This window comes from Urocampus carinirostris, chromosome 1 (assembly GCF_059441175.1).
Source record: "Urocampus carinirostris isolate Australia breed hairy pipefish chromosome 1, RoL_Ucar_1.0, whole genome shotgun sequence".
Lineage (NCBI taxonomy): Eukaryota > Metazoa > Chordata > Actinopteri > Syngnathiformes > Syngnathidae > Urocampus > Urocampus carinirostris.
The window spans coordinates 72,121,186-72,228,319 of NC_142349.1; the positions used below are offsets into that span (position 1 = coordinate 72,121,186).

Consider the following 107,134-nt stretch of genomic DNA (forward strand, 5'->3'; position numbering starts at 1 on the left):
TTTGAGTTCTGTTTATTTGTTGAAACGGATGCTAGCTCACCGGAAAAGGTTAGCCAAGATGGCCGCTCATCTCACTCAGCCAGGCCTTATTTTGCGTGTGTTTAAATTCCGATTTTTCGTTTTAATATCCACTGGCACAGTTCACAATTTAGCACTAGGTTGCTAAGATCAGTTTTACATTTTAATTTAGTTTATTTAAAAAAATGTTCGATAAGAGTACGTCATAAATGACTTTCTTTACTTTGAATCCGTTTTTGTAAAATCGGATGGTTTAGGTCGCCATCTCCTGGCTAATATAAGAACTGTACAGCTGGTGACAACTTCCGGTCACCGCTTTTCGTTTTAAAAACTCGAATAAATTAACATTTGTTACAACATGAATATGAAAAACTTGTGGGCAGATTTTCATACTTAACGAAGCAAATTACGCTAAGATTTAAAAAAGGAAATAAATCGAAAACACTTGTTCATGCGTTGACGTGAAACACAGAAACTTCGGTGTGTGACGTCACTTCCGGGAAGCGTCACGTTGAAGGACACGGAGTGAGTTTGGCTCTTTCGCGTTTGTCAATGTTTTATTTTTATTTTCACGTTGTGTGTTTTTCAGCAATAAACAGGTCATTTGAGTGCGACAAGTGGTAAAATTATTTTTGTTTGCTTTGGTGTTAAAAGCGGCGTGCGCATGTGCGTGCTATATTTAGAGAGAGCAGTAAAAACAATTTAAATTAATCTCTGTCACTCTTCTCCCTCTCGTTCTCGTTTTCCCTCACATTTCTTCGTTTTTTTTCTCTCAGTCTATTATCTTTACTTTATCTCTTTCTCTGTCTTTTTCTTTCCTTTTTTCTTCCCCCTCTTTCTTAGATTGTCTCGCCTCTCTCTCATTCTTTTGGTCTATTTTTCTCCTTTCTCTGTTTTTTTCTCTTCTCGTACTCTGTTTCTCGTTCTCTTGCTTTCTCTGCCTCTTTTTCCCTCTCCTTTTCACTCCACTTCTTTCTTTCTCCCTCCCTTTATATCGCTCACTCCCCCTAGCTCTTAGGGTATCCGTCTCTTTTCCTTTCCCTTTTCCTCTCCTCTCTCTCATTCTTTTTGTCTCTACTTCTCTCCTTTTTCTTTGTTTTTTCCTCTTCTCTTACCCCCTGTTTTTCTTTCTCTGCCTCTCTTTCCCTCTCCTTTTCACTTTTCACTCCACTTCTTTCTTTCTCTCTCCCTTTATCTCTCTCACTCCCCCGTAGGTCTTAGGGTCAGGGTATCTCTGTCTCATCTGTTTCTCTGTGTCTTTTTCTTTTTTACTCTCATTCTTTCTCAGATCGTCTCTCCTCTCTCTAATTCTCTCTTTTTGTCTCTACTTCTTTCCTTTCTCTTCTTCCTCTCTTTCCCTCTGTTCACTTTCTCTCTCCCTTTATCGCTCTTGCTCCCCCTTAGCTATTCTTTCACCTTCCTTCCCTTCTTTCTTTCGCTTTTCCTTTATCTCTCTTGCTCCCCCTTAGCTTTTCTTTCCACCTTCCTTCCTGTCTTTTTTTGTGTTATTCTACTAGTCCGGCCCCGGTCAGTTTTTCTATGTGGCCCCTTGTGGCTGAAGTGAGTCTGACACCCCTGGTTTAAATAAAATGAGGTTTTGATGACGTCATCCTGCCATTTAATTCAATACGAAATATCCTACTATTCTGGATTAGTAACAAATCAAGTGAAATGTTGCCTATTTTCCTCCATGATTTGAATATTACTGATGATGGCGTGCTGCCTCTTTCTTACATTTTTTTTCTTCATTTTCTATCCTTTTTTTTTCTTTCTTCCTTCCCATTGTTGTCTATTTTTCCTCTCTTTGGTGGTCCCTAAACTAGAATTTGTACTTTTATTGAATAGTTCTTTTTTCTTTGACACTCTCTCTCGTTCCTTCTGACGAGGCCATGCAGGCTCTGTGCCGCGTGACGGACTCACTGTATATCAGCAACGGTCGCTCAGCCTGCAACGCCGCCCTCCTCCGGCAGGGAGCAGTGACACTCTGCATCAACGTGACGCGGCGGCAGCCATTCCCGGAGCTGTCGGTCGTGCGCATGCGCGTGTCCGTCAGCGACCGCCCCGACGAGGACCTCTACCGCCACCTAGAGGCGGCGGCCGACGCTATCCACGCGGAGGCCGCCAAGGGAGGCCGCTGCCTGGTCTACTGCAAAAACGGACGCAGCCGCTCGGCCGCAGTCTGCGTTGCGTACCTCATCAAGCACCGCCAGGTGGCGCTGCGGGAGGCGCTCCAGGTGACCGAGGGGGAGAGGTTTTCGTGGGATGACGTCACTCCGCCGTCGCCATATTTCAGTCGTTTTTACTGTAATCCCTCGGTTATCGCGGTTAATGGGGACCAAAAGCACCCGCGAAAAGTGAAAATCCGCAAAGTAGCAACACCCCTTCAAAAATGCTAAAAAAATATATTTTATTTTATTATTTTTAATTTTAGACCCGGTTAATGGGGACCAAAACCACCCGCAAAAAGTAGTGACACCACTTCAAAAATGCTTAAAAAAAAAAAAAAAAAAATTAAATCATTTTTATTATTATATTTTAGACCCGCGAATCTGCACCAGTGAACGTGGAACCGCGAAGTCCCACTGTAAAAGAAAAATCAGAACTCCAACAAACCCAAACGCTTAGAATTGAAGCTAAAACCCCAATTTGAAACGCTAAAAACACTTTAAAACCCCAATTTGAAGATACAACCTAGAAAACATTTGGAAACCCTAATTTAATGTTCAAACTGGTTTGATGTTCTAAAAATGCCTTAGAAATCTCACTTGATGATGAAACCCTGCTTCCAAACCTTTATCCTCGCTGTTAAATGTGACCCTGGAGTGCCACGTCCAATATTGTTGTTACAATATGTTCACCCCTTTTGTAACAATGACAATAAAGGTATATTCTATTCTAAATATACTTTAAAAAGCAAAAACCTTTTACTTTGAAGCCAAAACACTAGTTAAAATAAAAACCCAATGTCAGAACCCTAAAAGCTCTTGAAAACCCTAGGGTATTTTGAAACCATCCATTATCTGCACCGCTTATCCTCAGTAGGGTCACGGGGGTGCTGGAGCCCATCCCAGCTATCTTCAGGCAGTGGGCAGGGGACACAGCGACAGACAATTCACTCACTCACTCACACCTCGGGACAATTTGAACCAACCAATCAACCTGATATGCATGTTTTTGGAATGTGGGAGGAAACCGGAGTGCCCAGAGGCAACCCACGCAAGCACGGGGAGAACATGCAAACTCCACACAGGAACGTTCGATCTCATGACCTCAGAACTGTGTCGCGCACACGCTAACCACTGCGCTGCCCTACATTGAAACCCTCGTTCCAAATACCAAACCAATTTGAACCTGAAACTCTAGTTTAAAAACTTAAAAACACTGAAAAAATCATAAATTGAAGGCAAAACCCTAGTTTAAAACCTTAGACGTGTTAATTTGTGGTTGAAACCCGATAAATCACCTGCAGGTAGCGCTAGAGGACACGCTTCAGGTGACACCCAAAGATTTGAATTACCGTTAATTCCGGACTATAGAGCACACCTGATTCTAAGCCGCACCCACCACATTTTAGGAGGAAAACCGATTTTGTACTTACACAAACCGCACCTGTAGATAAGCCGCATGCGCCCACATTAAAAAATGTAACACAAACACAAAATTAACCCAAACCCGACTTTAAGTCCCGCGTTTGAAACTAAATGTCCTTCATTAAAGTCCACAGTCCAAAAATCACAGCCGGCAAAATGAATGGAAAATGATACCGGTACTTAAGGTTTAATGCAGACCTGCAGAGTCCGGGTCCCGTTGAAAGTAATCCAAGGAAAAAAGTGTATATTTCCAAAGGTAAGGGTGGGAAAAATATATATCCACTATTGTCCGCCGCGTCCACAAAAAAGTCTTTACCGGTCACCACTTCCCGTCACCCCGCGTTTGTTCCACCCCTGCTTTTTCATTCGCCCGTGCAAAACATATCAGAATAAGTCTCTAAAATAAATACATTACAAAAATATACAGTTGCAAATTTATATTATACATGGGTTACACATATTTACAAAGAAAGACAATTCACAGAGTTTTCAAAGCTTTAATAATAATAATTTGACTTTCATCCCAAACGGTGCCTGTGACAGGTAGCAACACGCTCGCATTACAGTAAACGGGTCTGTTAAAACAACATACCGTACTTGTAAAAATCACGGTAAACCGTCCTCATCTTCCTCCTTAGAACTGAAGCCATAAAAGTCGTCTTCCTCAGTGTCGGAAAGAAACTTTGTCATATAGACGTCGTCCCACGCTCCCATCCACTCCTGATGCTGTGCCCTCCTCTCCGTCACGCAGCAGACCGGCTTTTCGGAACCCGTTGGTGATGGTGGATTTTTTGATGTTGCCCCACGCTGTCAGGATCCACTGGCGGACTTGCGAAAAAGTTGCCTTTCGCATGCGGCCAGTTTTAGTGAAAGATTTCTCGCTGCTAGTCAAGCCAAGAAGTTGCAGTCTTCCTCGGCGCATATATTCCACCAATCTAAATCTTGCCTTTTGTACTCGAGCGCCGCTGGCGGCCGTTAGAAAAATGACATAAATTGGCCGCATCACTGAATGAGCCGCAGGGTTGAAAGTTTGGGGGAAAAGTAGCGGCTTACAGTCCGGAATTTACGGTACTTATACTTCAGCAATAAAAAACCTGAGCACGTAAAACCCTAAGATGAACACCTAAAACCCTACTATGACACCCAAGTTCAAAACTATAAAATCCTTCGTTAAAACTGTAAAAAAAACTTTCGAAAAACAAACCCAATTTGAAGTTGAAACCTTGGTTCAAAACCCTAAAAAACTCAATATTCAACCACAAACTGTAATTTGAACCGAAAGCTCCAAATCCTAAAAATGAACGCCAAATTAAAACCCTAATTTGAACACAGAAATATAGATTGAAATCCTGGTCTAAAACTCAAAAATTGCTCTAAACCCTTATTTAAAGCTGAAACTCATTTGAAACCTGGAAAAAAAAAATGGAAAAAAAAAAACGACTTTGGAAAGCCTAAAAATGCTCTAAAATTCCAATTCGAAACCCAAAACCTCGGGTTCAAAACACTAATATGAAGACGAAAACCCAAGATCACGGGTGTCAAAGAAGTGGCTCGCGAACCAGAATCAGGCCCGCCAAGGTTTTTAATTCAGCCAGCGAGACGACAAGAGAAGCGCGAGAAAATAATGGGCTGCAGTTTTGATATGTTCATTTGTCGCCATTCGCAAGACGACTCTAGCGGTATTTCTCTATCTCCTTTTTTCTTTTCTCTCCTTTTCTTTCCTTATCTATCTCAAGTTTTTTCTTTTGTTTTCCTTTTCTTTTTCTTTCTCACTCTTTCAATTTTTTCATTTGTCCTTCACTTTTTTCTTTCTCACATTATTTTTCAATCTTTTTTCCCTTTCTCTTCCGCTTTCCTTTTTTTCTCTCCCATTTCTCTTTTGTATTCTCTATTTCTCATTTTCTACCTCTCTGTCACTATAACTTATTAATCCGGCCCAATGTGATTTTTTTTCCCCCTTAGCATGTAGCCCCTAGCTAAAATGAGTTTTGACAGCCCTACCCTAGATGATACGCTTAAAATCCTAAATGTTGGTCGAAACCCTAAAAACCGAAAGAAGCACCGGCAGGTGCTGCTGGCAGGGGATGAGGGGGAGGGGCTTCCAGTGTGCCCCGCCCCACAATGACATGAATCCACTCTCTCTCCAGCAGGTAAAGGCAGCCCGGCCCGTTGTGGCCCCCAACGTGGGCTTCCTGGCCCAATTGGAGCGTTTCCAAGACGAGCTGAAGGCGAGAGGCTCCGCCCATCATCCTGGACACGCCCCCTAACATCCCATCCAATTGTCCACTCCAAGTCCAGCGGGAAAAAGGTCTCCAACACATCTGGATTTGAGATAATCGGCCATCTTGGCGACCCTTGCCAGGTCTGCTCACACATATGTATAGAACACGAGATACGTGAAGGATCTTATACATTGGACTCTAAGGGATTTTGTACAATCAAATACAAATTACATTTAAATGCAAAAGATATTCACTGGCTGAGCTGTTGGGGCAGGTCATTGCGACTTAGTGGAGGATGGTTACAGAAAACAGCAGGAACTGGGACGAAGCGCTGATATGATAATCGGCGCCTCCCGGCGCAAGAGGGGCCTTTGTGACACAGGGGTCCAGACATCGAGGAGACAAGGTGAAGCCCACATGGGCGTTCCTGGCCTGCCCATGGGAGGAGCCGACACGCCAGCTTTGGAGAGAGACGTGGGTCCACGAAGATAGAGGGAGAACGAGAGAGGAAACTCGACACTAATTCGGCTAATTCGATGGAGTTCACTTAGTTAAATACTTTAAGAAAATAAATCTCCCGTGTAAAAATGACGGCTATTCTTGTCCATCTTTTCCCAAAAACAAACGAGCATGCATTGTTACGTGAATGAAGGTTATGTTTGGTTAATGGAGTCAGATAACTAATTCGAACAATTTGGTAAACGGTACATTTTAATAGTTTATTTCCCAACATATGCGAGAGATACGCTAACTGCTGCCGTGTGGTGATTGGACCCGGGAGAAGCTTTGGAGTGTAGACTGGGTTTGCACCCCCTTTTCCTTTATTCCTTTCTTGGTCTCTCTCCTCATTCTCTTTTTCATCTGTCCCTTTTCTCTTTTCTCTATTTGCCTTCCTTTTTCACACTATGCCTATTCTCTATCCCTCCTTTTTTCTCTTGCTTTTTCTGTTTAATTTTACCCCTCTTCAATCTTTCTCTCCCCCTTTTCTCCTTCTTTCCTGCTTTAATCTACTAGTCCGGCCCCCACCGCTAAAGTGAATTTACCAGTGCCCTAGATTAAATAAATAAATAAAATCGAGCCTCCCATATCTCATAAAAGTGTTTTTATTAGAAAACAAAATGAACAAGCAAAACACATAACAAGCGAGGGGCTCATTAAAACATTCTCAGGTGCTTCACTATTCGCTTTTCGCCCCGTTTTCCAAAATCAAACCCTTCGAGCGATGCGACCTGCAACACAGACGAGTCTCTGAAGCGTGATATTTACAAAACCCCCCTTCCTACGGGCCCAAACTAACGATACAAAATGAAAAATGCCACTTTCCTGATTCTCGGCGAGGTCAGGGCCGCTCGTCGTCCCGCGCGTGATGGCTCCTCTCTCTGCTCCGGCTTCGTCTGTGCGAGCGCTGCTCTCCTTCTCGTTCCTTCTCTCTGCTGTCGCGCTTGCGGCTCTTTTCCTCGCCGGCGCCGCCCTTGTGGCGCCTCTCTCGGCTCCCGCTGCGGCTGGACTTCTTGGCTTTGCGCTCGTCCCGGTGGCGCTCTCGCTCGTCTTTGTGCCTCCGTTCGTCGCTTTTCTTCTCGCGGTGGTGCTCCCGCTCCTTCCTTTTACCGTCGTCTTTGCCGCGTTTCTCCCGGCTGGCGCTGCGGCGCCGCTCTCGGTGGTTGCGCTCGGCGCTCCGGGACCGCCTCCTCTCCCGTTCCCGCTCTCTTTCCCGGGCGTCCCTCTCCTTTCTCTGACGTTCTCGTTCCCTCTCCAGCTCGCGATCGTAGCTGGCGGCGTGGCGGTCCCGCTCGCGCTGGTGACTTCGGCTCCTCGAGCGCTTCGGAGAGCGCCGGGGGCTCGGTGTTCGGCGGGGGGTCCTGGGAACAACACCAGTTACGATTATAGACTCATTTCAGATTGTTTTATTTTGCTTGATTTTTAGTCACATCAAATGTCAAAGCACGGAAAACGGAAAAATCTATATCTGGCCAGTTGTAGTAAAACATGGGTATTTATATCTTTAAAAAAAAAAAAGTCCCAAAATTAACCGATTCACTACAAATTTCAAGTTGAAAGCCTAGTTTGACACCCCAATTCAAAACCCGACAGATACTTTAAGACCCAAATTTGAACCCACTTTTATTTGCCCTGCATGTTTCAGAGGTTTCTCTTCCCCCAACTCAGGTGATGCAAATTTAAAACTTGTTAGCAAGCTATATGGGAGCTTGATAATGACCCAGGCGATTGGACTCACCTGTAATTAAGCTAAGAAACTCCAAAAACATGCAGGACATACGGTTCTTCACGACCGGGTTGGCCACCCCTGTCCTACTGTGACACTCGAAAACTGTTTTAAACACTAATTTGGAGCCAAAACCCCTTGGTTGAAAGCCTAAAAATGATTTAAAACCCTAACTATGGTTTTAAACCCAAGTTTTAAGAATTAAAACTTAGTTTAAAACTCTAGATGGCTACTGTAAAATGCTTTAAAATCCTAATTTGTGGATTAAACCCAAATTGAAAGCCTAAAAATGCCTAAACCCTAATTTGAAGCCTCCAAAAAAACCTAGGGTTCAAAAACCTAGTCAGATACCGTAAAAACACTTGATTTTACTTGTATCCAATGTTTAAGCAAGGAGGAATGAAAAAAAATATCTTGTCAGTTGCATTAAAAATTGGTTATTGATATCTTTTTCAGATTCAGATCTACTTTATTGTCATTCTAGTACACGTGTATACAGAACGAAATGTCGATACATCTGACCCGCAGTTTCCTTGAATGTACAGATATAAATAAAATGTTTATCAACTTATTTGGGAATTTTGTTGCTGCTATTGTCATTGCACTATTGTTTTGAAGCACTTAAAACTTTCTCCAAGCACTGCCTTGTAAGTATCGTTGCCTATCTATCTAGACATTCTTTTACATTCTTCTCGTCAACTACGGTATCCCCAACGAGGACGCTTTTCACACTGAATGTAGTACCTTAATGTGAAAAGTATTTACACTGTCAAGGGGATGGGACCAATATAAATTCCCGCTTTCCCCCCCTTTTGCTAACGACCATTCCAATCTGAGAATGCTCAAACTTGAGAAGATAAGCAGGGTTCTGCCTAGTTAGTATTCGGATGGTAGACTGCCTGGGTATGCCAGGAACTATGTATCAGGCATTTTGCGCACGCTCTGCTGCTACAGCACTGACTCTGCACCCCCAGTACGATCGGTGAAAATGAATTTCCTTAAGGGGACTAAATAAATCGAATTAGGATTATGAACAGAGGAAAAAAATGTCAATGAATCAACCTTTCTCAATTTGAAGTCTTCATTACATGTTTATCCTGGAAAGCCATGTTCTATCTCTTTGGAAGCAATGTTCGCCACGTTGTTATCAAGGACAATAAAGACTCAATTCCAATTCTGTATGTGTATGTGCGTGGATCCTTTAAAGCAGAGGTGTCAAACTCATTTGAACTCGGGGGCCACACGATAGAACAAACCTTCTGTCAAGGGCCGGACTAGTAGATTAAAGAGAAAGAAAAAGAGATAAAGAAATAAGAGAAAGAGGAAGGGAAAAGATGAGAGAGGGCGGGACAAAGAAAGAGAGGGGGGAGAGAGCGTGAGAAGCAAAAGAGATAAAAAGATAAGTCGTGAGGGAGGGGGAAAGTAAGGGAGAAATAAAAAAACAGAAATGAAAAGACAGAAGGAGAGAAAAGAGAAAAGAAAGTGCGAAGGGTAGGAAGAGAGAAAGAGAAAAGAGAAAAGGAAAAAAGGAAGTTAGAGCAAAAGAAGTTAAGAGACAGAAAGAGACAAAGTGCAACAAAGGAAGAGAAAAAGAGACACAGGGAGTGAAAGAGACAGATAGAGAGTGGGAGAAAAGGGGTGGAAGAGAGAGAGAGAGAGAGAGAGAAATAAATACAAGTACACTGTCTTTGTGAGAGGCACCTGGCTTTGGCAACATCAAGTTGACATTTCAACCTGCAGCTTGTTTTTCTCTTGCGCTTCTCTGAGTGTTGTCTCGCGGGCCGGATTCAATCCCTTAGCGGGCCTGATCTGGCCCACGGGCCGCCTGTTTGACACCTGTGCTTTAAAAAGACTCAGTCGTAGGGGCACCACTCCCTGTGGGGTATCTTGGGCAAGTACAGCCTGGTGGCATCTATCCCTCTCTAAGCTAACAAAAACTGTTTAAAATAACGTAGTTCCATCTCACACAGGTTTCCCGTTACTTTTCTGGGGGGCTGCAAACAACCACGAATAATTCAACTACAGTAGACCCCAGGATACAGTGTTCTCGCTTTACAAAGTTTTCACTTTACTGTGTGGAATGTTTTTGGGCCTCTCTTAGTTGCATGATCCAATCACTCAACCCCCCATATCGGTAGATTTGTCATGGATTCAGAATGTATAACATATGCTTCCTTTAATTACATCACAGAAAACAAGTAACTTCATGCTATGTTTCTGAAGCATTCCTGAAACCTTTGACCAAGTTGAGGACAAAAACATTTCAATAGCACCCAACTCTAATTTAGCCACTAAAAGTGGGAAAACAGCAACTTTTGTTTCCTGTAATGTTCAAATGTCAGCAACTTACCTGGAGCGCCGCCGCTCGCCCTCCTGGCCCGATTCACCGAAGGCGTCTTCCTCCTCCGCCGGCAGCTTCTGCTGCACCTTCCTGGGCCGGCTCTTCATCTGCTGGTCGATGCTCTTCTGCACGGGCACGGGGATGCGAGGGAAGAGCGTGGAGAACCACTCCAGCTTAGTGAGGAAGGAGCGTAGCATCTCGCCCACTGTCATCACGCAGCCGCCGCCCGCCTTCACGTCAAGCTCCTGAAATCAGATGGCGGCAGGGAGCCGGCAAGAAGACGTTAAACGTGGCGGCACGGGTGGCAAAAAGGCGACGCAAGATGGCCGAGTACTGAACCTTCACCTCTGTTCATCCAGCTTAATCTCTCTAGTGAAATGTGTCTGCATTTACATTCATGCCATCAAAGGGAAACAGTCTGTTCCAAAAGTACTAAAATGAAATCTTTCTTTTTGGTTTGTTTTGGGGAAAAAAATCGAGATGAATATTTTAAGTGGACTAAGTTCAAAAGTTTCAGCTTCGATGCGAGGGCATTTATACATAAACATGGAACAGCACACACATTGTTAGCTGTAATTTCATTATTCAATACATCTTGATTATTTTGTCAATCAATTAATACAACTTTTATTCTGTGAAACAGACGTATTCTGAAGTAACACTGAAAATGCAAACAAATGTCTTTGGAATTCTTTTTGGGACAAAAATTGGCTAGAATGTCGACATTACTGTTTTTGTAACGGGTCAAATATGTTGTTTTTTTTGCTACTTTTTCCTTTTCTTTGTTTTTGTGTATGTTTGTCTTGCTGTAGGGTCACCCTTCCTGAGATATATGACCAGGGTAGATAGATAAACAAAGGAAATACTTATTTGTTCAAACATTAATAAGAATTCCTGATGTGACCCAAGTAAAAAGATACCGCCGCCAACAGTTTTTTTTAATTCAACCCCAACTTGCACGACCTAAACAACAAGTGTAGATCACAACATGTCAAATTCAAGGTTATCGCCGAGCCATGAGATGATTTTGATTCATTATTGTATCGTACACAGGGAATCATTGTGTTTTTTTACAGCATGTATTCTTGAAAAAAGTGCTGTTCTTAAATATAGTGTTTTTCCTTTATTGCGTTTCATCAAAATTGCTAATATAATTGTTTTCTTTGTCGTAAATTTAACTTGCTTTTTTTCGTTAGAAAAATAAAATAAAGACTACACCACTGAGGGTGCTTGAATAATAGCAGCGTTGTGATTTAATGAACACGTTATGGGCAATTTTACAAAGAAATTTGTCTTTTGTCCATATTGAAAATTCAAAATGACAAACCACAAAACCGCAATGCTGTATTTATGTGATCACGTATCTTTAATGTATTTGTTTTTTTTCAGTAGCTTCAATATAGGTTCACTAAACTACATTACCCAATTTAACATTTTTTCAATATTCGTCAGTTGGCCCGTGGCTTGAAGTTAGTTTTTGTATTCACCCCTTTGTACATATTGGACTTTGACACATTTTGTGCATGATTACCGAAATTCAGAGCATTTTCTCTTCTTTTTGCAGGCATCTTAAATAATCATTCTTTACTTAACAGAAAGTGCACCATCTAATATTTAAGAACTGTGAAATGCAACAGTTGCTAAATTGAAATCGTTCCAATGCACCAAAATAGAACCTTTTCAATTTTGTTCTTGTCTTGCTCTGAAACCTAATATCAGTATAGAAGCTAAAAATAATTGCTGGTACTTTTGGAAAGGACTGTTTTTGGTGCCATATCATTTTACTGGCGTGACTAGATGGAATTTCAAATGGTTCCTGACTGCACTAGAATGAAAAAGAAACTTAAGCTGCCTCCTCCTTCCTGTCTTCAGTGTTACGTGGCGGTGTTTGTGACGAGCAGGCCGCAGTGGAAACGAGTACGGCAACATTTTGTGGTGGAGAACAGCCGCTTTGCACTCACTCAAACACGCAAACCCACAGTGCTGAGATACGCTATCCGTTTGGGCTGCAGCACGAGGGGCATCTAAAGACAAAAACAGGGCAATTAACCACTTGTTGACCATTACAACAATTGGAAATTAAAATGCTCATACTTCATTTTATCACTGCTATTTCCAAAAGGAGAATCTCCATTTTTTGGGTACTTTTCTCATTGCAAACATTCAAATGAAAAGGGAAAAAAGTAACCAAAAACAATGGAGATGAGTCTTTTAAAAAGCAGTGACGATTTACTCTTCATAAAAATAAAGATGGGGAAAAGAAGGCCTGGTTGCACAGACTGAATCAAACACATACGCCAGTCACATTGTGAAGTGCAGCTCAACAAATTGATACATCAAATAATATAAATTCTAGCATTATAAAATTGGGATTGATTAACTCAGTATTACGCTTTAATGATGTCCTTCATTCTGACTTCTGTGTGTAGTAGTAGCTTAGTTGTCTTCTATACCGAAAATGGGACGTTTTTCCACGCTGAAAACTTCTATGCCCTTAAATCAGGGATCAGCTGAGAGCTACTTTTTGTTATGACAGGCACAAATACCAGTTAGATACGCATTTCTAAAATAAATTGTGTTACTAGCGATGTGCTTCTCGGGTCGAATCCCTGAAGCGTGTGTCGAGTAGTATAGACGAGTTGTTCATGAACAGGGAGTAGATGCGTGTTTTTATGGCGTGCGTGGTGACATTTGAAGCCCCGCGTAACTGATTCAAGAAGCAATTCATCAGCTTTAAGTGTAGTTTCAAATAAAAGTAGCAAACAAATGCTAAGGAGTCCCACTAACTTCACCTAAGACCAATAATTTGGAAAAAAACGCCTGACATTGAATAAATAAATTTCAATAAACACTTTATTTCAAAATTTCACTTGTTGCATAAGCACTGACAAATTAACACGGAATAATTCACGTTAAAGAGTTCTTCTAATATATACATACGTTTTTGTGTTCAGAGAATGATTACCACCCCATCATTTTATTGCATAGACCAAGCATGCTATACATTTTCCTGTCCACATAATAGTAGTCGAGGAAATGATTCATCTTGTAACTCCTATGTGGGGAAAGTATTTCCATGCAGGGCTTCATTGGATTATGGGGCTTCATTTAGCTATGACTACATGTTACAACTACAGTCACAAAAGTGAATAAACCCCACACCCCACAAATGTATAAAGATATTTCATTATTGTGTTTGGTAGAACAACACTAAAGAAACATGACTTTGACACAACGAAAGGTAGTTTGTGTGATGCTACAGTGTACATTTATTATAACCTTCAAAATACTGAAAATGTAGCCATCAATAACTAAACCACCTTGCAATAAAATTAGGTTTAGTTATTGGTGTCTATATTGAGATTTGTGGAAGGGGAAAATCAATGTACTCTGCTATACAAGTTTAACACAGACGTATTTCCATTGTGTCAAAGCAATGTTTCAGTTTTGTTCTATTAAACATTATAATGAAATCTCTGCATAAATGCAAGGGCTGTACTCACTTTTGAGCCATACTGTAGATTACTATTATCAGGCTGTCACCCTTTGAAGTAGGGTTAAAACAAGCCTGGTCAATCACTTAACTATATGGTTTGTATGAGTTATTTACACCAATCGATGACAGGCTCATTTTGGGGAAAAAAATGATTATATATCTAAAGAAACTGGTATTTTGAATCATATCTCATGAGTTATAAATCACATTTCCTAGAAAATTCCATTGACGCATCACTGGTGAGCCTTTTTCAGAAACAGTCTGGACTTATCAGCTGTTCTTAGGGGGCTACCCGCAGCCCTAATGTAAAAAATAACATTCTCTGAAACGTCTTTGAAAAATTGTAGTGAAGAAAAATGCGATTTTGCATGTTTTGGGCAAGTGGATCTCATACTCTACAGCAATTGTCGGATCTATGGTAATAATCTCGCCAACATTTTGAGAGCCAACGCTCCAACTTCGAGTTATCTCTTTCCTGTTTCCATTAGCTCCAATTATCAGGACAAGAACACGGTGACATGTTGACTCTGTTTAGTCGGATACTTTTAAATTTAAATTTAACTAGAGGCAATAATAAATTCTATGGACCCGATTGAGATTGTGCAGCTGCACCACATCAAGTTCCCGGCTAAAGGATTGAGCTTTCAACGTCTCCATCAATTCAAGTCTTTTGTGCAACTAGCCCTGGTCAAATTTTCACAAAAACTAAGCATAATTGCGCAAGACTAGCTGGTGTCAATTGAGGTACTTACCCTGACAACAACCAGCAGCAAGGAAATGAGCAAGTGACCTAAACTGTGGATAATTAAGCCAAATGAAGGCAAAGGTGAAAAATCAGTAATGCGCATCACAGGGCATTCATAGTTGGCTTGCATGTGTGGAAAAATAGAAAAGGTATTACCAGGCGTGACATACCTCCTCATCATCCATGAAGTCGTCATACCAGTCGATTAAATCAGCAGGGGGCTGCGTGTACCTGTACGAAAAAAAACAAAAACGCCTCAGAATCCAGTCCTGGAGTATTGGGGAAAAGCTCAAGACCTTACCGAATGTACATAAAGCCGAGAGCGCGGATGTACGGCGAGTCTGTGTGAGTGATGAGGCCCATCACCTGCTTGCGAGTCAGCTTGAGCGTAAACAGTTTGTAAAGGAGGCAGAAGGCCGTCGACACGATGCCGCCTGTGCCCACGCCGCGCACCTAAAGGAGATCAAGTCTGGAATTTGTATACACTTCGTCATACAAACAAAAAAGGGATGTTTGCTAGGGGTGCACTGAATTTCCAGAACATTTCTATTTCTGATATTTAGCAAAAACAGAATTCACGATTCAGGACGAAAGAAAAAGTAAAACCGAAATAAGGTCTAGCTGTTGTGATGACAACAGCCAAGAGTGAGGCAAGCCATGTGAAAGTGGCTTTCAGTTGAGGCCGAGTCAGTGCACAAATAGATGGTTTATTTTTCATTTTAAACACAAAAAGGAAGAAGAAAAAGATCGCCTCTATAAAAGGAGCTCTGCCAATTTTATTCCAAAATGAATTTTGGTAAAAGGATTTGGTGTGATCCTCTCGTTCCACGTTTTTGTAGGCATCTAGCCGGACTTTGGTAAATGTTTACCAGTTACCACTACAAAACTAACTTACTACAGTTTTAATTATCGAGTGGTGCTAAGCCATGTATGGTTTTAATTTTCTGTTGCACTTTATTATGTGATTTTAATAAGTAGTAATTTAGCAATATGCCTGTCGGTTATTTGTTATTTTACATTACACTTTTTAGCACATCATAGCAAGTCAATACAAGTATATGATGTATTCATTTATTTCTTGATGTTATTTTTCGATTTGGATAGACGTTGCTCATCTTTGGCCTCAAATTTGTATCTAGGTGCATCCCCAATGTCCACCAAATCAACGTATGTTCATTAAAATTCGTTTTTTTATATACTTCTAATAAATAATAACCACTCCGTTTTCCTGACTTAAGGGGGTAATTATTTATAAGGATGGGGAAAAGAAAAAGCACGTACTTCTCACTTACCCCTCCGCACATTCCAGTCTGACCTGCAGTCTTTCTGCTTCCTTTCTCCCATGGCTCAACGTGAGTCACCTACATGGAAACAGTATTAAAAAGAGTAAGAAATAATACACTAACGGCAGCCTGTGTATTAAATGAAAGCGTGCAAAAACGACATGCAAATAGAAAAAATAAAACAGTTTATATAACACTACTGAACGTGGCACTTCAGGATAAACATCTCATAAAAGAATGAATCAAGCAATTTGTTATTTACGGTTGTACTCCAGTTGCCAAGAATGTACAATACAAAAATTAATCAATAGAATATACAAAGTTCAACTCTGATATGAGGTATTCACATCTGAGATAAAAACAAAACACAACTGGGATACCGCACTTAAAGATATTGCACTTTAAACTATAACGAGTCAACATGACAACTGCAATACCTCCCATTTAAATAACATTATGGAAATGAAATTAAGTTAAGTGTAAGTAAATAGTAAAAAAATCCAAATGAAAAAAAACGTGTACTGTGAATAAAATACTAATAGTTCGCAAAACTGTACACAACAGGAACATTGCACTTTACTTACAACCGGGGTATTGCACTTTGAAACAGGGACGTTGCACTTTAAAACGGAGTTTCAGGGTTGCATAAGTACTACTGAGGTTAATCCATTAACGAGTTTTAGGAATAAATGTCTGCATTTATACAGCGCTTTACAATGTGCTTCACACTTTCCCCTTTTAAACACTAACTGTCCAATTAGCAGTGTCAGCCATGCAATGCCACTACCTGCTATCGGGGGCATTAGGGAATCAGTGTCTTGCCCAAGGACACTTCTACATATGACTCAGAGGAGTTGGGAATCAAACCTGTGACCTCTTGATCCCAAGACAAGAGCTTTACCTCCTGAGCCAATGCCGCCCTATCGACAAATATATCACCCAGAGTGAGTCAGTCATATTTGACTCGGATCTGTCCTTTCAAATACATGTTGGGAATATTACTAGAACAGCTTTTTCCATCCGTGCAACATTGCTAAATTTCGCCCAGTGTTGTCTCAATCGGATGCGGAGATTATAATCAGGGATGTGATTTGACCAAAGTGAAATTATCTGAAAATTAGGCGGGGGTCTGGGGGCCGCGGGCACCCAGCTAGGTCCAGGGCAGTGCCTTGGTGGGGGGACAAGTGGGGCGAAGCCCCCCGGAGCTCATGGGTTTTCCGTGTTTTTAAGTACTTTCAATGCACTCAGATGACAAAGAAATAGACAAAACAACAGCATAAATGTTCAATGTATTTTGAACTATCCCATATAAAACAGGGATGTGATTTGACCAAAGTGAAATTATCTGAAAATTAGGCGGGGGTCTGGGGGCCGCGGGCACCCAGCTAGGTCCAGGGCAGTGCCTTGGTGGGGGGACAAGTGGGGCGAAGCCCCCCGGAGCTCATGGGTTTTCCGTGTTTTTAAGTACTTTCAATGCACTCAGATGACAAAGAAATAGACAAAACAACAGCATAAATGTTCAATGTATTTTGAACTATCCCATATAAAATTACAGTTTAAGTCAACTCAAAATCACTCACATTAAAAAACATTGGACTGCCTTTGCTTTTAAAAACTATCACTGAGAATATCATCATATCTAACTCATGTGATTACTAAGTTAACACATAAATCATGTTGAAGAGTTCAAATTTCATGAACAAATAATTGTATCATGACCAAATGAAAAGTAACTCATATTAGAACAAACCACAAATGTCTTTGTTGTAGCAGAAGATGTTAATTATAAATGAAAGTACTGTAGCGGGTTGTACACAATTCACCCACGGAACCATTGTTTAGTTAGCGAGTTCCGAGGGGGGCTCTTAATTCGGCCGGTTCTGGCCACTCTCGTGTTTGTTTTGTTATTGCCAGTTTAAATGTCATTAAAGCAGCTTTCGTTGGCACCTTTGTTTGACACTCCGCCTACGACTCCCGTCTCTGCTCGCTACATTGGATCACGTCGGGGTCACCAACATTTGTAGATAATTCCTTCTCTAACCAGTCCGATCGAAACTTGTTTTTACGATCTTAGCAATTTCTTTAACTCGCGGAGCATCTTTGCGTTCGATCTCGGACATCTTTCTTTAAACAATCGGCAAAAACGTGTGAGAAATGAACAATGGCATACTCCTACACCTTTATAACAAGCACGTTTATTGGTCAACACGGAGACTTCAACCAATCGCAAGTACGTTTCATTTCAGTTACGGAAACACTAAAATGGAATGGTGTCGAGACGAAATCGGTTTTTTTACCAATTAAAAAATCGGAAATTTTAAAATTTTATTTTTGGAGATAAAAAAAAGCGGAATTCCGCGAATTAGCGGAAAAATCACATCCCTGTATAATTCACGCGTTTTCTACCTACCGTCTAGATGACTGTAATGCCCTACTCTCCGGTCTCCCGAAGTCCAAAATCAAGAACCTTCAGCTGGTACAAAATGCTGCAGCCAGGCTTTTAACTACGACAAGTTTGAAGAATAAATTTACATGGATTGAACACAGCACAATTTTACACGTTTATTTGAAGATTATATCACTTTTAAAGCAGACTATATAAAGCCCCACGTCAGTCGTCAAGATTACGTCTGATGTGAGCGTGTTGGCTAACTTTGAACGCGGTTAGCTTTACCTTAGCATACTAACGTAATTTCGGCAGAATGGATTACATACATGTATTTTGACCGATAATAATAATGAATTGAATACCAAAGTAACCGGGTGAGGAGTTTTACCACGCTATTTGCACCATAAACGTATTTATTTTCAACACGCTAGCTTAGCCGCTAGCATAGCCTAGCTAAGTGGCTAAGCTACGAGTGAGTGGGCTAGCTAAGCGTTACCTTGAAATAAATTTCGTCCACGACTTCGTGGTAAGTCTTCAGCTCGTAAAGTTGAACTTTGAAATATGGCGACGACAGAACATTGGTGAGAATCATCGGGTTGAGATTCATCGTCTTCTCGTTGCCCCACAGCGGCAGGACGTTGCCATGTTTCCCGGACGCGGGCTTGCTCGCGGCCTGGCTCCCCATGCTAGCCATGGCGGCGGAATCCCGCGACCAAGACGAACTTCTTCCAGAATTCTCAGTGTCGCCCTGATTAAAATTCCATTTGATTTAAATCCAATGGAGGTTTGTTTAACGCGTTAAATCACCGTCGAATCGACGTTAACGACTTCCCGCCGCCGTCGTCGTTGTTGGAAGCTAACCGGAAATGGATGAGACTGGCGCAGTGCTGCTGCGCATGCGTCGACGCCGGGCGGAGGATGGCGGAGTACATACACATTGGGGATTTTGTCTTCGAGATACTTGAAAGTCGCTGTGAAATAAAACGAGATTTTTCTCTGAGTTTTTATCGTTTAAAGATTTTGTGTAGTTGTTAAATTTCTACGTTTGTCTTTAAATTTTCATTTATGACTGACAACACCGCATAGCTGATGTCATATCTGCGCCGTAAGAGACGGTATGTATAATTTAAACAAAATAATACACTAAAAATTACAAACTTTTTCCAAACCGTAAATATTACTGAACATTTTTTTAAAAATATATCATAGGCTTGATATGACTGCGTTATTTTTATAGTTTATTCTCTGCACGTGACGTCACAGTGCCACTATACGTGCACAGTCACGACTAAAGAGATAATATAACATCATTTCAACCGTTATTGACTTAAAAGCTTCTTTTCAAACACAGGGAGAGAGTAAACAAATTGTTCAAACCTCATATTGTTAGAATATGATATAATGAAATTGTGAATGTGTTTAACTGCTGTTAAAAGTGTCAATAAAATTGTTCAAACCAAAAACCAAAAATAATAATAAAACATTTTATTTATCACAAATCTATTAGAAGTCACTGGACATAATTTACAATCATTTAAAAAAACAAAGCCAAAAATTGACAACTGCTGTTAAAATGAATCATTTTAAGGAGTTGAAACAATTCGACTGTATTTAGTTCGCTTCCATGTTGTACAAAACCATTTCAGTAAATGCAGGAAAAAATATTTGCAGGAGTGCACCCATTTGTCGGTTAAACATAGTCAATAAATAAAACATTTTAAATAAAACAGTGTTAGTGTTAAACATTCATGATAAAAACATGATTTCATTTGCAGCATCTCATGTTTTGGTGACTAAAACAATAGACTACAGAAAATAAATACACTCATAACATCGCTAAAAAACCTACAAAAACAAATGGACATTGAAAGCAATGCTGAATCATTCTGTATTCTCTTTGGCTAAAATGTAAATCGATTCCAGGATTCCTGATGCGTGCTGGACCTTCCACGGAGGGCTTTCCTGTCCGAAGATGCTGTGAAAGGTATTTTCCACACAACGGGAAAAGGACGCTCCCTTTCAAGGTCCTTCATCCGTGTAACACGGCACCCGTCACATGCTTGCAAAAGCTTAGTGCTTAATGACCACCTGCTCAAACGCTCCCGCGGCGCCGCTGGAGAGAGAAAAACACATTTCACATTCCAAGAAACAAAGGGTTTATTTCAAATATACAGCATTCCCCCGGAGATACAGCAACCTCTTTTATCTCATCTCATGAGCCGTACCGCTTATCCTCATTAGGGTCGCGGGGGGGCTGGAGCCCATCCCAGCCATCTCCGGGCAGTGGGCAGGGGACACCCTGAACTGGTTGCCAGCCAATCGCAGGGCACACAGGGACAGACAACTCATTCGCTCATTCACACCTAGGGACAATTTGGACCCGGCCAATTCACCTGAAATGCATGTTTTTGGAACGTGGGAGGAAACCGGAGTGCCCGGAGAAAACCCACGCAAGCACGGGGAGAACATACAAACTCCGCACAGGAAGTCTGGAGCTGGATTTGAACCCACGACAGGTTCCCATGACATGAACTGTGCCGCACAAGCGCTAACCACTGCGCCGCCGTGCTGCCAACCTCTTTTATGTTTTCACTTTATGGTGTGGAATAAGATTTTTTTGCAGACTTCTTTATGACATTTTCCCTACTCTACCACAACAACAAGAAATTATTTTGCGGGTTAGGTGCCTCAAACATATCTAAGAATCCTGTCTGCTATTGCTCAACGTCATATACAGTCGTATGCAAAAGTTTGGGCACCCCTGATCATTTTCAAGATTTTCCTTTATAAATCATTGGTTGTTCGGATCAGCAATTACAGTTAAATATATTATATAGATAGATAGATGGATACTTTATTCATCCCCGTAGGGAAATTCACACTTCCAGCCGTCTACCCCGTTGTTTATTAACAGATTAACATGATGCCCTAGGGGTGCCCTAGTGGATGACGTCACGCTAGTCCAAAAGTTCGACATCCCTGCGGCAGATGGAAATATTTTCTTTGTGAAAATCCAGGGATACACCACCTCGTGTTAGCAAGTCCGCCTCCTCTCCGATTCCCCCCGGCTTTCGTGTCTCTGTTTAGCGGCGTTGAAGCCGGATTGCTCCGGGTAGCTCCGGGTGGCTACACGTTAGCGTCCGGAATGCTAAACGTGAGCCACGTTTCCGCAAAACACAGCAACTGCGCTCCCTGTGCGCTTCGATAATTTCCACCAGCACTCGATGATCTTATTTTGTCGTCAAGTCAAGTCATTTTTATTTGTATAGCCCTAAATCACGAAGAGTCTCAAAGGGCTTCACAGATTATTACACTATATTACACAGTCTATTCGCATTTACCATGATTACGGATGGTACCGAAGACTTATAACGCCGCTAGCCGCTTAGCTAGCTCCGGCTCTTCTTCCACGATAGGCCCCTTCATCACGCCGGCACGAGAATTCTTCAGGGCAAGGAGTAGATTCCTTGAATAAACGCATTTTTGTGCGCTAAAACCCATGTCCATAGGATAGAAGTAATCCATAGTGTAGTTGTCAAAACGGGAAGAAAAACACCAAAGATAGGAGCAGACAATAAAACAATAGGGCAGCTGCCGGAAAAGGCAGCCGCTCGTGGCAGCGCCGCTTTGTCTTTATATAGCAGACAAACACGGTGATAGCTGGGAAGTGAAATGAAGTTTATAGGATTTACAGAAAGTGTGCAATAATTAAACAAAAGTAGGCAGGTGCATAAATTTGGGCACCCTTGTTGCCTGTTCCACCCTTGACCTACATACACAGGTAAAGCCAATTAGGAGAAAGGGTGTTTAAGGTGGACAGTTGCAAGTTGTTCTCCTCTTTGCCTCTTCTCTGAAGAGTGGCAACATGGGAATCCCTAGAACAACTGTCAAATGACCTGAAAACAAAGATTGTTCAAAATCATGGTTTAGGGGAAGGATACAAAAAGCTAGCTCAGAGATTTCAGCTGTCAATTTCCACTGTGAGGAACATAGTGAGGAAATGGAAGGCCACAGGCACAGTTCTAGTTAAGGCCCGGAGTGTCAGACCAAGAAAAATCTCAGATAAGCAGAGGCGAAGGATGGTGAAAACAGTCAAACTAGACCCACAGACCAGCTCGGAAGACATACAGCATGATCTTGCTGCAGATGGTGTCACTGCGCATCGTTCAACCATTTAGCACACTTTGCACAAGGAGATGCTGTATGGGAGAGTAATGCGGCAGAAGCCTTTTCTGCACACATGCCACAAACATTCGCTTGAGGTATGCTAAATCTTCATTTTGGAATAAGGTGCTGTGGACTGATGAAACTAAAATAGAGTTTAATTGGACATAATCAGGGGCAAAGAAGAACACAGCATTCCAAGACAAACACTTGCTACCCACAGTAAAATTTGGAGGCGGTTCCATCATGCTGTGGGGCTGTGTGGCTAGTGCAGGTACTGGCAATCTTGTTAAAATTGAAGGTCGCATGGATTCCGGTCAGTATCAGCAGATTCTTGCGAACAATGTTCTAGAATCAGTGACAATTGCTGAAGTTGGGCCGGGGCTCGATCCTTCAACAAGACAACGTCCCCAAACACCGCTCAAATTCTACTAAGGCATTCATGCAGAGGAGCAAGTACAATGTTCTGGAACGGCCATCTCAGTCCCCAGACCTGAATATTATTAAAAATCTGTGGTGTGATTTAAAGCGGGCTGTCCATGCTCGGAAACCATCAAACCTGACTGAAGTGGAGATGTTTTGTAAAGAAGAATGGTCAAAAATACCTTCAACCAGAATCCGGACCCTCATTGGAAGCTATAGGAAGCGTGTGGAGGCTATTTTTTCTGCAAAAGGAAGATCTACTAAATATTGATGGAATTTTTCTGTTGGGGTGCCCAAATTTATGCACCGGCCTATTTTGTTTAAGCAATTATTGCAAACTTTCTGTAACTCCTTTTAACGTCATTTCACTTCTCAGATATCACTGTGTTGGTCTGCTATATGATATATTTAACTGAAATTGCTGATCCGAACAACCAATTATTTATAAAAGAAAATCTTTAATAAGATCAGGGGGGCCCAAAATTTGCATACGACTGTAAGATGCTGCCCTCCTATTGGTTTGTGTCGCGGTATCATGAAGACACATAATGGTATGCTTTCGGCTGACCTCCCTCCCACAATGCCTCTCTTTCTTCATTCGGAAATTGTAAAAATCTCATGTGCTTCAAAAAAACTAACAACAATAGTGTATTTTTCTCTACTGTAGTTATTGGCTTTAAATGCTAAGGATAGTAAAAGGTGAAACAAAACATATCCATGGAAACAAAATTTGTGATGATCAAGGAATGTGAAGAAGGCTCCCAAATTGCTACCTTCGCCAAGGAATATGGCTGTAATCAAACATCAGCGATACAACATTTTATTTTTATACTGTAATGATTGGCTATGGGTCCAAGTCTTACAGTGATGCTAAAGAGAGAAGGGAATACATGTTAACCATGAAAACAAACTTTGCGATGATCATGAAATACAAAGGGGGCAGCACAGTAGCGCAGTAGTTAGCGCATGTGCGGCACAATTCTGAGGTCATGAGATCGAAGCTTCCTATGTGGAGTTTGCATGTTCTCCCCGTGCTTGCGTGGGTTTCCTCCGGGCACTCCAGTTTCCTCCCACATTCCAAAAACATGTATGTCAGGTTAATTGGCCGGTCCAAATTGTCCCTAGGTGTGAATGAGCGAGCGAATTGTCTGTCCCTGTGTGCCCTGCGACTGGCTGGCAACCAGTTCAGGGTGTCCCCTGCCCACTGCCCGAAGATAGCTGGGATGGGCTCCAGCACCCCCTTGACTCTACTGAGGATAAGCGGTGCAGATAATGGATGGATGGATGTGCATTTAATCAAAAACGGTATATTGCATATAAGTAGGATTCAAGTTGTACCCACTATATACTATTTTATTATTTGAATGTTTGGGGGTAGCGGGGGTTCTGAAGGCCTTAGCTAAGAAACAACGGTTTACATCTCCCACTACACAACAATCTCACTTTGCAATCCTCACCTCATAATGGATGCCGGGGCTCTACTATTTGCATGGTATTCCCAGTTATTGGATTGAGAAAAATTAAGAATTGAGAAAAATGTATACAACACCCACCGAGTATGTTGGCTTCCCAAAGCTGTGCTGCCGCCAGGACCCACAAACAATCGGAGTCCTTCCTCTGTGACAAAACACACACAACTGCGTTAAAATCGGACTTATTGGGGGGGGGAAAATGGGATTGGCATGTTAAATGTGACCCCCGTTAGGGTTTTAAGGGCCTCGAGGCACAAAATAAACAGCGATCGTCAAGTAAGGAAGTAACAAGCTAGTAAATACGGTATTTTCCAGATCATAAGGCGCACCCAAACAATTCAAAAGGCAGGAAAATACGGTATTTGTAAATAAATGGTCGGAAACATTCTGCCGTTGTATTTTCAATTTCACGATTATATATTTTAGGGAAACGTCTAACCTTCCATATTTTATGGAATATAACATGCGCAAATATTTTTTTTAGGCCACCCTAGAGTCTTGAAAATATGGTAACTGCTTCATTTTCAATCACGCAAAGGCTATAAATACCTTTTTTTTGCACAAATAGTTACAGTTAAATGTTTTGCTCAAAATATATTAGTACGAAGAAATATTCTTGGGTTAAGTCAGCAGTTCTCAACTAGTGGGGTGTGCCTGGGGGAACGCATTCCCCATCACTTTTGCTTTTTAAATATTCCCACAATCAAGTGCAATTGCACCTCCACTACACCAGGGGAGCAGTGGCGCTCTCATTGGCTTTCCATTGTTTACATTTTGCCTTCACATAGTGCATGGTGTGGACACAAAGTGGAATAGACCCTCAAGTGACCCGGTGAAAAAATATTTACTGATGAGACAGGGGGGAGTCAAGAGACAGACATACGTCTTCTCCCAAAAATCAAGACGAGGAAGTTGAGCGCTAAGGTTCACTGCGAGCATGGTGGCTATGATTGCCATACCTGTTGTTGAGAACTGGGTAGTACAGGAAAAAAAAAATCGAGTGTGCATTCTTGTGAAAGGGAGTGAGATTCTGCAAGTGAGTCAGAATTTGGCACAACGCCAGCGTGCGTGCTACGTTAAAAATGTTGGCAGCGGACAGCATGAAGCCAAACAAAATAATCACATTAAGTCACCTACAGGGTTTGTCCGCTTTTTTCATGGCTAAATCCAAACACTTTTCAAGCACTTTCACGGCCAATTTTTCGATTTTTACAGTACCTTCAAAAGAAGAAATCCAGCGCCAATCAAAAGACCATGTTTTTTTTTTTTAATGTGGACTTTGATGACTAAAATAAAGTAGCTATCTTGCTGCTAGCACATAATTTGCTGTTTTGACTGTTGGAGCTGTTCCTATCTATCTACAATCTTTTTGTGTCTAAGGACTGCTTTAAACTGACATTAATTCTGCCACTCTGCTTTAACAATGCTCGCACAAGCTTGGCTACCTCACACTCGTTTACAAACACAAAAATGGCTCTAATAGGTGTTGGTTCTACAGTGTTCTGGTTTGCCCGCATCCCTGCGTCCTAGACGCATCATTTTTGCTGGAGACGCATAGTGTTATATCAACGTGCGTCCCCGGGACGCAACTTTTTTGACACAAAATTGTTATTATTACCCGATTACTTTTTTTTAACAAAGATTTACCGCACTCCAAACTTTTCGTCAGGCAGATTCGTCATTGTTGTTTTGGTCTCGCGGTTTGAGTTTTCGTGCATCGAGATGACGTCATTTTTTGTGGTGCTTGTCGTCGAGGGAAGGTGAAAATCAACACAAAATTGGTCATTTCTTCAGTGTCAGTAATAAGTCGAAACATAATGCAGAAAGTGATAACAACGGCAATAATTACGGCACGAAAAAACGGCGGAGAAATTCTTCGGAAGAACACACGTGTGTTGAAGCGAACGAGTCGACGAAAGAATATTAACAAGAATATTCCTAGCAAGAAAAGGACTTTTCTGCCAAAATTGACCAAATTATATTCTTAGTTGCGCTATGAGGAGGATGAAAATGTATCGGACCTTGAGAAGGCATTACAACTGTGGCCGGACAGCAAACCACGAAGAATATATGAACTGAAAAATCTGAAGTGATAACTGCTTTGTATTACCAATTAACTGTGATGATAGAAACTGCATGAATATATAGACACATATTTCAGCAATCTTATTTTGTATAATGTACAATATTGTTGTGAACTGAAAAATCTTGAAGTGATAACTGATTTGTATTACCAATAAACCGTGACGATTAAAACTGAATGAATATATAGATTTATATTATATATTTGTCGCCGATTTACAATTTCAACCTCGATAACACTAAATTTTGGGGACCCATAGCTCTCTGTTGGGACCCATAGATTTTTGAGCATGTGAGTCCTGAGGACCCATCACTTTTCACAGGTAAAATGAACACTGGTTGTATTTAAAAGGATTTCTTCTTCTGAGGGGGGGCATGACAGAAAATAATTGAGAAGCACTGGGTTAGTTGGATTTTTGTCTTGTTTAATTCAAATGAAATTCCATGAAAATCTTAATAGCCCCAAATTACTGAGTTGAATTTTGACAAGCCCTGCGGTCTATTTTCCATTCAACCAATTCAGAAATGTCTGCTGAGACGTCACATCCCTTCATTGTACCGTATTTTCATGAGCATAGGGCGCACCGTGTTAAAAGCTCTCCGTAGCTGGTTCGATTTCTGTATTAACACATACATGTGGCGCACCTGATTATTCGGTGCGGGTGCCCTCTGTGCACCGTATAGTTTTGAAAATACGGTAATCGGACACTTCCCAAGTTGAACGCGCTCACCTTCCGTGCTAGAGTCCAAGAGTCCTCGACTGAAATCGCGTCCCTGCAGGAGCTTGTCGATGACGTCGTCGGCGTCCACCCTGGTGGCGTCCACCCTGGTCAGCTGATTCTCCATCGAGTTCTGCTTCTGCGGGTGTCTGATTTGCAAATCCCCGGATGAATGAATGAATGAAAACTTTATTCGAACATTAAAATAAAAACAGAACAAAAACAATAACTCAACAACAAAATAATGTTACATAATATGTTCGAAAAGGGGTAGCAAGAAGCAGATGCTTATTTTCTCTACCCCTTCATCTTCCCTATTAAATACACCAATTATAAAACAACAATTGTAATAATATGAATAACAGTTATGATATAATAGCAACAGGATTGCAATAGGATGAGTGGTTTTTGTAAGCGCGTTTTGTTATATCATATATATTTTGAATTAACATTTTGTTGTGAGATACTGAGTTGCTCGACATGAATGAGGTTTATTAGAAAAAAAGTTCAAAAATGAAGTCGCTTGGACCGTTTACTGTAGAAGGAAAAATACATGCTAATAGAATTAAGTAGAATTTGCTTATTCAAATTATGAATTCATTTTCTGCATTCAATTATTGTTGGTAATATACTGATTAAAAGGGATAATCACAAACCTGTCTTTTTCCATTTTCTCCTTTTATACTTCCTTTTTTCTTAACTATTTTATACAACAATAATGATTCGTAATATAATGCATCAAAGCAAGTGAGCCGTTTGAGAGCGCGCTCTCTTTAATGAGTTGAGCCGAAAAGCCGGTTCTCTAAAACGAGACGGACTTCCTTTCACTACACAACTACCACATGTCCAGTCAAGTCATTTTTATTTGTACAGCCCTTAATCACAAAGAGTCTCAAAGGGCTGCACGGGTTATTGCGCAGACTATTATTACACTATCCCATGATCTAAAACCTACATGAGGGCAAGGAAAAACTCAAAAACCCCAACATGAAGAAAATGAGACATGAAATCCAATGTTTAAGACTACATGCATTTCAAATTTACTCAATCCACCCCGCCTGTTGTTTTCAGATCAGAATGACTTACGGCGTTTTAATTCAGGTTCGCCCGTTGCTCTGCTTTCGCTTTGTTCACGTGTGATTGGAATGATGCATTATGGGAAATCCCCAGGCGGCAGAGGCATGCGCACAGTAGCATCCAACCGCTCGCTTCGTTTGCAACGAAAAAAACGACACCGAGATAGAGGATACCGCGGCGAACTCGTTAGACTTGATTGATTTGCCGTTTGGTAATAGTCGGTGTATACCGGATGGTACCCATCATTGACAAATTTGCGTACAGATTTTCTTGTAGTCGTACACGTCTTAAAATGCATAATAAACGTACTTTGTACGGCAAAAACGTACAGGTTGACAGGTATGGCGCGTTACCTTGAATTTTTGGCGCCTGCGCCGTTGTGTTCCGTGGCGTGACGGCAGCTGGAAGGAGACGACTTGCTCTCCTTATCTGCGGGCTCGCCGGGTTCCGTGATGCTGCCGGTGCCGATGGAGGCCGAGCCTCCCGATGCCGTCCTTCGGTGACTGAGATCTGGCGAACTGGAATGATTGGATGAGCTGTAGCCTGGAAAACGAGATGGTTTGAATAAAATGAGGGGGAAGCTTTTGGAGGGGTGGGTGTGTTGGCACCTGAGACTTTGGACTGTTGACTGGTGTAGCTGGCTGTCCTGGTGTGACCTCTGGTTCTTCTGTCCTCTGGAACGGGAGTGCCTGAGAATGCCAAAGTCATCGTTTTAGATTGTCCCTTTAAGAATTTGCAGCTCAATGTGCTATAATTGACCAAGAATTGTCGCTGTATTGCGTAGTGCATGGTGGACAAACGTGCGAGACAACGCCGATAGAATACGAGAAAAACGAGCTGAATTTTTAAATATACCCACTTGATTTTGCCGAAGCGAGGCGCCTCTCACACATCAACTGCAACTGTATTTTTCTCACTTCTTCGCTTTCATTTTCACTATCTTTCTCTCGCTCTTTTTTTCTCCATCTCTCTCTTTTCTTGTTTTCTTTCTCTCTTATATCTCTCTTTTGCTCCCTCTATCTCCATTCCATTATCTGCACCGCTTATCCTCAGTAGGGTCCCCATCCCGGCTATCTGGGCAGGGGACACCCTGAACTGATAGCCAGCCAGTCACAGGACACACAGGGACAAACAATTTGCTCGCTCATTCCCACCTAGGGACAATTTAGACCGGCCAATTAACCTGACATGCATGTTTTTGGAATGTGGGAGGAAACCCACGCAAGCACAGGGAGAACATGCAAACTCCACACAGGAGGTTCGATCTCATGACCTCAGAACTGCGCCGCCATGCTTCCCTCATCCCTCTTTGTCTATATCGGTTTTCCCTTTCTGTCCCCGTCTCTATATGTTATCTCTTTTATCTCGCTCTCACTCAATTTCTCTTTTGTCCTTTTCTCTCTCTTTTTCTGTCTTTCTCTCTCTTTAACCTACCGTATTTTCCGCACTATAGGGCGCACCGGGTTATTGGGCGCACCCCCAAAAAATAGTTTTTGGTCCTATATCTTCCATAGATAAGGCGCACCGGATTATAAGGCGCTACAATGGGAACGTGGACAAAACAGTCAGATGATTCAGTCCAACTGATGACCCCCTTAACATTCCCAAAGCTTGCAAAGAAGCAAATACGTGTCGTAGACACGTGCGGATGCGGTGTCCGTACGATGTCACTCAAATGCGTCATTTCAAATATCATTCGGAAGGTTAAAGTCTTGGGATTCAAGAAATGCCAACCATTCCTTACTTTCTATTTTCTTTTTCGCTCGCAACTTTACTGTGCATATGACAATAAACACTTGGAATTGAGTTTAATTCACTCAACTCATCACAGCAACATCAAGATCGTTCTAAAACAAGATACCGGGAAAATATAAAGCCGCATAGCTCACCTAAGTTCTCATGTTCAATAATGATACGCATTCATGGTCTTCTTACAACCCTGAGTGTAGTAAATCCAGGAGAGTAAAATATTTACAATTACAGACTAATGAAACATGTTTCTTTATGGCGTAGTTTAGCTATTCAGTTATCTTTTTCGGCCAATTGCAGGGTTTGTTTTGGCCCTCTAGCCAATCCGAGGCTCCGAATAACTTAAGTCAATTGCGATCGATTCAAATAATGATTGACAAATTGGTTAGCCAATGAAACGCCGGTATAGAAATCCCAGCATACACCGCGGACTACTCCACGTTCGGGGGAAAATCGAGTCGGCGGCTGTTGCGTAAGTTGCGAGACCTTGCAAATTTAATATTGATCCATAAATAAGGCGCACTGTATTATAAGGCGCATGGTCAGCTTTTGAAAAAAATTAGGACTTTTAGGTGCGCCTTATAGTGCGGAAAATACGGTACTAGTTTTTAAACCACTATGAGGCATAAAACAACACACAATGTCCCTTATTCAATATGAATTGGTGTAATTATATGAACAATTGGACTAGATAGTTATTTGCTTCCCCCTATTCCCGTTAATCAAGAAAAACATGCGTGCACTTCCTCCAATAATAATTTGTTCACTCTTTCTACATGTAGTGTTTTCTTTTCATTGTATTTTATCAGTCAAAATGAAAAGATTTTTGTGACTATAAAAAGACCTGTTGTCGAATTTGATGTGCTGACGTCTCCTCCCTTGCGCTCCTCCAGGAGACACTCGTACTCTGCCTGGGGGATACATGATGTTGTGGCTGTGGATGAAGGGCTGCGTAGAATAAGGAGAACATCATTATATTACAATGAGCTATATTCTAGGGATGCACCATAGTTGGCATATACCGTACCAGGGTTATACACCTTTTCTCACGACCAAGGCCTATATTTCAATTTTTCCGGAACGTTCAAATAATGAAGTTAAAAACGGGAGACCAAAAAAAAGGAAAGAAAGTACTGTATGTATAAAAAGCAGATAAATTAGCCTAATTTGGACTCATTTTAATGATATTGATTGCTTCGGAGCAGAGTGCATTTGATCTTTCAATTTTAGAGATGTTTTTACTTTTGGTTTTCCTTCCATCCATCATCTGCTCTGCTTATCCTCAGTAGGGACGCGGGGGTGCTGGAGCCCATCTCAGCTAACTCCGGGCAGTGGGCAGGGGACACCCTGAACCGGTTGCCAGCCAGTCGCAGGGCACACAGAGACAGACCACTCACTCGCTCATTCACAGGAGGGAACCGGAGTCCCCGGAGGAAACCCAGCAGGCAAGGGGAGAACATGCAAACTCCACACAGGGAGGCTGCGGTAGCCAGCCAGTCACAGGGTACACAGAGACAGACAATTTGCTCGCTCATTCACACCTAGGGACAATTTGGACCGGCCAGTTCACCTGAAATGCATGTTTTTGGAATGTGGGAGGAAACCGGAGTGCCCGGAGGAAACCCACGCAAGCACGGGAAGAACATGCAAACTCCACACAGGAAGGTTTGATCTCATGACCTCAGAACTGTGCCGCACACGCGAGAAAGAAAGAGAGAAAGAAAGAAAGTGAGAGAAAGAAAGAGAGAGAAAGAAAGAGAGAAAGAAAGAAAGAGGAAGAGAGAAAGAAAGAGAAAATTAAAGAGAGGGAGAAAAAAGAGGGCAATATTGAGATAGAAAGAGAGAGAGTAACAAAGCGGGAGAAAGTTGGAAAGAAAGAAAAATGGAGAACAAGAGGAAGTGAGAGGGAGTGAGAGGGAGTGAGAAATAAATAGCAACAGGAAGAGAGAAATAGAGTAAGTAAGAAAGAAAGAGGAAGAAAGAAAAATACAGAGAGAAAGAGAAGGAAAGAGAGCAACATAAAATGAAAGAGTGAAAGAGAGAGAGAGAGAGAAGAGAGAAACAGAAAAAAGAGGGACTGCCAGAAAGACAGACAGAGACGAAGAAAGAGGGAGAGAGAAAGAAAGAAAAGAAAAAAAGAAAGATAAAGAGAGAAAGAAAGAAAGAGAGAAAGAAAGAGAAAAAGAAAGAGAAAGAAAGAGAGAAAATTTAAGAGAGGGAGAAAAGAGGGCAATATAGAGATAGAAAGTGAGAGAGAAAGAAAGAGGGAGAAAGTTGGAAAGAAAGAAAAATGGAGAGCAAGAGGTAGTGAGGGGGAGGGAGAGAGAAATAGCAAAAGGAAGAGAGAAATAGAGTAAGAAAGAAAGAGGAAAAAAAGAAAAATACAGAGAGAAAGAGAAGGAAAGAGAGCAACATAAAAAGAAAGAGTGAAAGAGAGAGAGAAGAGAGACTGCGAGAAAGAAACAGATGAAGAAAGAGGGAGAGAGAAAGAAAGAAAAGAAAAAGAGGAAGGAATACAGAAAGATAAATGAAAGAATCTCCTCATGCTGAGGTTTTGAGTTTTCCCATCCCTTCATGCAGGTTTTCGATCAAGTCATGGTGTTTTAATAGTCTGTGCGGCCCTTTGAGACTTCTTGTGACTAAGGGCGTCACAAATAGACATGGATTGCAGCATATTCATTAACTGGCTTCCTCCTTGTACTATTTTAAAAACAATGTCCTGAATATGGAGTCAAGCTGTTCCTGTGATGAAGCTTTTATTTGGTAATGTACTGATTAAAGGTTTCCGTTATTATCAAGAAGTTAGTAAGAACAGGATGATTCACGTGTTGATTCAACTTGTCCCAGTTATATTGGCGACCGACTCGGAAGATAGAACAGACACACCTTTCTTTTTCTCCGTTAAACATTAGGGTGAATAAGTAGCGCAGTCAAGAATGCTTGATTGCGCAACGCTATAAATAATTGACATGCTATGAGTAACATTGAGAGGCATGAGTGCAATGCTACAAGCAATGTTGCCTCTAATTTTCCTTACGGGTCTGAGCGTTCACACGAAGCCGGTGAGGAACGCTTGAAACAACAGTGAGCAACGGCAATCCCGAGTGTGGCAACTAAGTCATTATAAAAAAATGTCCAAAAATTGACATCAAGTTACATTTTGCTGATTTTCCGGCAATGCAAAATGATTTTTCACTTTTGAATGAATTGCAAAGGTTGGACGGTCTACAAACGTCATTTGTTTTTACAACAATTCTTTCACAAGATTTCCATTTGTTTTTTTCCCGGATATCTTTTGTCGCATAATACTAACATTTTGGGGGGCTTATTTAGTCGGTTGCACGATACACAACTGTATTTAATCACATTTTTTAGTGGAAGTACAATGTTGGCAACAAGATTCACTTGATATCATTGGAAATGATTTGAATGCAACACAAACTTTTTCTTCTTTTTTCTGTGTTTTTTTTTTACTTTTTTTTAAAATTCCTTTTAAAAAAAATTCATTGTGTTTATTTTTTCCTAACTGTTACTTTTTTCTTGCTTTTCTGTTCTCTATAACCTCTTTTCTTTTATTTTTTTCTGTCTTTTTTCTGAATTTTTCCTGCTCTTTTTCTCTTTTTAATTTTTTTGCTCTATTTCTCCCCTTCCTTTGTCATTTTGTGCATCATTTTTACATGTTATTTAGTTAGGATTAAAGCAGCAAAAACAACCCGAAGAGCCGCTTGGGACCCGAAAGAGACGGTTCTCTTTAGTGAGCCGAGCCGAAGAAGCCGGTTCTCGAAAAACTCTACTGGCTTTACTCAACTTTGTTCTACTTCGACCTTGACTTCAAAATACCACATTTAGAAAACAGCGTCAGGGGAACCCGTGTATTTTTACCTTCATGCGCTGTAACTTTGACTTAATTCGCTTCTTAATTAGCAATTTCGAGCCCTGATTTTTGTGAGCTGGCTAGATTTTCTTGTGCGCAGAAAAACTCTGGGTAGTGCGCGATTGCGCACACACGCAGCTTACAGGGATGTGATTTGACCAAAGTGAAATTATCTGAAAATTAGCGGGGGGGGGGGGGGGGGGGGGGTGATTGCTAAATTTCCTAAATCATATTTTAAATGTAATAATTTATTTCTTTAATAGCAGCGTATCCAAGTATTTGATAAATGAAAGTACAATAAGTATAGGCCCTACAGTAAAGTGTTGGTGTAATGTACACATGAAAATCTATTATTGTAATTGTTAAATATTTATGGCCATTTTTATTACGTTATAATATTTTCGAAAAAAATGGGAAAACTGTCAAATAAATTTGAAAAGTTTACCACCTACCTCAAAATTCACGACTCTATCAGCAACTGGTACAGGTTGTTGGGGTGGATCACGTCTCTTTATTACCGCTTCCGATTGTGATGTCAATAAGGGATGGAGGCCGTAAAGTTTTGGAGTTTTCGTTTGGGCACCGAAACTTCCAGCGATGGAATAATTTGTCGTTCTTGACTGGAGTTCTTTCACGTGTTTTTTGCTCTTTGCGTGACTTTCAAGAGCTTTGAAACCTCTCCCACCATAGTCGATGGTATCATGACACCAAATGCAAAGTGCTTTCCCGGCACGATCGATCTTCCGAATAAAGTCATTGAACAAATTCGTCACAGTCTTCTTTCCAACATTCGTAGATAATTCCTTCTCCAACCAGTCCCATCGAAACTTGTTTTTTACAATCTTATCAATTTCTTTAGCTCGCGGAGCATCTTTGCGTTCGATCACGGACATCTTTCTTTAAACACCCGGCAAAAACGTGTGAGAAATGAACAATGGCACACTCCTATAACAAGCGCGTTTATTGGTCAACACGAGACTTCAACCAATCGCAAGTACGTTTCATTTCAGTTACGGAAACACTCAAATGGCATGCTGTCGAGACGAAATCGTTTTTTTTTACCAATTAAAACACCGGAAATTTTAAAATTTTATTTTTGGAGATAAAAAAAGCGGAATTCCGCGAATTAGCGGAAAAATCACATCCCTGAGCTTAGAGGGAACATTGGCTACAAGTTTACCCTTGAGCGGGACTATTCCTTGAATATTATGAGCCGATGAAGGAGGAGTGGTCCAAAGTTGAACTGAGTGTACCGTTGCTTAGGAATAACGCGACTTTCCTTTCGGGTACACAAACATACGGAGCTTGATGTTTCCGTGTCGCCAGTCTTATCGCTTCTTATCACATATCAGATAACAGCCGGGGGATCAAAATACCACTTTCATCTCTTCAAGACATTTTAAATACAGAGTGCGTCAGTGCGCTGATGGACAGGATGTGAGTTTGATTTCCGAACCACAGAGCGCCAGGGTGTGACAAAGATTGTGGATTTTACTCTGGCTTCTCTGTGCAATAAACCAGTAAGAAATGAAATGCTCACCCAGAGGCAGATTACTTTCAATCAAGTGCTCATACTTTGTAAGAACCGTGTTAAATATTAAGAGTTAGCAAAAGTAGAAGAGCATTTATTGACGAGTGATTATTTGACTTATCTCTAACTCTTAACATTTTTCAAGAGGATTATAAAAAAAAAACGTATTCCTTCTAAATAATGTATGATGCGGCAGGGGTAAACCAGTGAAAGCTGTCGGACCCTTCTGTTGAACAGTGTGTTGTGTCACCCTGACCCGAGTGACATGGCCGCTGTCTTGTGTCCCGTTCCATCTGGAGGGACGAAAGCATGACCAACTTAGGTGCCGAGGTGCCTAACTTGTTTGGGTGTTTGGGCTGGCCATGGTCCCAAAATGTTTGTAAGTGTTTTTGCTACTTTTTCCCTTTTTTTTTCTTTGTTTCTGTGTATGTGTTTGTCTTGCTGTCGGTCACCCCTCTTGAGGCATATGACCAAGGTAGATAGATAGATTTTCTTAACATGAAGACGAAAGATGTAAAAAGTTGATATAGTTGGAAATTAATTCCTCTTGAAATAACTTAGAATATTGTCATATACAGAGATCCCCTGGTTTTTCGCAGTTTAATGGGGACCCGCGAAAAGTGAAAATCCACAAAGTAGCGATGCACCTCCATAAAAGCCCCCAAAGGATTAAACTTGCCAAGAGACTACATCATGACCGACATAAGAGTATATGACTAACAAAATAACAACTTTAGATCTACGAATCATACCACAAAAGCAATTTGGAGAGCGGCCGGCTAGGTGCGCTCTAGCATTGGGTGACTGTCCCAAATCTAGAGGTATCCCACGAGTTGTTGCTCCAAGCATTTGTTTCGTGGCTAATGGCTAATGAGTTATTAATAATATTAGGGATTGTATATGTATTATATATATATATATATATATATATATATATATATAAATGTATATTTGATATATGCAAATCACCACTAATGTTAGTAGTTGACAGTGCCTATAACATAGTAACAATATAGTGTATTAATTCGTGTATAACGCACACTCTTATATAATGTGCACCCCTAACTTTTTTTTAAAATAGGTATAACATTTTATTTAACTTTTCTAAGTTCAAACGTTATGGTTGGATGCAGCGGGATAAGTAATTAATCAAGAATGTGTGACATTTTTCCTTTTTTCATTGCATAACAGAAAGTACAACATTATCATGATATTTTCATCTTAGATAGACAACTTTGTGTAAAATAATGAAAATAAATTTCACTGATGTTTTTTCAGATGACAGGAATATACCTTTTGCATTCAAAATTTTTCACATTTCATATTTCTCAGATTCAATACACGTCGATATTTTCTGCCCTTCGAGAAAAGTAAACCTATTAGCTTTGTGTTAAATCAAAATCAAACATTTTGCTGATGTTGGAGACCTCAACTGGCTTAATTCATGAACGTGATTTGACTAGATTTTGAATACAGAGATAAAATTTAAAAAAAAAAGTTGAACCTATCTTTTGAATATTATAATAATCCTTAAGTAAAATCAAGCCTTTTTCTCCATCTAAAAACTACAGTTTGCCCTCACGGGCAATGTTCCCTCTAAGCTGCGCGCGTGCACAATGGCGCAGTGCCTGCACATTCTCAGCGCTCAAGAAAATCAAGCCACCGCACAAAAATCAGGGCTCGAAATTGCTAATTAAGAAGCCAATTAACTCAAAGTTACAGTGCATGAAGGTAAAAAATACACTGGTTCCCCTGACGCTGTTTTATAAATGCGGTATTTTGAAGTCAATGTCGAACGAAGTTGAAAAGTAAACTCAGTAGAGTTTTTCGAGAACCGGCTTCTTTGGCTCGGCTCACTAAAGAAAACCGGCTCTTTCGGGTCCCAAACGGCTCTTCAGGTTGTTTTTGCTCCTTTCATCCCTTCACAACCAAATATTATGTAAACTTGTGCACAAAATGACTTAAAGGAAGGGGGAGAAATAGAACAAAAAAGAAAAAAATACCAAAAAGAAAAAGTAGTGAAAAGCTGAGAAAAAAAAGAAACAAAAGGAAGAGGAAAAAAGAAGGAAAAATTCTGAAAAAAGCCAAAAAAAAAAAGAAAATAAAGAAACAAAGGAAAAAAAGTAAATAGAGAACAAAAAGAAAAAAGTAACAGCTAGGAAAAATAAACACAATGACATTTTTTTAAAGGAATTAAAAAAAAAATAGAAAAAAGACAGGGAAAAAGAAGAAAAGGTTTGTGTTGCATTCAAATAATTTCCAATTATACCAAGTCAATCTTGTTGCCAACATTGTACTTCCACTAAAACAGACTATTATTTCAGACTATTAGTACACCATCCCCTGATCTGAAACCAACATGCGTCAAAATATATCAGGAAATAACAAGAAATGGATATCTTGTGAAAGAATTGTACGAACAAACGACGTAGGCCGTACAACCTTTGCAATAGTACACGAGTCAATTCATTCAAAAGTGAAAAATCATTTTGCTTTGCCGAAAACTCAGCAAAATGTAACTTGATGTCAAGTTTTGGTCATGTTTGATAATGACTTAGTTGCCACACTTGGGATTGCCGTTGCTCACTGTCGTTTCAAGCGTCGCTCACCGACTTTGTGTGAACGCTCAGACCCGTGAGGAAAATTACAGGGAACATTGCTCACGGGTAAATTTTTCTTTCTCTCATTGTGCAGTGAACAACACGGAAAGATTGAATATTTTTAACAAACAAAACAAATGAACATCCGATGAGCCAATCCGCGTTACAAACGATTTTTGATACCGTGTAGAAGAAGACCTACTTACGTTTTGAAACAGGGGTCTCCAGACATAAGCTGTGTTGTGATGACCACCTGCAGGACAAATGTCATACATGTCAGCTTCCTGTAATAAAGCAGGGTTCTTATAGCTTTGGGTAGGGGTCGGAAACCATTTCGGTGTGGAGTGCCACTTTCAAATTTTCTCGTAAATCAGTGTGCCACACATGATCAATGACTCGCACAACATTTTTTTTTTTATATACGAAAGAGCGGTCATTTTACACCAGTCAGAATATAGAACATGGATAGACATTGAAATCGTAAAACTGACCAATTTATCTTCCACTATTCTTGTTGATCAATAAACTAAAAAATGAATGTGATCAGCATGTGGAGAGGCCTGTAGACATCCATGACTTCAACTTTTGACCACAAGAATTAACCATTCTTCATCAACAATGCACTACAATCAAAAACAAGTGATATGGACAGCTACAATACCATTCATCAATTAAATCTTATTGCAGAAAATATCAAAACTTGAAATAACAGCAACAAGGCAGAAGGCTACTTGAAAATATGTGCAACAGAAATAACAGCTGATTCGGTCACAGATAGAAATGGTTTTCCATGCTTTGCTATGAAAGCAGTAAGCAATGTGATAACTTGCTTCAGTGGTGGTGTTTTTAGCAGTGACAAAGGTTTTTAGGGTCTGTGTTTGTTGGCCGTACCTGGACACGGCGCGTTTTAATGTCTTCGCCTTGAATTCATGTTTCGTCTCGTCATGACGTTTAACACTTGATGTGCGAGGTACAACGGTCTTGAGGCATAATGCACAAACAGCACAGTCATTTTTTTGCACAATCTCCCAGTTGTCTGTCAAAGAACGAGATTTTTTTCGCTGAAGGAGCCGTCTTTATTCATCCATTTATCGCGTGGCGGTGTTTCTGTGGCTAGGTCAAAACATGGATTTCGGGAGGGGCGCTACCGTAAAGCCTCCAAACAACACGGCGCGCAACTGAAAATGTCTAGATTTCAGGTAAAAATGCGCATTTTTCAAAAATAATCATGGTTATTTTGCCGTGCGCTCACGTGCCACTGCTGGCCCGCGTGTCATAGGTTGCCGACCCCTGGCTTAGGGTATGTTGAATTCAAGACTTTTATAATGCCCTTTGAAATCGAATTTTACACCAAGTCAACACAAAACACAACTGAAAGAAACAAACAAAACAAGAGAAAACGCCACATGAATTTTGGGCAGTATCAAACAAATGTTTCTCTTTTATTTTTTTTAAATCAAATTTGGTTCCAGTTAAAAACTGAAAAACATAACACTGCCCAAAGTTTTACACATAGAAAACAATAAATAATGATGATGTTTACGGTACATCATGGATCCTCAATCAAAACTGGCAAAAAACGAACACCAAAACAACTCTCTTGCTACATTCATTAAGCAATTTTATCATGATGCATGAAAAATGTCGTTTTTACTAAATCTTTTTAGTTCAAACAAATATAAATCTTATTTATGTATTCACACTTGAAAACCTTTTAACGCCAATTAAGGCAAAAGGAAAGTTTGGTTTTGGGGGTGCTTGTAGCAGCAAGATGGCGGACAATGATGCTTCATTTAAGTGAGACTAATATTATGTTTGTGAAAGGATAGTAGGATGTTTTGACGCGTTCTAAGGGATGGGCAGGGCACCTGTATGATGCGGCAGGGGTAAACCAGTGAAAGCTGTCGGGCCCTGCTGTTTTTAGAATAATGAATTCAATGCCTTTAAGACTTTAAGGATCCGCAGGAACCCTGTTAAGTTCAGAAAAAAATGACAATATACCTTTAAAATGGAATTATCCTGTCTGGTTTTCTTGGTGTCGTATCCGTCCAGGAGACACCTTCTTGTCGTGCTTCCCGAGCCGGCAAACTCGGACAGGTTCAAATCGGCGAAGCCGAGCTGCGCCGGATTCAAAATGGTGAGAAATAGGACACAACAGACAAAACGAAATGTGTTTATTTGTTACAGCGTGCGCTCGGAATTGCAGACATTTTAATGAGTAATCTGGAACTAAACGTGAAACATAGCGGTCGGAAATAGGACACAAAAGTCCTGCTTTGGTTTGAGCAATAACGTTGCTTCAATAGAAAGATTAAGGAGCCATGCAAAATTATTTCCCACCGTGATCTCGTAAATTCTGCGTCTAGAGACCAATGCTGAACTTTTTTGTTAACAGCATGCTATATTTAGAAAAAAAAATTATGTGTGCCTTCATTGTTGTATGAAATCACGATAACATTATAGAGCTTCAGTACCATGTTTCCAAAATATCTTAGAGAAACTAGAACAAGACTTCATCAATCAATCCATAAATAATATAAAGACTAAAACAACAAGATATTAATGATTAGCACAATAACAAACATATTGACAACCAAATTACATCACTAATTCTATAAAAGAGCAGAATATATTCTAATGACCAACAGAAATACTGTGCCTCACACACTTTATGGAGAGGTAGAAAGGCTACATGACCAAGTTGTGCCACTACTCTAAACAATGATATTGAGGAATATAAATGCTTCGAATCCCTAAAAAGTCAGGTCTGAAGATTAAATGTTAAAAGTGACTCAATATTGGCTTTTTTTCCTGTCATGGCGTTAACTATGACATCATATTTAGCCATTATCTCCTCTGTAACTATCATGCATCCTTAACATATTGTGCAGAAGTCTGGGGCAATAATTACAGAACAGTCCCTTTTGATCCTCCAAAAACGTGCAATTAGAACCATACACAGGGTAGGATATCGAGATCATACTCATATTTTATTCTTTTAAGTCCAAATGATTAAAATTAGATGATTTAGTAAAATTTTTCACTGCACAACTGCTATTTAAGGTCAACCAAAACAGAGTGCCAGAAAACATCCATAAATTATTCATTCAGAAAGAGGGAAATTATAACTTAAGGGGCTGTTGTGAATTCATAATCCCAAAGGTGAGAACCACCAGGAAAAGTATGTGTGTGTCTGTGTGTGGAGTCAAGCTTTGGAACAATTTACAAGACGAGATCAAACGGTGTCCAACTATTCACGTGTTCAAGTTTGAATACAAAAAAACCATTACTGGCGGAATACAGAGATGAAGAAAATGGGTGATACGAGAGATTGGGAATAGTGCGTCTAGAACTATGATTAACTTTGTGTTATTGTTGCTATTGTTATATCATAACTGTTATTATTAATATCATTACATTTGTTGTTATATCATTGGTGTATTCTGTGGGGAAGGTGAAGGGGTAGGTAATATAAGCATTTGCTTCTTACTACCCCTTTTCGAACATATTATGTAACATTATTTTGTTGTTGAGTTATTGTTCCGTTTTTATTTTGATGTTCAAATAAAGTTTTCATTCATTCGTTCAAAAAATAAAGATGATTATTAAATACCTTTGCGAATGCTTTGCCACCCTTCAGCTCCTACAAAATGAGAAAATTACCCGTAGAAATAAATCATGATGAATTATTTCCACAATTTGAATAAAAGAAAAAAGTCCCTAGCTTACCTTGCGCACCGACACCCGACAAACGCAAGGATCAAGGACTCCCGTCCTGGCATTGGCGCTCATCTTACACATGAAAGAGAATCGCTTCCGCCAGTAAACGCAGTTGGCTTGGACGGGTTCCCTTAGAAAGAAAAAGGAAAACACCACAGAGATATTTAAATACACAGCTCAAAACAAAATATGGATTACGAAACCGTTAAATATTTAAAAAAGGCTTTCAAAACAATGTTTACAAGCGTAACCAAGGCGGTGTTTTGATGAGGAGGGTTGCGCCTCGGCTCGTTTTTCCACGGTGACTCATATTGACTTGCTTGCAACCGTTATTTTTATTTTTTTCTTCGTAGAAGGAAGTCCGTTTTGGTTTTTGCTATGGAGTCCTTAAAAAGATCCTGCACGCGTGACTTATATGCGTAATAGTACGTCAGTGACTGAATTTCTGTCATTCGAAACACAGTTTTGTGCGTTTTTCATCAATTGATGAATGTATGAAAACTTCATTTTGAACATTAAAATAAAACAGGACAAAAACAATGACTCAACAACAAAATAATGTCACGTAACATGTTCGGAAAGGGGTAGTAAGAAACAGATGCTGATATTGCCTACCCCTTCATCTTCCCTATTAAATACACCAATGATAATAACAGCAATAGTAATAATATTAATAATAACAGTTATAACAATAGCAACAATAACAATAAAGTTAACCATAGTTTTAAACGCACTTTTCCCAATCTCTCGTATCACTCATACCCCATTTTCTTCATCTCTGTATTCCACCAGTAATGTTTTTTGTATTTAAATTCGAACAAGTGAATAGTTGGACATTGTTTGATATTGTCTCGTAAATTGTTCCAAGGTTTGACTCCACACACAAACACACACATACTTTTCCTGGTGGTTCTCACCTTTGGGAGTATTAATCTCATCTCATTAGCTGCACCGCTTATCCTCAGTAGGGTCGCGGGGGTGCTGGAGCCCATCCCAGCAATCATCGGGCAGTGGGCAGGGGACACCCTGAACTGGTTGCCAGCCAATTAATTTACTAACCACTGCGCCGCCGTGCTGCCCGGGATTATGAATTTAAATTATAATTTCCCTCTTTCCGAATGAATAATTTATGGATGTTTTCTGGCACTGTGTTTTTGTTGACCTTGAATAGCAGTTGTGCAGTGAAAAATTTTACTAAATCATCCAATTTTAATAATTGGGACTGCAAGAATTAAAAATGAGTATGGTCTCGATATCCTACCCTGTGTATGGTTCTAATTGCACGTTTTTGGAGGATAAAAAGGGGCTGTAGTGAACTTTTGTAATTATTGCCCCAGACTTCTGCACAATATGTTAAGTATGGCAGAACTAGAGAACAATATAATAAATACAATGCATTATAGTTTAAAATAAATTTGGCTTGCAATGCTTTTAGATACTTTAGTTTGTATGTGTCTGATGTTTTTTTACAGCTTAATTTATTGTCTATGATGACCCCAAAACCTTAATTTCTGATACAGTGTCTATTGCAGCACATTCCATTTTTACTTCCAGATCTTCATTTGCCTTGCGATTGCCAAAGAATATTACTTTGGTTTTATTTAAATTTAAAGATAATTGATTTATATCCATCCATACTTTTAGGTCAATTAATTCACGATTAATACAGGTTAACAAATCAATATAGTTATCATTTGAATAGCAAATGTTAGTGTCGTCTGCAAATATTACTATTTTCAATAGTTTTGAAACGTGAAAAATATTGTTAATACATAAATTAAATAACTTTGGACCCAGGATAGAACCCTGTGGTACTCCACAACAGATGTCCAAGTATTCAGATGACAACTCTCCCATTTTCCCATATTGCTTCCTCCCCGTCAAATAACTTTGAATCCATTGCAAACCCACGCCTCCGATGCCATATCTTTCCAATTTTTTTAATAGATGAGCTTAAAAAACAGTGGACTGAATTTCTCTCACTAAAAAACACAAAAAAATTTGTACTAGTGTCGTGAATAAATGAATAAATAAATGACTTGTGGTTGCATGTTGCTAAGCAACCACAAGTCACTGCAACGCTACAATGACACAAGATTTCATTGAACAGTAAGTAAAACGAGTTGCAAAAACTTCAAATAATGTCATGTCATAGTGTACAATTAGTACTTATTTTTGGATAGTAACAGTCTTTATTACCATTGATTACAATGTAGTGAACATTGTTTACAACCAGATTAGACAAAGTGGCACTCCAGGAGAAACATACAGGGTTCGAACACCTTTTTCATGGTCAAATTGAAGCACTTTTTAATGACTTTCAAAAGCCAATTTCTCCATTTCCGTTAAAATAAAAAAAATCCAGTGTGAATCATGTATTTGGGAGAGCGACAAACATTTCTTCGGTTTACATCAACTTTTTTTAATCTTGCGTGTGCATTTATCAAAATATACGATTTTTAGATCTTGAGTACTTTGCAAATATATTTGCAGTGTATGAAACTCATGACCAAAAGTTGCCTGCCCCATTCTTCATAACTTGGAACACAATAAGACGACTTATCGCGAATAGACCCGATTGTTGCAAAGTATTAAGGATTGAGAATCAGAATATATAACAGAACAGTTTAAAATTAAGTTTATTATAAATCTACTTAGAACATTCATTGCATGTATATGACATTGCTGTTTTCCATCTGCCATGTATGTACCTGTATTTACTCCTCTTCATTCATGCAATGTTTCCACGAAGCTTTTAATGTACGTTTATATTTTGTAGCGTCATCAATTGTATTTGCTTCTTTTGAATCTTTCTTCTGGGACTGAGCTTATGGCTTGATTCCTAACCACTTCTCCATTTTTCTTGTGTTCTCTGTGCGCCTACTTTGGAAAATGAAATGGAAACGCGCGACCTTATAACGCTAGGGAAAGTCCGGAAGCACGAAGTTATCCGATGCAGTCATCTGATTGGCTGCCGAGTATGAAATTGTCAAACAAACCGAAATTCCGACATTTTCAAACTGAACGAAGATTTTGAAATCGGAATAAAGCAAACGTTCGAGTTGAGCTGGGGCGGCAGTGGCTCAGGAGGTAGAGCGCTCGTCTTGGGATCAAGAGATCGCAGTTCGAATCCCAGCTCCTCCGTGTTACATGTTGAAGTGTCCTTGGGTAAGACACTGAACCCCTAATACCCCAATAAGCAGGTTAGCGCCTACATGGCTGCAATACAAGGCCGCTATTGGGAAATGTGAAGCACACTGTAAAGCGCTTTGGGAAGTCTTGACTTGAAAAGCGCTATATAAATGCAGATCATTTCATTTCATTAAAGACAAAAGAAACTCAATATGAATAAAATGAGAAATAAGTTTTGTGCAGGCTTGGGGAGTCACGGAATACATGGAACGGCAAAAATGATGTTGGCAAGCTGTTTGGATTTATTTTCATTTTGTTTCTGTCGCATTTTATGTTCGTTTTGCCGGAGATCAAAGCCAGGAGAGAAAGCTTACCACGTGTTGTGAGTCATCATTTTATTCATATTTAGTTTCTTTTGTCTTTTATTAGCATATTTTGTATTGGAGTAATCCAAAAGTCATTGAAAGTAATCCAGTTAAAGTAACCCTACCCAACCCTGTTCATTTCCTTGCAAAAGGCTAGGCTGAGTAAAAGAATGTTTTGGTTTCATCACTTGAAGTCTCTGTAGTTTGTTTTATTTCTCTTTAGCACTCGTTTTTGCTTGCACGGCACAATAAAGCAACAGTCGTCAAATACACACTGTTCCTTTGATGTAAGTGCAGAGCAAGCAAGGTATTGAATTATTTATGACCACATTGTTCTTGATCTTTTTTATTTTTAGACTTTATTTTGTTTAAAGATTTTTGAGAACAGTGGATATTTTTAATCAGTTTTATTGTGGAAAACCAAATTCGGCCCAACATAAGTCAGACCCTAAATCTGACGGCCCTCAAGTCAGTTTGAGACCCCTGGTTCAGCCCATTCATCCATTATCTGCACCGCTTCTCCCCAGTTGGGTCGCGGGGGTGCTGGAGCCCATTCTTAGCTATCCTTTGGGCAGTGGGCAGGGGACACCCTGAACTGGTTGCCAGCCAATCAGAGGGCACACAGGGACAGACACCTAGGGACAATTTGAACCGGCCAATTGACCTAATGTGCATGTTTTTTGGAATGTGGGAAGAAACCGGAGTGTCCACAGGAAACCCACGCAGGCACAGGGAGAACATGCAAACTCCACACAGGAAGGTTTGATCTCATGACCTCAGAACTGTGCTGCACACACACTAACCACTGATCCACCGTGCTCAGCCAATTCAATGTAGACCAAATCTAGACCTTAAAAAAATCTCAAGTGGTCGAAATGTAACCCCCAAAAGACGTTTTTTCAACGTCTTGAAAAAGAAGGTTTTTTTCAACCAAGAGACTTGTTTTTTTTTTTTTTAACAATTTTAGTGACACTATTAGCAGCAAATAAACAATGTGAGGTTTGAACAATTTTTCTCGACAATTTTAACAGCAATTAAGCATATTCACAATTTCGTTATATCTGACAATATGACGTTTGAACATTTTTTTCCGGCATTTTTAACAGCAATTAAACACACAATTTAATTATATCATATCCCAACAATATGAGTTTTTATCGGCACTTTTAACAGCAATTAAATACATTCACAATTTAATTATATCATATTCTAACAATGCCATGCGATTGGCTGGCAACCAGTTCAGGGTGTCCCCTGCCCACTGCCCGATGATTGCTCCGGCACCCCCGCGACCCTACTGAGGATAAGCGGTGCAGCTAATGAGATGAGAGATGAGATATTCTAACAATATGAGGTTTGAACAATTTTTATCGACACTTTTAATTAAGTCTTTTTTTTATATAGTCATTTTCGCAACTCCAACTTATAAGTAAAAAAATAAACATTTGATATCATTTATGACGAATGTTATTTTCGTAATAGTTCCTTTTTTAATCTGAACGTTAGCTACGCGTTGCGACCACGTAGCGAGAGACTAAAAAATACAGTTTGGAATAATAAATTCAAGTAAACCTGACACGCTATATTTACACCCCAAATGGTATGTAAAAAGTATTTAATAATTCAAAATAAGTAGAAAATATGATATATTTACCGGGACGACTCTCGTACGAAGGAACCGTGAAGGAGGCGAAGTTTACAAAACAAGACGCCGTTGACGAACGGAACCGACGAAAGTTCCTCCAGGTCCAAATCCACTTTGAACTCGAAGCGTTTCTTCATGAGGAAGAAAGACATTTTCGGGAGATAACAAGCAATAATTTATGATATTAGACGAGATTTTGTCTGAAAACTGAAAAGTTTTTCAAACAGTACACGGGTTTTCTTCTACTCGTTGAGGGGGACGCCCGTGACGTAGCAGCGTGTGATTGGCTGCCGTGTCGTCATTCAAAATTTGTTGTACAGAATTGTTTTTTTTAAATAAAATATAAAAATGTAATTCATCGATATTAGAGGTGACAATCGATCAATAATAGATTGTCAAAATAATCGATAATGGATTCTTGAAAATAAAGTGAGTGTGTTGAGTCACTTCGATTTGTTTGTAAAACTGTTGCTAGGCGCGTGCTTGTTTTTATTTTGAAAAATGGAGAGGTACAACGACTACACCAGGGGGTCGCCCCTTACCGAAAGAAAAAAGATTCAAAATAAGAATAATAAAATAAACTGCAATGCAAAAAATACAAACAAGTGAAAAATACACAATATGAAAAAAAATATAGAAAAAGAACAGTTGCAGTGCAAAATAGGAAATGTACAAAGAAATGAAAAGACGTGAAATAAATCATAAAAATAAACATTGGCGGTTAAAACAACAGTGCAAAAATGTTTGAAAAATCATGAAGTAATACATATACCTAATAATAATAATAATAATAATGCAGATACATACAAATAAAAAAATATGAGAATAAACAAAAAAAACGTACATTTCAGAGCAAAAAAAGCAGAACATATACAAATGCATTGAAATACATGAAGCGAAAAAATAATGAATTTGATTTTCTTTCATTCTTTTTTTAAAAATCGCAGTGAAAATACGAATGATGAATTCAAGTAAAATACAAACACAAATAAAATCAATAAATGAAAAATTCAGTGCATAAAAATATTGGACAAAAATGAAAATATGAAAATACTTTTCAAAAGAAATTAAAATGAGCTGCACTGCCCCCCTCCAAAATGTAAAACAAAATTAAAGGGGGAAAATATACATCTAAGATATGAAATACATTAAGAAAGGATATATTTTAACCAATTGCAGTAAAATTGGAAAGTCAAAAGATGACAATTAAAATAATAATAATTAAAAAGAATAAGGGGCAGCACAGCGGCACAGAGGTTAGCGCGTTTGCAGCTCAGTTTTGAGGTCATGAGATCGAACCCCCTGTGTGGAGTTTGCATGTTCCCCCCGTGCTTGCGTGGGTTTCCCCGGGCACTCCGGTTTCCTCCCACATTCCAAAAACATGCATGTCAGGTTAATTGGCCGGCCCAAATTGTCCCTAAGTGTGAACGAGCGAGCGAATTGTCTGTCCCTGTGCTGGCAACGAGTTCAGGGTGTCCCTTGCCCAATGCTGGGATGGGCTCCAGCACCCCCGCAAACCTAATGAGGATAAGCGGTGCAGATAATGGATGGATGGAATCTATTTAACCCTATTTCGGATAATAAACCTGGTAATAACATAGTAACAACATAGTAAGAACATGATAAAACTGTTATTTTAGAAAATCAAATAATTAAATTCTTCATGGACACAAAAATCTATTTACGTATTGATAGTTTTTCTAAACAATTAATTAAGAGAATAGAATGAGAATATATTCATTTATTAAACACATTTATTTATTTATCGTTTTATCGACTTATTTTACAAGAAATACAACAATCTCAATGCCAATTTATGGGTTGCATAAAGCGAATAAGCAAAAAATGGGCAGTGTTTTTACGCTAGCTATCTCACTACCTTTTTAGCTTAGTAGCTCGCTATCTTCTTACATTTTTAGCTATTTAGCAAGCTAAATTGTGTCTTCCTTTCTTGCTATCTATCTGGATTTTTTTTAGCTTTTTATCCAGCTATTTAGTTGGTTTTCTTACTCTTTTAGCTCGATATCTATCTCCATTTTAGATTTTTTTTAGCTGTTTAGTCAAGTAACAGGCTACTTTTAGCTATTTCGCAAGCCATCTAGATAAGTTACTATTTTAGAAGTAAATGGTAAATGGTCTGCATTTCTATAGCGCTTTTCAAGTCAATGAAGACATCCCGAAGCGCTTTACAATGTGCTTCACACTTACCCATTCACACACACACTCACACACCAACAGGGAGTCAGCCTTCAAACGTTTTGAGGATAATCAAGATGCTTAATGGTAAATGGTCTGCATTTCTTTAGCGCTTTCAAAGGCAATGAAGACCTCCCGAAGCGCTTTACAATGTGCTTCACACTTACCCATTCACACACACACTCACACACCAACAGGGAGTCAGCCTCCAAACGTTTTGAGGATAATCAAGATGCTTAATGGTAAATGGTCTGCATTTCTTTAGCGCTTTCAAAGGCAATGAAGACCTCCCAAAGCGCTTTACAATGTGCTTCACACTTACCCATTCACACACAAACTCACACACCAACATGGAGTCAGCCTCCAAACGTTTTGAGGATAATCAAGATGCTAAATGGTAAATGGTCTGCATTTCTATTGCGCTTTTCACGTCAATGAAGACCTACCAAAGCGCTTTACAATGTGCTTCACACTTACTCATTCACACACACACTCACACACCAATAAGGAATCAGCCTCCAAACGTTTTGAGGATAATCAAGATGCTAAATAGTCTGCATTTCTATAGCGCTTTCGAAGGCAATGAAGACCTCCCAAAGCTTCACACTTACCCATTCACACACACACTCACACACCAATAGCGGCCATGCAGCCATGCAAGGCGCCGACCTGCTTTTTGGGGGCATTAGGTAGGTAAGCAAGTAAGTAAAAACTTAGTTAAGTAAGTAAATAAGTAGTTTGGTGGGTGATAAGTGGGTAAGTAGGTACGCAAGTAGGTGCGTAAGTGTATACCTAGGTAGGTAGGATAGTAAGTAGATAGGTAGATAGGTGAGTGAGTAGGTAGGTAGGTAAGTAAGTCGGTACGTTGGTAAGCGAGCAGGTAAGTAGGTAGGTAAACAAGCAGGTAAGTAAGTAGGTAAGTTAGTAGATAAGTAGGTAGGTAGGTGAGTGAGTAGGTAGGAAGGTTAGTAAGAAGGAGGGTAAGTAGGTAAGCAAGTAGGTAAATCATTTGGTAAATAATTAGATGAAAAGGTAAGTGTATACGTAGGTAAGTATGTAGGTAAGTAAGTGTGTAACTAGGTAGGTAGGATAGTAAGTAGATAGGTAGATAGGTCAGTGAGTAGGTAGGTAGGTTAGTAAGTAGGTAGGTAGGTAAGTAAGTCGGTAGGTCGGTAAGCGAGCAGGTAAGTAGGTAGGTAAGTAAGCAGGTAAGTAAGTAGGTAAGTTAGTAGATAAGTAGGTAGGTAGGTGAGTGAGTAGGTAGGAAGGTTAGTAAGAAGGAGGGTAAGTAGGTAAGCAAGTAGGTAAATCATTTGGTAAATAATTAGATGAAAAGGTAAGTGTATACGTAGGTAAGTATGTAGGTAAGTAAGTGTGTAACTAGGTAGGTAGGATAGTAAGTAGATAGGTAGATAGGTCAGTGAGTAGGTAGGTAGGTTAGTAAGTAGGTAGGTAGGTAAGTAAGTCGGTAGGTCGGTAAGCGAGCAGGTAAGTAGGTAGGTAAGTAAGCAGGTAAGTAAGTAGGTAAGTTAGTAGATAAGTAGGTAGGTAGGTGAGTGAGTATGTAGGAAGGTTAGTAAGAAGGAAGGTAAGTAGGTAAGCAAGTAGGTAAATAATTTGGTAGAAAAGGTAAGTGTGTAGGTATGTAGGTAAGTAAGTGTGTACCTAGGTAGGTAGGTAAGTAAGTAGGGTGGTAGGTAAGTCGGTACGAAATTGGATAAGTAGGCAAGTAAGTAGGTAAGTAGGTAAGTAAGTGTGTAACTAGCAGAGTTGGGTAGGGTTACTTTAACTGGATTATTTTCAATGACTTTTGGATGACTCCAATACCAAATATGCTAATAAAAGACAAAAGAAACTCAATATGAATAAAATGACTACATTTTGTGCAGGCTTGGGGAGTAACGGAATACATGGAACGGCAAAAATGATGTTGGCAAGCTGTTTGGATTGATTTTCATTTTGTTTCTGTCGCATTTGATGTTCGTTTTGCTGGAGATCAAAGAGATCAAAGCCAGGAGAGAAAGCTTACCACGTGTCGTGAGTCATCATTTTATTCATATTTAGTTTATTTTGTCTTTTAAAAGCATATTTGGTATTGGAGTAATCCAAAAGTCATTGAAAGTAATCCAGTTAAAGTAACCCTACCCAACCCTGGTAACCAGGTAGATAGGTTAGTCATTAAGTAAGTAGGCAAAGAAGTTCGTGTTAATTAGTACCAAAGAGTAGCACTCAGCTTGAAGAAGGTTTGAGATCCCTGCTTTAAATACATTCATTTAAACTGTTGTAGTGCAACCAAAAAAATGAAATAATACACGTTTTTAAAATTGCCTTGCAACGGCGCCCTCATGCGGCCGTCACCAGCATCGCACCTAGGGAAACCCAACCCTGCGTGTTTCAACTAGCACACGAAACGACACGTCCGTGCAAACGGATGGAGAAACAGATAAGCTCAGGCCTACAATTTCCTCACATTTCCGCTTTTCTTTTCTTCCACGCTGTAAACCTCCAAAGAAGCGGATCTTTTTCCCGGCACCATGCCAGAACCTTCGGGTCCTCCTCCCGTTCGCATCGGGGCCTTTAGTCCCTTCTCTTTCCGCAGAAAAGGCAGCGAGTAGCGCTGCATTCCTAGCTCCGCCCTTCGGTTTTTTGGACCGCCTCGGAACCTTAACCGAACCTCGGACTCAGCACAATCTACACCCGAACCCTTATCCACTCGTAATCGTTAATAACTCCATGGATTAATCGCGCGGCGGCGGAGGACATTGCACCAGAACCGAATCATGGTTCGCAAGTGGGCCGGTGTTTCGCTCCCTGCAGCCCGCTGCTGGGATGCGGACCGGCAGCGCTGGTACCAGGACCTGTTCGAAAAACTGGACGCCAACAAGGACGGGAAAGTGGATGTGGCCGAACTGCGGGCGGGCCTCAAAGCCATGGGGGTGTTCCGACACGGTGCCGCTCAGGTACTACCTGGATCCTAAAGGACCCGAGAGACCGGAATCGAACCCTCCTCTCGTGTTTTGCGTGCATTCTATCCCGAGAACTTGTGCAAGTCACGCAGTTTTTGTGATTACTTTTTCGTGTTTGTGTGCAGAAAATCGTGATGAGCGGGGACCAGAACCAGGACGGGAGTTTGGACTTTGACGAGTTCGCCAAATATTTGAAGGAGCACGAAAAGAAACTGCGGCTTACCTTCAAGAGTCTCGATAGAAACAACGACGGTGAGGCGAATTGGCGTTTTGCGCGAAAAAAATCGGAAGAAACTGCAGCAAAAAACAAACAAACAAAAAAAAACAGCAAAAACGGGTCGAACAGGAGTTAAAATGACCCCCTGGCTATTAAAGGGGGTTCGGGTCTTGTAAACTAAACTAGGATCCAAAAAAAGGAAGGAAGCCATGCAAAAACAAAAACAACTGCGAAAAACGAGTTCAAAAGAAGGTAAAATATAGCAAGGACGGTAAATAGAGTTCAAAATGAAATAGATATAAGATATTAAAGCCCCAGTGTGTAATATTTGACCATTAGATGGCACTGTATTGTCTAATGCACAGGTGTCAAACAGGCGGCCCGCGGGCCGGATCAGGCCCGCTAAGGGATTGAATCCGGCCTGCGAAACAACACTCAGAGAAGCGCAAGAGAAAAACAATCTGCAGGTTGAAATATGTCACCTTGATGTTGCCTCTCTCATTGACACTGTACTTGTATTTGTTGCGCTCTCTCTCTCTCTCTCTCTCTCTCTCTCTCTCTCTCTCTCTCTCCCACCCCTTTTCCCCCACTCTGTCTCTTTCACTCTCTGTTTCTCTTTTGCTCTTCATTTGTTGCCCTTTGTCTCTTTCTCTGTGTCTTTTAACCTCTTTTGCACTAACTTCATTTTTTCCTTTTTTTCCCCTTTCTCTTTCTCTCTTCATACCCTTTGCGCTTCCTTTTCTCTTTTATCTCCTTCTGTCTTTCTATTTCTCTTTGGATTTATTTCTTCCCCTCCCTTTCTTTTCCCCCTCTCTCACAACTTTTTATCTTTTGTCTCTCACGCTCTCTCCGTCTCTCTCTTTTTCTTTCTTTGTCCCACCCTCTCTCCCTTTCCCTCCCTCTTTCTCTTATTTCTTTATCTCTTTTTTTCTTTCTCTTTAATCTACTAGTCCGGCCCCTGACAGAATGTTTGTTCTATCGTGTGGCCCCCCGAGTTAAAATCAGTTTGACACCCCTGGTCCAATGCGAATGAAAATCCGTGCCAAGAGCATAGCGTAGCAGCAAGATGGCAGTCACACATGGCGGCGACTTCTAGGTAGAATTTCCACTATGTAGAAGAAATACAAATTTTTCACATATTTATTATATTTTTTGCCTAGTATTCAAATCAATGTTTTTGTTGTTGAATTAAGTTTTTTGGACCACCAGGAGGCACTAAATATCACACTGTCACTTTAAAAAGATGCTAAGACAGTTTAAAAGAATAAGATCTGTTTTTTTGGTTTTCAAAAAGGAGGAAAATTGCAAAAACAACAAAAAACACCTTTGGCAAAATCTAGTTGAAAATATTTTTATATTTGAAGTCAAGACAAGTCCTCTTTATCCGTATAGCCCTTAATCACAAAGAGTCTCAAAGGGCTGCACAGACCACAGATTATTGCAAACTACAGACTATTATGACACAATACCCTGATCTAAAACCTACATAATGGCAAGGAAAAACTCAAAAAGCTCAGTCAAGTCAAGTCCTATTTATTAGTATAGCCCTTAATCACAAAGAGTCTCAAAGGGCTGCACAGGAAGAGTAGTAGCTCGATCATTTTAGGATTAAGGGATCCCAGTTCGAATCCCGGCTTGTCCGTGTTACATGCCGAAGTGTCCTTGGGTAAGACACTGAACCCCCAATAAGCAGGTTAGCGCCTTACATGGCTGCACGGCCGCTATTGGGAAATGTGAAGCACGTTGTAAAGCGCTTTTGGAAGTCATCGACTTGAAAAGCGCTATACAAATGCAGATCATTTTTTTCACAGACCACAGATTATTGCAAACTACAGACTATTATGACACCTTCCCCTGATCTAAAACCTACACAATGGCAAGGAAAAGAGAGAGGGTGTTACCTTGGGCTTTTCTAATCGTCATGTTGTTCGTCGGGGCTGGAGAAGAAGGGCGTCGTCGTGTTCGGAAGAGAGATCAGGAGTCAGGCGGGCAGGGCAGGTCGTAGGCAAATTCGGAAACGGGTCGGCAACGGAGATCAATTAGAAGAAAACAGGAGGCAGGCGAAGAGTCGGAGGTACGGGCTCTCTGAGCAGATGGCAACAGGTAGCATAGTACAATCAGACAGCTTGTTTCCGGAAGTGGAGGATTTAAATCAGGGGTGTCAAACTCATTTTACCTCTGGGGCCACAAGATAGAACAAACATTCTCTCGGGGGCCGGACTAGTGTACTAGAGGGAAAGAAAAATAGAGAAAGAAATAAGACAAAGCAAAGGAGAGAAAAAGAGAGAGGGTGGGACAATAAAAAAGACAAAGGGAGAAAGAGAGAGAGAGAGAGAGAAGAGAGAAAGAAGAGCGAGGGAGAGAGAATTTGAGAAACAATAAAGATATAAAGACAAATATTGAGAGAGGGGGAAAGAAAGAGAGAGAAAGAATGATATAGAGAGAGACAAAGAGGGAAGGAGAGAAAAGAGAAGGAGAGAAATAGAGATTGGGAGAAGGAGAGAAGGGGAAAGCAGGAGAGAGCAAAAGAGAGAAAAGGAAAAATGGAAGAGAGACCAAAAGAAGGTAAAAAGACGCAGATGAGAAAGAGGCAAAGAGAAACAAAGAAAGAGAAAGAGACAGAGAGTGAAAGAGAGAGAGAGAGAAAAAAAGGTAGATAAAGAGAGAGAGATACATAAAGAGAGAGAGCGAGAGAGATAAAGATAGAGAGAGATAAAGAGAGAGAGGGATAAAGAGAGAGATAAAGATAGCGAGAGATAAAGAGAGAGAGAGATAAAGAGAGAGAGAGAGATAAAGAGAGAGAGGGAGATAAAGAGAGAGATAAAGAAAGAGAGAGATAAAGAAAGAAATACAAGTACACCGTCTTTGTGAGAGGCACCTGGCTTTAGCAACATCAAGTGGACATATTTAGACCTGCAGCTCGTTTTTCTCTTGCGCTTCTCTGAGCGTTGTCTCGCGGGCCGGATTCAATCCCTTAGCGGGCCTGATCTGGCCCCCGGGCCGCATGTTTGACACCCCTGATTTAAATGGACAGGGTGCGCCAATCAGCTGTCCTTGCTGTTGGCGCCAAATCCTGAGCACAGGTGTCCCCGATCCGGGTGATTGTGACAGGCAAGGGAAAACTCAAAAACCTCAAAGTTAAAAGTACGCCATGGAACAATAAAAAGGCAATGGGTCAAGTAGAAATAAAAAAATTAATATAACCTCTAAAACAAAATTAAAAGCAAAAACGGTACAATTACAACAAGGACGCTTAAAACGTGTTCAGGTCTCGTCAAAAATAAAATAAAATAAAACAAATATATAAAAACTGCAAAAAGTGATTGAAAAGACAAAAAATACATTAAGTAGAATTAAAAAGGTTTCCGTCTGCTGCTAAAAAAGTCAAGTTAAGAATGAAATAGCTGGAGCTACTGACAAAAACAACAGAAGTGGCTAGCTAGAGTGACTAGAGAAGGAAACCGTAAGAGAAAAAGCAGAAGAAGCCCGATACAACACAACTCGGCGACGTTCGTAAGGAATTGCGGAAGGAAAGTGACTAGTGGCAAGCCATCAAGCTCACGCAGGTGGCTAGAGAAGAAAACAGTGAAATAAAAATCAAATATGCCTGTATGACCGGACTCTGGCTCTGCAGTCTACAGCAAGTGAAGTGTTCGTTGAGTGCTAAAACCAGCACTGGGACAAGCTAGCTTGGAGAAATCCCCATTCGGGCTTCCGTAGTAGCAAGATGGCTGCCAAACATGTCAGCCTCCTCAAAATATGTCCTAAAATAACACAATTCGAAAACAGTGAGTCTTATGAAAAAGTATAAGTGTTTTAGTCTATTTTTCGAAATATTAGTATTTTGGTACAACGCTATAGTATGTTTACACCACTAGGGGGCAGCGTCAATAAAGTGTTTGTGTTGCCTTGGTGTCAGGCCGAATCGACGCTACCGAGATCCGGCAGTCGCTCTGGGAACTCGGCTTGGACATCAGCAGAGTGGACGCCATGAAAATCCTGCAGAGGTTCGTTTGCTAGCAAACATGCTAACACACGAAAGTTGTAAGAACGGCACTACGTACTATTAGCGTTCGTCGACGGACAATTCTCGTTACGTATTCATATTTAAGCTAAACCAAAATCATCAAAAAGAAGTACATAAATGTTAAGCTAGCTTAACGTCTGACGTGAAACACAAATGCCTTCCGAAACATAAACTATGAAATGGCAAGACAAGCTAAGGAAGATTAGCTTTAACTAAAAAAAAATTAGCATCAATGTTATGTATAACAGTTCTAAAACAAAATCGTTTCGTTTCCCATATCAGCTAAATGCTAACTTTGAATAGGGAAAGGGAAGACAAGCTAACATAAATTAGCATCATAATAAAACGGTTTTGTGCTAACACCGAATACAAAATGACAATACAAGATAACGGAAATTAGCATCCATGTTACGAGTTTTTTGTTTTCTGTGGCAGCTAAATGCTAAAATAGAATCCAAAACAGCAATAGAAGCTAACAAAAATAGCATCCATGTTATGTATAACAGTTTTTAAACAAAATTGTATTGTTTCTCTTAGAAGCTAAATGCTAACTTTGAATAGGGAAAGGGAAGACAAGCTAACATAAATTAGCATCATAATAAAACAGGTTTTGTGCTAACACAGAACCCAAAATGACAAAACAAGCTAACGGAAATTAGCATCCATGTTACGTAGGTCCTATTTTTAAAAGGAGTTTTTTGTTTTCTGTGGCAGCTAAATGCTAACATAGAATACAAAACAGCAATAGAAGCTAATGAAAATTAGCATCAATGTTATGTATAAAGTTTCCCATAGCCGCTAAATGCTAACTTTGAATAGGGAAAGGGAAAACAAGCTAATATAAACACGCATCATAATAGCTGTTTTAAATAAACAGTTTTGCGCTAACACAGAATCCAAAATGACAATACAAGCTAACAAAAATTAGCATTCATGTTACGTAAGTCCTATTTTTAAAAGGAGTTTTTTGTTTTCTGTGGCAGCTAAATGCTAACATAGAATACAAAACAGCAATAGAAGCTAATGAAAATTAGCATCAATGTTATGTATAAAGTTTCCCATAGCCGCTAAATGCTAACTTTGAATAGGGAAAGGGAAAACAAGCTAATATAAACACGCATCATAATAGCTGTTTTAAATAAACAGTTTTGCGCTAACACAGAATCCAAAATGACAATACAAGCTAACAAAAATTAGCATTCATGTTACGTAAGTCCTATTTTTAAAAGGAGTTTTTTGTTTTCTGTGGCAGCTAAATGCTAACATAGAATACAAAACAGCAATAGAAGCTAATGAAAATTAGCATCAATGTTATGTATAAAGTTTCCCATAGCAGCTAAATGCTAACTTTGAATAGGAATAGGGAAGACAAGCTAATAGAGATAAGCATCGTAATAATGGTTTTTAAAAAACGGTTTTGCGCTAACACCGAATACAAAATGGCAAGACAAGCTAACGGAAATTAGCATCAACGTACAAATGCTAACAATACACACTGGCAAGACACGAAAACGGAACTTTAAAACGAGTATTTGCGTTTTATTATACGAGCTAAATGCTAACTTTGAATAGGAAATGGCAAGACAAGCTAACATAAATGAGAATCAATGCTACAGATAACAACTGTCTTAAAATGAGTTTTGTGTTTCCCACAGTAGGTAAATGCTAACATAGAGTACCACATAGCAAATCAAGCTAACTTAAATTAGCATGAATGTTGTCTATAATAACAGTCTTAAAACGCGTTTTCTGTTTCTTACAGTATCTAAATCCTATCAGTAGCTAATATGGTATCTATGGTATCTAGTAGCTAATCCTACAGTAGCTAAATCCCATAATTTGAAACTACGAGACGAGCTAACGGAAATTAGCATCAATGAAAGAAAACAAACCCGTTTATGCGTTTTCTGCAGCAGCTAAATGCAAGAATACGAACGGCGTGGCACGCTAACAGAAATTAGCATACATTTTATGTTTAATAATCGTTTTATAAAGAGATTTTGTGTGTCCCACATTAGCTAAATGCTATCAGAGAATACGAAACGACAAGACAAGCTAAAAGGAAATTAGCATCAATTGTACCTATCATAAGAGTTTGAAAACAAGTTATGAAGGCTAACAATAAAAACAAATTGAAAAGACAAGCTAACAGTTCTTAGCATTATGCTAACTTTGGATAGGAAATAGCAAGACAAGCTAACAAGTTAGCATTACAAATAACGTATTCACATTTCCGGCAGCAGCTGAATGCTAACACTTAATACAAAATGGCCAGCTAGCATAAATGTAACATATAATAACATTTTCCCACTGTAGCTAAATGCTAACGTAAAATACGAATAGGCAAGGCAAACTAACAAAAATCAGCACGTTACAATTAATGACGGTTTTCTGTTTCCCGTGGCGGCTAAATTCTAACTTTGAATAGGAGAGGGCAACACAAGCTAACGGAAATTAGCATCAATGTAAAAATAACGGTTTCACGTTTCTGGCAGCAGCTAAATGCTAACACTGAATACAAAATGGCAAGACAAGCTAGCGGAAATTAGCATTAACGTACAAACAACTGTTTCACGTTTCCGGTAGCAGTTGAATGCTAACACCGAATACAAAATGGCAAGACAAGCTAACAAAAATTAGCATCAACGTACAAATAACGGTTTACCGTTTCCTGCAGCAGCTGAATGCTAACACTGAATACAAAATGGCAAGACAAGCTAACGGAAATTAGCATCAACATTTTATTGTGTTTCCCACCGTAGCTAAATGCTAACGTAAAATAAGAATAGGCAAGGCAAACTAACAAAAATCAGCACGTTACAATTAATGACGGTTTTCTGTTTCCTGCGGCGGCTAATTCTAACTTTGAATAGGAAACGTACACACAAGCTAACGGAAATTAGCATCAACGTACAAATAACGGTTTCACGTTTCCGGCAACAGCTGAATGCTAACACTGAATACAAAATGACAAGACAAGCTAACGGAAATTAGCATCAACATTTTATTGTGTTTCCCACTGTAGCTAAATGCTAACGTAAAATAAGAATAGGCAAGACAAACTAACAAAAATCAGCACGTTACAATTAATGACGGTTTTCTGTTTCCTGCGGCGGCTAAATTCTAACTTTGAATAGGAAACGTACACACAAGCTAACGGAAATTAGCATCAACGTACAAATAACGGTTTACCGTTTCCTGCAGCAGCTGAATGCTAACACTGAATACAAAATGACAAGACAAGCTAACGGAAATTAGCATCAACATTTTATTGTGTTTCCCACTGTAGCTAAATGCTAACGTAAAATAAGAATAGGCAAGACAAACTAACAAAACGAATCACGTTACAAATAATAACAGTTTTCCGTTTCCCGCGGGGGCTAAATTCTAACTTTGAACAGGAAACGGCAACACAAGCTAACAGAAATTTAGCATTTTTTTGTGTGCGTGCGTTAGCATGGACGTGGACGGCACCATGATGGTGGACTGGAACGAATGGCGCGAGCACTTCCTGTTTCATCCCGCCCACAACCTGCAGGAAATCATCCGCTATTGGAAGCACACTTCGGTAAGGACTCGTTGGCGCCCCCCGATGGATTTTAGTGGGATTGTCTCGGAAAGGCATTAGCCGTCTAGAATAACCAGGTCATGTCCCCGTCCCGCTGGCCCTTTAATCCGGCTTTACGGAAAGTATGAGGGCGTTTTCTACGTGCTTCCTCTCACATTTCCCATGTTTTTACTCCCCAGTCATTTACGATTCCCGTGAGCTTGGTTAGAAATTGAAGTCCGGTATCCGATCGGATCTGTTAATACCGTTAGGTAACGGGGAATTGGCCTCGTCTTATCTCTAAATAGTCATGTGGCTAATACCTTAAAACAGGGGTGACGAGAGAGAGAGAAAGAGAGAGAGAGAGAGAGAGAGAGAAAGAGAAAAGAGACAGAAAGACAACAGAGAGAGAAGAAAGGAGAGATAGAGAGAGAGAAAATAGACAAAAAGATCAGAGAGAAAAGGAAAGAGAGAAAGAGAAAAAAAGAGAGAGATAAAGAGAAAAGAGACTGAAAGACAGCAGAGAGAGAAGGAAAGGGAGGAAAAAGAGAGACATAAAGAGAAAAGAGACAGAAAAACAGCAGAGAGAGAGAAGGAAAGAGAGAGAAAGAAAAAAAGAGAGGGATGAAGAGAAAAGAGACAGAAAGACAGCAGATAGGGAAGGAAAGAGAGAGAGAGAGAGAGAGAGAGAGAGAGAGAAAGAGGGATGAAGAGACAAAAAGACAGCAGAGAGAGAAGGAAAGAGAGTGAGAGAGAGAAAAAAAGAGATAAAGAGAAGAGAGACAGAAAGACAGCAGAGAGAGAAGGAAAGAGAGAAACAGAGGCAAAGAGAAAAGAGACAGAAAGGCAGCAGAGAGAGAAGGAAAGAGAGAGAAAGAAAAAAGAGAGGGATGAAGAGAAAAGAGACAGACAGACACCAGAGAGGGAAGGAAAGAGAGTCAGAGAGAGAAAGGGAGAGATAAAGAGAAAAGAGACAAAAAGAAAGCAGAGAAGAAAAGAGAGTGAGAGAGAGAAAGAGAGAGAGAGAAAGAGAAAAGAGACAGAAAGACAACAGAGAGAGAAGAAAGGATAGAGAGAGAGAAAATGGACAAAAAGATCAGAGAGAAAAGGAAAGAGAAAAAAAGAGAGAGATAAAGAGAAAAGAGACATAAAAACAGCAGAGAGAGAAGGAAAGAGAGAGAGATAAAGAGACAGAAAGGCAGCAGAGAGAGAAGGAAAGAGAGAGAAAGAAAAAAAGAGAGGGATAAAGAGAAAAGAGACAGACAGACACCAGAGAGGGAAGGAAAGAGAGAGTCAGAGAAAGGGAGAGAGAAAGAGAAAAGAGACAGAAAGACAGCAGATAGGGAAGGAAAGAGAAAGAGAGAGAGAGAAAGAGAAAAAGAGGGATGAAGAGACAAAAAGACAGCAGAGAGAGAAGGAAAGAGAGTGAGAGAGAGAAAAAAAGAGATAGAGAAGAGAGAAAGAAAGACAGCAGAGAGAGAAGGAAAGAGAGAAACAGAGGCAAAGAGAAAAGAGACAGAAAGACAGCAGAGAGAGAAAGAAAGAGAGAAACAGAGATAAAGAGAAAAGAGACAGAACGACAGCAGAGAGAGAAGGAAAGAGAGAGAGAGAAAGAGAGATACATAGAAAAGAAACAGAAATAAATCAGAGAGAGAAGGAAAGAGAGAGAGAGAAAAGGAGAGATGAAGAGAAAAGAGACAAAAAAGACAGCAGAGAAGGAAAGAGTGAGAGAGAGAAAAAGACAGCAGAGAGAGAAGGAAAGAGAGAGAAAAAGATCAAGATAAAAGAGGCAGAACGACAGCAGAGAAAGAGAGAGAGAAAGAGAGAGAGAGAAAGAGAGAGAGAGAGAGAGAGAAATAGACAAGGAAATTGAAAGAGAAAGTGGGTAGTGCGAAAAAATGAGAATGAACGAAAGAGGTTTAAAGAAAGACTGAAAACAAGGGAAACAGACAAGGAAAGAGAGAGAGAAAGGGGGAATTAGAGAGATAAATGAAGAGCACAAAAGAGAAGGGGAGAAAAGAGAGAGGGGGAGAAAAGAGTAAAGGAAAAAAATTAAAAAGTTAGAAAGAAAGAAAGTTAGAAAGAGATAATCTTAGAGAGAGGGGGGAAAGAAAAAGGATGAGAAAAAAACTGAAAAGAAAGGGAGACAAAGAGAGATAAAGAGTGAGCGAGAGAAAGAAAGAAAGAGAAAAAAGTAAAGAAAAAGTAGAAAACAAAGGAGAGAGTCAAAGAGAAAAGGGGAGCAAGAGAGAGATAAATAGAAAAAGAAAGAGTGAGAGAGAGGGTAAAAAGGAAAGAAAGAAGTACAAAAAATGAAAGTGAGCAAAAAAAAGAGAAAGAAAAAGGAAGAGATAAAGAAAGACAGAAAGAGAGATACTTCTGCAGTTGCTTTGCGAGTGGTGCGACATCATGTGGACATATTTAGAACTGCAGTTAATTATTCTTTTGTGGTTCTCAGCATTGTCTCGCTGACTAGATTAAAACCCTTGGCGAGGACGGATTAGGCCGCTTTTAATCCGGCCTGCTGAAACAAACACCCTGAGAAGCACAAGAGAGAAAAAAATCAGCTGTAGTTTGGAATATGTCCACTTGATGTCGCCAGGCAACACTCGCAAAGTTTTACTTTCTCTCTCTCTCTCTCTCTCTCTCTCCCCCTCCATCTTTCTTTCTCTCTTGCTTTAATCTCTTTTCAATCTTTCTATCTCTTCTTCTTTACCTATTATTCTTGCTTCCTCTCTATTTTACCTTTTCTCACTCTTTCTTTTTTCTCTCTTTCTTTTATTCTTTTGACTCTTTAGTCTGTTTCTTTCTCACCCTCTCTCTCTTTCTTTATCTGGCTCCCTCTTTTTCTCTTTTCTCATTCTTTCTCTCGATCCCCGTGTCTCTCTTTCTTAACTACTCTTTCACTTTCTTTCTCTCTCTTTCTGTTCTTTCATTTTATTCCTCTCGCCTTTCTTTTTTCCTTTCTCTCTCTATTGCTCGCTCTCTTGCTGTATCTCTTTTCTCTGTCTCTTTCCTTCTCGCTCTTACTCTGTCTATCTTGTTCTCTCTCCTTTTCTTTCTTTTTTTTCTGACTTTCTCTCTCTCTCACTCCTTTTTCTCTTTCTCACACTCACTCTTTTGTTCTTTCTGTATCCCTGTCTTGTTTTATCTTCACTTCATTAGTTTTCTTTCTCTCAGTATCTTTTTCATTGTCTTTATTTCTTACTTCTTTCTGTTTTCGTCCTTCTTTCTTTTCACTGTTTCTTTCTTTTCCTCTCTCCCTTTTTCTCCCCTTTCTTTCTATTGTGCTTTCTCTCTCTCTCTCTCTCCCTTTTATTTCTCACTCTTTTTTTCTCACCTTTTCTCTTTCTTTCGTTCTTTTGTCTCTCTTCATTCTTTTGTCTCTTTTGTCTGACTCTCTTTCTCTTTCTTTATCTGGCTCCCTCTTTTTTTCTCTTCTTTCATTCTTTCTTTCTTTCTCCCTCCATCCCATTGACTATCTTTCTTAACTTTTCTTTCTTTCCATTCTTTCTTTTTATTCCTCTCTCCTTTCTTTCTTCATTTCTCTCTCTATTGCACTCTCTTGCTTTATTTCTTTTCTCTCTCTCTTTCCTTCTCTCTCTCATACTGTGTCTCCCTTGTTCTCTCATTTTCTCTCTCCTTTTCCTTACTTTCTCTCTCTCTTTCTCACTCCTTTACCTCTTTCTCACACTCGCTCTTTTGCTTTTCGGTATCCCTGTCTTGTTTTCTCTTCTTTCATTATTTTTCTCTTCGTCTTTATCTTTTTAGTTGTCTTTATTTCTTACCTCTTTCTGGTTTTGTCTTTCTTTCTTTTCACTCTCTTTCTTTCTCTTCCTCTCCAGAGTCCTTTTTTCTGCTTCGTTCTTTATTTCCTACACCTTTGTGTTTCATGTTTTCTTCTGTTGTTTCTTACTTTCTAGCTTTTTGTTTCCTTTTTTTGTTTTCCATTTTCCTAGCTTTGTAGTTTATTTTTCTTGTCTTTTTCTGCTCTTTATTTTCCCTTTTTTCTTATGTTTGTTTCTTCTTTTTCCCTCCTTCCTATAGCTTTTTCTTTCTTCTTTCATGTTTTCCCCCTTTTTCTTTTTTTTTCTTTTTTCTCTCCTTTTTTTGTTTACTTTGTTATTTTTGTCTGGTTTTCTATTTTTTTGCTTTATATTTTTCCCCCTATTTAAGTCATTTTGTGCATAATAATTGGAAATACACTAGATGGATGAAAACAACAAAAACAATCTGAAGAGCCGATGGGTACCGAATATCTATTTATCTATGGTATCTATCTATGGTGTCTATCCATGGTATGTATCTATCCAGGGTATCTATCTATCTATCTATGGTATCTATCTATCTATCTATCTATGGTATCAATCTATCTATGGTATCTATCCATGGTATCTATCCATGGTATCTTTCTATCTATGGTATCTATCTATGGTATCTATCTATCTATGGTATCAATGGTATCTATCTATATATGGTATCAATCTATCTATCCAGGGTATCTATCTATCTATCTATGGTATCTATCTATCTATCTATCTATGGTATCAATCTATCTATGGTATCTATCCATGGTATCTATCCATGGTATCTTTCTATCTATGGTATCTATCTATGGTATCTATCTATCTATGGTATCAATGGTATCTATCTATATATGGTATCAATCTATCTATCCAGGGTATCTATCTATCTATCTATGGTATCGATCTATCTATCTATCTATGGTATCAATCTATCTATGGTATCTATCCATGGTATCTATCCATGGTATCTTTCTATCTATGGTATCTATCTATGGTATCTATCTATCTATGGTATCAATGGTATCTATCTATATATGGTATCAATCTATCTATCCAGGGTATCTATCTATCTATCTATGGTATCTATCTATCTATCTATCTATGGTATCAATCTATCTATGGTATCTATCCATGGTATCTATCCATGGTATCTTTCTATCTATGGTATCTATCTATGGTATCTATCTATCTATGGTATCAATGGTATCTATCTATATATGGTATCAATCTATCTATCTATGGTATCCATCTATCCATCTATGGTATCAATCTATCCATCTATGGTATCTATCTATCCATGGTATCAATCTATGGTATCTATCTATCCATGGTATCCATCTATCTATCTATAGTATCAATCTATCCATCTATGGTATCAATCTATCCATCTATGGTATCTATCTATCCATGGTATCTATCTATGGTGTCCATCTATCCATCTATCTATCTATGGTATCCATCTATCAATCTATGGTATCCATCTATGGTATCTATCTATCCATGGTATCTATCTATCCATGGTATCTATCTATCCATGGTATCCATCTATCTATCTATGGTATCAATCTATCCATCTATGGTATCTATCTATCCATGGTATCCATCTATGGTATCCATCTATCCATCTATTTATCTATGGTATCCATCTATCAATCTATGGTATCCATCTATGGTATCAATCTATCTATCTATGGTATCAATCTATCCATCTATGGTATCTATCTATCCATGATATCCATCTATGGTATCCATCTATCCATCTATTTATCTATGGTATCCATCTATGGTATCAATCTATCTATCCATGGTATCAATCTATCCATCTATGGTATCTATCTATCCATGGTATCAATCTATCCATCTATGGTATCTATCTATCCATGGTATCTCTCTATGGTATCTATCTATCCATGGTATCCATCTATCTATCTATGGTATCAATCTATCCACCTATGGTATCTATCTATCCATGGTATCAATCTATCCATCTATGGTATCTATCTATCCATGGTATCTATCTATCTAATTACACAAGACAGGACACCATATAAAAAGCCATCAGGCAGCAACTAAGATAGCCGCGAGCAATGATAAACATTGCTTATTTACGGCTTCTAAATTATTTACAGTGCAAATAGGAATGAAATAACAAAGAGGTGCAGTTCAGTTCAGTTCAGATTGGAATTGAATATTGTGACAGCTTCAGGGAAGAAGCTGTGTCTCCGTCTATTTGTTCTGGCTCCAATAGATCTGTATCGCCTACTAGAAGGTAATGTAGAAAGCTAGCATTGTCTTTTTTCCATGCCCATCGTGAGAGAGGGGGAAAAGAAAGGGAGAGGAGGAAAGAAATCCAAAGAGAAATAGAAAGACAGAAGGAGAGAAAAGAGAAAAAAAAGCGCGAAGGGTAGGAAGAGAGAAAGAGAGAAGAGAGAAAAGGAAAAAAGGAAGTTAAAGCAAAAGAAGTTAAAAGGACCCGGAGAGAGAAAGAGACAAAGAACAACAAAAGAAGAGAAAAAGAGAGACACAGAGAGTGAAAGAGACAGAGAGAGATTATCATTCATAACATTCGATGACATTTACACTTGGGATAAACAAGCCGGGAATTTCCCTTTTCATATCCTAATACGTTCCCCTTATGTCAAGCTGACTCCCAATCCACAACAGTAGCAAAATAAGGGGTTTCTTTAGCCTGTCAGAGAATATCCCCAAATCATCCACTATGCTAAAACTAGCATTATCTGTCATTTATGTATAGAACTAGCATGGTCTTTTTTATGCCCTGATGGTCATTTTTAATGCTAAAAACTAGCATTGTCTTCCACGCAGAAAACTATGGTCATTTTCTATGCCAGTTGTTTCCAAAGTGGGTGGTACTGCCCCCCTGGGGGCGGTGGAAAGATCTAGGGGGGCGGTGAGGGGGAAGAGGGCGGTAGGGGGGCGCTAGGGGGGTGGCAGTCTGATGTCAAATTCAGAAGTTTGAATGTAGTGCAGTTGTGAAACTGCAAAGCACTGCAGGTTTTTTCAAGGTTTTGTTACTGTTCGAGTTTTAAAAGCGCCGACCAATCAGAGGCAAGTTTTAAGAATAGCACAAGCCAATAAACGCGATTCAAAGTTTGCAAGCACCACACTATGCCACACCCACAGAGTGAGCTCATGGAGTGTCATGGCGGACTCCGTAAACATAGTCCCAGAGTCAACAGACGAGAAGGAAACGAAGCTTGCGCGACATCACTCGCAAACGTGTTCACTGACCCGTTTTGTGTTCCCGTAGGTTCTGGATATCGGAGACAGCCTGGCAATTCCCGACGAATTCACCGAAGACGAAAAGAGTTCTGGCGGTTGGTGGAAGCAACTGGTAGCGGGCGCCGTGGCGGGCTCCGTCTCCCGGACCGGAACCGCTCCCCTGGACCGGTTGAAGGTTTTCATGCAGGTGAGGGAAAAAGGAAACGATGAACCATTTTGCGCCGATTGGGAATCGGACCCGATGATTTTTTTTGCCGCAGGTTCACTCCAACAAAAGCAACAAAATCAACCTGGCTAAAGGTTTCCGGCAGATGATCGTGGAGGGCGGAGTCTCGTCGCTATGGCGGGGGAACGGAATTAACGTTTTGAAGATCGCGCCCGAGACCGCCATTAAGTTTATGGCCTACGAGCAGGTCAACAACTTCAATGTCGTTTTAACCCAATGAGGATAGAGTGTGGCCTTGGCCCCGCCCACAAAAAAAACAATCATTAAATTAGATTCTCAGTCATAGAAGAAAAATTTAATGCTAGCTTTTCGCGCAGGCAAATGGTGTGCATTTCTATAGCGCTTTTCAAGTCAATGAAGTCCTTCCAAAGCGCTTTACAATGTGCTTCACACTTATCCATTCACACACACACTCACACACCAACAGGGAGTCAGCCTCCAAACGTTTTGAGGATAATCAAGATGCTAAATGGTAAATGGTTTGCATTTCTATAGCGCTTTCCAAGTCAATGAAGACCTCCCAAAGCTTCACACTTACCCATTCACACACACATTCACACACCAATAGGGAGTCAGCCTAGACTTGGTTAAAATCAAAAACCATGTCATAAGCCGGGATGGGAGAGCAGATGTGGTCGGGATCAAAAAATAGGTCATAATTCGGGCCGGGAGAGCAGACGTGGTCGGGATCAAAAACGGGGTTGTAAGTCGGGACAGGAGATTAGACGTGGTCGGGATCAAAAACCGGGTCGTAAGCCGGGACAGTAGAGCAGACATGGTCAGGATAAAAAAAACGGGTAGTAAGTCGGGACGAAAGAGCAGACGTGGTCGAGATCAAAACGGGTCGTAAGCCAGAACGGGAGAGTAGACATAGTCGGGGACAAAAAGAGGTCGCAAGCTGGGACGGGAGAGAAAAAACGGGGTCGGAAGCAAGTCGTAAGCCAGAACGGGAGAGTAGACGTAGTCGTGGACACAAAGAGATTGTAAGATGGGACGGGAGAGCAAAAATGCGGTCGAGGTCGGAAGCAAGTCGTAAGCCAGAACGGGAGAGTAGACGTAGTCGGGGACAATAGAGGTCGTAAGCTGGGACGGGAGAGCAAAAACGCGGTCGAGGTCGGAAACGAGTCGTAAGCCAGAACGGGAGAGTAGACGTAGTCGGGGACAAAAAGAGGTCGTAAGCCGGGACGGGAGAGCAGACGTGGTCAGGATCAAATCGGGTCGTAGCCGGAGACAGACGGGAACAAAAATGGGACAGGTGGGAGTCAGGGTCGAAATAGGCTTGCCTAGTGTAAACTGAGGTTTGCAGACGGACAGACAGCATGGGACGGACAGGACTGGGTTTAAATAGTGACAGGGAGCCAATCAAAACCCGCGGCGGTTGGCGCCAAATGAGCTGGCACAGGTGATTCACATCAGTAATCATGACATTTGCTATATACAACTTGCGAAAATCTCTGTAGGCAAAATAACCATACGTAGGAAATTGAGCGAGAACTAGGACACTATCAGGTGTTTGTTGGAGCGCCATTGTTATTTAGGGATTTCTATTTTTTTTTCTCGCAGTTTAAGAAGTTGCTGTCGACGGAAGGCGAAAAGATCGAGACTCACAAAAGATTTCTCTCCGGTTCGTTGGCCGGAGCCACGGCGCAGACCGCCATTTACCCCATGGAGGTGAGATCGCGTCACTGTCCCTTTAAGAAGCTCCCAAATTAGAGAAATTCTGCAAAAAACATGAATTAAGGATGATTTTAGGAATCAATACCGCTTGTACAGGGGTCTCCAACCTTGAGGACAGCTGGTTGACTGAATCAAAATAACGCTACTTTCTACTTATCTCTCCTTTTTCTTTCATTCTTTAAGCTCTCTGCCTCTGTCGCTCTCTTTTTACTTATTTTTCCACTGCTTCCCTCCCTAGCCACTCACTTATGTTAGCCACTTGGCTGCAGGTTACAGCTTGCCGCTATTGTTATCGTTAGTTGCAGCTGTGATTCTGCGTCGATCTCCTTCTGCAGCTGAGTATCATCATTCAGTCATCTTTGACCTTTTTTTTTTCACTGTTTCCTTCTCTAGCCACTCATGGTAACTCATTGCAGTGGCAATTGTCATTTTCAGCCAGTTCTTGTTCTGTGTCACTTGCCTTCCATAGCTAGCCATGCAAACCAAAGTCAATAAGTACTGTGATTTATGAAGCTTTGACTTATTTTTCCACTGCTTCCTCCTTTAGCCACTAAGTCCTGTTAGATGCAGGCTAAGGCTTTCTGCAATTGTTATCGTTAGTTGCGCATGTCATTCTGCATCACTCTCCGACCGCTGCTCAGTATCATGATTCAGTCATCTTTGACCTTTTTTTTCACTGTTGCCTTCTCTAGCCACTCAGTCATGTTATCCACTTGGCTGCAGGCTATGGCTTTTTTCTAGTGGCAATTGTCATTTTTAGCCAGTTTTCTGTGTCGCTCGTCTTCCATAGCTGGCCATGCAAATCAAAGTCAATGATTCCTGTGATTCATGAATCTTTGACTTGTTTTCCACTGCTTCCTCCTCTAGCCACTCACTCAAGTTAGCTGCAGGCTAAGGCTTTCTGCTATTGTTATCGTTAGTGGCGCATGTCCTTCTGCGTCACTCTCCGACCGCAGCTGAGTATCATGATCCAGTCATCTTTGACCTTTTTTTTCACTGTTGCCTTCTCTAGCCACTCATGGTAACCACTTGGCTGCAGGCTATGGCTTGACTCTAGCATCAATTGTCATTCCATAGCTGGCCATACAAACCAAAAGTCAATGAGTCCTGTGATTCATGAATCTTTGACTTCTTTTCCATTGCTTCCTTCTCTAGCCACTCACTCATGTTTTTCACTTGGCTGCAGGCTATGGCTTGCCTCTAGCTGCATTTGTGATTTTTAGCTAATTCTTCTGTATCACTTGCCTTTAATAGCTGGCGAAGCAAACACAAGTTAATGCATACTGTGAATCATGAATCTTTGACTTATTTTTCCACCGATTCCTCCTTTAGCCACTCACTCAAGTTAGCTGCAGGCTAAGGCTTTCTGATATTATTGATAGTTGTGCATGCCATTCTGCGTCACTCTCCTACCGCTGCTCAGTATCATGATTAAGCCATCTTGACCCTATTTCTTTCACCGTTGCCTTCTCTAGCCACCCATGTTAACCCCCCGTCGCTATCGTAAGCTGCTCCCTTGCTTTTGCAATCGTTTTAAATCGGCCTATTTCGGTAGCTCGAGTGAGCCAATCACAGCGTCTCTGACCAACCCCAGCCATCGGTTCGTTTCAGTCGCTCCGGGGTGGGGATTAACAGCAACTCTCCCGTTTTTTCCCAAGGTCTTAAAAACCCGGCTGACCCTCCGGAAAAGCGGTCAGTATTCCGGAATGCTGGACTGCGCCAAGACCATCCTGAAGAAGGAAGGCGCCAAGGCCTTCTACAAGGGCTACGTTCCCAACCTGCTGGGAATCCTCCCTTACGCCGGAATCGACCTGGCCGTCTACGAGGTAAGCCGAACCGTCGGGGTTTTGAGGGACCCCCTTTGGGTTATTTTGCACCTTTCGCCGCAGAGTCTGAAGAACGCCTGGCTGTCCTACCACACCAAAGACTCGGCCAATCCGGGGGTCCTGGTCCTGCTGGGCTGCGGGACCGTCTCGAGCACTTGCGGACAGCTAGCTAGCTACCCGTTAGCCCTGGTGCGCACCCGCATGCAAGCCAAAGGTGAATTGCCATCAAATGTTTTCAATTATTTCCTAGCGTCATTTAATAGTCATTTGATTATTGATTATAATTTGTTTATCATAACTCTAAATCCTTTATAATCCTTGATTTTTCAAAATTTGTCTTCATTTTTATTATTTATGAATGATTTAGTATGTGTTTAGGTTTTTGATATTATAGTTCTAATTGTTAGAAGTATACACAACTAAAGAGCTATGAACTTGCTAAACTCTAAAGTTAAAGGTTCTTTAACTCAGTGTTAAAGTGATACGAACCTGCCGTAACTAAAGAGTTAATGCAGTCAAGCGTTAGCGCTGGAGTTGGCACATCTTGAAAACCTGAACTAAAGAGTTAAAGCATCTTAAAAACTTCGAGTAAGTTTTTAAGATGAGATATAGTAAGTTTCTAGCTCTGAGTTAAATCAAATAAATTTGATGTAACAGGTAAACCTGCTGTAACTAAAGAGTTAATGCAGTTAAACGTTGTAAGCGCTGCAGTTGACACAGTTTGAAAACTTGAACTAAAGAGTTAAAGCATCTTAAAAGCTTTGACTCAGCTCTAAACTAGCTATACTCTGAGTTAAACTGTCTCTAAAACTAAAACAATAAACCTGCAGTAACTCTAGAGTTAGTACAGTTAAGCACTCTTAACTCAGGTTAACATAGGGTTTAAGGCATCTTTAAAGCTTTAACTCAGAGCGAGAAACTTACTCCGTCTCAAATGAATCCATCTTTAAACCTCCAACACCGAGTTAAAGAGTTAGAGCTTTAAGGATTATTTGATTTGAGATAGAGTAAGTTTATAGCTCTAAGTTAAATCAAATACATTTGATGTAACATATAACAGGTAAACCTGCTGTAACTAAAGAGTTAATGCAGTCAAGCATTAGCGCTGCAGTTAGCACAGCTTGAAAACTTGAACTAAAGAGTAAAAGTAACTTAAAAGCTTTGACTCTGGGATTTAAACTTGCTATACCCTGAGTTAAAGTGTGTCTAATACGAAACGATAAACCTGCAGTAACTCCAGAGTCAATGCAGTTAAGCACTCTTAACTCGGGTTAACATAGGGTTTAAGGCATCTTTAAAGTTTTAACTCAGAGCGAGAAACTTACTCCGTCTCAAATCAAATCATCTTTAAACCTCCAACGCCGAGTTAAAGCGTTAGAGCTTTAAAGATAATTTGATTCGAAACAGAGTAAGTTTATAGCTCTGAGTTAAAGCTATAACTTTGATGTAACCTGTCACAGGTAAAGCTTGAAAAATATTTTGAGTTACAGCTATAGATTTTCTTTGATTAAAGACCAAGCAGCTTCAAAGCTTTGACTCAAGAGTTAAAAACAAACTTAATACTTTTAATCAGGGCTATAAACTTGCTTAACTCTAAAGGTAAAGTGTCTGTTAAAGTGATACGAACCTGCCGTAACGAGTTAATGCAGTCAAGCTTTGTTAGTGCTGCAGTTGGCACAGCTTGAAAACTTGAACTAAAGAGTTAAAACATCTTAAAAGCTTTGACTCGGAGCTCTAAACTTGCTATACCCCGAGTTAAAGTGTCTCAAACTAAAACAATAAACCTGCAGTAACTCCAGAGTTAGTGCAGTAAAGCACTCTTAACTCGGGAGTTGATGCAGCCTTAGAGTTTTAACTTAGGGGTTAAGGCATCTTTAAAGCTTCTACTCTGAGTGAAAAATTTACTCCGTCTCAAATTAAATCATCTTCAAACCTCCAACTCCGAGTTAAAGAGTTAGAGCTTTAAAGATGCCACAGGCTTAAAGCTTTAACTTAAGAATTAAAGAAAAGTTAAAGTTTAACTGTGCTTTAAAGTGATAAACCTGCTATAACTCGAGAATCAAACACTGTTAACTCAGGAGTTAATGTGGCCTAAAAGCTATGAGTAAATAGTTTAAAGTACCTTCAAAGCTTTAACTCTGATTTAAAGTGATAAACCTGCTGTAACTCAAGAGTTAAACACTGTTAACTCTAGAGTTAATGTGACCTAAAATGTATGAGTAAAAAGTTAAAAGTATATATTGAAAGTTTTAACTCTGCTTTAAAGTGATAAATCTGCTGTAACTCAAGAGTTAAACACTGTTAACTCTAGAGTTAATGTGACCTAAAATCTATGTGTAAAAAGTTAAAAGTATATATTGAAAGCTTCAACTCTGATTTAAAGTGATAAACCTGCTGTAACTCAAGAGTTAAACACTAAGGCGTTAATGTGGCCTAAAAGTGATGAGTAAAAAGTTAAAAGTATATATTGAAAACTTTAACTCTGATTTAAAGTGATAAACCTGCTATAACTCAAGAGTTAAACACTAAGGAGTTAATGTGGCATAAAAGCTATGAGTAAAAAGTCAAAAGTATATTGAAAGTTTTAACTCTGCTTTAAAGTGATAAATCTGCTGTAACTCAAGAGTTAAACACTGTTAACTCTAGAGTTAATGTGACCTAAAATCTATGAGTAAAAAGTTAAAAGTATATATTGAAAGTTTTAACTCTGCTTTAAAGTGATAAATCTGCTGTAACTCAAGAGTTAAACACTGTTAATTCTAGAGTTAATGTGACCTAAAATCTATGTGTAAAAAGTTAAAAGTATATATTGAAAGCTTTAACTCTGATTTAAAGTGATAAACCTGCTGTAACTCAAGAGTTAAACACTAAGGCGTTAATGTGGCCTAAAAGTGATGAGTAAAAAGTTAAAAGTATATATTGAAAACTTTAACTCTGATTTAAAGTGATAAACCTGCTATAACTCAAGAGTTAAACACTAAGGAGTTAATGTGGCCTAAAAGTGATGAGTAAAAAGTTAAAAGTATATATTGAAAACTTTAACTCAGATTTAAAGTGATAAACCTGCTGTAACTCGAGTTAAACACTAAGGAGTTAATGTGGCCTAAAAGCTGTGAGTAAAAAGTTAGAAGTATATTGAAAGCTTTAACTCCAATTTAAAGTGATAAACCTGCTGTAACTCAAGAGTTAAACACTGTTAACTCGGGAGTTAATGAGACCTAAAAGCTATGAGTAAAAAGTTAAAAGTAAATCGAAAGTTTTAACTCTGCTTTAAAGTGATAACCCTGCTCAAGAGTTAAACACTGTTAACTCATGAGTTAATTGCGGCCTTAAAGCTTTGAGTAAAAAGTTGAAAGAACCAAAAAGCTTTAACTAACTCTGATTTCAAGTGATGAACTTGCTGTAACGAAGACGTCCTAAGTCATCCTTAAAGCATCATCGAAACTAGCATACATTATGATCTGCGAGTTAAATCATCTTTAAAGCTTTAACTCTGTGTTAAAGCATCTCTCTTTCCCCAGCGTCCTTGAACGCCTCGGACCAGCCCAGCATGAGTTCCCTGATGAGGAGCATCGTGGCGAAAGACGGATTTTTCGGACTCTACCGGGGAATTTTGCCCAACTTCATGAAAGTCATTCCGGCCGTTAGCATCAGCTACGTGGTTTACGAGTACATGAAGACGGGATTGGGAATCAGTAAATGACTCCTACGGGTTTCCCACTGGACCCCCGATTGCACTAAGGACAGAAATGGCCATTATTTACATTTCTAGCATGCTCGCTCGTCTTCCTGCCGCTCGAATGTCCGATACTCTGCCGACCATACTTGAATCCTAGCTGAATGCAAAAAAAAAAACTGTGAAACCAAACCGCTCTCGTTTGATTTGTGTCCTCGACACCGAATGCATTTAATATTCGTTAACGCTTGGTCTACTGTCAGGACCAGAACGGAAACAGGACCCAATTGCGTAGCGTTTACCACAAGTTTTATTGGAGAAAGAGAAAGGGCTGCGCCCACGATCCGGTGTTCGCTGGAAGAACGTAAGCAAAAAAGAAGGAATGAATGAAAGCGAAAAGGAAGGAAGGAATACAGGCAAGGAATGAACAAAGGAAGGAAGGTGAAGACAGTGAGTAAAGCAAAAAAGGAAGGAAGATGAGAAGGAAAGCACAAAAGAAAGGAAGAGGGGAAGGAATCAAAAAAGAAAGAAAGAACGGAAAGCAAAAAAATGAAAAGAAGACTTAAAAGGAGAGAGGAAGGAAGGAAACCAAGAGAGCAAAAAAGAAGGAATGAATGAAACCAAAAAGGGAAGGAAGGAAGGGCAGTAGAAAATGAAGGAATACAGGCAAGAAATAAACAAAGGGAGGATGGACAGAAGCAAGAAAGGAAGGAAATCAAAAAAGGGTGGAAGGAGAGAGGCATAAAAAGAAGCAAGCAAAAAAGGAAAGTAAGCAGAGTGAAGGAAGGGGAAGGAGGGAAGCAAAGAAGGAAGGAAGGAAGAAAAGGAAGTAGTGAGGCAAAAAAGGAAGGAAAGAAGGCGGGAGGACGGCAAAAAAAGGAAGAGGGCAATAAAAGAAAGTAGGCAAGCATTATGTTCGATACTGTCAGGACCAGAACGGAAACAGAACCCAATCGCGTAATATTTCTCACAAGTTTTATTGAAGGAAAGAGAAAGGGCTGAGCCCACGATCCGGTGTTCGCTGGGCGCGGGAAGCAAGTCGCTCCCGTACTCGGATTGTGATCCGAACACGGAAGTGGATCTTCCGTAGCGAGCGATGGCGGTGTCAGGGACGGAAAAACATGTCAGTATTCGGGAATGGGAGAGCAAGGCGTGGTCGGAAGCGAGTCGTAAGCCAGAACGAGAGTGTAGACGTAGTCAGGGGACAAAAAGAGGTCGTAAGCCAGGACGGGAGAACAGACGTGATCAGGAGCAAAACAGGTCGTAGCCGGAGACAGACGGGAGCAAAAACGGGACAGGTGGGAGCTGAATGATTTTATACATTTGACTATAAGGGATTTTATACGATTGAATACAAGTTACATTTATTGAGTGCAATGAAGATTTTCACTGAGTGGGCTTCAGGTCATACTGTTCCAAATGCGAAATGCTTTGGCTGGGGAATTTTGAAAACAGGACTCTGACGGAGGACTGCAGGCGATGTTTGGAGAACAAGGCCCTGATGACGTAGAAACGCTCGGAGTTGTTTTGGTCAATTCCAGACATCGCGACGCTCTTCTCCGAGATAGTGGACCCCACGTGGGGGCTTTCCTGGCACGCCCATGGGAGGAGCCGGTACACCAGCTTGCGAAAAAAAACGTGGGCCGAGAGAAAGAAGCAGAAGATCGAGAGAGGAGGCTTGACAGAGACTCGAGCAACACTAATTCGGCTACATTTGGTGGAGTTCACTTCGTTAAATTGTTTAAGAAATTAAATCTGCCCCTGTGTGGAAATGCCGGTCTCTTGTCCATAATTTCCATCAAGAAACGAGCGCGCATTGTTAGGTGAATGTAGATTGTGTTTGGTTAATGGAGTCAAATAACTCATTCGAACAATTTGGTAAGCGAAACATTTTAATATTTAATTTCCTAACAGAGTCAGGGTCGAAAAAGGCTTGCCTAGTATACACTGAGGTTCGCATACGGACTGACAACAGGGGACAGACAGGACTGGGTTCAAACAGCCAAATGAGCAACACAGCTGAGTCACATCAGTAATCATGACACCTACGTGGTTTTCAAAATAAAATATGAAACATTCCCACGTTATCAGGTGTTTAAAATTTAAAAGAAAACATTAAAAATGAACTATATATAAGAATTTTTGAAATCTATTAAAACATGTAAGTATAGTATTTTTCCATCATTTCATACATTTAATTAAATACATTTGAAAATATTTGAAAAGTGCCTTAGAGTTTTGCATTTTATTTATATATATATTTTTTTATCAGTACCAAACAGTAAACAAATATTTTAATTTGACAAAAACTCCGCACAGGAATTTGACAACCAACAGCTCATTCACACCTAGGGACAATTTGGACCTGCCAAATAACCTTTTGGAATGTGGGAGGAAACTGGAGTGCCCAGAAACAACCCACACAAGCACAGGGAGAACATGCAAACTCCACACAGGAGAGTTCGATCTCATGACCCGTGCCGCACATGCGCTAACCACTGCCCCACCGTGCTGCCCCGACACACAATACAATATGTTAAAAATAAATAATAAAACGTCTATTTACTTGGATCCACGAGGGAGATTTTTAATCATTATATTTCAATCATTTTAATCAATTAATTCATCCGTCACGTCCCATTTCCAAGCTCTATCAATGACGTTGCCATATCCAACATGGCGGCCCATTTCCAAGCTCCATCAATGGCATTGCCACATCAAATATGGCGACACATTCGCAAGCTATATCAATGAAGTTGCCTAATCCAATATGGCGACACATTCCCAAGCTATATCAATGAAGTTGCCTCATCCAATATGGCGGACGAATCACGTGTTAAAAGTCCTTCCCCCTGTTATTTATTTTTACATATCTGCGGAAAAGGGGGCGGAGCTTTTTTCCACCAAAACCACGACCGCTCGTACAAGTGAGGTGAGTTAATCGATTTCTTCTCTCGCCGCTAAAAGTGCAATTAACTCAGTTTCCTCGCGTTTTAACGCACTCGGCGCGACAGTTAGAGAAATTGACGACAGTGCAAGCAGCTGTTAACGATGACTCAACGTGTAGTTTTAGCTAGCAAAGCAGAAGCTAAAAATACTCAAGTCTCCGTGATGGAATTTTGGAAGGTTACGCGATGACGTCATCGCCTTTACTTTATTATTATTTTTGTCATTTTAATTTAACTTTTCACTCGAGGCTTTGCGCATTTTTGACAAAAAATGTTTGAATATTTTAAACTCTTCTGAAAATCTTTTGGGTCTCTATCGCGTGTTTATCCGGGAGTGCCATGTCTAATCTCGTTGCAAACTGATCACTTCGTCGTGATCAATTAAAATTACTCAATTAAAAAAATACATGTTATTTACGTTAAAATAAATCAAAAAGAAGCAAAAGATGAATTTAAAAACAAATTCTGAAACATTTGAACTAATAGAAGTCTGATTATATCCTGTACACTTAAGAATCAAATTTTAAAAAAAGGTGTTTAATAATTAGGACTGGCATAGAATTAATGTGTATACGATTGAATAACATAAATATTAAACCAACATGAAATTTAATTTGCCTTTTGCTGTGATGTGACTTGAGCTGGTTACATAAGTGTAGCGGGTGGATGCAGAGGGGGAAGGAGACGATAAAATAAAATGGAAACTGCAGTATACCGGGTATCAAAACCTATGCCAATTAGTTAGTGCCTTCTGTACCCTAGATTAATAAAAAAACTATAAAATAAATTAGGATATAGTAAGTACTATTTAGATGCATCCATCCATTTTCTGCACCGCTTATCCTCAGTAGGGTCGCGGGGGTGCTGGAGCACATCCCAGCCATCTTCAGGTAGTGGGCAGGGGACACCCTGAACTGGTTGCCAGTCGCAGCGCACAGAGAGACAGACAACTCACTTGCTCATCTAAAAGGAAAATTCATTTATATTTGCTGTGATGGGAGCTGGTACAGTAAAGTCACAGGGTGGATGCGATGACCGATTTCTATGAAAAATGATTTTAAAACAAAGATTGTCATGCTCTTGGAAGATATGAGTAACTTCCTTATCTTAACAATTGTCCCAATTTTTCGATTACGTCTATATTCTTTAGCAAAGGTACTGATGTGTGCCTTTTTTGAATTTCTTTGCTATGTCAAATTTCGTTAGCATGGTTATTATTTTCTTGCTTCATACGTTACTGCAAACCTTTGGTCCCAAAGCATATAAATCATTTTAAAAATACAGTATTGTAAGGTAATAACTGGCAAGTCCTTATGAAATATACAGGATCCGGAACAAATAAAGAGAAAGGCATTGTGGGAGGGAATTCAGCCACCATCAAATTAGCCTGATGAAAATACACAGGATCCGGAACGAATAAAGAGAAAGGCATTGTGGGAGGGAATTCAGCCACCATCAAATTAGCCTGATGAAAATACACAGGATCCGGAACGAATAAAGAGAAAGGCATTGTGGGAGGGAATTCAGCCACCATCAAATTAGCCTGATGAAAATACACAGGATCCGGAACGAATAAAGAGAAAGGCATTGTGGGAGGGAGTTCAGCCACCATCAAATTAGCCTGATGAAAATACACAGGATCCGGAACGAATAAAGAGAAAGGCATTGTGGGAGGGAGTTCAGCCACCATCAAATTAGCCTTTTCACGATGCCGTGATGTGAACCAGAATTGGATACGATGTGGACCGATAGGAGACATGCATCTAGGAGATATAACTCTTCATAAGAATTTGAATTTTTCTTGGGGGGGCACACGAATATTTGTTGTTGATGTTGCATTGTGGGTAAATTGCTGTAACGTGGGGCTTAAAAACATGGTAATCCACATTGTAAGGTGAATATATCGCAAAGCGGGGACCCCGTATTCGGGGGTCTACTGTATTTCTGAGAATCTTTTCACAAATAACATTGTTTTTATATATTTTCAGATTAGATTCCCCATATGGTGGGGGGAGAGAAAATGACTATATAAACCGTAGGTGTGATGTGACTTGAGCTGGTCCAGTGTAGTAGCAGGTGGATGCAGGAGAAAGAGAAGATGGCAGATTCAAATTCAAACTGATTTCAGTAAATCCTACAAATATTTTGTAGTTACTACACCACTTTATAACAAATGAATAAATAACGCGTTTTGCATGAAAAGTATAGAAATTAAAAATAAATAAAAATCAAACAACGTTTCACTTTTTGGATTGAGAAAGTTGACTATACACCGATATTAAACAAGTCTATTCATAATGAACTTTTTCTTTTTACGTTTTATTATTCGGAAGCAGCTAGCTCGCCACCATGGGCAACACCAGCGAACGTCACGGGGCCAAATCCCAACGCTCGGACAGCACCGGGGGCCACAAAGACCTGGAGCCCGGCGGCAAGATGGCGGACAGCGCCGACGACCCCAACATCTTTAGCACCCGCCACTCGAAAGTTAGCCCGTCCGCCGCACCAATTCGACGCGGAGGACGTTTGCTTTTACTCTCTTTTAAATTTCTTTCTGATCGCCAGCAGGCGGACAAGGAATTAGCATCGGATCTGGAGGAGCTAGCTAAAAGCGGTCCTCAAGCCCGGCCAACCGTCATCCGATGGGGCGGGGGGGGCAAGGAGGTCTGCATCGCCGGCTCCTTTAATAATTGGAGCCACAAGATCCCGCTCAATAAAAGGTAGCAATCAGAAATAATCCTTAAGAATTGGGGATCGACCGAGGGAGTTCTTTCAGTGCTGATACCGATTATTAGTATCAAGCGAAGCCCGATATCCGATATTCGGAGCCGATATTCGTTTGCTGTCGAAGCTTAACAATTGGCGTAAGAAATTCTTAATAATGACTGCTGTCACAGTCTTGTTCCACGGACGGACTGAGGAGATCATTTCTTCCTCATGCCATGAGGCTCTTTAACTCCACCCGGGGGACTAAAAGCCCACATTAAACCACACCCCCACATTGCATATTACCCTATTTTTATGACAGTTTGTATTTTATGTAGCACTATTTAAATACTCTATATCAACACGTTATATTGGGTACTTACCTTCTTACTCACCTACCTATACTTATCTACTCACCCATTTACTTATCTACTTACCCACTGATTGACCTACTGAACCCCCCAACCTACCTGCTTACCAACCTGCCTACCGACTTACTTACGTCCTCACTTACCTCCCTAATAAGTAATCCATACCTACTTACTCACCTACTGACCTATTTACCTACCTACCTTCATACTCATACGTACCCACTTGACTACTTACTTAATTACTAACCAACCTACCTAGTTACGCACTTACTTACCTACTTACACACTTACCTACTTACCCACTTACTTACCTACTTATCCAATTTCTTACCTACTTACTTACCACCCTACTTACTTACCTACCTGCCTAGTTACACACTTACCTATGTACTTACTTTAACACACTTTAATCAAATTATTTACCAAATTATTTACCTACTTGCTGACCTACCTACCCTCCTTCTTACTAACCTTCCTACATACACACTCACCAGCCTACCTACTTATCTACTAACTTACCTGCTTGCTTACCCACCTACCGACTTACTTACAACCTGCCTACCTACTTACTTACGTCCTCACTCACCTCCCTAATAACAAATGCATACCTACTTACTCACCTACTGACCTATTTACCTTCCTACTTACCTACCTACTTTCATACTCATACTTACCCACTTACCTACTTACTGAATTACTAACCTACCTACCTAGTTACACACTTACTTAACTACTTACTTGCCTACTTACACACTTACCTACTTACCCACTTATACAATTTCTTACCTACTTACCTATCTACCTAGTTACAAACTTACTTACCTACATACTTACCTATGTACACACTTTACCTTTTAATCTAATTATTTACCAAATCATTTACCTACTTACCTTCCTTACTAACCTTCCTACATACTCACTCACCTACCTATCTACTTATCTACTAACTTACTTGCTTGCTTACCCACTTACCGACTTACCAACCTGCCTACCTACTTACTTACGTCCTCACTCACCTCCCTAATAACAAATCCACACTTACTTACTCACCTACTGACCTATTCACCTTCCTACTTACCTACCTACTTTCATACTCATACTTACCCACTTACTGAATTACTAACCTACCTACCTAGTTACACACTTACTTGACTACTTACCCACTTACTTACCTACTTATCGGATTTCTTACCTACTTACCTACCACCCTACTTACTTACCTACCTACCTAGTTACACACTTACTTACCTACATACTTACTTATGTACACACTTACCATTTAATCTAATTATTTACCAAATTATTTACCTACTTGCTTAACTACTTACCCTCCTTCTTACTAACCTTCCTACGAACTCGCTCACCTACCTACCTACTTATCTACTAATTTACCTACTTACTTACCTGCTTGCTTACCGACTAAGGGCCCGGTCACACAGACATTTGCGGCTGAATGACGGCCGGAAATTTCTGCCCTAGAGGCGGACGCAATTGGACGTATTGAGCTCGCCGTTGAATCGTTATGGAGCTGTGCTTGACTCGAGTTCGGGAATTGGCGAGCGGGTAGCAACGTGATTTACTTTTGCCCTGGTTAATTCTTCAGAGCGCGGGTACAATTCCTTAAACGAGCGTAGAGAGGCTCGAACGCGACCAGAATTATCCAGTCGTGAAGCAGATGCCGCTAGGACGTTATTTGACGTTTTGAGCCCGCAATATACACGAGATCGAGCAAATTTTCACGTTGTTGGGCGCGTTCAAAACTTTTGAGCAGCTCAAAAGTTTGAGCACGTGTTTAAAACGCGTGCCGCACACGTGGTCAACACGAGTTAATGACGCAGAAATGACGTGCTATGGTCGCGGCCAGGGCGCAGTTACACTTGGGTAGGACGGGGAATTTCAGCGGGTAATCGTGGGTGGAGCATGGTAATAGCATGTTCTGTGCCTGTATCGCGGTGTTATTACGTGAAATTAGCGTGTTACGCGTGTGACAGTCAAACGCCTTTCTCTGCGTATAAACAGCGCAAATGCCGAGCGTGCTCGTGACGTCAAAGGGGTGAACATCCCCGTCAGCGTAGTTTCTCTTCATTTCGAATCAATTATTTGGTGCATCTGTTGTGGTCGCAGTAAGGCTGTGAAGCTAGGACCTTAACTTTGCCTTTTGGCTGAGATTAAGAATCCCAGTTATTATGCCTTAATACACATTTTGATTCTGATAGATATTGAATAATGAGTAAATCCTCACTAAATCCTTCAGCCCCACCCCCTCTCCATCATCATAACAACTTGGTCTTAATCCATATTAATATCTTGACATTTCTTCACTCGATAGTAAAATAAGAATGATGCCATAGCTTGTAAGCTTGTTCCTCACGAGACTGTGATTTGTACCATCATGTTCTTCTACAGCCCGGTTCCAAAATTAGCGTTCCCCCGCTACTTCAACCATGTTTACATCATCCTATCTCACAATGAAGTAAGGAATGCAATGACGAATACACAATCAATACCTCCTCATTATTCATTTGTTGGAAATGTAGTACAGATTAAACCGTTCCGTCATTGTTATTATTGTGAACGTAAATTGACGGTAGACCCCCACCCCACTCGCGTGAACGCGCATTCTCCTGCGCTCCCAACGAATGCGAACGTATTCTATGTAAAACACTTATTAAAACTATAAAGCGAGCTAATTATAATAATTGGGAGATCCTAGTCTATATAACGCGTTTATTTAAACCAAAAATTGCAATCTTATTTTACAAAATGCGTTTGTTAACATGGAAGGAAAAGTCACGTGAGGGTGTAGGGCGGTTTGGTTGGTTGTTGTTGGTCTAAACACGGAAATGACGCGCAAATGACGCGATGAGAGGAAGGGGAACAGTCGCCGGCGTCTTTTTTCTGGCCACACCACAGGTCAAAAGCGGGTTGGCCATTTTTGCGCATTTTCCATTGCGGGTAAACACGGGCGAAAAAAAATCCCAAAATTTTAGCCGTCATTCAGCCGCAAATGTCTGTGTGACCGGGCCCTAACCTACTTAACTACCTACCTACTCACTCACCTATCTACTTACTATCCTACCTACCTAGTTATACACTAACGCACCTACTTACTTACCCACTTATCACCCACCTACCTACTTATTTACTTACTTAACTATTTTTTTTTACGGGAATGAATAAAGTATCCATCTATCTATCTAATGAAGAAGAAACAAATCATATTTATTATAAATTGAAATAAAACTTGAATAGCTCTCTAAAACCTTTTACAGTGTATAAATTAGAACGAATATCACTCATCTTAAAAGTAAGAAAGGTAACAGTGCAGGAAACAAAATTAGGATTAGTAACAACTTTATAAAAGTACTTGAAAATTTTAAAAGAAAGAAAAATGTCAATAGCAACCCCCATGACTCAAATTAGCTTAACACAAAAAGTGCATCGGAGCTCTTGATTGAAAAGTTTGGGCATTCCCGTTTCAGACAAACTCATGTTATGGTAATAGCTAATCACTTCGAAGTTTTCTGCTTTCTCTCAATCACAAGCGCACACGCCTGATTGAGCAACTCATGTTATAATAAGAGCTAACATACCAGTCTCCTCTTGAATGTTCCACTCTGAAACAACTACACTTTTTACAGCGTCTCCTAATCGCAACATGCTTTTGTATTGACGACACGGGTATGTGGAGCGAGTTAGCAAAGCTATTTCTCTAATGGTCCTGCTATAGTGGCTCCGCCCCCTGGTGGCTTATCCAATCAGAAGGTGCAGCAGGGAAGGAAGTGGAGGGAAAAGGGTTTGTAGGAACAAGAGAGAGTCTCAGGCGGCTGTGACTTAATAATATTCGGGGAAAAAAGAAAAAAAGCCGATACCGATATCAGTCAGATTCCCAAATATCGGTCGACCCTCGAGTAATAATCGTCCCAACTAACTTGTTTTTCCCGCCAAAGCCACAAAGACTTTGTGGCCATCTTGGACCTGCCCGAAGGCGAGCACCAGTACAAGTTTTTCGTGGACGGCCAATGGATGCACGATCCCTCCGAGGTACCTATCGGCGCTACATTGGCCCCCAGGATACAACATTATAAGTGTATAAAAAATGTATCATTTAAAATATAAAGGAAAAATTATTATATTAACGATAGGTGTGATGTGACTTGAGCTGGTCCAGTGGAGTAGCAGGTGGATGCAGGAGAAAGAGAAGACGGCAGGTTCGAATTCAAACTGATTTCAGTAAATCTTACAAATATTTTGTAGTTACAACACCACTTCATAATATGTTAAAAAATAACGCACTTTGTATGAAAACTATCAAATTAAAAATACATTTAAAAATGTCACTTTTTGTATTGAGAAAGCTGACTATATACCAATAATAAACATTCTGTCGGGGCCGGACTAGTAGATTAAAGAGAAAGAAAAAGAGATAAAGAAATAAGAGAAAGAGGGAGGGAAAAGGAGAGAGGGTGGGACAAAGAAAGAAAAAGAGAGAGGGAGAGAGCGTGAGAAACAAAAGAGATAAAAAGTCGTGAGAGAGGGGGAAAAGAAAGGGAGAGGAAGAAAGAAATCCAAAGAGAAATAGAAAGACAGAAGGAGAGAAAAGAAAGCGCGAAGGGTACTAAGAGAGAAGGAGAAAAGAGAGAAAAGAAAAAAGGAAGTTAGAGCAAAAGAGGTTAAAAGACACAAAGAGAGAAAGAGACAAAAGTGCAACAAAGGAAGAGAAAAAAAGAGACTGAGAGTGAAAGAGACAGAGACAGAGTGGGAGAAAAGGGGTGGAAAAGAGAGAAAAAAAGAAAGAAAAGAAAGAGAAAAAGAGAATGTGGGACAAGGAAAGAAAGGGAGAAACAGAGAAAGAAAGAATGTGAAAAACAAAAGAGATAAAAAGAGAAACAGTGAGAGGGGAAAAGAAAGAGAGAGAAAGAAATTCAAAGAGAGAGAGAAATAGGAGAGAAAGAGAGAAGTGTAGAAAGAGAGAAGGGGAAAGCGAGAGAGAAAGAAAAGAGACAGAAAAGGAAAAAAAGGAAGAGAGAGCAAGCGGACACATTTCAACATGCAGCTCATTTTTCTCTTGTGCTTCCCTCAGCGTTGTCTCGCGGGCCGGATTCAATCCCTTAGTGGGCCCGATCCAGCCCGAGGGCCGCCCGCTTAACACCCCTGGTCCAAGTGTTAATTTTTCTTATTTCTCCTTTTAAGTCATTCACAATAATACATACTAAATGGTAATATCTAAATTAAACAACAAAAACAACCCGAAGAGCCATTTGGGAGCCGAAAAAGCCGGCTCTTTTTAGTGAGCCAAGCCAAAAAGGCCGGTTCTCTAAAAAGAGAGTCGGAATTCCCATCTCCTCACCGGACCATTCGAGTTATATTTAATGGAGTAAATTCATCTCATCTCATCAGCTGCACCGCTTATCCTCAGTAGGGTCGCGGGGGTGCTGGAGCCCATCCCAGCCATCTCTGGGCAGTGGACAGGGGACACCCTGAACTGGTTGCCGGCCAATCGCAGGGCACACGGGGACAGACATCTCCTTCGCTCAGTCACACCTAGGGACAATTTGGACCGTCCAATTCACCTGAAATGCATGTTTTTTGGAACTGGGAGGAAACCGGAGTGCCCGGCGGAAACCCGCGCAAGCACGGGGAGAACATACAAACTCCGCACAGGAAGTCTGGAGCTGGACTTGAACCCACGACAGGTTCCCATGACATGAACTGTGCCGGCCGCACAAGCTCTAACCACTGCGCCGCTGTGCTGCATTGGAGTAAACTCACTTTATATTATTTACTGCTGATTGTTCTTTTAGGATATCGTCAACTATTTGGTATAATATAGTATAACAGGGATGCTGTATCTCGGGGGTTTACTCCACATAAACATTCTGAGGATTTGTAGACGTCATATGGTGGGGTAAATGGCGTAAATAGGGTGTGAAAAAACAGCATAACCTGAAAACATTGTAAGGCGGGGACACTGTATCCTGGGGGTCTCCCATACTCAAATCATCGTTTTTATGACGCACTTTGAGAATAAAACACATTGTAAGGTGGGGGCACTGTATCCTGGGGGTCTCCCATACTCAAATCATCGTTTCTATGACTCATTTTGAGAATAAAAACATTGTAAGGTGGGGGCACTGTATCCTGGGGGTCTCCCATACTCAAATCATCGTTTTTATGACTCACTTTGAGAATCAAGAATGGAGAGTATTCAAATATTGAATTCTCTATTTTGTAGCCAGTGGTGACCAGCCAACTGGGCACCATCAACAACCTGATCCAGGTGAAGAAGTCGGACTTTGAGGTCTTCGACGCTCTCCAGGTGGACTCTTTGGAGTGTTCGGACACTTCGGGTCAGTTTGTTTTTCCTTCTTTGGCGTTTTCCTTTCCGTCAAATTTTTGAAAAAGAAACGCGTCTTTTTGTAGATGTTGAAAATTCGGAATGCTCTTGCGGTGAAAGGGATACCTAACTTCTAAAACAGGGGTGTCAAACTCCACGCCACACGATAGAACAAACATTCTGTCAAGGGCCGGATAAGTAGATTAAAGAGAAAGAAAAAGAGAGATAAAGAAATAAAAGAAAGAGGAAGGGAAAAGAAGAGAGAGGGCGGGACAAAGAAAGAGAGAGAGGGAGAGAGTGTGAGAAACAAAAGAGACAAAAAGAGAAGTCGTGAGAGAGGGGGAAAGAAAGGGAGAGGAAGAAATAAAGAAAGAGAAATAAAAAGACAGAAGGAGAGGAAAGAGAGTGCGAAGGGTAGGAAGAGAGAAAGAGAAAAGAGAGAAAAGGAAAAAATGAAGTTAGAGCAAAAGAAGTTAAAAAGACACAGAGAGAGAAAGAGACAAAGAGCAACAAAGGAAGAGAAAAAGAGAGACACAGAGAGTGAAAGAGACAGAGTGGGAAAGAAAAGAGAGAGAGAGAAATAAATACAAGTACACTGTCTTTGTTCGAGGCACCTGGCTTGGGCAACATCAAGTTGACCTATTTCAACCTGCCAGCTTGTTTTTCTCTTGCGCTTCTCAGAGTGTTGTCTCGCGGGCCGGATTCGATCCCTTAGCGGGCCTGATTTGGCCTGCGGGCCGCCTGTTTGACACTTGTTGCCAACGTTGTACTTCCACTCAAAAATGTGATTAAATACAGTTGTGTATCGTACTACTAATGACTTAGTTGCCACACTTGGGATTGCTGTTGCTCACTGTTGTTTCAAGCGTGGCTCACCGACTTTGTGTGAACGCTCAGACCCGTGAGGAAAATGACAGGGAACATTGGCTCCAAGGCAGGGTGCGTTCAATCTTTCAATTTTAGAAACTGTTACTCTTGTTTTTTGTTTACTTTCTTTAATTTATTCTTTTTGCGTGTTTACTATTGTGTCTAAATTGGTTAAGATATAATTGTAACTAGTTATTTATTCGCATTTTATCAATTATTTATGGCACTGAAGAGTCGGCAGTAGCTCAGGAGGTAGAGCGCTCATCTTAGGATCAAGGGATCCCAGTTCGAATCCCGGCTCGTCCGTGTTACATGCCGAAGTGTCCTTGGGTAAGACACTGAACCCCTAATACCCCCAATAAGCAGGTTAGCGCCTTACAAGGCCGCTATTGGGAAAATGTGGAGCACATTGTAAAGCGCTTTGGGAAGTCATTGACTTGAAAAGCGCTATAGAAATGCAGATCATTTCATTTCTTTTGATTTCACATTTTAATTTCTGTTTATTTCATTTTCACGGATTTTGTGTATATTTTAAAACTGTTCAGTGATAAAAAGCTAAAATTGTTGTGTATTTTACATATTTCTTTTGTAAATCTGTGACTATTTTAGTTTAAATTGAATATGTTTTTCAGAGATCCCCTGCAAAACATTATGAAATTAGTAATTACGAAATAGTTTGGTGCACAAAGTTTTATTATTATTCATAATATAATACATTGATCATGTCAAAATCAAACTAATGAATAAAACTGATAGAGCCGAAAACTCATTTCATATTCTGACATTATGAAAGAATGTATTTTCCAGAAGTGTTCGTTCAGTAACAGGGTCTTCTAACTCACTGGTTTTCCGGTGTTAAAACACCTTCACCGTTACGGGTGGTCAAAAGCCATATTGGACAAAAAATAGAATGCAGTGTTCTGGTTTGCCCGCGTCCCTGCGTCCTAGACACATCGTTTTTGCTGGGGACGCATCGTCTCAAATCAACGTGCGTCCCCGGGACGCAACTTTTTTGCTACAAAAGTGTCATTATTACCCGATTACTTTTTTTTTAACAAAGATTTACCGCACTCCAAACTTTTCGTCAGGCAGAGCCGCCATTGTTGTTTTGGTCTCGCCGATCTCGGCCAACGAGATCTCGTTGCTTCGAGATGACGTCATTGTTTTGGTGATTGTCGAGTGAAAGAGAAGTATGCCTCCGAAAAAACAGTTGGTACTAGGTGCAAATCAACAAAAATCTATTTCTTTGGGGGCGGCAGTAGCTCAGGAGGTAGAATAGAAGAATAGAATATACCTTTATTGTCATTGTTACAAAATGGGTTAACATATTGTGACAACGAAATTGGGCATGACACTCCAGTTTTACACATTCACAGTGAGGTATGAGCCAAGAAGATAAAGGAACAGAGAAGATAAGGTTATAAAACAAGGGGGATAAGGCTATAGTTATAATTTACATGGTATTTACGCAAGAAATGTCGGCATGTGGAATGTTACATACAGTGTTGTCGTGATACCGTTGGTATCGTAAGGGTTGTGCAGCGATCGTTTTAGGATTAAGGGATCCCAGTTCGAATCCCGGCTTGTCCGTGTTACATGTCGAAGTGTCCTTGGGTAAGACATTGAACCCCCAATTACCCCCAATAAGCAGGTTAGCGCCTTACATGGCTGCACAGATCACGGTCGCTATTGGGAAATGTGAAGCACAATGTAAAGCGCTTTGGGAAGTCATTGACTTGAAAAGCGCTATAGAAATGCAGATCATTTCATTTCATTCATTTCATTTCATTTCTTCAGTGTCGGTAACAAGTCGAAACGTAATGCAGAAAGTGATAACAACGGCAATAATTCCGGCACGAAAAAACGGCGGAGAAATTCTTCGGAAGATCGCGGAGGCAAGGAAAACACGTGTGTTGAAGCCAACGATTTGACAAAAGAAAATAAACAAAAGAATACTCCTAGCAAGAAAAGGACTTTTCTGCCAAAATAAACTCAATTATATTCCTGGTGACGCTATGAGGAGGATGATAATGGATTGGACCTTAAAAAGGCATTACAGCTGAGGCGGGACAGCAAACCACGAAGAATATACGAAGTGAAAAATCTGAAGTGATAACTGCTTTGTATTAACAATTAGCTGATGATTAAAACGGAATGAAAAATACAGATTAATATAATTATTTCAGCAATATTATTTTGTATAATGTACAATATTGTTGTGAACTGAAAAATCTTGAAGTGATAACTGATTTGTATTACCAATCAACTGTGATGATTAAAAACCGAATGAATATATCGATTTTTATTATATATTTGTGGCCGATTTACAATTTCTTTGGGGGACCCATAGATTTGTCGAGTTCGCCACCGGGGCCTTACGGTCAGAGCCAATCGGTGTTTGGACGGGAGGGTCATCTGAAAGCTCCGCCCATTCTGCCCCCCCACCTCCTCCAAGTCATCCTCAACAAAGACACAAACATTTCTGTAAGTAAAGCGGATGGAGCGCCTCTCACCATAATAATAATAATAATCATCAAGTTTGGATCGGTGTAGTGCGACCCGGCCCTGCTGCCCGAGCCCAACCACGTCATGCTCAATCATCTCTACGCCCTCTCCATCAAGGTCGGTCTTATTGAAAACAAAATGGAGTTCCTCTATGCCAGAAGCAGCAGGCTCAAGGACGGCTTCTTCCATCGGGCTGTCGGGAATCTGAACTCTCTCCGTGTCCTACTCTCTCCCGCCCAAATCAATGCTTTTTTTTAATTCGAAAGCTTTATATTTTTACATTTTTATACCACAAAAACAAACGAAAACTTTATAGCTTTTTGCTGTTAGTTTTCTCTCTCGCTCACGCTTTTCTCTTTCTCTCTTTCTCTCTCTCTCTCTCTCTCCCTCTCTGTTTTTCTCTCACTCGCTCTCACTTTACACTCTCTCTCTCTCTCTCTCTCTCCCTCTCCTCTGTTTTTCTCTCACTCACTCTCACTTTACACTCTCTCTCTCTCTCGCTTTTCTTTCACTTTCTCTCTCTTTCGCTTTCTCTCTCGCTTTTTCTCTCTTTCTCTCTCTCTTGCTTATTGCTCTCGCTTTTCTATCGCTCTCTCGCTCACACTTTTTTCTCTCTCGCTCTTCGCTCTTCCTCTTTCGTGCGCTTTTTACTCTCGCTTGCATTTTGCTTTCTCGCTCGCTCTCGCGTCTCTTTCTCTCGTTTTTTTCTCTCACTCGCTCTCACTTTACACTCTCTCTTTCTCACGCTTTTCTCTCTTTCGCTTTTCGCTTTCTCTCTCTCTTGCTTTTTGCTCTCGCTTTTCTGTTGCTCTCTGTCGCTCACGTTTTTTTCTCTCTCACTCTTCGCTCTCCCTCTTTCGTGCTCTTTTTGCTCATGCTTGCATTTTGCTTTCTCGCTCGCTCTCGCTTCTCTCTCTCTCTGTTTTTTCTCTCACTCGCTCTCACTTTACACTCTCTCTCTCGCTTTTCTCTCTCTTTCGCTTTTCGCATTCTTTCTCTCTTGCACGCTTTTTTCTCTCTCGCCCTCCCTCTCTCGTGCGCTTTTTGCTCTCGCTTGCATTTTGCTTTCTCACTCGCTCTCACTTTACACTCTCCCACGCTTTTCTCTCTTTCGCTTTTCGCTTTCTCTCTCTCGCTTTCTCTCTCTCTTGCTTTTTGCTCTCGCTTTTCTGTCGCTCTCTCTCGCTCACGCTTTTTTCTCTCTCTCGCTCTTCATCTCTCATGCACTTTTTGCTCTCGCTTGCATTTTGCTTTCTCGCTCACTCTCGCTTCTCTCTCTCGGTTTTTTCTCTCACTCGCTTTACACTCTCTCTCTCTCGCTTTTCTCTCTCTTTTGCTTTCTCTCTCTCTCTCTCTCTTGCTTTTTGCTCTCACTTTTCTATCTCTCTCTCGCTTTTCCCTCATCTCTTTCTCTCTAATCTACTATTGTGCCGTATTTATGGCGTGTTTGCGTGCAGGGAAGAGGACTTAATTTGATCTGTGCTGTATGTCCTGCATATAGAATATTTCACTGTAAAGGTCAAGGTGGTGGACAGGATGCTGAGGGTAGAGTTATTATTTGTTAGGTATAAATATTTTTTCCTTTCATATTTTATTTTATTTTTCTGTAATTTGTTTACATTTTATTAGCTATCATAATTTGATTCGTATGGTATTTTTTTAATTGTTTATTTTTATTAATTAGCATAGTTTAGCTTTATTTTTTTAGTAGTTTCATTCTACTTAAATTAGTTGATTTATTTTTTTAAATGTATTTAGTTTACCAGGGTCTCATTTTATGAGAGGTTTTCTTATATCTATATATTTGTCTTTATCTAACTATTTTTATATTGTTCATTATTTTTAACTATTTTATTTCATATTTAATTTAAAAAATTTTACTCTCCCATTTTTTTTTTAAATTTTGATTTTTTCAATTTAATTAGAGTTTATTAAATTAGTTGTATATTATAATTCATTTGTTCATATTTTAATCTGTCTTTTTATTTCAAGTTTTTTCATTTTTATTTGTTTTATTATAGCGTTATTATTTCAAGTTTTATTTTGTCTTTATTTGATTCATGTTTAATTTATATTTTTTATTTAAATTTCATTTTATTTATTTGTTGTTTTTTCCAATTCGTTTTTTTTTTAAAAGTCCCAGTAATAGTTTTATTATTTTTGATTTATCGTTTCACTTTCTTTCCTTTATTGTAATGTATTTATTATATTTTTTATTGCAAATTTATTGATTTAAAAATAGTTTTTGATTAATTTTGATGTATTTGATGACAAATGTTTTTATTTATAAAATGTTCATTTTCTTAATCGCATTTAAATATCTCTCGCTGTTCTAATTTCAGGACGGCGTGATGGTTTTGAGCGCCACCCACCGTTACAAGAAGAAATACGTCACCTCGCTGCTTTACAAGCCCATCTGACCAGAAATGGCGCCACCTCCTGGACTTGTAAGACTCTGACCGGCGCTTGGCCTCCCGTCCACAAGGGGCACTGTCCGACATGGAATGTAGCAAAAGAAGAAAAGTAGCACAGTGTGTGTACTGTATTCAGAATGTTTTCTTGCACGTGTTTATCAAACGCATGTTTGTACCAGAGCATGTTTTAAAATTAGCGTATTTTCTGGACTACTACTTTAAGGAGTACAGCGGTACCTCTACTTACAAATGTCTACATACAGAAATTTCAGGTTATGAAGTACCTGAACGGGAAAATATTGCCTCTAGTTACAAAGGAGTTTCAGGATACAAAGTCAAAAATACAGTTCTTCCTGGTGTGAATCCCAGCATGCTGTTCGTGTCCCCAGGTAAAATTAAATGAATATTTTTATTATTTCCTCTATTCTTTGTTTTTTACATTATGTGCCTCTCGGTTTATGTTTTCAATTTAGGTATTGGTAGATGCTTTTTCATGATCACTAAAAGCAATATATACTTTTGCAGGGCTTGGAACAGCTTAGCGCATTTCCATTCAAAAGGTGTCTCTACTTACAAATGTTTCAGGTTACGAAGCTGCTCCCAGAACTAATTAATTTCGTAAGTAGAGGAACCACTGTACCTTTAAATTATCTTTATAATTTAGTGTTTTTTTTTAATAGACAGTAAAATACGGTAAATTTTTTTGTTTATTATTTGAATTCATTAACAGTGATCAATTGATTTAAACCAGGGGTCTCAATCTCACCATGTGGGGGCCAATTGCAGCGCTTTGGATGATAGATTGAGACCCCCGCCTTAATATGAAGGTTGAATGTGAGTTTAGCACATACAAATTATAGATTTATTTATGATGAATTCATTGCCATATGAATGTTTTCCATTTCTACATGTTGTAAAGAGATACACTAAATATATAGATTTGAGACCCTCAAGTCTTTTGATTGAAACCATTTAAGTCGTACATAAAGTTTATTACCGTATTTTCCGCACTATAAGGCGCACCTAAAAGCCTTTATATTTTTCAAAAGCTGACCATGCGCCTTATAATACAGTGCGCCTTATATATGGATCAATATTAATTCGCAAAGTCTTGCAACTAACTTACAGTCGCCGACTAGATTTGACCCCGAACGCCAAGTAGTCCGTGGTGTATGCTGGGATTTATTTACCGGCGTTTCATTGGCTAACCAATGTGTCAATCATCAATTGAATCGGTCACTCTTGGCTAAAGTTATTCGGAGGTAAAGGGCGTGGATCCTTTTTATCATTTACAGGCTCGCATAGGCTAAAGCGGCGAAACAAAGCCTGCGATTGGCCGAAAAAGATGTATCACTCATCAGTTGAATCGATCACTATTGGCTAAAGTTATTCGGAGGTAAAGGGGGCGGATCCTTTTTATCATTTACAGGCAAAACAAAGCCTGCAATTGGCCGAAAAAGATGAATGTGAATAGCAAGTCTGGTTGTCTACGGCATAAAGGAAACATGTTTTACCATTCTGTATTTGTAAATATTTGACTCTCCTGGATTTACTACAATCGCGGTTGTAAGAAGACCCTGGTTGCACATTATTTTGAATGCAACGACTTCGGTGAGCTACTCCAGCTATATATTTTCCCAGTATCTTGTTTCAGACTGATCTCGATGTTTCTGTGATGAGTCTATTTTTAAATTCAACTCAATTCCAAGCGTTTATTGTCATATGCACGGTAAAGTTGCGAGCGAAAAAGAAAATAGAAATTAAGGAATGGTTGGAATTTCTTGAATCCCAAGACTTGAACCTTCCGAATGATATGTGGAACGATGCATTTGAGTGACATCGTACGGACACCGCATCCGCACGTGTTCTTGACACGTATTTGCTAAGGGGGTAATAAGTTGGACTGAACTATCTGACTGTTTTGTCCACGTTCCCATTGTAGCGCCTTATAATCCGGTGCGCCTTATGTATGTCAAATATAGGACCAAAAACTATTTTTTGGGGGTGCGCCCTATAACCCGGTGCGCCTTATAGTGCGGAAAATACGGTAGTTTTTTTTTTTTTTTAAAGGAGGCTTGATTTGTTTGAAAGCCGATAATACATTTGGCTAATAAATTTGTTTTTTTCTCAATAATTCAATTTAAACAGTAGAACTGAATTATCCAGCAATAAAAAAATGCAAATTCAGTCCATTTAAATAGTGAATAAATATTCGATTATCAAAGTATGTTATTTAAAGTGAAATTTCATATTTTTTGTGTTATTTGCTTTGCCATGGAGTGAAGACTTCTTTCTATTATTCAAGTTTTTTTGCATTTACATATGGAAAGTGTGATGCACTGCTGCAACAAACTATTATTGTGAAATTTGATAAATAAGAATATATATGTTTTGTGCCTATTAAATTGGTAATTATTTTTCTTTCAAAATAAAGAAAACCGCTTGTTTAAGGACTAAATCTTTCTCTCCAAGAAAATATATACGGTGGTTTGTTCAAAACTATTCAGCCTGGTTGAATTTTGTGACCTTTTGCCACATTTCAGACTTCAAACATAAAGATACAAAACTGTCATTTCTTGTGAAGCATCAACAATAAGTGGGACACCATCATGAAGTGGAACACACTTGATTGGATATTTCAAACGTTTTCTAACAAATGAAAAAAGGAAAAAGTGGGTGTGCAAAATGATCAACCCCCTGTACCTTCGGTGCAACAGACTCTGTCCAGAAGTTCAGTGAGGATCTCTGAATGATTCAATGTTGATCTAAATGACTAATGATGATAAATGGAATCCACCGGTGGGTAATCATGTCTCTGTATGAATGCACCTGCGCTGTGATAGTCTCAGAGGTCTGTTTAAAGCGCAGAGAGCATCGTGACGAACGAGGAACACACCAGGCAGGTCCGGGATACTGTTGTGGAGAAGTTTAAAGCTGGATTTGGATACAAAAAGATTTCCCATGCTTTAAACATCCCAAGGAGCACTGTGCAAGCAATTATATTGAAATGGAAGGAGTATCAGACCACTGCAAATCTACCAAGATCGGGCCGTCCCCCTAAACTTTCAGCTCATACAAGGAGAAAACTGATCAGAGATGCAACCAAGAGGCCCATGATCACTCTGGATGAACTGCAGACGTCTACAGCTGAGGTGGGAGAATCTGTCCTTTGGACAACAATCAGTCGTAAACAGCACAAATCTGGCCTTTATGGAAGAGTGGCAAGAAGGAAGCCATTTCTTAAAGATATCCATAAAAAGTGTTGTTTAAAGTTTTCCACAAGCCACCCGGGAAACACACTAAACACGTGGAAGAAGGTGCTCTGGTCAGATGAGACCAAATGATGATTGTGTCCCACTTATTGTTGATGCTTCACAAGAAATTAGAGTTTTATATCTTGATGTTTGAAGTCTGAAATGTGGCAAAAAGTCATCAAATTAAAGGGGGCCAAATAGTTTCTCAAGCCACTGTATTTAGACCCTAAAAACTTGTTAATATTTTTTATCAAAGATTCTATCAGACAAAATCAAATTGCATTCCTACATCAGCAAATTGTTAGATTTTGAACCGATTCCGCGCCGAAATAATCGGTTGATAATAAAAAATATAAATAAATCCTGTCAGAAGAAAAGATTTGAATGTAGATTATAATCTCATCTCAAATTCATTTTACAAGCATTTAAAAATGGATTCATCGATTAGCTGTAGCAACCCTAATATGATGTGCTATTATAATCAAAAAATCTGAATAAAGGACAAGCAAAAATGAGTATTTTTCTGGACAAAGTAAAACTACTTTTAAAAAGGCCAAATATAACTTCTTATATTTATACGTTTTTGTTGTACTGCTGAAATATTCGTATGCTAATGTCACCTTGATTTACCTCTTCGGTTGCTGTGTTATACTCTATATTGATGTACTGTGACGTGTTTTCCCACACAAAACGTGCACAGAAATCAAAATGCCAAACTTGAACGTGAAAAGCAATTTTTTTTGCAAATTTTGCAGTTCTGATGTGAAAGTGGTTTGGAAAATTGTCAAAAAAATACAAATAAAATGACAATGTTTATGAACTGGGGTTTTACTGACATGTTTTCTTTTTTTGTGCAGCGTTAACTCATTTCAAAAATATTAGGGGGGCACCACATTGATTAGTTTTGTTGATAAATGAGTTTTTTTGGTTGCTTGTTAACAGTGAAGACAAAATCAATCGAATTCTTAAAGGCAGAGAAACTGTCTTCATTAATTTGCGGATTACTTTGATTGATTTTGATAAAAATGGATACTGTTTATTCGAACTAATGTAATATAGCGCATTTAATGTTGGGTCAGAATTCCGGTTTGCAATGTTAAAGAAAATGCGACAATGTCAGAACATGTGAACTGAATACGATACCTTAATTCAATTATTCACAGTGACTTAGTTATCTGATAACATCTGGGCATTGGATTTGTCATCTTGCATGTGGGAAACTAAGGAACAGGCCGGCCAGATGGGTGGGAGGACTACAACCCGCAAGTGGCTGGAGTCGTGAGCCAGTGCGCCTGACACCACACAATTCCGTTTGAAAGAAGCCAGCGAGCAAACAAGAGATTCAGATTCAGATCTACTTTATTGTCATTCTAGTACACGTGTATACAGAACGAAATGTCGATGCATCTGACCCCCACAGTTTCCTTGAATGTACAGATATAAATAATGTTGTATTGTATTTTGGCTACGTATAGTATTTTACCATAGTGCCGATAGTGCAAGAAGAGTAGCTAACCAGATGTGCAAAATGGGCAGTCAGGTTAACAAGTCAGGTACACAGTAACATTAACACTGTAACAATAACGCTGTAATTACAATAGTGCAGAGAGCAATGTGCAAGGAGTGGCAAGCTATAAAAAAACTGCCAGTAGTGCAAAAAGTCAGATTAGCAGCCGTTTAGATTTAAGTTAACTATATGTTAGATTGACCATTTAACAGTCTAATGGCCAGGGGGACTAGACTATTGCGGAGCCTGGTGGTCCTGCACCGCACACTGCAGTACCTCTTCCCAGAGGCTAGCAGAGTGAACAGTCCATGATGGGGGTGAGAGGGGTCCCCGGTAATGTTCTTAGCATGGGATAGGCAGCGCTTCTGGCCAATGTCCTGAATGGAGGGAAGTGTAGTCCCGATTATTTTCTCTGCTGTCCTCGTTACCCTCCTCACACTACCCCAGTCGGTAGCGCTGCAGCCTCCACACCACACAGAGATACAGCTGGTCAGGATACTCTCTATGGTGCCCCTGTAGAATGTGATGAGGGAGGGTGGGGGCAGGTGGGCTCTCCTCATCCTCCGCAGGAAGTACAGGCGCTGCTGTGCCCTCTTAACCAGTGATGCAGTGTTCACGGACCAGGTGAGTTTGTTTGTAATGTGCACCCCTAGGAACTTGATACTGCTGACAACCTTCACAGCCTTGTTGTTGATGCAAAGTGGGGCATGGTTGGGCTGGTTTTTCCTAAAGTCGACAATGAGGTCAGGGTTGCAAGAAGCCAAAAGAGTCTCTGAAGTCGGCAAGCTGGTTTCCAGCCACACAAGCAGCACAGGACCAAATCCTGTCCAGTAAGCAACCTAAAAAAGCCCTGACCGATGTGAGAGATATTCAAGATATAAACTCTTTGTTGGCGGAATCATTCAGATAAAAACAGTTATTGAGTTTTTAGTCTACATCGTGGATGCCTCAGAGCCATCTTGGTCGACTCCCCCGGGCGAACTAACTTACATCCAGTCAGTAGGCGTGGTTTATTGACGTCACACATAAACAGGAAATGAAGTCACACATGAGTGCGATTTCACATTAAAATGAAATTAGACTGAAAAACATATTTACAAATAATGGAATTAGATTGATCTTTGAAACGTGACTATATGTGTGTGTGACGATTGTTTTTATATTAGGAATCTAAAAACAGGTTAATTTCATAGCATGGAAGTCTGAGAAATACACAACCAAAAACAGCCAACTTAACACCAAGTTCCAGCTTAACAAGCAACCAGAGAACCTTGCCGAGCCAGCGTACAAACCAGTGGGACCAAGCTAGCGAGCTCAAAGAAAGACTCCAGCCACCCACAGCTTTCTCATCTCATCTCATTAGCTACACCGCTTATCCTCAGTAGGGTTGCAGGGGTGCTGGAGCCCATCCCAGCAATCATCGGGCAGTGGGCAGGGGACACCCTGAACTGGTTGCCAGCCAATCGCAGGGCACACGGGGACAGACAACTCACTCGCTCATTCACACCTAGGGACAATTTGGACCGGCCAATTCACCTGAGATGCATGTTTTTGGAATGTGGGAGGAAACCGGAAGGCCCGGAGGAAACCCACGCAAGCACGGGGAGAACATACAAACTCCGCACAGGAAGTCTGGAGCTGGATTTGAACCCACGCAGGAGGTTCCCAAGACATGAACTGTGCCTCACATGCGCTAACCACTGCGCCGCCGTGCTGCCCACCCACAGCTTTAACACACTGAATTCCATGGTCCTCTTCTCGACCAGGTCTCCAGTCTTGAGGGTTCCTCCCCTCTCAACTGTTGAAAACATCAAGACTGGCCTGTTATCAGACCAGAACCAAAATCCATCTCATGGTGCTAGGTATTGGTATTGGTGTGATGTTAAGAGGAATTCTACTAAACTACAATAACGTAACAACAACTCACTCATGAACTTTCGCGTTCGCCTCAAGAAGGTCAAGAAGTCACCAGAGGTGGTTGAGACCTTCCAGGCCATTATCTGCGGGAAGTTTGCTCCTTCGCTCGCCTTGGACGAAGATTTCGAAACCCTGACCACCAAGTTCCCAGAGACAATGACTGAAGCAGCAAAAGAAATTGGAGGAAAACACCAGAAGAAGATAAAGTTGTAGGTTCTCCAGCAGTGCGACACGAGGCGAGAACTAGAGAGGAAAAATGGATCGAAGACAAATGCTCGAGTTAATAGAATGCCTCAACAAGAACAATTCAAAGAAAGCCTTCCAGATTTAAAAGACCTCACACAAACAAAGCAGGCAAAAGCCCTGGGAATGAGCTAACTGAAGAAAATGAGATCATGAATAGATAGACGGAATACTGCTCAAAACTCTCCAGCCACCCGACACAAGGAGACCTGGAGGTCCTTAGGAATTCTAGCACAGGGGAAAGTGACAACTTCACTATTCCAAGAGAAGAAGTAGAGGCTGAAATCAACTTGAAGAACGGAAATCTCCAGGAATCGACAACATCCCATTGAAACTATAGACATTTTGACAAAGATTTGCAGAAATATCTGGTAAACAGGACTGTGGCCATCTGCATGGACAAAATTGATAGTACCGTATTTTCCACACTATAAGGCGCACCGGGTTATAGGGCGCACCCCGAAAAAATTGTTTTTGGTCCTATTTTTGACATACATAAGACGCACCGGATTATAAGGTGCTACAATGGGAACGTCGACAAAACAAACTGATTACCCCCTTAACATTCCCAAAGCTTGCAAAGAAGCAAATACGTGTCGTAGACACATGCGGATGCGGTGTCCGTACGATGTCACTCAAATGCATCGTTCCATCATTCGGAAGGGATTCAAGAAATGCCAACCATTCCTTAGTTTCTATTTTCTTTTTCGCTTGCAACTTTACTGTGCATATGACAATAAACACTTGGAATTGAGTTTTATTTAAAAATAGACACTCCATTCCATCCATTATCTGCACCGCTTATCACAGAAACATCGAGTTCAGTCTGAAACAAGATACAGGGATAATATATATAGCCAGAGTAGCTCACCGAAGTCGTTGTGTTCATAATAATGTGCAGCCGTGGTCCTCTTATATCCGTGAGTTTAGTAAATCCAGGAGAATAAAATATTTACAAATACAAAATAGTAAAATAATGCTTTCTGTATGCCGTCAGCCACGTGCTATACGCATTCATCTTTTTCGGCCAATTGCAGGCTTTGTTTTGCCGTTGAAGCCAATGCCAGCCTGTAAATGATAAAAAGGATCCTCCCCTTGGCCTCTGAATAACTTTAGGCAATAGTGATCCATTCAAATGATGATTGACACATTGGTTAGCCAATGAAACGCTGGTAAACAAATCCCAGCATACACCGCGGACTACTTGGCGTTCTGGGGAAAATCTAGTCTGCGGCTGCAAGTTAGTTGCAAGACTTTGCGATTTAATTTTGTTCCATAGATAAGGCGCACTGTATTATAAGGCGCATGGTCAGCTTTTGAAAAAAATAAAGGCTTTTAGGTGCACCTTATAGTGCGGAAAATACGGTAATTATGCTACCAAAGAAGGGAAATTTCAACCATGATCAAACTACAAAACCATTAGTCTCATCACCCATGCAGGTTAAAGTTATGCTAAATGTCCTACTGAACAGGCTGAATACATCCTAGCCAAAGAACAGGTAGGTTTTAGGGAGAAAAGGAGCACCACAGAACAGATTCTTAATCTGCGCATTCTATGTAAGAAGTTGTAACAATCCACGCATTAACTCCACTTTACCAAGTTACGTCACACAAAAATATAGATCAGATGTCACATTTATAATGTTATTTAAACAATATATATACTTTTTTTTTCTAATTAGAAACTGCTGTCCCTCCAGGCATCCACCCACAACTCCAGTAGACCATGTCCCCCAAAAAAACAAATCAAAATGATTAATTTATGTGTATATTTCTAATGTTATATGATCCTATAGCCATATGACAGAAAAATAGTACTTACCATATGCTGTTTTGGATTGTTTTTTTTTCAGGGCTAAGAGGGTTTGGAAGGCATTAGCTAATTGAGAGTTTTATCACCCACTATATGGCAATTTCACAACATATTCATGTACTATCACATGGGTCTACTGCGCTTTTGAATGTAACCCCCCCCCCAAAATAATGATGTGCTATAAGAGTCCAGTATAGTGAGTGCTCAAAAAGAAGGCTTATACATCATGTATTTTTTTTAACATTTTTTATTAATTCTTTCCCCGAAATGTGTCATGGCTAAATACTTTTTTGGCAACACACTCATCAGAAACCTCAAATCCTGCATCAGTTTTTCTGGAAAAATACAATTCAAGAAGATTGCACCACGTCAATAGCGCTATAATATATACATACATTCAGAATTCAAAACAACATTCATCACACTGCAATGGTTTTTGTTTATTGGAGAAGAAAAAAATGATGCATGTGTGTTTTAATTTGAAGCCAAGCGAAACAAAAACATGGTCAATGTATTTTGTTGAGTATGCGAGCCCGAGAACGCCGACATCGAATCAAATTCCCTTTTTTGAAATAAAAACATTTTTTCTGAGGAACATCTGATTATATAATATGGCTATTCGTTGTTTAACAGAAATAAGCAATTACTAAGATTCACTGTTTCTCAAGGTTTATTCACTTTCCTCATGTTGGGGTTTTTGAGTTTTTCCTTGCTCTCATGTAGGTTTTAGATCAGGGGATGGTGTCATAATAGTCTGTGGTTTTCAATAATCTGTGGTCTGTGCAGCCCTTTGAGACTCTTTGTGATTAAGGCCGTCTCAAATAAACATGACTTGACTTATCTTACGGATTATCTTTAATTCAAATCTCCATAGGCTAAATATATATTAAATACATTGAGTCTTATCTATCTATTATTCAATATTTAACATTTTTTATAATACATTTTTATTTTGCAGAAGAATGTTTTAATCTAGATTTATTTAGAAAAAAAATATACATTTTTTAGGAATCAATTAAATGTTATCAAAATTAAATATTCGATTTTTTTAATAAAAAGGAATTCACGTTTTTAAAGAATGTATTAATTCTAAGTTCCAAAGCTTTATTTAGAAGAAAAAAAATGTAATCTTTTAAAGTAACTTTTAATATTTACCATATTTTATAATAAAGAAATGTTTTGCAAGAATGACTTAATTTCTAAGGCTTTTTAAAACAAACTAATGTAATATCTAAAATCAACACGTTATCATATTTAAAGATTTCATTTTTTGTATATTTCCAAAATTCACAGTATAATTTTTTTTTAATTTCTATTGCTTTATCAAAAAGAGAAATAAACACTAAATTATGATGACGGTTACATTCATTTTAAAATGTTATTTCATATTTTAGTAATTCTCACTTCAGCTTTATTTCAGAAAAACAAACGCAATCTTTAAAATCCATTTACAAATATATATTTTTATAGAAATTAAGATTCCTTAAATTTCATAAGAATGCATTTTCCTTTCATTTATTTGGATTTAATTACAAAAAAATCTTAATCTTCTAAATTAGTCAGATTTGATCATAATTAAGAGGTTCACACTTTTTAAAGAATGTCTTAATCATTGGATGCATAAAGGGGTCAAAAATGAAACCATGGGTTGTTAGTCATTAACATCTTTAAAAATAATAAAAATATAATATTGTCATATTCCAGGTATTCCTCATAAAGCATGTTTGGACATGATGCAAAAAAAAATAAAAAATAAAGATTTTTATTGGGCAAAATGTTTTCGTATATGATTGCATTTTGGCACTCTCGGGCTTCCATAGTTGAGTAGCATCATAAGGCAAATGTGGGAATAAAACAAAACACAGCAAGTGAAAAAAAGATTCAATTCCTATTGCACAGCTACCCCGAACGTCCATCGTTATTTACATCACGGCTAGCAAAGCGAGAATGTACAATCGGCAAAAAAACGGCAGACGTTCCCAACAGCGGCCTGCCAAAGTTTGCATCGTCTACGAGCCGCAAAAGAAAACGTAGAAACGAAACATTGAGGCCTTTTTGGGAGAAGAAGAGTCTTTTTCAAAATTTGTTTTTGGTCCAAAACGACAATTTGGTTGCGCCGTCGGAATCCGAAGCTTCCCGGATTCCGATCGGCCGATTCCTTATCGGTGAATTAAGGCAAGTTGAAGTTCAAACTTTGGCAAGTCCGACAATTGCGCATATTTTTCGTTTGTGCGATCGTGCGACACTCCAGTGGTAAATGCAATTTGTTTTGCATCGTTGCACATCAAGTCAAAGCTATCCTGACATTCCATCTCGACATAAAAAGAAAAAACTCGTGCGGAATGAAACATGAGATAAATATCGGAGTTGTAGTTGCCAGATTTGTATTATTTCCCGACAAGAGTTCTTTTTTTGTGCTGCAATCAGTTGTGACTAAAGACTCCCTGTATGATGCGGCAGTGGTAAACCAGCGAAAGCTGTCGGGCCCTGCTGCTGAACAAGAGTGTTGTGTCACCCTGATCCGAGTGACATAGCCGCTTTCTTGTGTCCCGTTTCATCTGGAGGGACAAAAGCATGACCTAACTTGTTTGGGTGTTAGGGCATTTGGGTTTGCCGTGATCCAAAAATGTGTGTGTGTGTGTGTGTTTTTGCTATTTTTCCCCCCCCTTTTTTAATTTTCTTTGTTATTCTATGTGTTTGTCTGGCTGTCGGTCACCCCTCTTGAGGGATTATGACCAAGGTAGACAGATAGTGAATCTCTTAAATCTTCCCTTGTCGCTTGTAATCCAATATGGCGGGCATTTAAAAATCAGAGTGACGCTCAAAAGTCACTGTCGTCAGCAAGATTTATTTTATTTCTAATTTTGCTCATTTTACACGAGTTGAAACCGCCTAGGTTCTGAAAGCGCAAATTGACAAATAAACTCACCAAAAATGTACAAAAACCCATTTTTTGTATAGTGACTTGTTTACTCGACTGCCCATTTTGCACATCTGGTTAGCTGCTCCTCTTGCACTCTTTGCACTACTGTATAATACTATACATAGCTATAATTATTTAGTATATTATTAGTACTTCAATACTCCAACTCAATACAACATTTTATTTATATCTGTACGTTTAAGGAAACTGTGCGGGTCAGATGTTTTGACATTTCGTTCTGTATACACGTGTACAAGAATGACAATAAAGTATATCTGAATCTGATTTTCGCTGTCGTAGCGTTACATGATGTTCAGCTACGTCTGTAGTGTGCAATGATAATAATAATAAGAGCGGCATTACCAATACATTTGTCCTTTAGTTTGAAAGTCCCTCTTTCAGATTAAATGTTGAAAACATTGAATATCAGACATTATCGAAGGGTTAAAATGGCAGCCAATAGATAGAATGACCAAGCTTCCTTGTTTTGATATAAATCAAATAAATCCAGGGTGAGGAATGAGATGGGCTTTTTGCTCCTTTCATACCACATCACTTTGAAATTCAATGTACTAGAAAAAAAACCTAGCCTTGTCATTTTTTCTGTCTTTTTTGTTGTCAAAAAGCAAGGATTTTATTTTTTCTGACAAAAAACAGTGTTGTGTCTTTGATGCTAATCTTCAGCACGTAAAACTAGCATCATCCTCTTCTAAGTGGTCATCTTTCTCTATTCCGAAAACTAGCGTTGTCTTCCAAGCTATATACTAGTGTCCTCTTCTGTGTGGAAAGCAGGGCTGCAACAACTAATCGATGATTGAAAGAGTTGGCAATGATTAGATCATCGGTTCGGTGTACCACGGGATTTGTGAGCCATTTAGTATGTTAAATCAATGCAAATAAGAGTGCAACCTATTCTGTAAATACTTGCGTTTTCTAAACTAAATAGGTAGAGCGCTCGTCTTGGGATCAAGAGGTCGCAGGTTCGATCCCCGGCTCCTCTGTGTTATATGTCGAAGTGTCCTTGGGCAAGACACTGATTCCCTAATGCCCCCAATAAGCAGGTAGGCGCCTTGCATGGCTGCTGACTCCTATTGGTGTGTGAGTGTGTATGTGAATGGGTAAGAGTGAAGCACATTTAGGGAGATCTTCATTGACTCTAAAAGCGCTATATAAATGCAGACCATTTACCATTTAATCTTACGACTGTGCAACCCTTTGAGACTCTTTGTGATTAAGGGCTATACAAATAAACATGACTACCTCCTAAAATCCCCCCTATTAATCCATCTTATGTTTCATTCTGCACAAATTGTAGATAGTCACCTAAATATGGAACGTGGATTGTCCGGCTAACCTTCCCTGGCATTATTGCACAAGCTCGTATGTCATTTAATGCTTTTTTTTTCGGCACTTCAACCTCACAATTCAGCAGACATGCACGCCACAAATGTCAAATACGGACATTTTAGCACTCAGATAACATGAATAGAAATAAACGTTGGGACGATTGCTGGTGTCATAATAGAGTCCCAAAATATGACATTCCTTGCTGATAACCAGCTTTGTTTACATGAAATAAATTGACGGACCCATATCAGAATTCGAGTTTTTAAACTGATAAAAATCACTCGTGTCGATAGTTAGTGACAATAGTTAACGCAGTTAATTGACGTTTAATAATAAGCTAATTAGAAGAGAAGCATTTTTACACTTTAAATAAATAAATATGTCACTCACAATGAATGAAGCGCCGTATTGGTTTCCTCTCAAAATTCACTAGAGTCTTGCCAGAAATACGAATTTATAATTAGTATAACAGCGGCATTTTCGTCGTAATAATGGAAAATAAAATTAAAATTTACGCAGAAATTAACATCTTAAATACTGTGCAATTTGTTTAGCTAGTTAGCATTTGTACGAAACGACCCAGATTATTAGCGCCATTGACGAATATAAAGGTGATTGCGCATGCGCATCGAGTAAATTGCCCAGGTCGCAAATACTGCTCCGGGTTTTTCGAAGAACACCTTGTGCGCGAGATGATGACGTCATGATATGCTCGGCTTTAAAGTTTTCCAGTTTTGAGATAAATATAGACACTATTTAAAATTTAGGGTAAAGAAGGGCACCAAAGAAAGGAAGGAATACAGGCACATAAAAATGTATTATTTGTAATGATAATAAAGAGCAATTCAGCCCGTGTTTTTTGACCGTGGCACCGACAGGGTTTTCGTAGCATGACGTCATCAAAGATCGCAGCCACCCGAGTAGAATTTGCAAAGCGAGAAATTTTGATTTAAAAGCGATTTTTAAATTTCTTTAAAATGCATTGTGATGCATCTTCAAAACTCGTGTGAATTTTTTTAGAGTAAAACCGTTTTTTATATAAGTCCATTAAAGTTTAAAAAAAAAAAATGATGTCATAATACGTTTCATCTCATTAGCCGTACCGCTTATCCTCATTAGGGTCGCGGGGGGGCTGGAGCCCATCCCAGCATGTTGTTTAAAAATCTTTTTATAATTATTGTTGTTTTTTTCTTTGTCTTTTTAAAAAAAAATCCTATTTGCATTTGGTATTATATTTGTTTTTTAATTTGAGTTTTCAACTAAATTAAAAAACGTGTTTTGAAACAGGTTGTGGAATAGCTTCCGTCCGAATAAAACGTCAAAATTCTGCGTCAAAATTCTGATATTGATCCGACTTTCCTTCCATGTAAACGTACTGAATTCGATTCCCTTTTTATTAAAAATAAAAAATGGACAACGGATTGTTTTTCTTTGAGTGAACTTTCCTAAACCACACACACCGAAAACACGCAATTACAATCGTTCGAAAATGAATGGGCCACTTCATAAAATCATTAACACAACAAAATTGGATATTCTAATTTTTGTGGAGCTCTATCTACAAACATGTAATAAAGCACACTCAATCAAGATTTTCATCAAAACTTGAATTTAAAAACGGGAAAAAAAACACCCGAAATGGTTCAATGCTTTGGCTTGCTAGCCTGGTTGTTCTGTACAAAACTCTTCCTTTTTTATTTATGTATTATTATTT

At 39.8% G+C, this 107,134-nt stretch overlaps 5 protein-coding genes across 14 annotated transcripts; 3 read left to right on the forward strand and 2 right to left on the reverse strand.

Annotated features, from left to right (window-relative positions):
• Nucleotides 1–512: 512 nt before the first annotated feature.
• On the forward strand, nt 513–5,933 carry dusp28 (dual specificity phosphatase 28). Of its 3 annotated transcripts, none has more exons than XM_088320376.1 (3): nt 513–543; nt 1,905–2,252; nt 5,756–5,933. In XM_088320376.1, exons 2-3 carry the CDS (start codon nt 1,908–1,910, stop codon nt 5,873–5,875), a joined length of 465 nt encoding a protein of 154 aa, XP_088176502.1. In that variant the 5' UTR covers nt 513–543; nt 1,905–1,907; the 3' UTR covers nt 5,876–5,933. The 3 variants fall into 3 exon arrangements, with proteins under 3 accessions (XP_088176502.1, XP_088176505.1, XP_088176503.1); XM_088320379.1 differs by having other exon boundaries at nt 5,759–5,933; XM_088320377.1 differs by having other exon boundaries at nt 524–617.
• A 983-nt stretch (nt 5,934–6,916) lies between these two features.
• prpf38b (pre-mRNA processing factor 38B) lies at nt 6,917–19,448 on the reverse strand. 2 transcript variants are annotated; one of them, XM_088350332.1, is made up of 6 exons: nt 18,805–19,448; nt 15,929–15,997; nt 14,938–15,089; nt 14,807–14,867; nt 10,405–10,640; nt 6,917–7,689 (listed from the first exon to the last, which is right to left on the reverse strand). In XM_088350332.1, the coding sequence occupies exons 1-6, from the start codon at nt 19,000–19,002 to the stop codon at nt 7,170–7,172; spliced, it is 1,236 nt and encodes a 411-aa protein (XP_088206458.1). In that variant the 5' UTR covers nt 19,003–19,448; the 3' UTR covers nt 6,917–7,169. The 2 variants fall into 2 exon arrangements, with proteins under 2 accessions (XP_088206458.1, XP_088206467.1); XM_088350341.1 differs by lacking the exon at nt 18,805–19,448 and adding an exon at nt 18,330–18,482.
• LOC148376747 (mitochondrial adenyl nucleotide antiporter SLC25A24-like) lies at nt 19,233–76,040 on the forward strand. Of its 5 annotated transcripts, XM_088350313.1 has the most exons (12): nt 19,233–19,304; nt 19,395–19,423; nt 20,232–20,292; nt 52,149–52,275; nt 56,160–56,247; nt 59,724–59,835; nt 66,892–67,050; nt 67,124–67,276; nt 68,653–68,760; nt 70,425–70,592; nt 70,656–70,806; nt 74,114–76,040. In XM_088350313.1, exons 4-12 carry the CDS (start codon nt 52,158–52,160, stop codon nt 74,293–74,295), a joined length of 1,239 nt encoding a protein of 412 aa, XP_088206439.1. In that variant the 5' UTR covers nt 19,233–19,304; nt 19,395–19,423; nt 20,232–20,292; nt 52,149–52,157; the 3' UTR covers nt 74,296–76,040. The 5 variants fall into 5 exon arrangements, 4 of the variants coding, with proteins under 4 accessions (XP_088206439.1, XP_088206432.1, XP_088206446.1 ...); XM_088350306.1 differs by lacking the exons at nt 19,233–19,304; nt 19,395–19,423; nt 20,232–20,292 and adding exons at nt 46,723–46,816; nt 46,892–47,029; XM_088350320.1 differs by lacking the exons at nt 19,233–19,304; nt 19,395–19,423; nt 20,232–20,292 and adding exons at nt 46,761–46,816; nt 46,892–46,962.
• Nucleotides 19,777–47,145, reverse strand: LOC148376748 (EEIG family member 2-like). Its single transcript, XM_088350352.1, has 11 exons — nt 46,871–47,145; nt 41,729–41,849; nt 41,613–41,642; nt 40,001–40,117; nt 38,206–38,252; nt 30,839–30,942; nt 28,854–28,934; nt 28,599–28,788; nt 27,181–27,317; nt 24,449–24,512; nt 19,777–20,421 (listed from the first exon to the last, which is right to left on the reverse strand). Exons 1-11 carry the CDS (start codon nt 47,011–47,013, stop codon nt 20,379–20,381), a joined length of 1,077 nt encoding a protein of 358 aa, XP_088206478.1. The 5' UTR covers nt 47,014–47,145; the 3' UTR covers nt 19,777–20,378.
• Nucleotides 76,041–77,152: 1,112 nt separating the features above from the next.
• prkab2 (protein kinase, AMP-activated, beta 2 non-catalytic subunit) lies at nt 77,153–94,022 on the forward strand. 3 transcript variants are annotated; one of them, XM_088320380.1, is made up of 8 exons: nt 77,153–77,200; nt 79,553–79,703; nt 79,782–79,936; nt 84,244–84,337; nt 86,529–86,643; nt 89,848–89,981; nt 90,051–90,119; nt 92,345–94,022. In XM_088320380.1, exons 2-8 carry the CDS (start codon nt 79,566–79,568, stop codon nt 92,420–92,422), a joined length of 783 nt encoding a protein of 260 aa, XP_088176506.1. In that variant the 5' UTR covers nt 77,153–77,200; nt 79,553–79,565; the 3' UTR covers nt 92,423–94,022. The 3 variants fall into 3 exon arrangements, with proteins under 3 accessions (XP_088176506.1, XP_088176508.1, XP_088176507.1); XM_088320382.1 differs by having other exon boundaries at nt 79,785–79,936; XM_088320381.1 differs by having other exon boundaries at nt 77,169–77,200; nt 79,550–79,703.
• The last annotated feature ends 13,112 nt before the right edge of the window (nt 94,023–107,134 follow it).

Coding starts and splice junctions, on each gene's coding strand:
- prkab2 (XM_088320380.1), top strand. CDS start 79,566: ATGGGCAACACCAGCGAACGTCACGGGGCCAAATCCCAACGCTCGGAC. Junction 79,704..79,781: donor TTAGCACCCGCCACTCGAAA/GTTAGCCCGTCC, acceptor TCTGATCGCCAG/CAGGCGGACAAGGAATTAGC. Junction 84,338..86,528: donor GGATGCACGATCCCTCCGAG/GTACCTATCGGC, acceptor TCTATTTTGTAG/CCAGTGGTGACCAGCCAACT.
- LOC148376747 (XM_088350295.1), top strand. CDS start 51,838: ATGGTTCGCAAGTGGGCCGGTGTTTCGCTCCCTGCAGCCCGCTGCTGG. Junction 52,018..52,148: donor TCCGACACGGTGCCGCTCAG/GTACTACCTGGA, acceptor GTTTGTGTGCAG/AAAATCGTGATGAGCGGGGA. Junction 59,836..66,891: donor GCTATTGGAAGCACACTTCG/GTAAGGACTCGT, acceptor GTGTTCCCGTAG/GTTCTGGATATCGGAGACAG.
- prpf38b (XM_088350332.1), bottom strand. CDS start 19,002: ATGGCTAGCATGGGGAGCCAGGCCGCGAGCAAGCCCGCGTCCGGGAAA. Junction 15,090..15,928: donor AGACTGGAATGTGCGGAGGG/GTAAGTGAGAAG, acceptor GATCTCCTTTAG/GTGCGCGGCGTGGGCACAGG. Junction 10,641..14,806: donor ACTTCATGGATGATGAGGAG/GTATGTCACGCC, acceptor ATCTGATTTCAG/GAGCTTGACGTGAAGGCGGG.
- LOC148376748 (XM_088350352.1), bottom strand. CDS start 47,013: ATGTCTTTCTTCCTCATGAAGAAACGCTTCGAGTTCAAAGTGGATTTG. Junction 41,850..46,870: donor TTCGTACGAGAGTCGTCCCG/GTAAATATATCA, acceptor TTTCTTTCTAAG/GGAACCCGTCCAAGCCAACT. Junction 38,253..40,000: donor AGGATAATTCCATTTTAAAG/GTATATTGTCAT, acceptor TTTGTCCTGCAG/GTGGTCATCACAACACAGCT.
- dusp28 (XM_088320376.1), top strand. CDS start 1,908: ATGCAGGCTCTGTGCCGCGTGACGGACTCACTGTATATCAGCAACGGT. Junction 2,253..5,755: donor CGCTGCGGGAGGCGCTCCAG/GTGACCGAGGGG, acceptor CTCTCTCTCCAG/CAGGTAAAGGCAGCCCGGCC.